We start from the raw sequence: 121896 nt of genomic DNA on the forward strand, positions 1-121896 counted from the left end.
AGTCTATCAGACATAAGTGGCCTAAGTTGCTAGATCATCCGCCTCGGATGCCAGAGGTCGCGGGTTCAAATCCCGGCTAAAACATACCAAAGACATAAAATGGTTCAAGCAGCTGTCACGCTTGGCACTCAGCATTAAGATGTTAGTGTTAGAACTGTTCGGTTTGGTGTCGGGCTAACGTGACTGGGTGAGACATGATACTACATGTCTGTTCCATGATGTCCCAGTGCTGGACATCACTAAAAGCTGCCACACTGCAGACTATGTACGATGCGACTCGAAAATTGTTCAAGCTACTTTAAAAATTCAAATCACGTACATGCACGCACACACAAACACACACACACACTCACACACATTCCAATATTTTTAGTTAGTGAAGTAGACCCTAAAGCCAGACTTTGTCAAATTCCATGGAAATATTACAAAATAGTACTCAAATTACTTTACCAACTTCAATGGCTTTTAAAAAGGCCATATAAACATAACACACTCGTAAACAAACCGGATAATTTGGGGTAAAATTAGATTGCTGATTTGTACAAATATTATTATCAACGAGATAATTATAATAATGTTTGAAACTACAAACTTTAAATAATGTCTAGACACAGCTCAAGTGGGAACTTGTCCTGTAGAGACAATGCCTCTGCATCAAATTATGAGAATACTGAAAACACTTGGCTCTTTTCGTACTTTTTGAAATTAACACTCTTCGACAGAGCTTAATGAAACTCCGTTTTATGTTGCCTTTGATGACTAACCTCGTCCTAGCGCCCATTGTGTGTGTGTGTGTGTGTGTGTGTGTGTGTGTGTGTGTGTGTGTGTAACTAGCTTTCTTGTGTGCATCTTCTACATCACGCCCACGAATATGAATGCTACCTTGGTGTGTAATATGTAACCATGCATGGGAAGAATAATGTTATAATCATCTGCTGATGATGATTTATCGAAGAAGTATTCACTAGATATATTTACATCACATTTGTTAGGAGAGGGAAGAGTGCCTTCAACGCTGCTTCCTCCTCGATCCTGCCCAAACGTCTCTTTCTCCCTCTCTCTCACGCACACACGCACACACACACACACACACACACGTAACCTGTTTCGTTTTGATGATGTAGTTCAATTATGCGTGCTTGAACATTTCACCGGATGTGATCTTGATTGATTAATTCCTTCCTCTTTGACGTAAATCAACCACAGGCACAATAAAATTTGTCCTGGAATCCAATTTTCAGACAGACAGAAAATAAAACCGTTTCAACTTAATCATAACAGTGTTGCAATATTACATCAAAATATTGATACATGCTTTTAATTCATGTTTCGAATGACCTTATATTCAATTAGGAGATTACAAAGTACCAATATACGATTTCCTTACATATTCGCAAGCGTTAGACACTAACCGAAATTATATATATGATCTAATTCGAAACGACAATCTTGAAAGTATCGTTGTACAATCGTCCCGATTTATTTCAGCGATTTAAAAATAATGGAGTGAAATTTGGTTTCCCACAGTACTGCAGTGACGATTATTTGAACAGCCTTTCGGTGTTTCTGTATTTTGCAATTGTTGCATACATAAAAGAATGGAACGAAACATAGGGAACCCGTTTTTCACCATGTACATGCAACAACGTGATGAGCTTTATTTATATCAGACAGACATATTAAATTCCTCCCAAAAGCAACTTGTCGTATGCATTTCTACAAATGAATGGGTGAGAGAGAGGGCGAGAGATAAAATAAAAAGAGAATCTCTATCGTTGGATTCCAATTTTCTTCGCACTATTCCTAACTTTAAATTTAATCAAAAGTTTTGAGGATTACTCGACTACAACAATAAACACCACAAAGATTAAAATACAGCATTTCAGTCTTCAACGCCAAGTGAATAACCAGTTTTGTGGAAGGATTGTGCATTCTCTAGTACAAAAATTACTGGAACGCGGACACGGTGCCAATATAACGAGTTATTTAGAAATACAAATTAACACAGAAAACAAGTTTATAGATTTGATTTGGAGATACAGACCTATTCCAAATGCTCTTATTTCTAAGATGTCAAGTTCAATGTCATGTATTGAAAACAATACATTTGTTGGATCTAATGAACACCAGTCTGATTTGATTATGGAGAATTATGAATCATTCATAGCGAAGGGTTTCACATCACTCGTGGGTGATTCAGCCAACACTATCCCTATTAAAACTGTATGCGACACAGGTGCTTCTCAGAGTGTTTTTTGTCGGGTACTTTGCCTTTTTTTGAAAAGTCTTTTTCTACTAAGAGTGTTCTTATTCAGGGAGTATTGTGTGGCTTTGTTAATGTTCCACTCCATTGTGTAAATTTGTCATCAGACTTAGTCTCAGGACCCATGACAGTCGGAACAGTCTATGTTTTATCCGTTGAGGGCATTCGTTAATTACTAGGCAACGACCTAGCTGGAGACAAGGTTGTGGTTAATCCACTTATAACTGACAAGCCTTGCTTGGATCAGAAAGTAAATCCAATGGAAAAAGAATTCCCTGAAATATTCCCAGCTTGTGCAGTTACCAGAGCTAATGCAAAGAAAGCTCTTGAGAATTATGTAGATGAGGAAAGTATTCCTTTAGCTGACACATGTATTGGTCAGGCTTTTGATGAGGTCACTTTCACACCTTGTTTGATCAATCAGAAGGTATTGATCACAGTGATCCTCTTTTAACGACTCGTTCTCTTTATTCTAATCAGGGTGATAAACGACAATCACTTGTCGTCGAACAGGAAAAAGATCTTGAGATCTTCTGTTTGTTTCAGAAATTCATTAGTTAAACTGAAGATACTGAAGTTTCTGCCTGTTATTTCATAAAAAATGGAATTAGTATGAGAAAATGGAGACATCCCGAGGTACCTGCTTGTGATGAATGGCCAGTGAACTATCAAATTGCAGTTCTGAAACCTTACGGACAGCAAATACTTAGCCCATTGGCTGGTCAATTAGGGATCAATATAACTTATCACAAGATCTTAACTCATTTATATTGGCCACAAATCAAAAGTGATGGTAAATAATGTAGATCTTGTCATACCTGTCAATTGGTAGGAAAACCAAACCAGAAAATTCCCAAGGCTCATCTACAACCTATTCCTGCCTTTGACGAACAATTTAGTAGAATTATGGTAGACTGTGTTGGTCCCTTACCTAATACCAAGTCAGGTAACCAATACATGTTGACCATTATGTGTGCGTCAACAAGGTTTCCAGAGGCAATTCCCTCGAGGAATATAAAATCTAAAATAATAGTAAAAGCTTTGATAAAGTCTTTTGCTCAATTTTGTCCTTACCAAATCTATCTAATCGGGTCATGGGTCAAATTTTTATGTCTGGAACATTCCAGCCTATTATGCTTCACCGTGGCATTCAGCAATTCAAGTCAAAAGTGAAGTTATGTTTTGAAAGAACTTTAATGCAGAGAACTTTTGAGTTTTGTAATAAAGGAGTTCTGTCTCTCTAGCTCATTCTTCAAATTTTTCTTCAGATTAGATATTACGGCCCTTACAAGGTTATGAAGAAAGCGAATGAGTTAAATTCTAATATTACTGATCCTGTGATCTAAAGATATTTTAGGAATACCAGTATATTGAAAGAGATAGCCAGGTTAAACGTGCAATTAATTTAGTTGTACCTGTCCCACTCAGTGAAGATTTAAGCGAAGGAATATCATCGGATTCTACTGACCGATTTTACTGACATTGGGGTGACAAATCTTCGGAAGTCAGAAATTATGAAAGATCTGGACCAGAAACTTTCACATTAGGAAGAGCACGAAAGAAATGATCTTAAACAGTTATTATTTGAATATGAGCACTTATTTCCAGATGCTACTACAAGGACAAACCAACTTTTCCATAACGTTAAATTTGTAAATTCTAAACCTGTCAAATAACACTCATATAGGATGAACCCTCTCAAACAGGAATACTTGCGAAAAGAAACTGAATATTTGCTATAGAATGATTTTGTAGAGCCCAGTAAAATTGACTGGAGTTCACCATGCATACTTGTTCCAAAACCAGATAAAACTTTCCGTATGTATACTGATTATAGGAAGGTGAATAATGTGACAAAAACAGAGTGATTCCCATTACCAAGAATCGGTGACTGTATTGATAAGATCGGGAATGCCAGGTATGTCACCAAATTTGACCTTCTAAAAAGATTTTGTCAGATTCCGCTAACGGAAAGAGCAAAGGAAATTTCGGCATTCGTGACTCCAGATGATTTTTACCAATATAAAGTAATGCCGTTTGTGATGAAAGGGTCGCCAAGTACATTTCAGCATCTCATAAATATGATTACTTCTGGTCTGGACAATTGTGATGCTTACATAGATGATGTCGTCATCTTCAACGACACCTGGAAAGAACATTTAGCAACAATTCAGAAATTATTTTACAGACTCACATATGCATGTCTGACAATTAATTTATCTAAAAGTGAGTTCAGCCTTGCTAGTGTAACATTTCTAGGACACACCGTGGGACATGGACAAGTTAAGCTTATAGATGCTAAGGTCAAATCTAGCTCTCAATTTCCCGTGTCTGTTAATTAAAAAGCAACTGATGAGATTTTCGTGTATGGCAGGATACTATCGAAAAAAAAATTCTAATTTTTATATAATTACTGAACCCCTGATAAATTTATTGAGTAAGAAAACTAAGTTCCTTTGGACTGAAAATTGTCAGGAGGCGTTTGCCAATTTGAAAGCCATACTTTAAAGCGCGCCAGTTCTTACAGCTTTAAATTTGAGGCAATCGTTTAAAGTGTTTGTTGATGCAAGTGATGTTGGGGTTGGATCAGTTTTGATTCAAGAAGATGAAAATGGCATTGATCATCCAGTGTGCTATTTTTCTAAGAAATTAAATAAGCACCAAGAAATAATTCAACAATCGAGAAGGAATGTTTGGCTTGGATATTGGCATTACAACATTTTGAAGTGTACCTTAGTTTGGCTCCTTCCTCGATTATTTATTTAGTGACTACGACCCCCTTAATTTCATCGGCAAGATGAAAAATAAAAATCAAAGACTACTACAGTGGAATTTATTGTTACAGAAATATAATCTTAACATAAGACACATAAAGAGAAAAGATAATTTAATAGCAGACGCACTTTCCCGTGTTTAACAATGTATTATTTCATGTACATTGTGTATTTTATGAGTTCTTTTCGACCTCAAGTATGTATAAATCTTGTTTTTAGGGGGGAGTGTTATGTATATTTGATTTAATTATATCGGATTTAATATATATTTATTTAAATTGAATTGTTTGCCAGGTTTTTTTAAAAAATTATTTTTCATTACATGATATTGTAATGTAAATTTATTCACTAGAGATGATACTTTGTTCAGAAAATAGTTTGACCTTGACTGTTTGTTTTATAAACACCAGGTGTTGATCTAAATCCTGACCTTGTTTCAAAATTTTAACATCCACGTAAACAAGTTCTATTTTATTTTTAAATGATTGGTTGTTTTCGAGGTCATGATGGTACTTCGTCTTTAAAATGTAAATATTTTTTTATTTTGTATTTCTTAGAGTGAAATGATGGGTTTTCGACAGGGTCACACTGGGTAAACGTGATCTTTAAAAAGTATTTAGCTTCTATAAACCTTAGAGAAGATGATCACGTGACCCCTTGTTTACGTTTAGAATACGATATAACCCATGTTTTGGAGAATTAATCTCAGTTGCAGCTGGGCTTTTTCTTACACTAGAAGTAGTATGGTGTGGTATTTGGAGTTATTTCACATTATTTGGATTCAAAAGGCTTAATTATGTTATTTTTCTAGAAAATACGTATGCTCATGTAAAATTGTCAACAAAGACAGTTTATTATAACATTTTATTCAGCTAACAGAAACCGGATTGATAATTCTTGTTTCTTCAAGGAACTGTAGACTTCCACATTACAGATTGCAGCATACGTCATTGTCTTCAATCTTGGATTCTCTGTCGGGATTCGAACTTGAAATCGGTAGAACATTTTGTTATTATGACTTCAAAAATTGTATTCTTGGATAATTCTCGGATTATTTTGAATTTGATTCTATAAAAACGTAAGTTCATATATTTTTACTTTCACAGATTTTTTCCAGGGAAATAAATTATTGTATTTTTTCAAATCTTGTTGTTTTCACTCTTTCTTGTGTTACTGTTTATTCGAGCCTAAACAGAAAATACAAAACGTTTCATACGTATTACTCAATCCAAACGAAACGCATTTTCAAATTACGTGTAAAACCAAATCATTTCTTTCTGAGACATTTAAACTTAAAGATTATATGATGAACATAATTAATCTTTTCTTTTCTTCTCAAATTCAAGCAGAAACCTTTGTTACGGCTATGTGTGGGCTGTATTTTTAAAAATCACTGACTACTCTTCACTCCACCCCCAACCACCCACCCAAAAATTAAATGATCGGTCGCCCACATTACGCACTTTGGGTTTCTTATTGTCGTTGTTGTTATTGTTTTTGTTTTAATGTCATTTTCAGCGCATTAGAGGCTATACATGGCGGCCAGTATATCTGGTGGAGGAAGAACCAGGAAATATTCCGAGAACAGCCACCGACCGAAGGGAATCTACTGGAAAGGTGAATCACATATCCAAGCTGTCCCAGCCTGAATCTGGTACCCAAGCTGGCCCAGCCTGAATCTGGTACCCAAGCTGGCCCAGCCTGAATATCGTACCCAAGTTGGCCCAGCCTGAATCTCGTACCCAAGCTGGCCCATCCTGAATCTCGTACCCAATCTGGCAGAGCCTGAATTTCGTACCCATGCAGAGAGAATTGAGATGTCGGTGATCTGTAAATTCGAGACACTTATACCACTCGGTGAACCGGGACCCCAAATTTTGCTTTTGTGAAAGTTCTTCATCGCGACCTATGGGGTTCAGCTCTGAAACCTTTTGTCTTGGGATTCAATCCATTCGTTGGTTAACAGTTATTTACTGCGGTTAATAGGGTTGTCGAATTCCAAGATCGTCATCAAAGAAAAAACAAAAAGCAGAAACATAACAAAAAATACCCAAGAATTATGTCGGTGTCCGTAAAACAAGTATGAGTACACTACAGAAAAAAAGAAGAAAATAATGGAAATTAATTTTTAAAAAGGGGGTTTCAATTTTGGGAATGAAAATTTATTATAAGATCATCTGCAAAACCATAAAAACATGAATACAAATTTGCATTAGTTTGTTGAAGTCAGTTTGGATTCTAAATGTTGCTATAATTATATGATTTTCGTAAAAGAAGAAATAAGTATAAAATAATTCAAAAATGTGTACAAAAACTGCTAATTTATATAACGACCTAAACATCTAATCAGGTCATCCATATGTCAATACAAAAATTCATATTATATTTAATTGGTCTATCCTGTGTTTTATTTATCATTATAACAATTTTTTTAAATAAATATAATGGCCTGAAAATATTTTTCAAAAGAGCCTGATAATCCAATCAAATAATTTACAGGTAAATACAAATCCGTCTCCCCTATGCCATCTCAGAGGTGTATAACAGGCCTGGTACACCTTTCTTCGGGTCTTAAAGGGTAACATTGAGATAACATTTTGCCAAGGGATGCGTACCGCGATGATGTTCCGGCTGTGAAGATCTTTATTTTATTTAAAATTGTGGTTTCTATCAAAGATTATATTTTGAATTTGTAAGGATTGTACTCTTTTGTTCCCTTTATCTTTGATCTGTATATTTAGTGGTGATGCTAATCCACTGTAGGGGCCCCGAGTGGCTGAGTGGTCTAAAGCGCTCTCACGTTACGGATCACTGCCATCTCATCTCTGTCTGCATGGGTTCGAGTCTCGGATTCGGCCAAAGAGGGTATGTGAGAAAGCTAGCCAGTAGCTTCTCGTGGGTCAGTGGTTCTTTCTGGAGTGTTCCCGGGTTCTTCATCCACCATTAATATTGGCCGCCATGTATAGCCTATCGTGTGCTGAAAAATGGCGCTAAACCCAACAACAACAACAACAACAATCCACTGTAATCAATCGACACAATATAGCCAAGACTGTGCTGGTGTGCTGTTAAACCATAACATGCATGCCGAATTGGACGTACCTACTTCAAGTGGTTTTCGCTTAAAATTGTTAACGAAATATTTTCCAAAAATTATCATTCGAAAAGCTTTCTAAATGTCGACAAATTTTAAACAAATTTTCCTAAGTGCCTGAAAATATAATTAGTCATTTATATACGAGTTTAAATATGCTTACAAAGTTTCGCTTGCGTGCTTCAAATGGGTTTTGCCTTATCGAGCGAGGTAAGGTTTTGTCGAACAGAAAACATTTTGATTGAAAACGTTTATAAATCTGAACATAAAAAGAAACACTACTACAACAACAGTTAATTTCCATGGCTCGTGTTTGTGCTGTGGCAAAGCGATATGAATCTTCTGCTATCAAAGAGGGAGCATAACAACCCTTGATTCTCGTGCTTCTTTCAAAGAGGGAGCACAAAAACCATCGACTCTCACACTGCTATCACATAGGAAGCATAACAGTCCTTAACACTTACTACTATCACAGAAGATGTAAAACAACCCTTGACACTCAGTTTTATCACAGAATGTGCATAACAGCCCTTAACTCTCACACCGCTATCAAAGAGGGAGCATACCAACCACTGACTCTCACACTGCTATCAAAGAGATAGCATAACAACCATTGACACTCACTGCTATCACAGAAGGAGCATACCAACAATTGACTCTCACACTGCTATCACAGAAGGAGCCTGCTATCACAGAGGGAGCATAACAATTGACTCTCACATACTTGCGCGGCAAACGAATACTGAAGAGCAGCTATATACTGTGTTGTCTATCGATAGCTTGATTAGTTATATCAACAATTCTTAATCTTATTTTTTTTTCTTCTTCCATTAGCAATTCACTCGATGGTTAATCATATTAACATTTTTCAGTTTCAGTAACAAATATAATTCTTAGAGAGCACTTACGTTAAGAATAAAACACGGTATAAAGGTACTTATATAATTTAGTTATCAAACTCTCCGCTTCAACAGTACAATTAGGGAACCTCAGCTCTGATACATAAATCCCAATTTCAACAAATTTCAACAAAAATAATGTCCCAAATTGATATCGAAAGTTTACATTTTTGAAGATCATGCTAATAAATTCTGACAAATCTGGACTTTTCTTCCCAAAGGTAGAGAAGAGGAAATGGATGAAAAATAGATTTCAAGTTTGAAATGTGTGCATCTGAGGATCACGTTATTCTCAGCAAACCAAAGTTGAGGAATCCCTCACATTTGAGTAATGACTCAAATTTGAGTCGGAAATGAAAAAGAAACTTTCCAGGATAATTCACTAAATTGTGATCATAATTTCATCTTTGATCCTGTTGAATGTTCAGGGGAAAATTAATTGCTGCAAAAACGAAGAAATAATGAAGGTATTCAGAAATCTCAGTTTGGTGAATGAAATATAAAGAGATGTTCTATGAAATTTAGGTAATTAGAGCGATCTTTGTTTTGACTGTTTGATGTTAAAATCTCGGGATGAACACGTCTTTTCCGTTGTTACATATATGCTCTTTTTTTAAAAGAATAAATAGTAATTACAACGGTTTAAAAGTTACATTAGTTTCATGATTTAACCCAGAATAATACGGCCTATTATTAGTCCCTACAAGTTAAGCTTTGCGTATGGAAATGATACCTTCTTGGACGCCGACTCCATTAATACCAAATAATAAGTGGCACTAAAAGTGGTTCCTTTCTTGCAGAACGACAATACATGAACGAGTAGATTTTAAGCAAATCAGCCGTCTTAGAGTAGTTTTGATTTAATTTCAAGAGACTGTTGTTGGCTCATGCTCTAAACAAATATAAATCACATTTTGTTGCATGTTTTCATTTCAATTTCTCCCAGTTATTGATTGCCATTTCAGACGATCTTTTTTTCAATAGATTCAAAATTTGATACTGAAAGGTTACGATAAAGTTCACCAAAAACTGTAATGATGTCGTGATCTCGCATACAGTAGCTCCGAATATGAGTGGCATGTCAAAAATTATGGTATCAAATTTCGCAAATGAAGTCAAGCAGGATTCAGTACAATTGATTAAATCTAGAAATAAATGTGAACTGTACAACAAAACCAAGTTAATAGCTAATATAATCATCCGGTCACATATGTGCACTTGCGTGTAGGAACACTTTTCCATGAAATTTATATAGATAGATAGATAGATAGTTAGAAGGGGGGGGGGGGTACAATATACAAAGACCACACAAATATAGTTCGTATATTTTGTGAAAATGTTATATTGTTACTTTGATCAGAGTTCTTATCAACATGTATATACGCATCAAGAAGCCCGCTGCATTTCGAGCTTACAACCCAAGCATTGTTCTTGAAAAGAGAAGACTGTTATCTTCACTGGAGAAGTGATTGCTAAGTTTCGTTTCGCGCAAAAGAAATCAACTGTACCCCTATCGTACCGAGGAGTATATCCAAAATGGCTAATGTGTTTATAATCTAGTAATGGTGCATCTGAACGACATATTCTTTGGCTACATTTCGAAAGCTCGTCTTTAAATCCTGACTTCTAGAAATTTAGGATCAGATAATGTAACAATGACTTTAAGATCAGGCTCTGCAATGACAGACGTACGGCAATGTACTGAAGCTAAATACACCAGTCTTGCACGCCAGAATCTGTTAGCACAACATTTTTCAAATCAGACTGAGCAAATTAAATGCTGTATTTTGAGAAACGATCCAATCCGTTGGAAGACAACGAAAATTTCATAGATGAATAGACCTACCTATTTGATAATAAACAGGCAAACTTTAAACAATTGTATGTAACGGCTACATTGGTTTAAAACATCTAGCAAAGAATACGTGTATTAAACTGATACAGACAAGGGCAGCATGGTTTGCAGGACTTTTTGTCAAAATAATACGTTCGAAAATAGATTTCCTAAGACTGGTATATTTTTTTTCTGAATGTATCGAGAAAACCAAAAAATTACGCTTCATGTTTATATTTACCAGTTCTTTTATTTGACCACGTATTCGATATATTCACAAAATATACATGTACTCAATAAACTTAATACGTTGTTAATTAGCTGACTCATTTTTAGTAGAATCATTTGAGAGTTTGGGGGTAATTGTTTTTCGAATGTTAATGTCAATGGATCTTTCAACATATCCTAGACTACTTCAAATTTGCTATAAATTGTATGTGCTTACAAATGTGTATACACGGTGATTTACAAAACTTTTGTCAATGTTGCGAGTTGTTAGTATTGCTTCCTAGATTTATAACAACAAAGTGAAATAATGACATCTCTTGACAAATGCCTGAACTAGAAAAAAAGTAAACAAACAAACATTCCAAGAAAACTGATCGTGTCCAAGCTAATAAACACGGTAACAACCACTGCTCGACTTTTTCGCATAAAAGTTTGAAAATTAAAAATACAAGTGTCCTGAAACGAAAACTGGGTTTGACTGGCATATAATTTGTTTCAGTGTTCTTGCAGTTTGCAAAATCTTTCTATACACTGCACGATTACGTCTTTGGGGTTTGATCTGTTTTCCGATTACTTCATTACATTATTTTGAAAAAAAAAAAACATGCATTAGATCAAGCCGAACCGAGATGCAAAAAGAATTAGGCATGACAGAAGTGGAGAAAAAAAATACATTTCTCAGTCAGGCTCAACTTGACGAATGTTATTAAACTTGCAAATTGGACTTGATATGACGTATCAAAGATAACATTTTTACTGCGATAGGCATATGCAAAGCTCAGATGTATCTGTTTTACGCATGTTGTTCAAGATAACAACGAAAAGGCTCCTATACGCTAGTGAAGCACTCATGATTTACGTGTTATGCTGCCATCATAATATCGTTTGGTAAATAATGTAGTACGAATAATTCATGCACTGAACATTCACCAGATGTTAAAGTGTGGTGGGCCACACAACGAAAAATACGAAATCTTGACAAACTGAATTATTCCATAAAACGAAAAGGTAGCAAAGTGAGCAATGTGAAAGCAATACACAGATGGCATACACTCTTGGTCATGCAATTAGATTCATAAAAGAAATTAAGAATTTCGAATACGGTTTAAACAAAGGGAGAAATTAAAATGAGCATTGTGACTTACAAATATTTTAGACTCTTATCAGTCAGAATGGTGTAAAGAATACAAAAACAAATGTGGTTTCACGTAAGGGAACAATTCAAGAGGAAAATTAAGTTTACTGACAAAACGGAAGATGAAGCCCAAGGAAAAACAGAGAATAACAAACAGTACGTTTATGCAAATAGTCAATACATCCTTACAAACTCTTATTTGATATGCGCACTTTGACGCCATTTTAGCCGCAAAGCCATTTAAAAATGTTTTCTTAAAATCTGAGGAACGGCGAGCAATTTTGCACACCAATTATACCTGTCTCTCACGCATCTCATCTCTAAGCCATTATGGGGACGATCATATAGTCTAACGCATCCCGTAAATCTTCTTGATCAGTGTGCAAAATGATTCGCCAATAGGCACATCTACTAATGATGAACATAATACGTAGTAAATTTTGCAGCAATCCACTAACAGCAAGAGTAGATGCATTCACAAAATCCTGTCATACACAGCAACATTGAGTAATAAATCAACGAGGGCAATGACACTTAGAAAAAAAAAAAAAACATACAAAATCGTGAACATGAGGGTGTTTAGCAAACGATCTTAATCTTATCACGAGGATTATTTAAAAATCTATAATATTTATCTACTGTCCAAGTTATTTAATTACAGAAAAGTACGTCAGTGGATCCCCTCAATGATACCCCACCTACCTCTACCCATTTTTAGGTCTGATTATCCAATTATTAAATGCCATTTTGTATTTACATATTGGTATGCCCTACAGCCAATAATCACTTGGAGCTAAATTAGGACGACTAAAATATTGCTGTATGAAGGATGTGGCAAAGTTTGAATGCTGTACTCCTTCTGGAAGTATTTCGCGATGGTGGATTTATGCACCGGTCTATTGTCATTGAGTTGATGTACATTTCAGGTACCAGTGCTCAGATGGTTTTGACAACATTTGGAAAGTATAAAAATGTCCTGTGACACTTGTAGTCATGCCTAGGTGTCTGGATGATCGTGCCTTTTTCATAGAAAATAGTAATTGTAAAAATGTCAGAAGGTGGGAGATGATGTACAATCTCCTCGTTCCTTACGGCTTTTGGTTATCATTATTTAGGAGATAATTGACCACGGTGTTATTGCCCGGATGGAGTAAGTAATAACAAGAAATATGAAATTAATGAGTGGAATCACAGAGATCTGAGTAGAAATATGGAATTGAAAAACACAAGCTCCAGATGTAAAATAGAACAATTTAATCAATTACATAACCTAAATGCAAATGTTAATGCCATCAAGAGTGATTCACTTTCTATTAGAAACAGAGTTACAAAATGTATGCGAAATTCAATTAGCCGTCCTGTTACACCGATAAACTAACTTTCATCATATGATTGAGTGACTGATCGACCTCAAATTGCCGGCATTTTAGCATCACCTGGTCGCTTCCGGACATCCAAATCGATGTTGGTGATAGATTGGCGTTTCAGTACTTGCTGTCTCTCTCTCTCACACATATAACTTGTTATGTTTCTCTCTCTCTCTCTCTGTCTCGCGCGCGTGCGCGCAACTTTTCGGGCCATTAACCGTTTAGGTTGTAGACGGTACTCTTTTCAGCTGTGCGGTGATGGTATGGAGATAAGTCTTCCTTCAAATGAATATAATACCCAACCTAAACAAGTGTAAGGGATTTCTTCTCCGGGGTTTAACAATATTCGCACTCTCTTACGTCAGATATTGCCTTATCTAAATCACACAGAACTAAGCTAATACTGTCAGTGCGAAACCAAATAATGATACACACGCTACCATCATAAATTAATGTCTTGTTAGCGGCTACTAACATTGCTCTGGAACGTAACAAAATTAGACTTCTTAGATATTCATTACAAACCTCTGTACCTATAAATTACTAGTTGTTGTTGTTGTTGTTGTTGTAGGGTTTAACGCCATTTTTCAGCGCATGATAGGGCTATACATGACTGCCAGTATTAATGGTGGAGGAAGAACCCGGGAAAACTCCAGAAAGAACCACTGACCCACATAAGCTACTAGCTGAACTGTCAGTTGACACACGCTCTTAATGCTAACCCCATCGATTCTAGGTTGAAAAGAATTCACAACTTAATTACACAATCGAATTAAAGGACTTCACTCCTTGACCAATCTACGTTACATTGCTATTTAGCGATTCATTGGCATACATTTCCAGACATAGAAAAATTAATTTTCTGCAAATATGATACAAATCATTCAAGATAGATAATTTATTTCTCACGATTAATATCCGAAGAAATGACTGAAATAACTATAATACACGAGTTCTATTTCATATAAACGAGGTCATTCGAACAAATTCATATAATCCACGAGTCTTTTAACATTCAAAACAAAATGCATGTCAGTAATTAACATGTGAACTCAAGGAAAATTGATGCATGAATTTATAATTAATAATTCAGCAAATAATTACAAACGTACACCAATGAATATATTCTACGCAACTGAGTCAATACATTTGCTCCTTCTCGAGCACTCGCTCGCTTATCATCAGAACATTTTCTCCTTCCTTCCTCTGGTTTCGGGTCTCTCACATTTCAAACCAACCCCCCAACCCCCGTCCCTTAGACGATTTATTTAAATGGAAAAAGTAGTTTTTGCTGATTTTGGAGCCAGCTTCCCCTTTCGGCAGAAAAAAGAATCGGACTGACTAATATGGGATGGAGATTATTTTTAAAATCTTGAATTTCATCTGGGAAACACACATCAATTCGTTTAGCTTAGCCAATTAATATCACTTTCTCTAACCAGCAAATTTTTACACTCCTATGGAAGTCAGAATACTAGTAATCATCTCTAGTCTGCCTTTATTAATAACTATCCTGGAAAATATCATTCTATGACACCTGTTTCAAATGGTTCAATATTTTCCCAAACTTTTCTCTGGCTAGTCTCAATTGTCAATTCCTACGTGTAATCCTACATTGATATATCTGTCAGACTATTATCGAACGGACTCTAATTAAAATTCATCTTAATTAATCTTAATGTGTACGTGTCAAGCTGACCACGACAGAATGTATTGTAATATTATCTCTACAAAATGTTGCACTAAAATTATCTTGACAATCTGATTAAGTCGAGTGATTGTTTGATTTCTGATCATTTTAACTGGTTCAAAGCTTTATTTTTTTTCTCTAGTGTCAGACTTAAAGAGTAAATCCACGTCTCATCAGCTGTGACAATCTCATTCCAGTATCTCTGGCCACTTTTTTCATATTTGGCAAGTAACTGTTTGGTGATTTTAATGTGAGCCTGATTTGGATCAGCCGTCAAAAAATGAGAACCTAATGCACAAACCTTTTTGAGCTTCAAAACATTATCTTCAGTATGTTAAACACAGCTTAAGAATTAATGCCCATGATAACAGTTAAATTCAACTGTGTATCCAGCATCCTCATTAATTGCCCCTTTTGCCTCAACCACTTCCAGCTAACCAATTGCAGACATCAGTCTTCCAGAATGTGGATCATCTTCCATGTATTCACAACCAGCTTTAAAACGATGAAAACCAGAACATTTTAAAATATGATCGTAATTTATATTCATAGGATTTAATGCCAGTCAGAGATTACCAAAGAGCTACCGGATACAGTATGCTATTTGGTCAGTAGCAGAATATTTTTCCACTCAGTCCTAACTTTTATTTAAGTAGGGGAACTTTTATATTTTTTAATAGTATAACTTTTTGTTTCTTCATGTCAATAGATTGAATGCTGATTAGACAAATGAAAAAAATTATACCACTCTCCATAAAATGATCCACAGTTGCAGATGATTTGAATGTCACAATTACTTTGAAGAGCAGTTGTCCAGTGTCATGAAGAATATACCAAAAAGTGAATACAAAATAGCATTTATTAACTGCCTAATCAAAATGAGAGAGTGTGCGGAGGTGCATGGGAAGTTCTTTAAGGGGATGACTGATGCAAAGTTGATTAATAAAGAACTTCATTGTACAGCACAATAATATTCAGAATCTTTCCTAAATAACCATCGTACCTGTGTGATGTTGATGTTATGCCTAGATCTGATGTCTGTCTTGCTGCCGATGTATCTGCAGATTATTTTACTGAAATTTATTTTATCAATCAGCATTAAATTTCTTGACAGGATCAAAGAAATCATAGTTATAACAAGCTATTTAGAATTTTTTTGAGAAGTCTGCATATATACCAAGCTTCAAACCCAGTAAATAACAAATGAGCAAGTCATTCTGTGATACCACATGTAGTTGTGCTAACGAGATTTGTGCCATACACTGCACTAAGTAACATGACAAAAAGGGCAATAACTCTAGAAACAAATGTGGGAGCAAAGTTATTTTTTGGCATCATCAGCTGATTAACAATATGTTTAATAAGTTTTATGGCAATTAAAAACTGCAGGACTAGCTGTGAGATTGTTTTAAACAATACACTAAGAAAAAAGATACTAGGAAAACAAAAAACGTAGTGAAGTGGTTTGCAGTGAACCTCCGTGTGTAGTATGGTAACAACTAATGTTAATATGGGTAGCACAGTGGTGCAGTGTACATTAGGATTTTACTGATCATATCCTTTTTGAGCCTTTTCATTTTCTTTGATCTTGTATTGTAACTGTTTAAAAACCCAAAGTATACTAGCTTATAATTTATAAACCATGCTAAAAACTGAATTTGACTCTTAACAAGAACTAATAAGGTTTGAAAATTTCAAAGTAACGATGCAATTGCCAGTTGCCATGTTTGACAGGAGTGTATTCAAAGAGGTAATACCCAGAACCAAGCAGACAGTTTTTTAGCTGATGTGTATGTGCAAAATGACTTCACAACTCAAATGATTAGCTTAACATATATGTCCTGCTAACAGCAATATTAGCCTCTTTTTTGTGCTCAGCAGCTTTGAAAACTTCAAGTACTGATGCAAATGGCAGTGGTCATGCTTGACACAAGCAAATTCTAGCATGCCAAATCAATTTAACTGAAAGGCTTAGCACTGGTATAATAAACTAAATACAATGTATGTATGTGATTAATAATCTTGCATTTCATGTTCAGTTTTAGTTATTGTTCCTATGCTTTTAACCCACACATCACATTGACTTCCCCATCGCAGAACCTCATGAAATTATATCATTGGAATATCAGTCTGATCTTTGTAAACCAGATCAGACCTTCAACATGGTACAGGTGTCAACTGCTGCCGAAATTAAATGTGCAAATATTATTATATTCCATTTTTTTTTTAATGCGTTTATTTTTGTGCATCAGGTGCATAGGTGTATTATATTTAGCTGTTTTTAGCTTTCAATGCTTAAATCATTACCCATCTTGTACTTCTGTACTGTATCTTTTAATCACTTTTTAATGCATCATAGAAACCTTCAGCCTCTTCATTTCCAAGTCTAGCACACCTCTTGTTCACATTTGATTGTTGAAACCATCACACACCGCCACATTTCCTTATTTAATCCCTAATGCTTCAAGACCACATCCTCTACTATCTCACTAGGTTAATCATAGCTTGATTTTCTCAGCAGTTTACTTAATCGTAACTGGATTATTATTCATGATCCTCATTTACTATCACCCATTTATGTTCCAATGTATATAATATACAGTACACTTCCTTATTTAGTGTATCTAAGTTTACAGCAGTCAGCTTGCCTTCTTACATTTAACATTGTTTTTAAATGTCTTCAATGCAAATGCATACAATCATGCCCTTACCTTCCATCAGACATATCACTTCACGCTGACAGAATAAGCATGTCTCAAAACCACTATTAAGACTCTTAGTGTAGTTAGCACTAAGCCCTAAACTCCCGTACCCTCTCTGCAAAACATCACACAAAGAATAAAATGGGGATCATATATATATATATATATATATATATATATATATATATATATATATATATATATATATATATATACACGTACCCAAAAACACACAAACAGGGGCCCCAGCAGAATTAATATTGGGGAGTGGGCAAACATGTAGTTGTCAGCTATTAAGTTTTATGGATGTAGGCCAAACATGCTTAAAGGTGAAATCGGGTGGGGGCATCGGGGGGGGGGGGGGGCAAATGGTGGATGCATCTTCCAGCTTCTTACTGAGCTAAAGCAGGCCCTCTCTTTTACTTTAAATGGACAACTCAATAAATTATCTTTAAAAAATCAAAGCATGCTTGTAGCTCTGTGATGTTGATATGCAGTTTGAACTTCAAGTTTTTACTCAGTTTTATTCCAAGATATGGATGGAGTTGAACAATATAATAAATCTGGTGTTCCATGGCGTAGATATACTGCTGTGTGGATGTTTTACTTGAGACGTGCATGATGGTGAATGTGTGAATGTTTAACTCCATGTGCCATGTATTACTCCATTTAACCAATGCATTAAGCTCTTTCTGTAGGAGCAGGAAATCACTGTAGCTGTTGATTTGTTGGTACACTATGCAGTCTTCATCAATCGGAATTAAAGTTGCATGTTGATGGTCGGCACATCAACATGTACATCAGTAAGAGCTGGATGAAGTATTATCAACAGGGAAGGTTCAGGTGATACAGAAGTGGTTGTTGGTGTGGCACAATCCAGTATAACCTGATGCATTCAGCCATCTCTGCATGCCTCCATGGCTCCCTAATACGCACAGCAATGTCGGATATGGCACTCTGTCAAAAGCATTAGAAATTTAATATTATGACATTATCACCCTGAGTGCCATCAAAGCTCCTGGCAATGTCAACATCGGTTATGAAGTGCCATGTTTTGCAAGACCTTATGGCTTGAAATCCAAACTGATTTTCTTGTACATCAGGCATGTGCAACATCCTCCAGGGTATGGGCCAGATGGCAATTTTTCAATGTGCCCATATGATGCAAATGTAACTGGATAAAATCAGATCACTGGCCAAATGTAGCCCATGGGGCACATGTTGTACAGTTAGTGATACTAAGCAATAATTGCTGGTTTGGCTCCATCTCTTCTTAAAAGTATGCACCATGTTAGTATTTTTCTTGTGAGATGAAAATTTAATGTGTCAAGAGACTCTTCAATTTTCTCCCAATGCCAAAATACCAAATATCCCAAGCAACTGAAAATTCACAAAATCTAATGACAGATGGAAACAGGAATTTTGCTGCTTACAATGAAGTTCGAAGGGGCATAATATTTATTCTGATCTTCCTGTGAACCTGATTTTAAAATCTTACAAAATGGCAAGAATGACATCACATGTCATGCAGGAGCCATTTCTCATAAAAACATATAAACTGCATCACCAAATGTACCATCACTGAAATATATATTCACAGAAACTGCATCAAATGTGGATATAAAGTTACATGTGCCAAGATACTATTTGACAACTTTATAGTTGCTTGAGGGTCCTCTCTTTATAAATCAAAATAAATTAAGGTTTAAATGATAAATATTAAAAAGGACACTCTTTGCAGACAGATTTATTATTGAAAATTTAAAATATGTCCTCTTTTACAGAAGAGTTGGCAGTATGTTTTTCTTTTTCAGTCATCTTTTTGGACTCTGAGCCTTGCCTATATACAATAAACTCATTTAAAATAATGTTATTATATTAGGGAGATAAATATATGCAAAAAGTGGTCTAAAATAGATTCTGAAAGACCTACATTCAGTTGCTCAAGTGATGTTTACATTTACATGTCACTTTAATGGACATTTTTTTTTTAATGAAAAAGCTGCATCAATTACATGCATAGGCTTCAAAAGTCTCTGTATCTCTTATTTTAAAAAGTCTTATTAAAGGCAAAATAATTGCCATGGTAACCCTGTTAGCCTCTAAATACATTTAAAAGTGAATTTTGGCTTTTCATATTTGACAAGCTTAATCTGAGAAAATTATTCCAACAGCCATGAATCCAAAATGTTCCTTTTAAATGCTGTATGAAAGATTCCATCACATGCTATCCTAACTTATGTGGAGGTAATCTTATTGTCCTTCAGAGATCTACTGAAAATTATCTCACATATGTGAGAGATAATGAGGAACAAATCATTCATCACCTTGCTTTCTCAGCTACCAATAGTTCCTGAATGAGAGACACTAGTCTGCTCCCTGAAAAGATAAAATCATCTGTGTTAGTTTGATGCCATAATCTTGATTGTGAAAACATAAAGGCTGACATTAAAAAATCAAAGTAAATCCAACATTGGTATCAATTAAATATTTAGCAACATAAAAGAGTTACATATAAACTGCACTGTAAACATGACCGACAGGTACGGTTTAAAACTATATGGCATTCATATGATTTAAATAATGAAACCAAGAGACAATACTTTGTTTTTGTAAGTTGCTTTGGAAAAACATACAAATAAAGCTCATCTACTGACTAAAAAACAACAAATAATTTGGCAACTCAGAGGATTTTAACAAAAAAACTACTCCTCAAAATGACATATTTTATCATCCGCTTTATTGCTTTCCTATGAAAAGTAGGCAAACCCCAACAAATACTAGACTAATGCATTAAATCAGTAAAACTTCTAACCATCTTATAAATGAGATGGCTCGACCTGATGTGTAGACAATAACTTAATGATACCAATCCAAGAAAAAGTCTTGTAACAGAGGAGAAATACCTGATATATCAACTGATGGGTCATCCAGCTTGGCTGATAATAAACCATCCAAAAGTTTTCTTAGTTCCCTAAATATCACTCCAGTTTTTGCATATGCCTGAAACAAAACATACTGTAACATTATTACAAAATAATTAATAAAAGTTAAATACTATATGTAAATTACTCAGTCCAGTGCCCAGGGGGTTCATATATACAAAAGCAATAAGAAAAACCTAGACTTTCCGCAAACCTTTAAGGCAGCATGTGACGGTCATAAAAACTGCTTTACCATTGCAAAATTAAGATACACTTCATTACTTTAAATTTATGGGTACTAAATTTCATGGTTTAGTCAAAATATATGCATCCATGAGTACCTGATTTCATGGATGTATTTTTAAAAAAATTAAATAATTTTATATTGAGTGATGATGTACCTATCTTTGCTCAAAATTATACCTATATTCACTTCCATGCATCTATTAGCAAACAGTCATGATTCCTATTGCCATAATTAGGTTGATTGGGTAAATTTATTCATGGATACAACAACATACACATAGCAACATCCTTTGCATGTGTGTACAAGCAAACAAGTTTAATTCCACTGCAATTGTGCCTTCGCTGTTCTTAAAGGCTACTATCAATACTTAGAGTTCTTGACAATTCAGGATTAGATGCTAATAAAGCAAACAAAACCTTTTTTAAACAAGCTTGTATATTTATTCAGCATGACTTTCTCAAGTAACACAATATCTCGAACAATGGTTTTCGAGTGTTTAAACTTGATGTAAACTCTCCTACCATTTTGAGAAAGTTTGTTCCTAAGGTGTCCTCTGTTTGCTGACTGGAGTCTGATACCATGTGACTGGAATCTGACTCCATGTGAATCATGTGACTTACTTCCCCTTAGTGTCAATAAATGGTGGTAGCACACTGTGATACTTTCAAAGTTTATCTTACATGCTATTATTGCATTGTTATATCTTTTCTTCCATGGTGATTATTCTCTCTTCCAATTAGTAACTGGAGGTCTAGAATGAAAACATAATCCCAGTCTGATACCTTTGACAGATTCTGTCAATCAGAATAATCCAATTAGTAACTGGAGGTTTAGAATGACAATATTACCCAAGTCTGATACATTTGTAAACTTCTGTCAATCAGAATAATCCAATGTGTAACTGGAGGTCTTGAATGAAAACATTCTCCCAGTCTGATACCTTTGACAGATTCTGTCAATCAGAATAATCCAATTAGTAACTGGAGGTCTAGAATGAAAACATAATCCCAGTCTGATACCTTTGACAGATTCTGTCAATCAGAATAATCCAAGTCTGATACCTTTGTCAACTTCTGTCAATCAGAATAATCCAATTAGTAACAGGAGGTCTAGAATGAAAACATAATCCCAGTCTGATACCTTTGACAGATTCTGTCAATCAGAATAATCCAAGTCTGATACCTTTGTCAACTTCTGTCAATCAGAATAATCAAATTAGTAACTGGAGGTCTAGAATGACAATATTATCCCAGTCTGATACCTTTAACAACTTTTGTCAATATCAACATTTTCTTACCAAGAAATCAAGCACATCTCAAACCGAGGAAAATGGCAATGGGGTAATAATAGGTAAGTATTACAATATAAAAATTAGATTCACCCATGAAAAACTACATTTTAATAGCAGTAATACATTACTGGCTCATACTGTTTTGCTGAATCTGAAAGCCTAAGATAAGCTATCAAAGTGGACTTACTAGTGCTGTCACTAGGGTGCTCAACTGCAGACTGGAATATTGCTTGTCAACTTGTTAGGCTAACACAGCTGGTGAGAAAGGAAGGACTTAAAACTGAAAGATCTCCTGCCCCAAACAAAACTGATACAATTTATAAGGGCTGAGAAGACAGAGAGGTGTTGACAGGATCGGAGATGCCGCAGTCATTCAGCTAGATGGTATTCCTTACTAAACTTGACATCTCCATTATGAAATGCTCTTCCAGAACAAACTTGTTCAATGGGGAAGATCCAGAAATAAACTCCAGGACACGGTACTAATTATCTGGAAAAATGGGACCCAGCCAGGAAATGGGGGAACATAAAATAGAGTAAATATGGGTTTGGCTGGCCAGGATTGGTTAATAATGTAGGTTATGTTCTAGGAAAAAGAATCTTTTGAGAACTTATCCTAGCTGTAAGTGAAGAAAACTTTGTTTCATTGAAGGAATTTCGGTCCTTTAACAGTCTTGAGTGTGGAACACTCATTACTAAAATTAGCACCACTCTGTGGTGTGGAATTCAAAGCACATGTTTCAAAAACATGCAGGTCCAGAAAATGCCGCTGCTCATATCCTTTCCTCAACACAGAAGCTGACATCCAAGTTTCATCTATACTGATAAATATAGGTTTACTCATGAGGACACAGAAATTTTAAGTTATTGAATTTTTTACATTTTGATATATTGATGGTGTTTGCATAGGTTTACTATGGGAACTGAATTAGTACCATGAGTACTACAGACAGCCACAGCAATACAGTGATTCCACATATGCAAATGCAATTAACTTTACTATAAATGCAATCATATGGTGCTATTTGTGAAGAACAAACAAAATTAATACCTTTTGTAAACCACATAGTGACTTTAGGTAGGATATTAAATGCATATTCAGATATATCAACTGTTGCCAAGAAGGGGGATGGGGAACAGTGTGTAGATTTGACTATGTTAAGTGGAGTGTTTTACACTTTGGTTTATATCTAAGCATTACATATATAAAATTTATACAATATACCATTTATAGAGTAATTATAGTAAGCAATATGATATTTCCTTTGTTGTGTTTTGAAACATAATGCTTCAGATATAATCACTTAGGTCTCTTCCAACATGCTTAATGGTGATGACCTCTCATTACTTTGCATCCCATTAACTTCTTTCAGTGAACGTTTTGAAAGTTCATATTTTGCATTTTAATGGATTTATGTCAACCTTACTTTAGTTTTAAATTATATGTCTTCTGGGAGGAATTTTAGGTAATTTTTGTCAATTAAATAACTTTTTCTGTAATAATACAAGTACATATAGATGGTCACCTTGACCTGTTACTCACTAATTAAATAATATGACAAGGCTGGTAATATATTTCAGCATTAAACTGAAGAGCGATAAATGGTGATATTTAAAAAGACGAGTCTTATTAGACAGCTTTATTTTAATATTTTTTTCTGATTTTCTTAAATAAAGCTCAAATATTTAAATGTTGCCTGAAATGCACCATTGCTCTTTAGGTGAACATGAAATTGAAATATAATTTAATATTCACAAATGTAATCTTTGACAAGCAGGACAATGCACATTGTTTACTTATGTAATGAACTACAAAAATGGGAACCAGCCTGGAAATGGGTGAACATAAAACAGAGTATATATGGGTTTGGCTGGCCAGGATTTGCTAATAATGTAAGTTATGTTTTAGGAAAAAGAATATTTTGAGAGTTTATCCTAGTTGTAAGTGAGAAAAAAAATAGAGACATTGTTTTATTGATGGAATTTCAGCTCTTTAACAGTCTTGAGTTTGGAACACTCATTACTAAAATTGGCACCTAACTCTTTGGTGCGGAATTGAAAGAACACGTTTCAAAAACATGCAGGTCCAGAACATGCCGCTGCTCATATCCTTTCCTCTACACAGAAGCTGACATTCAAGTTTCATCTATACTGATAAATTATAGGTTTGATCATGAGCACTCTTAAGTTATTGAATTTTTAATATCATGGTGTTTGCATAGGTTTACTATGGGAACTGAATTAGTACTATGAGTCCTTAAGGCCCTTCCATGAAAGGTGTATACCTCTTCCCACTGAAATACCATCTTAGACTGGTGAAACTAAATGGAAGTGCTTGAAAGTGGTAGAGCATCCTGGATGTTATCTGCTGTAGCCCTCCTTTATTGTAAAATGAATCCATGCATGATCCAACAAAGTCTCAGGAAGAAAAAAACTCATTCTCACACATACAGGATGTTGTGAAATGGGGAACATGGCTGGAAGTGGGTTGACATTCTAAGAATAACTGCTTTCCTCTTCAGTGAAGGGTGAGGGGTCCACAGACTTCCTCCCCTGTCCTCTCTTCACTTCCATCACTGCTGGCAGGAACTGGGGTTTCTGGTGCTTCAAGTCTTGAGAAACCACTGGAAGAAGTAGCCCTCCGAAAAGCATCTACATTTGAACTCAGGAAGCCCAAAAGCATCTTTCACTTTACTAGTGGAAAACCTTTGATGTATTCAAGGCAGCATCCCTGGGGATGTGGAGAGAGGAGAAACTTGGCAGAGAGCATTGTCTCATGTCTTGGCAATGACCTCCAAAAATCTCTGCAATGCTGCCAGGAATAATGATTCCTCTTTCAGCAGAATGTATGAGGGAAGTCCACAAAAAATTAGCATGGGGGGCTATAGTGATAATTAAATAAGCCTTCAGTTCTAAAACCTTGCTAGATTTAATGGTAATATGGACCCAGATCCCTGCTAAAATTCCTATTTGAGAAGTTTCAAGTCCAAGGTGGGGGTCTAAAGGGGCCCAACTGCCAAATAGACCTTGTAAATATAGACTGAAACCAGAGACAAAGCTTAAACAACAGTCAGACCACACCTCCAGCTGTCTAGCTATCTCTTTACCTCGAGACATCTTCTGAGTTCGCTCCATAACTACTGCAGATTTTGGGAACAAATCAGTCTAACTACAAATGCCCTGACAAGCATCGCCATAGCATCTGGAGCTCCTGAATGATTTGGATACAGATCTGAGGGAAGGAGTGTGGTAAACTTCATTTACTACCTTGTTAAAGATCCACACTTCCTTCCTCTTACTCAGTTACCTGACCTGTAAGGTAGAATGAAGATGGAGACCCTAAAAGAAGAGAAAGGTCTGATGTAATTCGTTCCTCCTGAATTTGATCTGTGCCAACCAAAACTGATAGTTCATTCTCCTGGCTTTGCACTCAGCGTGAGATGTGACTATACCATCTTATCTCCCTGCTTGACTGAGGGTTCACTTACCCATCTCCGCTCATGGCTGGAGATGGGACATAACCCACTTGTTATCCTCCCTGGAGAATGAGACTGAAGATTTCCTCTCCATGCCGAGGAAGGCAAGTGCCCAATCCCTCACCTTCTCCTTGATGATAAGGCCAGAAGAGGTGGTGATGATCTAAATCTACTCAATCTGCAAATTCATAGAGCCATGGGCAAAGTCATCCTTGTTGTCATTGTATAAAATGGAGACACAGCTGACTGATCACTGGATGGTAGGAGTCCCCAAACCATGTACGGGTTGAATTGGACACTAAGAAAGAGAGGTGTTGATCTGATCCCTACCCCTTGATGGTCAACACAACTCACAAACCATTCCCCATTGGGACTAAATAGAAATATAGAAAATAGGGGAAGGCATGTATCAACCTGATCCCTTTCATCAGAATGGTGGACAAAACCCAATGCCCAATGTGCAGTACATTTTGATTGGTGACCAACACTAGGTGACCATCACTTAACACATTATCCATCTGGTGCCCAATAACTATACCCATGTACTGTATCAGTGCCCATTAACAGACCTTCATTGTATGTTGATTAATGCATTAACTGGTGACTGGTGCTTGGTGCCCTGTACCTGATGCCTAATACTCTATGCACAGTGACCCAGTACCATGTCAGGGACCCAGTGACTGATGACATACACTCGGTGACTTTCACTTGACCCACTACTCAGTGACTGATGCATGTTGCTCCATAAGCTGTACCCAGTGACCAGTCACATGGCAATGTCCAGTCTTATGATGTTGACCTTATATGAAAGCCTCTGTTCTGGGTGAAGATTCTCTTGGTTAAAAAATAGGTCTATAAAACCAAAAAGAAAGTCAAGCTTCCCTTGAGAAATGGACCAGACATACCAAACAAGAGATGAATAAGAGAAAGCTGATATGAGTCAGGAGCCTGTTCAAATAACCTATGAAGATAATTGTGTCATGCAGACAGATCTTCAATATTTGGATGGTTGTTCTGAAACAACATTAAATAATCAGGATAAGTGCAATGCAGTTGAAAGTGTTCTTCAAAGAATTTTCACAAGGAATACTAAAAAAATAAAACACAGATCTGCAGGGGGTAAAAAAATATCAGATGCATAAAAATTTACTTATTAGAGACCCTGTGCTATTTATATAATAATGTTTAGTTTTTCAATTATATTTATTTTGCAATTATATATTAAATTAACCTCATTTTATTGTATTAAATCATTTCTTCTGTTTTATATCTATTATTCCTTACATTTTAAACTGATCTACCTATCCTTAATATTAATGGTCGATGCTGTTTTTAACAGCAAGACAGAGAGATAACTGGCATCAAAAGAACAGTTTCATTTCAGATCAGATCATAATTATAGTGATGTTCTGTTACCTTATACTGGATTCTGTCATCAACAGATATACTCTGGCTGATGTGCTGAACATGAATCTCTCCCCCAAACAGAAGTATGGGATAGGGTCCAACAAGTGTGCAGTCACGCAAATATACCTTAGAAGACCTCACCTGAAGGAAAGGAAACCATCATATAATCTCACTAGTAGAAAAATAAAAACAACAAATATGATAAATTTACTTTTGGGTAAAAGTGAATATATATATAGAGTACAATAAAGCTTGCCCTAATGACCACAATCAAATGCCCTAATGACAACAATCAAATGACCTAATGACCACTCCAAGTCTGCAATAAAATGCTTTCTACACACAACCACTTCTTTGTGGTACCTTGCATTAAATTACTGTATGAATAAACACATATTAAGCAAGAACCAAAATCTTCACCACCCAGCGGCAACTGCTTAAAGAACAAGCCTACACGTACATATACTTTAGAAATGAGTCGGCAGATATAATATGCTATGTTAGTGTTATAATACATTTCAAAGACAATTACAAACAGATGTCTTAATAAAAGATGAGAAAATTATTGTGCAGATATGAATGTAAACATCATTTTGTTATACCAGCTTTTCATATTCTATATATACTTTCACATTAGTAATAGAAAATAATACAATATAACTTGTCTTAGATGATATATATACTGCCATGATAGCTGCTCGGTTGTATGGTTAGATTTAGAAGCTTCTCTCACTTAGAAGAAAGCTGACTTTGAAATTGAACATGGTCACTTAACTTAACTCACATGTTTCCCAGACAGGTCGTACTAATTAGCACAGCACCTCCAACGACCAGAAAAAGTTGTGTAGATTCTCACTTCTCGCTACTGAACAAGACAATATACATAACAAATACCTACCAAATGTCAAAATTGTATTGATAAAGAAAATATATCACATGAAATGTTATAAATGATTGTTTCATATAGTTGATATTCAATCAGAAGTATGAGACAGAGACAACTGACACATTAGATTGCATGATGTAAGAACTCACATCTGGATAGCCATAATTTATCCGAATCACCAATCAGCTTTTGTCTGTCTCAGACTAGATTGCATGCAGAATGGTTGAGCACTGATGTTTGCCAGTATTTTAATGAATTCATTTCCATGCAATATACATATAGCAACTGACATCTCTCTTTGGTCATTATGGTAGTGCTTTTTAAACAGATTTACCATGTGATTGGGGACATGGTAGATGTATATCAGTCACACTAAGATCTTCAACAAAGGCAAAATTGTGAACTGCATTAGTAACAAACCTGGCTCACTGATATGTATTACACATACATTACTCTACAAGGCACAGCTTTGACCAGCATCTAGTGACTGCTAACAGTTTGATGTGAAGAGTTTTCTCTAGTACTGTTTACTTGACATCAAGATAATGAAGCATGGTAACATTCATGCCTCCACTCACCCAACCAAGAAACTGATCTGCACAGATTGCAACTTCCAGATGGGGGAGTGCAAGGGTGGCTTCCTTACGTATTGAAATTGCTAGCCATTCCCTGTCTCACCACTGTAGCCACATTTGTTGGATTGTGATCAAGATAATAATCTGCTGATCTAAATGACCTGAGATAGGGTGCCACTGGGCTAGAATAGCCATCTGCCAAGGGTGCATTTAAATGTAGCTGAGACAGAGCAAGTCTGCCATTGTTTTGAACAGGCAGAGGACATAAGAAAACCCTTTGCTACCATAATGTATCTTAAAGCAGAAACTGTTTCTGATTCATGGACAATGCATCAATGCATCTGGGTGGAAGACAAACCAGACTGTGACAAGTTAAATACCATAGCTAGACAAACAAAATGCTGAGAAGTGACAGGGAACTCCACCCTGAACTGTGAAAAATGGAAGTTTGTTCATATCATGAACTAAGACTGAATTTGAGTGATTTTAAGAAATATCATCTGGGTACACCAACAGTGGCATGGAGAAGCAAATCCTGGAGTGGGATATTGTGCAGTCCTATGTTTTGGTAATGACCAAAGGGCTAAGGCCGAATGGAAGGGTGCAGAATTGGCACACTCCCCTAAGGTAGTCAAAGAAAAAAGGAATTTGCTAAATCCCATGAGTATGTTGTAATACGTCAGGCAGATCAAGACTGATTGCATATTCATCACACCACACCAACAGCTGTACAGACCATGCCTTCTCCAATTTAAATTTCTTGGTAGCAATCAACTTATTGAGCTGGCTCAAATATATGACTGGTCTCAATTTCCCATTGACTTTCATGACTAGAAAGTATCTGCAATAAGTAGTTCACTGCCCACTTTATCAGCAAATGTTCTGTCTAATTCTGTATCATGTCTGTCTTCTTGACATTTCTTGGGATGTTTGTCATTAAAGGTAATCAGGTGAGGTTTGGATATACAAGATCTAGAATCCCTCTGAAACAACTGGATCACCCAACTGTAAGAAAAATGTTGATCCAAGTCTAGCAAAAAGAAGTCTAGTACCAATAGGAGGGTCATCAGTGGGTTAGAGAGATGTCTTTTTTGGTTGGCAGGAGACTTAGAGGAGGGAAACCTTTTTACCTCTCCTGTCCTACCCTGCCTGCAAGAGCCAGAGGGTAAGACAGATGTCTTTTTTGGTTGGCAGGAGACTTAGAAAAGGGAAACCTTTTTCTCTCTCCTATCCTATCCTGCCCTGCCTGCCTAAGAACCAGAGGCATATGGCTGCCTATTGCTTGCTTGTCCATAAAAAGGCTGTTCATGCTGTTATGTTTTCTGTGATGACCCTTGAGGAGGTTGAGATTAGATAGTGGCTTGCTGGGAAAGCTGAAATGGCAACTCTTGCATCACCTGCTTCTTAACCTCTTCAATATGGCCCCTGAACCAAAGGGGGGAAACCAAATGGAAGATAAAGTAGCGCTGCCAATGGGTAAGTTCACAAAAGAGTGTTTCTTCTCATAAAATCAAGATTGCAGGAATCCATTAGGGTGGGAGTTCATGGGTTCAATCCCTGGCCGAGTCATACCAAAGACTTATAAAAATGATACTAACAGCTGCCTCACTTGGTGCTCAGCATTAAGAGGTTAGTGGTAGGACTGGTTGGCCTAGTGTCAGGATAATGTTACTGGGTGGGACATCATGCTATATGCCTGCACCATGATACCCCAGACATCATAGCGATATGACTGAAAAATTGTTAAAGCTACGTTACAAATCCAAATCACACACACACACACTCCATTAGGGTATTCACCATTGTATGGTGTGTTGCCCTGTTAATTATTCTGGCAATACAGCTTACAGATTTCCAAGCATGGTCACTCCTTGCTCTCTCAGCTATATTAAAGATAGCTACCAGACTGAGTGCTAAATCAGGTAAGGAAAAATAAAAACATGACATTCCTCTGCAACTGTGATGTGGCTTGAAACACCTGTCTGTCCACCTTATAACACCAGGACATGTTAATAGTAGTTATATCCTTCTTTAGACTAGGCACATCTGAATGGTACCCATCAGTGTGTGATATATACCACTGCGGTGACAATACTGCAGAAAACTGACTCACCAAAAGGAAGGTCTTCAAATTACTGTGGTCAGGAAGCTCATCTGCAAGATGCCTGGTAATTTTCAACAAATTTTTCCCACTGTGGTATAATTCATAAAGATGTTACATTCACCCTCTTTATCAACATGGACAGAGTTCTTTAGTTTGTATGAGGAAATTCCGATCATTGCACAATCCTATATATTTCTTCTATTGCTGCCTTAAAACTGAAATCTGTCTGTTACACAGCTGGGTCAAAGTCTGTGTCATCTCCTTTGTCGACAGGGATGTTGTCGTCTTCCTACACACCTTGTGCCTGAGGATATAACATGTTGCATGGAAGGGGCAAAAATGTCATCACCATGTGTATTGTGGCACCTACATAATGGATAAGCTAGCAAAGCCAGTTGTGTCATATCAGCATGTAACTGGTCTGGCTAGAGGATACTGGTCTGGGATGGCTGGTTGGCTGGATGGCTAGCGCAAATTGTGGGGTCAATCTGCTATACTGTGTCAGGTTAGTCCATCCAGACAAGGCAGTCACCTGTGTATTGCTCACCTTTGCTGCTGGAACTGTCAACTCATGTAAATGTTCACCAGTGGAAAATATTAGATTCTCACCAAATAAACAATACATGTGTTGGCTGTATAGTTGGACCAGTTGGTCAACAGCCTGGACAGTGTATGGTATATAGTAAAGGGCTGGCAAACTTCAGATTGCATTCCCACATCTGATTTTACTGACATTGTTGCCATGCATGGGTTTTGAGTCTGGGGTGTGGGAAGAGCTTATACCCTTAGGGCTGCCATAATAGGGAGTAACTCTGCCTAATGACATCCATACCGCATATACAATTCCACCAAAATGTATGCAAAGTCAACAGGTTCCATGGGGTCAGTTATGGGAGTTTTCACTGTAAGTTGATGTGGCATCACTGTCTCCCATCAACTAGCTAGAATTTCTGAACTCAGACAATTGCACAAGTCACCGTGGATTGATTTTGGAATATAACATCTTTTCTCAGCCTTTCAACTGTTTCTGTTGTATGAGTCTGACCATATCTCTTTGGTCCATGATGCATAAACACTGCATGGGTGATACAGCAAACATTTCTGTGCATGCCAGGCACATCTCATTCTTATCCATCCTCTGCAACTTTAAACAACATCTTGCACCCCATCAACATCTCTACAATGAAAGACAGAAATGACAAAGTTCATATAAAAAATTACAAAGTACACAGGTGGTACATTCTAGTACTTGTAGTTGAAACATGTGTACCATTTTTCTATTTAATGCTAGTAAGGCCTTCCATTATAGAGAAGTAACTGCAAAACAATTTGTCAAATTGTAGGAGGTCACAATGGCATATATTTTATTTTGGAACAACTACATATAATCATAAATTTTTTAGTGATCTTCCCTTAAAGAGGGCAAGATTTAAAAGATGGCCAATATGGCCATCATGTTGTAGGTCAGACCAGAAAGGTTTTCATTTCGGAACAGCTATGCATTATACCTTTCTTGAAAACCCATGTCTATGTGAAAATCTATTCTGAAAAACTTTAACAGTATTTTAAAGATGGCTTTTGTGGCAATAAAACTAGATGTCTGATCAACACCCCATACACCATAAGTCTCTTAGTGAAAACTCCATGTCAATATGACCATCAATTTAGCATAACTAATAATAAGTTTTCCAAGATGGCTACTATGGTGACCAAATTGGAGGTCTGATTGGCACATTTTCAGCGTGGACCAGGTACATCATATAGGTTTTTAATCTCATTAGAATTATTCACAGTAGAGAGTAGCACTAACATAATTTTCAACGTGGCCTCCACAGCAGCCACACTGGCAGTAGAATCACCAGTTTTGGACTGGTAGTGATCAAATTTGGTGACCATGTTGGAGGTCAGACTGCCGCCATTTTCATTTAGTATCAAGTAAATAACACAAGTGTTTTAGAGAAAACCCATGTAGATACAACCACCTGTTCTGGAGGATAAGATGTTAAAAAATTATTTTCGGGAACAATCAGACCTTGGGATAAAAGCATGTGAGATGTCAAACGGCAATCCCCTCCAAAAGTTTAGGATAAGTAATGAAGACAAATTTGTGGTATTTAATACTTCATGAAAGGCTAGTGTATAGGTTCATCTGGTCAATAATTAGTAAAGCTTAAAAAAATAAGCAAACAAGATATATTTCATTTATTTTCCAAAATCACTTCAACTATTTAAAGGATATTGGTCTTCTGCATTAAGAGGTATGTTTTGAAGGAAGTTTCTCTTCAATACATCGGAAATATTATGAAACATCCAATTTATATAAGGAAAATAAGTTTAAAAGAAAAGGACAAATAGATATTATTATTTTCTAATTTATCAATAAATAAATTTCTGTAAATTGCCATTTAGCTACTGTGCACAAATTATTGGAGGTACTAGTCCATTTATCAGTTACTAAAGCATCTTGGCACTTTGAACTGTGGTTTGCATATTCATTAGATTGACATTTTCAAGCTACTGCAAAATATTTAGCAGTACAACTTAAAGTAACTGCATCCATTGTAAATTTCTCTTTCTCTCTCTCTCTCACACACACACACACAAACACACATATTTCTAATCCAACAGTTACAATGCTTATGCAAACATTCATTAAAGTCTATGCATTTTTTAACTGAACAATTAATAGACATATGGGACACTTTTGGAGTTGCATACTGCCTTATTATTTTGTGAGGTGAAACATGATTATACATTGACTGACCAATGCAAACAGTTGGAAGTATCACACCAACTGGGAAATATGTCTGGGAGACATATTGGCTATCTAGCAATAATGTTCACTTTAGAAGCAGTTTTCTTCTAAAGTGGGTGTACCTTTAAATGAACTGTTGCTCAAATTGGCAGATATCATGATAATGGACAGACTTATAAATACCTAAAACCTATCTTTTACAGACCTTTCTTCATATACCATAGGTCAACACCAAACAATATTATATTGCAGAACACATCCATGCATGTGAAAACACTTGTCAAAAAGATATCATGTATCTGGTTGACCTCATCATGTAGATGCACCTCCAGAGTAAGAAAAACAAAAATGTTAAACATTTTGCAATTATAAGCTGAGTTGGCAGATTGCTTTAGTAATGCGTAATTCAAGAACTTCCACCACATGAACTGTGACTGTGGAAAGATATACACCTTTTCATGGTAAACCAAACAACCTGTGGCTTGGAGGTATCTATTGACTGAGGAAGGGTGGACAAAAGCTGGACCTTGTGGTGTCTCCCCAGCACAAACTTTCTTCTCAGGGTTAGCAACTGCATCTACTGGAGCCATGTATGTTACTGTGGCAACATTAGGGTATAGTCCAGCAGTCAAAACAGCCTTGACCTTTGCAATGGTATGAATGTCAAGATCACTTCCCTTACTTGATATGGCTTTGCTGATTTCTAGCACCTCTTTAGCACTATGAGCGAAGCCTGAAGAGTGCAAGGAACACGCCTTTTCTTGAAAACCTATTGATATGACTAGTCGGATTAAATCTGTTTTCACAGTCTGAAAAGGATCAAATAAAAGAAAACAAAGATTAGCAACTTTTAAAGTAACAGAGACAAATCTGGGGTGCTGTATAAACTGTCTTATTAGTTGACTCCAACTGCAAACAGCATAGACCCAAATCTGACACTTCATAAAGTACCTGCAGATATGGGTCTTGGCAGTTTGTTGGGAATAATTAGTAGAACAAATTACAAAGATCCTGATCCACTGGCACATTATTCAATGTCAGACATGGGTCTAAGTTATTTTGCAGTTGGACTAAATTTATACATGAGTACATACAGTAACCTTTGATGGCATTTTACCTTGAAAAATCTAATGTGTGTTGCCAGAAATTGAGCAATTTTAAGCAGTGTAAATGTTCTGCATGAAAACTGATTGAATTATTAAAAAAGTCAAGTAACACTTTCCTTTTTTAAAAAGGTTCCTACAGACTTGACGAAAACAAATTCCATGACTCTTCATGAACATTTCCTAGGCTATTATCTCCATGACTCTTCATGAACATTTCCTAGGCTATTATCTCCATGACTCTTCATGAACATTTCCTAGGCTATTATCTCCATGATTCTTCATGAACATTTCCTAGGCTATTATCTCCATGACTCTTCATGAACATTTCCTAGGCTAATATCATGAAACTGAAGGACCACAATATCTATCAAATGAAACTGCTTATTGATCATAACTGTCTCATGTTCTAAAAAAGTTTTTAATTAGCACTCAGTGCTCTGTGCAATTAGCAGTTATCATTTTTTAAAAAATACATCTTAAGAAATTCTGTGACTTTTCCAAAACTCTGCAATGTTGTGAATAGTTTAATAGTCTAGATCAATATTTAAAATTCCAAAACTATTCCAGGATTTCAGGCCCCATGGGAAACCTGTTACTACCTTTCTGATTAAGAGAATAGAAAACAAAACTGCAAGAACAACAAATCAATATCACAACTGAAGAGTGTTGTAAACTGAGGTGACTTGATGTCACTAATTTCACTTCAGGTAACCAAAAGACAATTTTATGAAATATCAGTCTCTAAAAGTATATTTGCTTACTGGTTTTGTAAATATGTCAATAACACTGGTAGTATGCTTTTCGTTATTTTGTTTAATACAATGAAATACAAAGAATTTACTCAATTGTATTGCAGGTCAATACATAAAATTACTAGCCAAGTACACAAGAGTGCATACCTCTATCTCCAAGAGAGTATTTCTTCTCAAAAAGTTTTTCTGGCAGTAAGTCATTTCTGCTTGTCTTCCTTTTGATTGTGCTTCCTTCCACCTGCAAAATGGTGCTTATCTAAGATCCTTTATACCATCGAATTTTATCACAGTATGTTTGGCCTTTACACCAACTTATATGCTAATTTACACAATATATGATCATATACTTACTTTATTTCCTGCTTACAGTATAAAAACAATACATCAGTACAATTTGTACCAACAACACATGGCTGTAATGCATTTACCAGCATCATACAATAATATACAAAAGCATCATGAAAGAAGTCATATTTTAGAATTTCATAAGGCCTTGACCCATAGCTTATGGTGTTCTCTTTTAAATGTTGTGCTCAATGATATGTAATTTCTTATATTTATTCATCATTAGGTATGTTTAGTTTAATGTGTGTGTGTGTGTGTGTGTGTGTGTGTGTGTGTGTATGTATGTATGGTACAAAGGCATGTCAGCACAATACTTGTTGTTCAAACTCTCCTATAAAACATCACACATGGGTATCATTATTTCTTTCTAATATTAAGTCAACAATATAATTAAATGCCTATGATATTTTCCAGGCATAAAGATCTGCTTAATGGTAAAATATTCTTTCAAACATGTTATATAAAACTTTTTATACACATTTGTCCTATGTTCAATTATATGAAATACAAATAATCACATCTTTTGGGTTAACTTTTACAATCCATAAATAAACGAGATACTGTCCAACTTAATAACTGAAATGATTCTAGTTTTCTCATTTCATTTACCTACAGGTTATATTACCATTACACAGGCTGCAGCTTGTTGTTAAATGTGTAAGACATGATCATTAAGTCTTGACTTAGATTTATGCATCCTCTCTCAATTACCAATAAATACAGAACAATAAAAGTAAGACAATTATAAAGCAGGAAATATATTTTTTGTGAGAAATTAGTATCGAGGAACATGGAATCAGATTGACATACAAATTTATGTATACAAAAATTCCCTCTCTATGTGATACGACATGTATGGATCAATTAATTATTCATGAAATTGGACAAAACGCATATTTTCTGAAAAAGGAAAACATTATTCAATTAGAATGATAAAGTTTTATAATTGAAACCAGGCTTAATCAAATTCTATTAATTTTTTTAAAAGTCTGTTTGCCAAAACTTGACAGAATTAATCAGAGAGAAAATTCCATTAGCCAATATGATCTAATGTGCTTTTCATGTACTAACCCTACATAGGCCTTGAACACTGTGAGATGATCTGAAGCAGCAACAGCTAGGGACTGTTTGGCTGTATTGGCAAGATCCTGCTTTCCAATAGGGACCAAAAATGGGGACCTGTCTGTCATAGCAGCTGCAATCACAGCCTGAAACAATATGCCTAAGTCAAAGGGGTGACTCATTTGTCTTATACTGGCCTAAAAGACTAAAGTAATAGAAATTGCTTGGTATACAGAAGTTTAAAAGACCTGCCTTGATTATTTCCTGCAAATTTAGTTTAAATCTAATTAAGAAGTTACTTTCTGTAAAAGAAGTCGTTTCCATGTTTCAGTGTGATATTTCTTATTGTTGGTAAAAGCAGGCAGTTTTGTTTGCACATACAATGACAATATTTATATAATAAAATAAAAAATCTCCATGCACGGATGCTCTTTGGTTTCTATTTTAAGAAACAATGACCATACCTGATGGTTGCTCTGAGCATTTTTTTAAATAAATAAACTTATGGGTATATGAGTGCTATCTGACCTTGACCGGGAGGAAGTGATAACTGTGCATATTATGACTTGTCTCTATGTGTCTCAAGAAGTATTTGAAGGTGCAGACATGAGGTTACTCTGATCTGGTGAGATGTCAGAGTACACCAAGCAAATGACCCCCTTTAGCCAGGACCAAACAGCATGATGTGTGATATCACAGAAATTGCTCGGAACTTCAAGGCATGTAAGTCATATGAGAAGAGGCATTGGTCGTGCCATGACTTGTCTCTGTGTGTCTCAATTAGTGTTTGAGGGTGCCAACAGGATCTTGCATGGCTGCCTCTCTAGACTTGTCTATGGGAAAGAGAGGACAAATGATGACTCATCGGTTACCTACTGATGGCAACTGATTCTTGGCAACTAGGCCTGGTTGTGTAAGGAGGACTACTGAACAATCCAAACCAAATAGAAGATAGTTCGTGTTGACTGAAAGAGCATGTAGTTCACTGATCCTGCATGTGAAAGCTATCTTGTATGATAGGAAGCATGAGTGAGAGGTTCAAACTTCCTTGAGTTGAGACAAAGTCCATTTGGAAATGTTATTGATTTTGGTTGTTGGAAATCAAGTTGTCAAACATATCTGAGAGATCGTAATCATACCCAATGTCATATCTGCCATGATGTCGAAATGTGTCTGAGATAAATGATCCCTGCCGGCACAAACAGAATCTTGCATGGCTGCTGCTCTCGACCTGGCTATGGAAGAAAGTGAGTAGGGACACTGGTTGACTACTAACAGGTTAATTTGTTCTGGGCTATGAATCCTGATGGTATCTTGAGAATCACTGAACCCTCCAATCTGTACTGAAGAGAATTCTGATGAACCTAAAGAGGGATACAGCCTACTTACCCTGTATGCTGAAGCTAAAGTTATCAGCATAGTCTGTATGATAATGACTTTGGCGATGTGTAGGCTAGAAGTTCGAAAGGATTCAAATCTAGCCATGTTATAATAACCTGATTGGATCCCTTTGGAGACAAATAAGGTATACTGGAAAAGGAGACCAATGCTGTCTAAAAGATCTGAGAGATCTCTATCCCACACAAACATGTTGTCATGATGCCTAATATCAGAGGGTGGTAGCCTTTGGTAACGATTGAGGTCAACTGTTTTTCCTCCAAGAACAGAACCAGAGAAAGTTGGCCGGTTGAGGGATAGAGGCATGCAGGTAAGTGATACAGATGGTTACTCACGAGATTCTCTCCACAAATGAAGGTTTGAGTTGACTCACAAGGCTGTACTGGTAAAAGCTGAGCATGTGGAAGAAGAGGAGAGTTAATTCAGGTTGGCCAGAATCTTCCTGAGTGTATTATCCTTGTGGAAAAAAATAGATTGGTGATACAGGGCTTGTACCCTCAAAGAGGGGCTATTTGAGTCATCTTGCCATTCTGACACCATAAATGTAGCACTGTAGAAGGGGTGGCACAGACCCACTACCCCTCCTGGATTATTGACAGTGCATCTCACAGCATAAGCTTCTGTGTCTTGAGTTGGGTGGATGGAGATGGGAAGCTGTTGATTCCACCTCATCGCCAAGTGGTCAATTATTAGATGACCTTGAAGTGTGTGAATCCAAGTGATAACCAACTAATGGGAGGGGACATTCCATGTGAAGGACAGGATCCTTCTGGATTGATTCTATGTGAAGCCACTGATGCAGCCAGTCAGTGTCTGAATTGTATGTTGATATGGAGATTGTTACTCCCGCATAGAAAACTACCAAATCAAAACACCAGACAAGTGGTCCGGTACCTCCCTGTTTAAAGATACAGGTCACCACCGCAGTGATGTCTGATCAAAAGAGGACTGTTCTGCCCCCTGGATTGATCTTTACAGAAATGAAATGTACTGATGACAGCCTTCCTTTCTGGTATATTGATTATTAGAGGCCAATTGCCAGGTGTTAATAATGGTGGTGAAGGTCAGCAACAGGTTGGTACTCCAACCATGTGCACTGTCAGCAGCACTTTTATGTTATTTCTGCCTGGGGATCTTCAGCGGGATTCCAATGGTTAGCCAGCATGGATTGCGCTACTGACATGGGAATGATCAAATTTCAGGTGTGATCATGACTGCTTGATTAAGAGGACATAAAACTTGATGCCAATGTGCTGGCAAGGCATAATGAGACGGCTGAATGGGGTTAATTCCACTAATGTATAATAGCCAAGGAGTTGCAAGAACTCCCCTGATGAAATCCAAGTCTTGAGGGAAACGTACTCGACGAGTTCAATGATTCATGGAGCATGAATACAAGGGGACATGTCAGATTTCAGTTGGTTAAGGAGTCCATGCCCAAATGGACGAAATTCTGGGATGTATGGAGGTCTGAACTTCCCAGTTCGTGAAAAGGCCTGGATGATCTAGTAGGGAAGGGAGATCATTCTGCCTTGGAGGAACTTACCATGTATTTCATTAAGACGCTGCCCAGGTATGCTGCTGTCAATATAGATAACAATGCCCAAAATGGGGGGACAGTGGAATCCTTAGTGTGAGTGAAAATCCAAAGTTTGATGAGGACCGAGGGAAGAATGGCGAGTTGATAATGGTATGGTGGTAAATATGGAAACTAGCAATAGAAAGAGTGGATAGGGACATGGAAGCATACATGTCAGATCGAGACTAATGGCATACTCGCCCCGTCTGATGAAAGGTGGAATGACATTGCCTTCCCCATCTTGAATATTGGGAAGAGACTTCAGTCGATGATAGGCCTCCACCTGCTAGCTGCATGCCAAAAGCAAGTTTTGAGTAACTCATTAGGGAATGTGTCCTTAGCACATGCACCCATACCTTTTATGAGTAACCATATCCTCTGATACTGAAAGGCATCCATCTCCCAATCTGACAGTGTATAATGTGGAGGGGCGAGATTGTTGATGAAAGAAACTCGAAGCCCCTCCGACTGACCTGGAACAAGGAGGACCAGTGAGCTCAAATTGGTTTCATACTGCCATTGTACTATTGCATGATAGGCATCAATGTGAGTGCACATGCGACTATCAATGACTCATCACCCCAGTTTATCAAGCTCAATATAAGTCAAACAGCTCTCCCTTGAGTATAAGCCATGAGTATTCTTAATATCCAGCATCGCCGGTAAAGGCAGCAGTGTCAGCATCACCTCACTGCCAGTTTCTGCATCATTGCCTCGATCTCCAACTTTTCCCATACTGTCAGCATCACCACACTACTGGCCAATCCAGCACTGTTGGCCTTTCCAGTTCCGTCACTTTCACAGATGTTGGTCCAACATGCACCTGCGCAAGCAGCTCCAAAATCCTAGCTGAATGGGAATATTTTTCACCGAAATCGCCTGTAAAATAATGATATGTTGCCAACTGCCCAGTTAGACAGATGGATCTATCACTAAGATCCCACATAAACATTGTGTAGGTGGCCCATTTTGGCCAAGAGGTCTTCATGCTGGTGTCAGCTGGATGGCTGGTGTCAGTGCTGCATTATTATTATTATTATTCAGGTCCAGCTGATTAACTGTAAATCCCATTCACCCCAACTTACCTTCCTGAAGGCCATGATGAGATATGGGGAGGCTTACCCCATCTGGGTTGCCTAAAAATTGGGAATATTCCCCTAATGTTTCCTTAGACTGAAGAGAATGCAGCTTCGACTGCTGTACCAAATGATGCATCTTATCCAGCAATGGATGGACCCATCCTTTATCCTCTCCATCCCCTGATGTAACGGTGTGATCCATGTGACAAACTTTAGTGGGGGAAGGGTTTACCAGTGACACCCCCACAATGCTTGCCACTGATGCTGATTTGGGGTGGAGACTAAGGATGTCAGAGGTATGCTGCCGTGACCTCAGCCTTCTCTCCTTCCCCTTTGCCACTTTCTCAGGTACAGCAGAGCATGTGTTTCTCGACCAAACACTGCATATTAAGCTCCTTCCCTTCAATGCCGAACAGGGCAATGTTTGTGCACATGCATGTCATGCATGTAGTAAACAATCCCTCTGAAACAACACAAGATGAGAGAAAACAAAGCATAGATTAGCAAATCAGTATGTGACTAACTAGCTAATAGTAAAAATCATTGGCAGCCCATACTACATATTTTAGATGCTGTATATCAGAAACAATGTATACATAACAAAGTAGGAGTCAGGGTGAAATTCCATGCTTTGAAAATGCATATAGATTGATTAAATAAGTATTCTGTGGAAACGACACAGAAGACACAAATTAAAGCAGAATTAAGTAAAGGGTTTAAATTACTAGGTCACTAAAACACTGCTGTAATGAACAAACCCGTAAATGTGTCATCATAAATGTATGTCCTATATTAAACTTAAGATGGGACAATGTGTAGAAACTGAACCAGAGTCATGGTAGGCTACCATTCTCTGATAAAAGATACACACCTAAGTAGAAAATAGTAATATGCTGAAATTACTAGGTTGCTGAAACAAAATAATTTTGTAACCACACGTTATAGACACTGAGTAACAGAAACATAGTATACATAACATAAACAAACAGGAGTCATGGTAAATTTCCATGCTCTGAAGTGGCCTGTAGAACTGTTTAATTGATATATGCTAAAATGACACAAGAAGCATAAACTAAAACAGAAAACAAAGTAATGTGTGCAATTACTAGGTCGCTAAAATCATTGTCGTAACTAACAGATCGGTGAAGTGTCATATCTGAAACCTACGGCCTGTTAAAAACATATCCTGCATGCTGGTTAATAATAATTATATTAAAACAGCATGAAATACAGATAAATTAAGCATAATTATCAAGCAGCACTTCAATATTCGCTATTAAGAGCTCTGCAGTGGAGAAAGTAAGTGAATAAAGTCAAATGTAAGCTAACTCGTCATAACCTTGTGTAAGGTCAATGATAGCATGGTCGGAGGGAAGTCCCGACAAGTGACAATCTCTCAAAATATTGGCAGAAATTGTATAATAATGTATACAACCTGCAGTAGATTGATAAATCCACATTACAAATGCAAAATGAACGTTGAATGGGTCCACAGGAACACAAAAAAGGGCTGGATTGTCGGAGGCTATTGCATTGCATGTGTCTCATGACACAGTGAAGCTAAAAACTGGTAGCACCTGGTTGCATCAAGGGGAGATAATGGCCAAGAGTTATTGCCCTTTGTCTATCGAAAAATAGACAATACAACCATTTTTGTCTTTTAGTAGGACTGGATTCACACGGTAGCAGGCTAATATTTCTAACATAATGTGATTGGGGAACATATCTGAAGGAGAAACTGGTCTATTTTAAAGTTTTATTTTCTTAAGCAATGTTTTACTGCAAATTTAACAGACTTTCATGTCCTTTTCCTTGTAAATCTGGTTATGTTTGCTAACATTTTTTTGCAAATACAGGACTGGGGTGGGGTGGGGTGGGTGCCAACCAAATAGGAAGTGATTTAATTGCAGGGAAAAGGCTTTAATTAAAAAACATTGTCAAATATGTTGGTGGGCTTATCATCAAGCTTGGGCTTTTCATGGGTATATTATATTATAAGCATTTTAGAGAAGCTGAATATAGCACATGCTGATGTAAACATAATGAATTACATGGGATAGAAAGAGAAAATACCATTAAGCTCCTTTGCTTTTATAATCAGAGCCAATGATTATACAAACCTGAGCACAGGATTGAGATTGTAGTTCTAGTCTGAACCAATGAAATGAGACTTTTCATAGGTAAAGTACTCTGTGATTGGATGAAACAAAATCTCAAGCTTGACAAGTTTATGATCCCCAGGCCATGTCAACAAAACAAAACCTAAAAATTGGACTGAAGCATTATGCTAAATGAATAACTTATACTTCATGTACATATATAACTATTATATCTCCTTTACGATATTACCTTCAACCTACAATAAGGACAAATTTTATGACTATAATTTATATCATTCAAAACATTCCAAATTCTTAAAAATTACAAAAATTAAGACCACGATTGTACCTAAAATAAAAAATTTCTAACAGAAAACTAAACATGTTAGAGAAGAGGGAATAAGATTCAACACAGTGAAGAAATGAAATATATTACTGAACAAACCTTATATACCTGTATAAAATTTAGATTTAAGTCCAAACTTCATAGACTAAAGTTTGGATAATGGGCTGGCAGATCTGGGTCAATGCAATTTGTTAGGAGTAATCAGCAAAGCAACACAGATCCTGATCTGCTGGCACATTATATGTCAGTCTTTTTTGTCTGCAGTTGGATCTAACTTATAAGTGAATACATATGGTATTAATTTGTATGATGTGAATTCACCTTATCTTGAGGGATACCAGTTTGTATGGAGTGAGTAATGTGCCAAACCATGAATTTAAAGATCTAATGAATGATGATTCTGCTATGGGAAAAGTAGGATTCCCTCCACTTTATGCAACTTAAGTTTTGACAGTATTAAAGAATTTCAAAAAATGTGAACAATGTGGATAAAACTAATATGGCAATAAAATTCTGTCTTGCAGCCTTGGATAAGGTATTTGTATTAACCAGAATTTTATTACAACACCTAGGAAAGTCCATACAAGTTATAAAAAAAAAAATCATTTTTTAAAACTCTGGCTTAAAGTTAAATATTGGAAAAAGAAATATCATTTTACTCACAACTGGTTCTAAGCACCCTATTATTGCTGAGTAGAGTAGCATTTTTCCTATTCTAACATGAACTGGGAGGGCTGCCAGATGGTGCCCCAGAGCAGTCAAACTGTACCCATCCCTGCAGGCTCCAACTTCATGCAGAAGGGTCATTGCCCTGGCTACAACTTGTTCCTGGGGTTGGTCCAAAGCCTGGCTCAAGAAATCCTCTGGTTTACCAAAGTTGCACTTCTGCAAAGAGTAGATATAAAACTTCATGTAGATATAAATTTCCCCTGTATGCTACCACAAAGAGTTTGCTGACTAATCAAGTTATCTGCTGTATGTGAACAATTACAAAACTCCATCTGACTTAAAGTGTTTTAGCTAGGACACCTATGCAGCTTTACAAATCACGAAAAAATATAATTTCAAGATGTATATAATTTATAATTTTAAATCTTTAAACTATTGAAATCAATTGTCTAATTCATTATAATTTCCATTACATATATCAAAGCCTACTATCATATCAATCAATAGAATTCTTCTGATGTGGAGAACACTAGTTTTAAAGAAACAGTTATCCTAATGGTCAAGAAGAACATTCTTCATTTTTGACAAGTCATTTTCAGCAATGTGTGCACAGGCTTTGAAGCAAACTTTTGTGATAAAGCAGAATGAAGTGGAACTATTTTATTTTACCTTTCTTAAAGCAGGGAAAAAGTAGCGAATAAACAGAGAGAATAGACCAAAACAGAGGATAGAATCAAACAATTTACTCAACATTTGTAGTTAAGATAACCATACCTCTAACCACAGACAAGGCCCCTGTTTCATGTAACAAAATAAGTTTATGCACATAATTTTCCAAAGTTTTAAATATAAGAAAATTCGACACCGTTAATAAGTGCATTTCACAAAAATATCCTTAGGAAAAATGTTTATTTCTAAGTAAATTTTATATATACTGCACTTTTGTCTTGGAAATAGGTATTTACTTTGCAAAAGGCCACAGGGCACATGCATGATGACCTGAAACATATCAAGCAAATTAATGCCCCGGCCAAATTGAATAAAACCAAGGTTTTATTTATGATTAAAGAAGCTGGGATGCATCTGTGAGTACATGCTTGTATGTGTGTATGTTTAAGTGAGAGAAAGAGATGCAGAAAGAGAAAAACTTGCAAGAAGACAATGAAAATACAGAATTAAACTTCTACAGGAAATGTTTAAGCCAGACATCTTTATTCTCTAAATCAAATGTCTGTCTAACCAAACTGAAGATTTTCTTTTCTTTTCATTTGAAACAGGAAAACTACCAGCAACCCTTGTGCTTAGGAGGTTTTATGATGAAAGGAGAGAACAAAATTCCTCTGCTGATAGCTACAAACTCAAGAAGACTGTTTGAAGAAAATGGGTTTTAATCTTTAACTACAATTAGAATATTAAACAAAACTGTACATAGCCTTTATCCGTCTGACTGCCAATTTTCATCACTATCTGAGAGCTTGCTCTGCTGTTTGTTAATCAGTATTACCTGAATTCTGTACACCTGACTAAACAGGATTCTGCTTCAATTTGGATATTGCTTGTTTTAATTTAATGTCTGACTCAAATCAATTTCAGTACCATGCACTTTGCACCCATTCATCAAATTTTACCAGATGTATATCGAGACAGCTTTTTAATGTACTAAACAAATATTTTACTCAGGTTTAAAAATAGAACAATACTGCTGTATAAAGTTTCTTAATCAAGATATTTGTAGCTTTATGGAATCATTATAAAATCATGTGAGAAAGGAACATCAACAACTGGGAATAGTGTACTAGTCTCTCTCAAATTTCGTTCAAATTAAATACTGTATAATACAGAACTAAATCCTTCTCACATTCTGTGGATAATACCAAACATGATTTATTGCTTAAAAAAGCCTGCACTGTAAAAAGTTTTTATATGAACTTGGTTGTCAGAGTATAATTCAAAACAATGGAGCACCAAACGTTTCCTTAAAACTTACTGACACAAAGCATCAAGAGGAAAAACAACTTTCCATGATGCTTAATACAAATATAAAGGGATAAACGGAGAGTCTTTAAACATTTAAAAAAGTGGGGATAGTAGGGCTGAGTTTAATGAAAAGCTAATGAAAAAAATAGGGTACAGCAGGACCACTTGAAAGCCTGTAAGTAGAATTTTCCTCAAAATCAGTAACAAGAACTTTGGGAAATATTTTACTTTCTAGTTTGTTTAATAAAGCACTCTTCTAGAGGTACTGACATGGCTTCATACATCATTAAATCGAATAAGAAATCTAAATCAACAATTAAAATTCATATCTTACTTAAATATCAGACATAAAAACAGAAATATCATAGATAGCAAAAAGATATATTAGAAATGTTTGGATAATAACTACAGGATCAAACTTTTGTAGTACCTTCATGTTTCAAAAATGTTATATTTTCAATAATGATCATGTGCACTGTATTATGCAATAACCTTACCATGATGGTCAGACAAAGTTCTTCTAGTGGCACTCTGAGCAATTCTGGTATGGTGTATGTCCGCATATCATCATACCTGTAGAACAGTGAGAATTGATTACTGATTGCTTTGCACCTACATATTACATCACATAATAGATTCTCCCATGAAATGCACATACAAAAATACATGTATAACTCATTACAAGACAACTGATGACAATGATATGCTTTTTTCTGGAACAAATTACAACACCTGGTTGTGAATATGGAAACAAAACATTTCTTAAGATCTTGATAGAAAGCACACAAGTAAAAATAAGCATATATACCAAATAAGCAAACATAGCCCTTCTGTTGTTATTGCATAGAAAAATAAATGCACATGTTGTCTTGTCAATATCAAAAACAAATCAAAATATTTCTTAATTGCTTATTTGACAATTGTCCCCATTTCCAAGTAGTAACTAGTACAGTAACTAGCTCTTAACCTTTCTATGATTTACATCTACCATCACTAATTTAAGAAGCATTTGTGTGTGTGTGTGATATGGATTTGTAACATAGCTTTATAAAAAAAATTCAGTCATACTGCTATGATGTCTGCAATGTGGCAGTTTATAGTGATATCTAGCACTGAGGCATCATGCCGCAGACATGTAGCATGATGTCCCACCCAGTCACATTATCCTGACAACAGGTTGACCAGTCATAACACTTAATGTTGAGCATCTAGCGAGGCAGCTGTTAGTACCATTTTTTATAAGTCTTTGGTATTACTCAGCCTGAGGTTCGAACCTGCATCCTCCCCCATCAGAGGCAGACGATCTAACCACTAGGCCAGAGTTTAAGGCCACTGGAGTTTAAGAACTAACCACATATCTATTCTAATTAGATTTAAAGAACCTGTGACTTTGAAAATAAAAAAGGAATTTGTCTCTAATGTGATAGTCAAACTTGTATGCCTCTTCTCATCAAAACACTCATTACTTTTTCCCAGGGTACCTGTGCAGGTATTCTAAACTCTGCAGCATAATGACACTTCTGAATACTTCAGTGAATATTACCCACCTTTATACCCTGCAAATAGTAATTTGTTATTTATATTCTAGTGTGAACATCATTGGTGTAAGTGTTTTAAAAATATCTCATGACATAAAGGGACAAACTCTTGAAGCACAGAATAGGAAAGCATTTGCACACCATTCCTTGAGTTTGTCTGACTCAAATATTTCTGGATATGATATCACAATAAATAATTTTGTAATTTATATTCTGTATGAATTTTCATCATTTACTGATTTAAGAGATATACATTATTTTTTATCAGTGATATTCAGATATACTATAAATGTATCAACTACATACATGCATGCATACCTATGTGTGTGCAAAATTTTGACTCACATCTCTTTGGTATATAGCCTAAAGCAAAAACCATTTTGCACACGCCCTGCTCGCCCCTGTCTCTGTTTGGCACTGGCCTTGCTTATGAACACTTCTTCCAGGGCACTCATCTGACTAGACTCCATATACCTGTTACAAATTAAAAGAATACCAGGATATGAGATGCTTTGTCCACAAGAAATTTACAACAGAATAAAAGCCTCATGAAACTATCACCAGGCTCTTTTATGAACCCATCTCAATGGCCTTCCTTCAAATACTTTTAACCTGATTTAAAAGACTACTGCTTTGGGAGATCACCTGTCATTTATGAATAGATCTTTAATGCATCAGTTCTGTTATATAATCTAAAGACCTATCTTAAAAGACCAACTCTCTTCTGAGATCTAACAAGACAAAATGTTCTCCTCTACGAAAATCACTAACACACATGCACCAAAAATATATACTTTAATTTCATCAAGAAATGCCAAAGTAAATGCTTAATTGCAATTAAAACCTTCAGGATTTGTGTATTAGTACACTTCAACTTTTCTGAGTAGTGATTCTCAAAGTTTCTTATTTTGGCCACTTTCAGAATGCTCCTGAATAGCTGCCAACCCCAGAGTCCAAATATACTGACTGCTTATGACACAAATACTGATTTTCAGGAACAAATACTGACTTTTAAAACTTGAATGCATATGTAACCTTTTACAACATCTACAACCATCAATAAAGTAGGACAGTAACTTAATTACTTAACGTCAAAGATACATGTGTTGCACTCTTGCAACTTCTTAACATGCACCCTGTTCAACTTTGGTGCCCATTCAAATGAGGCAGGAATGCAACACACTAACACTCAGACACAGGTTATTAATAGAAGCCTTTTTCACACCTTGTTTTCACAATCATTATCGATTCCAATGTACCATTTTTCATTCATGATCTGAATTATGTGAGATTTTGTTTTACTGAACTGTTTTCATTCTAACACACAACTAATCCTTTGCAATTTTACTGTGTGGAAAAAAGTGTGCAAAATAAATCAGCAGCAACATTAGAAAATTAGGAATGGTCACTTCTAAAAGAAATTTAGTAAACCGAACTTCAACCGAATTACATCAAGGTTCTCTATGGCATTTGTAATGTCATACATTCAGGCTAAGACAGGCTAAGATGTTGAAGATGAAAGCAAGCTGATGTTTATTAGCTTTTTCATGCTGTTTTATGTCATGGGCACTTCCATGCCCAATAGCAAACTTGCAATAACACAATTTGCAAAATAAAAGGTTTTCTCTTTTACTAGATGGTTTCACAAATCTAAACATGATGGCACAATTGTCCTTCAGGTTCTGATTTCTACTTTTTTGCTTGAAAAAATTCTGAAACTTCTGCTTTCCTATTTAACATGACTAAAAGTTCAATATTACGAAGATGGGATACAGAGATAGCAGCAACTGCTTTTTGGAGTTCAATATCGTGGTTAAAGCCTGTCCTGGTAGCCTCGATTTTGAATGAACCAATTCTATTTTAGAACACTATATCCCTATAAAAATGCAATACATTTGCTCTCAGAATGAAACTAGGAGCCTGTCCTAAAAAGAAAATTGCGAGGAAATTTTTAATTGATCTTTTTAAATATTAAGAAACAGACTTTTATTAAGAAAAACACATCCGTATTCAGGTCCAAATTACGAGACAAATAAGGAAAAAATGGGAAACTTGGCAGCTATGCTCCTGTGAGCAATTCTGCACAATGGTTTTGTGAAGAGATCAAAGTAGCTGACATCTTTTAAACAAATGCAAGAGCAGTTGGCCAAGAAATGCGGGTTGCAAGGAACATTACAGCAACAATTTCTTCATATTCTGTTAATTGGTCAAGTCAAAAGTTGTTTCAATATTGTTTGTATCTTAGGTCATAGTTGATGGCAGACCAGCACCATCTGTACAAATTTAAAGAACTTCAAACCACAATGCTTTCTGTCCAGTTTGGTCATAAATCTATTTTGAGGCTTCGAATAAATTTTTGTATAGGTGCAGAGAAATCTTTTTTATAAGTACATGTGGCCAGAATGAATAGCAGATCTGCTTCATTTGTATAAGATTATAAATTAGAAACACAATTATGCTGATAAATTTTTTAAACGTCCTTTAAAGGATTTTCATCTTTTAGTCACAATGGCTGTATTGGGCTGCGGATCTAAAGCATGTGTAAAAAAAAAATTTTAAGTCTTTATACAAGGATGACTACTATCAAATTTGGTCAAATTCTCTTGTGTTTATTTGGAGAAGTTGTTCAAAGATGTTAATTTTAGTAACAGCAGTCATACTGGATGGTGGATAAGCACCATCAGTAAAAGCTATAAAGGTCTTTATGTAAAGTTTAAATTTTTATTTTAAGTAATGGCAGCCATGTTGGATGATTGATCAGCATCACTTGTATAAAACTGAAAAGCCTAAATGCTGAGAGGCTTTCAATAAAATTTATAAAAAATTATGAAGAATAGTTTTGAGAAAAAGTCATTTAAAAGCTTTTCTATTTGTAAAATTGGAGGGATGATAGGCATGATTTCAAAAGCCTTGAAAGACCTTAAGGATAGCTACTATATGTCAGATCTGGTCAAATTCTGTCAGTTTAACTCTGAATCGACTTAACTATAAAGATACATTACAGCCAAGAAATGTATAAATGTTTTTCAAAATATTACTTAGACATTTAGACAAGGAACTAAATTTGAAAATCTAACTCATGTTAGACACAATTTTCCTCTTCAATGGAAGCCATCTTCCTCTATTGTTATGAATGATCATATGGCAGAAATATATAATTAAAACTAAACAAATCGATGAAATAAACAAAATTTATTTTAAATTTGAAAGTACTTAAATAAAAAACAATTAAATTTTACTAATTTCCCTGCATAAATCAAACTTACAAAATACCTGTTTTCCTTCACTTTCCCAGAGTCAATGACAAAGACAGCATCAGGAATTGTTATGCCTGTCTCGGCAATGTTGGTTGCCAAAACAATTTTACGTATGCCAGCTGGGGGTATGTTAAATGCTGAGTTCTGATCTGCTGAGGACAGCACCGAATGTAGAGCTAGAATAATACATCTGAAATATAAACATAGTATGAGACGAAAAGTTTTAGAGTCCAAAGAAACTTCCGAAAGGTGGCTTCTCTGTAACTGGCTTCATCTACAGCCTAACAAATTTAAACCCACACTTTCTGGGATCAGATGTCTATAATAGCCCTGATGTGCCTTCCTATACATTGTAAGGGTGCAGGTTCAAATCCTACCATCAGATCAGCCTAGGATAGCTAACCTGCATCCTTGAGTAAGGTGCTTTACTCCAATGGCCTCAGCACTAAAACAGCCAACTTGTGTTGCTATGCATTAAGACATCGAACAGAAATAATAATCAGAATTCTGCACAGTGGCTATGAAACTGCCAACAATTTTCATCCCAACATTGTCTGGTCTTGGAAGTTTTAACTACACTTAAATGCAATGAATTCCACAATGTGACAAACTATCTTAATGGCAAACTTAGTCTCTGCTAAAATAATTAGCAGCAATAAACATGATAAGTATCTGTGTGGACTTGAATCCTCAACTGTCAGGCTCAAACCCTAATGCCTTAGACTACACTTCTACCAGCACTTGCTTTACACACAGGATAATCACTGTATAACATGTAACTAAAAAGAACAAACAAGTATTCTCTGTGTACCTGGTTTAAACAAGTTGGCTCTTGACCCTAAATGTCCTCTCATCAATGCAAATGATGTGTGAAAATAGTGGTCTAACAAAAACAGCGCTCAAAGAAAGATTTTTTTTGACACAGGCATCCAGTTCTGAAATTTATTTATGTTGGGCTTTGCTGATAGCTTATTGCTTCCTAAATTGGCTTCAAGAATGAATTACACTTGAACACTATTCCAACAAATGAAATTATCATGCTTTGCATTCTATTTATGCAGTAAAAATATACATATGGTTTAAACATTATCACTCAAGGTAATAATACATAATTAACTTTTGTTCTTGTACATGCATCTAGCACCTCTTTGATTTATCTATAATGGTTTGTTCCACTTGCTGATCCTACCTATGCAAATTACCAGTGGGCTCACCCACTACAGCCTTCAAATACATCTCACTAGCTATTGTCAGCCAATTAAGTACTATGTGAAATGGTGATTTATATCTAATTTCTTTGCCTTTATTCCCACTATTTAAACTGCACAAGGGATAGTTTTACAGCACCTTAAATCATGACCATTTACTGTTTAAACTGTTATGTGTCTACACTCATACAATAAGTAAAATTTAACAAATAACTTACTTCCCTAGAATACAAAGTGAAAAAAGAGAAAAATGAACTTACGGTTTTACGAAATAAATCCAAAAATAATCAAAGAATGAAAAAGCACAAGTCCTATCAATGAAAAGTTCTAAATGAATCTCAATTCAAATCCTGATGAAATTCAAGATGGAAGGCAATGACATCAGTAATAGTCAGTGTTGTAATGATGTGTCAACAGTCTCTTATTGAATCACAGAAAATATTATCCATGTTTTTAATTCTGTATAAATTCTAGTGAAAGTCTTTGTCCAGAACTATATCAGAGCACTTTTGTATGTCCAGAGATAATAATCACTTGAATGCAATAGTTTGAAGAAAATAAAATTCAGCCCAAACTGGTCACAACATTATACAACTTAAAGTGTCAGACGTTAACGCACGACTGATAGAACTTTTATCAGAACATCAGTTATACATCTAATTAAGATGCAAAACAGATTCCCGGATGGGGTGTCAAAAATTCATCCTTTTAGAAAAAATAGAAGTTTGTTTACCAACTGACACATGCTTAATGACATGTAGTCCAGGTATGACCGTGACTCAACTTACTGATTCTTACTCTGAGAAAGATAATAAAAAAAATTTAAAAAAGTTGTTTACCAAAACTGTCACTGACTTTGGAACATGTCAGCAACTAGATACAATGTTTCTATTATTAGTTGTTTACATTGAAAATAAATAAAAAATTAAAACTTTACGAAATCATATCTGGACAATGTCAAATCCAGAAAACAATATTATGATACATTAGTATGTAATGGAATAAAAAAATATAAAACAAACATACAAACAATTAAATTCAATATACGTAACAATACATGTTACAAGGATCAGGGATATCCTGAAAGTGGTGGTGAAAATTGTGTTTTCTCTAAATATGACTGTTAGGAGGTTTGGGAGTACAAATCATATTTTTAGCATGACATGCCATACTTCAATTTGATTAAAATCAGATCTCAATTTCACGTAGTCACAGTGGTGATTTAATTTAAATTGCGATGTGTCAGATATGTCAACATCTTAAAAATACATTGACACATTTCATCAGTGTGACCGAAGTTACTTCAGGCAAAATATATAAAAAATTGACAAGCTCAATGGGCACCTCACTCAGAATACAGGATGGGCCCAATCTAAAATTAGATGGGCCCTGAATGTCTGGCTATCAGATTTTTTTAGCACTGAAAAACAAAGTTCCTTTCAAATAAAATGACTCTCCTGTAAACATTATTATTATATATGGTATATAAAGACCTTCGCTTAAGATCTTAATATTGATCCTTAGTATAAATTGACACCCTTGTAATGCCTTTTAATCTGATCATTAGTAGAAATTGACACCATTGTAATGCATTTTAATTTGATCTTTAGTAGAAATTGACACCATTGTAATGCCTTTTAATCTGATTCTTAGTAGAAATTGACACCACTGTAATGCCTTTTAATCTGATTCTTAGTAGAAATTGACACCGTTGTAATGCCTTTTAATCTGATTCTTATTAGAAATTGACACCCTTGTAATGCCTTCTAATCTGATTCTTAGCAAAAATTGACACCCTTGTAATGCCTTTTAATTTGATGGTGCAGGCAAGACAAAAATTACAAACGTGTTCATGAAACATGGATACCCCTGCCCCCACTGACCTAAATACAAATCTAGAAGGATGTACACATGGACTGACAACGTAACTCCATATGCCCTATCCTTGTCCTATTGAGACATAAAAAAATGGCTCATAGAGAATTCAGCTTACCCATTTTTTTCAGAGAATCTGTGGTCAGACTGTAAAATCTCATAAAGTTCCTGTATGTCAGACAGGCCTGGAAGAAACACAAGCACTGATCCTGGAATACTACTAAACCTCTCTGACTCCTGGATGTAGACAAGAATTTCCTACAAGAAAAAGATAGTTGGGAAATTAACTTGAAGAGAGATAAATATGTACTGATCATAAAAAATAATACTTCTACATAAAACTTAAACTGACCTGTTAATTCCAGTATGACATACAGCATATATTTTGCATGACCAACATGTTAAACATACATATTTAAAACAAAAACCAGTCATTGTTAATGAGCCTGCCATTTCTATTACATCAAAGTACTGAGATTAATGATAGCTTGGAGGGTTCAGTTGATACTACATTAAGCAATTACCTTTGATGAACATTTTCTTTTGAAATGATAATTTTTGAAGCGCTACATAAATATGTCAAACTTTAAAAAGGACACTGACCAAAACTTTCCTCTAAATCTGACTTGCATGACCTTGTCTAGTCCTTCAAGATCAATAAGCCAGAGCAGCTAAATACAGGAAGTGCTTTATTATTGTAAACACGAACTATTCCTAGTAACAGTGAGTAGACACCATACCATAAAATTTAAGAGAAGAAATCTCCTTAAGCCCAAAAACAGAATAAAGTGGTCAGTCATTACACAGCCCTTCAATATAAACTATGGCATGTCACAAAACATGGGTGCGGCCATGGACCACTTTAAAACTATTAACTGAATTTAGTTTCATTATTGAGAGATGGTGTCATGTATCACATGCCCTTTATGTGCTTGTACACAACATATTCCATTATAAAATACCACCTTATACAGTGACCTCACTTACGATCAAGTACATGTCTTTGGCTCTTGTGAAACAAAGTAATGATGGATCCCTGTATATTTGTCTCTTTATTTTTGTAATGTGCTAATGAATGCAAAACAAAAACAAAAATTCTTGCAACTTTTTCAAGATATAAATATCAGTTTCAGAACTGGATTATTTAAAATCAGATTAAAGTTTATTTTGTTGGCCTGGTCAAGAATGAGCTACAAAAGTGCCACCACAACAACCAACAGCACACTATACTAAATGTATATCATTTGTTTGATGAACCTTAGCAAAGAACTGTAACTGACAGATGGAAAAAGATAAAAAAAATTGTTAATATCTCCACATTATACTGAATAATGAATCTCTCTCTGTACATAAGACATGCAACTGTTTTCATAATTTGCATCTTAATGTGATTATGGCAAGCATGGTTGGCATGAGACTTGTTCTCCATGTTTCCAAAATTGTAATGTGCAAATGTTTCAAGTTTAACTTCAAATGCCTGATTGCAAAACCAAAGAATTCAAGTACTGTTAATCAATTTATGCTGCTCAAACTATTTAGTAATCACATGATAATCCATTTACATCATTAAGCCTTACTGAATTACTAATCACACATAGTATTATCCAATGATTAACTTTAGGTTGTTGTCTGTCAATTTAGCAATTTAAGTGTCACACATGTCATACTTGAGGGAAATTGCGTTAAAGTCACATGATCACAAAATGTCTTTAATGGAAATATATTACATTTGAAGGAAGATGTGTAAACAGATTAATTATTTTCTATAATTATTTATAATAATCTTGAGTACATAGAAGATTTGAAAGAGTGATGATCGGGATGGACAGCACTCCTCATCCCATGAGGAAAACCTTCCTGTCAGTGAGGTTTACATGAATACACAAGATCTGGTTATATATTGCACATGGCTTTAAGCAAAAGAGGGCAACACTCTTACAAATATCATGGGAGCACAAAGACTTATCAATATGTGCATCCTTAAATTATGACCTTATAACACAGCAACCTCAAACAAACTGCAAGAGAAGTTGCATTCACAAGGTTCTGTCTTACACTTCATTCAACTGCAATGTATGGGGCAATAACTCTAATAAAACTTGCAAGAGTGAAGTCATTTGTCGATATGCATCTCTCCAACTAACGACTGAAGCATAGTGATCTCTTAATATAAGTAACTTCACATGATGATCATAAATCTGATGAGTTTCACAGTGATTAAATGAAATATGCGAGGTCAGTTTTGTTTGGAAGATTCTGTTATACACTGCATTCAGCTCCAAGTCAATAAGGGTAATAGCTCATAACAACTGCCAGAACAATGATTTGTGGACCTTTGCATCTTTATGAAATGACTATAGTAGTTACCAAGTTTCTGTCAATCCATCAAAAACTGTAGGACTAGTTGCGAGAAGAAGGTGGTATCGTATACTGCTCTGACGCAGAAAGTGCAATAACTTTATCAAAAATTGCAAGAGCAAAGTTATTTGTTGAGATGTGCATCTTCTGGTGATGAACCAACCATTCGCCAAATTTCATGGCAATTCATAATAACTGCAAGACTAGTTGTGCTAAAATGATTGTATATGAGATGGCTGGCTGGACAGGAATATTACCATCAATTAGATAAAAGACTTTTAGAAGTCTACTCCACTTCCTTTTACCATACATTTTTCCAATCAGTCTATTATGTAGTGTACAAATACACCATACTATAATCTAAGAAAACTAGATCATCATCCCACCCAATGCTCGCTACAAGAAGATGAGGCCTGTTTGAAATTTTGAGTTGACTTTAAACCTCAAATATGAACAAATTTGTACATCTTAGAGGCTTTGTTAAAGTGTGTACTTACCAATACCAAATCCATGTTTATCCTTTTGTGATTGAGCCTGGTAACAATATTTCTGGTTCTCAAACTATACATATCTGGTGGTAATGAAGTCTACAAAAACAAGAACTTGTATAGATATAGGTAATGAAAAATATTATTAAACAATCTCTCCATTTATTGGTTGTTTGTTTTGGGGTTTAATACCATTTCTCAGTGCAAGATAAGCTATACAAAGCAGGCAGCATAAGTGGTGGAGGTGGAACCCAACAAAACATGAAGAAGCACCAATCCATGGGAAACTACTGGCAGCTTTCTTATATACCCACCCTGGCTGAGTATGAGACTCGATCTCCCCATTTACAAATATGTCACTTTTAAAATTTAGGATCGAGCTATTTATAAATAAAATCAAGCAGTTATGTTTCTAGTGCTGACAAATAAAAAGTAAGTGATCTAGAATTTAATGAGTAAAAATATCAGAAATTTAAAGTCATTATTGTCATCAGGGCTGATGTGATTAATCCAATAATCAGCTTACCTACTGGTCATGGGCATACAATTTAATATCAACACTAAAGTTATCTATCTTTATGGACAATACTGTACCATTACAAACACTGGTTTTCAGTCACACTCATGCAGATAAAAATGTCTGATAGTTTCATTCTGTGGTAGAGAAAGAAAATATTACCACTGTCTGATTTTCCTTATTCTCACAAGCTGATAATTATAGCATATGCAAAAATCATAAGATTTCAGTGTGGAAATATTGTTATTTTCTGAAGTCAAAGTCAAATTAAATTATATAATGTACATGAACATAAAAACATGTGTTGCCCCATATGTTTCTAAATCAAGTATCCTACCCTTTAAATATAATTTTAGTACATGCTATGAAATTATTACAAAAATGATTTATCAATTAAAAAATATTAACAGACAGAAATTCAAAGTCCAATTAGCCAGCACTAATTGTTACCACCATCCTCCTCCTTCCTCTGAATACCTTGTTGGCAGTGAGGCCATGCATCCCCCTCCACTGCCAATGACACCCTTACCATTTTTTATATGTCTTTGGCAATGTTCAATTCTTTGATCAGACAAAATACAGCCTTATTTGTTGTGCAGGCCATTATCAAAAAGGGGAGCAACCTTGCCTTTTACCTAAACTTAATGCATTAAATATTGATAGTACAACTTGAACTGAAATGAAAACATGAAGTGACCTTTGCAGTGTGGGAAACAGGAAACTCAAAGGAAGTCACTGGCTATGTATGGATGACCAGCAGCCACTATATACCCTGGCACCAAAGATGAACTTGGGACTGCAAAGATGCAATGCAATGGGCTTAATCTGTGAGCTCTTTGTCAAAAAGGGACAAATTACCCTATCTATCGTAGACAAGTCCTCCTTAGTCCAGAATACATCAAGTTTAGACTGCTCTCCTGCCTTTTCTGTCACCAGCAGACTTGCATCATCCTCCTGTCATGAACAAGTTACATAAGATTTTTATGTCACCCATGTTAAACATGTTAAAAGAAGTTACAATATTTATTTCTGCACTTAACTTATATATGCTCTATGACTTGTGCCAAATGTTTAAATTTAATTTACTGAATTTGCTAAAAAGTAAAAATAGCAACAAGTCCTCAATGGACATGATGCTCTACAGGCCAAATTGAATTTCCAGGATATCAAGGTAGGAACATTTTATAATTTTATAATTTTAACTGCTGAGTGTTGAAACCATAGATTCCTAATGGTTACCAAGGTTGCAACACTGGATGCAAAGATCTGCAAACATTTTTTTAAGAGCAACTAGATACAGTAAGAAATCTTGTGGCTAACCCCAATTATAATATGACTATCCATTTAGAAAAAAGTAGCAATAACAAGATTTTCCAGAACCTTTTTAGGTCATAATGAAGGCTAGGTCTTTAACTCAAGCCAAAGTAAACATCTATTTATAACTTACAAACAAGACAAAAGAGGTAAAACCCCCAAAATGATATCCTCAATCATGGATAAAAGTCAAGCAAACAATACAAACTGAATAAACATAACACCTTAATGAGAAGAGAGACAGTTTGAAAACAATCAGCTAATTCAGACGGAACATAGTTTTCATGTTAGTCATAAAACAAAATGTCACCTCAAGTAGATGAAAGATGTGTAAGGCAATAAGAGTAAGTTAACTTTTCTACACTATTAGAATTCTATAGACGAAATCACAGTGTACAACTCTGCACTTGGTAGAGTGCACTATCAATATCCATGGATGCTGAGGACAGCATGATAGTTATTTGCTTATTAGTAACTATTTTTTATCTTTTTAATGGCATCAAGCATCCATCATTTAACAGAATGTTTGTTCGCATTAAGAATGGATTTAATATGAACAGACTCAATGAAGAACTGTCACACTGTACTTATGGCTAAGAGTTCATTCACTGACATGGTCTCATCCATATGACATAACAGTATGCCAAGGCTAAAGACATCAATCCATGCATTTACAAACATTACAGTCAAAGATTTGTACAATATTCTTTGTTAAAATGTCATTTCTTTACCAACACATCAATTTGAATTCAAAAATAGCAATTAAAAATTATTTTTTGAAAAGGGGGGACATTTATAATAAATATGATAAAGTGTTTGTACTGTGTGATATAGTGGTTTCATCTAAAGTGCATTTGTCTTGTTTGTAAGTTATAAATAAATGTTTACTTCGGCTGTACTACAGTCTCACCCACAACATCAACCATTACAAATATGTTAATATATAACTACAGTAATCTCTCATTATAGCACTGTCCATGGGAGTTATTCAATTTGCAGCCCTAGAAATAAAGTACATATAAATAATTTTTACTAAAACTAAATGAAAAACAAAATCCACCTTATAACAGGAACTTAGTCATAATAAAGGACCTTATGGTGAAGGAGTGTTGTACTTAAGGCCATTGTAAACTAAGGACCTTATGGTGAGGGAGTGTTGTACTTAAGGCCATTGTAAACTAAGGACCTTATGGTGAGGGAGTGTTGTACTTAAGGCCATTGTAAACTAAGGACCTTATGGTGAGGGAGTTTTGTACTTAAGGCCTTTGTAAACTAAGAAATGAGTTTTATACAGTGATACCTCACTAAAAAAAAAATCAATGTACTGCCACCCATCTTATAATGAAGCTATGGTCCTGGGTACCATTATACTGGGTAAATCTCATTTTGATATAACTGTAATTTTTGTAAATTTGAACTTATTATACTGAGGTCTTACATTATTGCATGCCCTATCATGACACAGGTTTGTTGGAACATACCTCAGAGTATGATACATTATACCTCACTTACCATATATATTCATATATTAGTCAGTTCTAACTACAAACTGCACAGACCAAAACCTACCATCACATAATGTTCAGGCATATCTGGGTGTATGTAGTTTGTATGGGATATTCAGCAGAACAAACAACACAGATCCAGATGTCCATGCATTATGTGACTGCAGATTGGGGTCAATGTTGTTTGCAGTTGGAAATTATTTATATGCAAGTATATATGGTATAACCGATCTTATGAGACTGAATGACAAACAAATGAACACTTGATCATTTGTACTAATGTATACAAGACTGTATGTCATACATAGTAGCAACTAATTCTTTGTACTAATATATACAAGGCTATGTCAAGCAAGTGAACACTTTATCCTTTGGACTAAAATATACCGTTTTTCTGTATGTCAAACAAGTGATTACAAATACCTCTAACAACTGATCCTGTCTCAATGTATATGGGGAGTCTTCATTCAACACATAACCAGTCATCTCAATTGTATCTTCAATGTGAAACACCTTTTTGAAGAAAAAAGTAAGACTTTAATTATCACCTGAGGTATACTAATTTTAACCTACATAATGGTACCTGTGATAAATTAAATCTATTTCTCCTACAGCTAGCGATGAGCATAAGTAACAAGGATGTCAATTTCAACGAGATAAAGTAAAATGTACATAGCAGAAATAATCATTTATTGTGATGGCATTCAAAATGTGTGAGTGTATGTGATTTGGATTCATTACACAGCTTTAACAATTATTTTAGTCAGTGTGGCAGTTTATAATGATGTCTAACACTGGGGCATCATACCACAGACATGTAACATCATGTTCCACCCAGTCAAATTATCCTGACACCAGGCCGACCAGTCATAACACTAACTTCTTAATGCTGAGCACCGAGAGAGGCAGCTGTTAGTACAATGTATAAATTATAAGTCTTTGGTATGACTCAACCAGGTGTTGAACATGCAACCTCCTGCATCCGAGGCAGACAGTCGAACATTCAAAATGAATATGAAGAAGAGTAAAGAGCATATAATTATATATTACATTTCTTACAATTATAGAGGTAAAAACTGAAGAGACATTTATAAAGTCTCTCAACGGCAATATTTATTTTCAGTGTCACTTCTTTGATACAGAGTGCAGAGTTTTTTATGCACATTTACTCATTTTAATTAAACAGAAATTGTATTTGTTTACAATTTAACACCAATTTTCTTTAGCCAAAGTCTATTCAATCCTGATTATTGAATGCTCTGCACCAAAACTGTCATCAAGAGACTTCCAGCCAAAAATTATTGATCACTATGGTCTTTTACAATGGTGGCCATGTACTAAACTTGGGTCAAGTAAAGAGCGCATTGGGAGGAATCTTCACAATACAGGGTAGTATGAATTTATTCATGAAAATGAGTAAGTTTCATTGTGACATAACAGCACGCAAAATTCAATCCAGGTTGTACTCAATCACAGGTTGTACTCGATCACACCTCCAGGTTAATTTTGTCCAACAATGACTACACACTTTTACATTGATTTTGTTGTATGCACTTCTCAGAACATCTAACTAATGACCTTCCAAAAGAATGTGGATGTATAAGAATCCAAATGAAGTGAATACTTGCCACTTAAATTAATGTAGAATCATATCCTAAAAATTGATGCCCATTACTGAAATAGTCGGTGTTGAATGCATACATGACCTGTGTGACTTTTACAATAATGCTCACCTTTTAGTACATCATATCTTTGTCCTAAATGTTCTGTCACAATTTGCCACTTGTAGTGTAGCATTCTTAAACTTGTTTCATAAATGAAATTTTAAAACTAAATTATCATAATTAATTTCCTTTGATGTAAGCACTACCTCAACAGGATAGGTACGCCCAGGTATATTGATGATGGGACAGTTGTTGAAGTACTTGGAGAATTTCTCAGCATCCAGAGTAGCACTCATCAAGATCACATGCAAGTCTAGTCTCTGTGCCAAAAGACGCTTCAGCACTATCAGCAGAAAGTCTGACTGGACGCTACGTTCATGAACCTGTGGAATAATAGATATGCCTTGTTATCATAAACTAGAATGGATGTCTAACACATAGGTGTGTATAAGTAAGAATGTTATGTAACATGTACTCTATCAACAAGCTATAAACTGACTCTAGAATCCTGTTAGATCCATCTATCTCTTGAAACAAAAAGGCACATGTACCAAGGCATGCTGACATTTCTAGTATTTAAGACCAAAATTTTAAAACTTTCTTTCCAGGGCAAAAATTTATATACAATTTATCTATGTAATCTAGCTAATAGTTTATCTTGTTATCAATTTCATATGCAGCATTAAATGGGGGCAACTTGTGTAAATCATCTAAAATTAAACCTACTTATATGACAATCAGATTTATTCAAGATATTAAATACAGACTTTCCAGTCATATTAATCAAAATTATAGGGATGGGGACAAAATTTGGAAAAATAAAAAAGGAATCAATTTAAAAATCATTCAAAAAGCAGTAACAATGATGCTATAATAATACCTGTTGAATAGGGCATTTTCAAACACTTTAACTCACAGTAAAATATTAATACATTTGGCATTGAAGTAATAACTGATACATATAAGCCATTAACTTTTACTTATTTTCCCTACAAGATGGAGTGCATCCAATCTTTCTATTAATTTTTGTGTTTCCTTTTAAAAGCTGGAAAGAAATTTTCATGTGCTTCTCATTCAAAATTATAGTGATTTTAAAGTCATATACGCATACAACAGCTGGCCAAATAAATACTTATACTATATGCAAAAAAGGTTCAACAATGGTGACTTGGTCATTTGACCGTTCAATAAAATATTTACTACGGCCTGGTCCACTTAGTTTGCAAAACTGACCATAGGGCTCTTCTTCTTGTTGTTGAAGGGTTTAACGCCATTTTTCAGCACATGATAGGCTATACATGGCGGCCAGTATTATTGGTGGAGGAAGAACCCGGGAAAACCCCGGAAAGAACCACCAACCCACGAGAAGCTACTGACAAGCTTTTCTCACATACTCAAGTAGGCTGAATCCGAGCCATAGGGCTCTACTGGTCATACTGTTTAAAGTATTTGTCATCAATTGGTATATGTACATGTATGCAAAAATGTTATGTCAGCCAAAAGCAGAACTAAAAATAACAAATAATACAAATATAAGAGTTGTAAACAGTTTGTTCTTGAAATTAAGAACAGTAAAACAGGCTGTGTAATTTTAAAAAATCACCAAATGACATTAGACCATTTCACGACCAGTCATCAATTAAATTATACATGTAGCAAAATCATATTTGCATACAACATACATGTACATTAATTTTATAATCTCAGCAATGGTTCAGATTTATCTGAAAGGGCGAGGTTTCACTTATCTTTTTCATGAGATATGAAACCAGTTTATATGATGTGGAATATTAAATACTACTTTTTAAAAAGAATACAGAGAAAAATTAATACCACATAAAGTTAGCATAATATTTTCAGAATGGATAAACTGTATGCAACTGTAAAACCATTTTCAGTTTATTGTTGTTGCCACAAGGGTACTCTCACACATAAATAGGGGAATCTCACCAGGACAGATTGTGATAGTTGACAACCACAAAAAGATTTTCACAAATCATGAATAGTATTATTTTCATCATTTTAAAAGTTTACGCACTGATAGATCATGCATTGGATGTAACGATGTTTTACCGGTCTTACCATGAATGTATTCAAAGCATTACCATATATGGCAATTCAATTATATGGCAATTCAATTTGATGTTTTGTGCCCTAAGCAGCAAATACAACCAAAATAAAAAGGACCCAAATAAAATGTACCCAACTGCTTTCTCAGCTGTTTTATTAGCTAATTACTGACACAATTTGTACAGGAAACATCCTCTTTTGATAATTAGCAAAAAGATTTTAGTAAAAACTGAAATGTGTTTGCTTTCTCATGGGTGGCAAAAACTGAAGTATATAAAGAAGGTAGAGCAACTTCGAAGATTTACTTCCTTTTTCATGACACTCAATGTACATGTACACCTCTATAAGCATTTGCCAGACATACCCCTGTAAATGTATACAAAAAATAATACCGATTTTATGTAAGCACATTCAATAAGTTTTCAACTGAAAAACTAAAAAAGTTCCAATACTTTATATTGACTAGGAACCTTCTACCTCCCATTATTAATATTCTGGCTGCAATGTATGTCAACATATTCACATTAGGATCTTTTCTATATATTTATATAGTACAGTTATCTCCATTATAAATGAACTAAGATATAACATGAATGCAGCATGGATCCCAAAATTACATACAGGTTTTCATATATTAAAATAATAATAATTTTTTCAAAGTACGAGAAATAACTTATAAAATATTTTTATCACACTGGGGAAGAGATCGTGTATGATTTCAAATATAACATGATCATGCCATGGCTCCTGAAAAGTTTTACATTTGTTTGTTCATCCATAAATTTTGTTTTTCAAAAGTACAAAGACTAATGTGAAAAAAAGTAATTAACATTTTTGGGAAGTGACTGGATGAATTTGAATTTAATATGAATGCAGAATGGCTCATGAGAATTTAAAATAATTTCAACAATTTCTTGAAAAAGCACTTTTTTGGCCAAAATAAACAAGAGTTTGATTTAACAACTTGGCAAGATTTGACATGTTCTTGAAAATAAAACTTCTGCATCTGTCTTGATAGGAATAAAGATGTTCAAAGTTTCTATTTGCGAATATTCATTTCAAATGTGTCAGAAGCTAATCACCACAATTTCAGCTTAGTTTAGTGTTGAAAGAAAGTCAGCTGATTGAAAAGCTGATTAGTGTTAATCTTATTATTACTGTACTGAACTATGAATAATGATGCCAGCAAGTCTTCTCCATTTATCTTCAGTATTCCTCATACATATTTTGCTCAAGGAAAAGAGGAGATCCTCATCCAAATTTAAATAATTTCAGTAACTGCTAATCATCAAAGTTAATCTTGCTGCTAAAGGTTGTTCAAATCATAGGACACCAATTTATTAAAATAAGAAAAACTGAGAAAGCCTACAACGTGTGCACGTGGCTTTGTGGTAATCAATTGACCAGTGAATACTAGTTTGCATTTCCTATGAAACTAATCCCATTGTTCCTTAGTAATTATTTTTGCTGTATTAGTTCAAATAAATAGAGGTCAAAGTATTAATCAATTGGTATTTACAACTGATAATGGAACACAGAAATGTACAGTTTTTATAGTTCAAATTTGAAGCCCTGGGCAGGACTATATCCAGAGTTAAACACAAGCAATTAGCTTTGAGAGTAGTGTTAAAAAGTCAAGTAAATAATGTTGTTGTCTAACAAGCTTCTTACCCAAATTTACAAGTCAATAAATTTACCTACCATATTAAGGGAAAACAAAAGAGTATTGATCACTACTGAATCAACCATCATACATATGCACTGCAACAAGAAGTTCATGGATGAAACTGTCAGCAGTGTTGGTCACTGTCACACACATATACCCTCCCCATTCATCTTAACCCTTTCTATTTGCTAGCTTTAACTCATTCACATATCACGATTGGACAAAAACCATTTAAGTTATCGGGGTGGAGGGACTGCCAAATATAATTAAACAATCTATTTATAAAACAAATGTTTCAATGAATACCAAGCTTATTTTATTTGTTTTTTCCTTTGTTCTTTAGAGGATAGCTAAACATTTTTCAACAAACTTGCTCTGAACAGTCCTATGGTTTACTCTCAAACTGGGTTCAGGCAGTTTACATGTACAGTATAAACACAACTGTTGAATTCTCATCAGAAGAGCATTACAAGGTCAATACCTTGATCTTCTGTGTGAATGTTGAGCCAAGTACATATGCTTTCCAAGCCTATATACAAGTTTCTTGTTAGAAACTCATACATATGCTTTCCAAGCCTATATACAAGTTTCTTGTTAGAAACTCTCAATGTCTGAATCGTGCATTTTATTGTCAGCCACATATCAGACCCATTGGACATGTCCAGCAAATAATAATGTTGCAGGAAAGAACACCAATTTTATAAGTTTGTTTGAAAGTATCAGCAAGAAATTACATTTCAGGATTTGAAGAGACACAGCAAATGTTTGTTATTATAAAAAGTATGCGTCTTGATGTACATGTTTTATGAAATTACTATTATGGATATAAACAGGTTTGACTACTGAGTACCCACTTCTATCCCACTAATTATTTCGGGGGAGGGTAATGCATCATTCTCTTCAGTTAGCTGACTTGGTTGGTTATAACATGATTTGGTACATTGCACGGTCATGGGTTTTGGACCCCAAACAATCACGCTATAGCAGGGTCACAGTGTATGCAAATATTTCTTGCTTACATCAACTAATTTCTGGGGTGAAAATATATTCTTTTATGGACATTGTTTCAATTTCATCAATTACATTGGGCTTCCAAAGGGAAACAAATTCCCTGATATCTTCAAAACTATAACTGCAACACAACTATGCTTTTGCAGAATGTTTCAGGCTCAAATGCTGTTCACAATATTTTAATTTAAATTACAGACAACTAATTACTTTAAGAGCTAAGGAAGCTAAATATCATAAAAAGTCTTTCTTTTTAAAATCTCATGTCAATATGATAATGTTTTGGTGGAGTAGCAATGACAATATTGTCAACAAGCAGTCATGTAAGAGAAGAGATCAGCTCCACATGTTGATATATGCATTCACTCAGGATAAGCAACTGTAAACAAGATTTTCAAGATGAGCACCATCAATGTTAGAGGTCAGACCACCATCATTTTAGTTTGGGCCAACCAGATATCATAAGACCTTTTTCAAAGAAACTTAGGTTATGCCCATTCATCCAAGATACATAGCAATAACAATATTGTTCAGTGTGTGAGTGTGTGTGTGTGATTTGGATTTTTAATGTAGCTTTAACAATTTTTCAGTCTTATAACTATGGTGTTTGCAGTGTGACAATTTATAGTGATGCCTAGCACTGGGGCATCATGCTGCAGACATATAGCATGATGTCCCACCCAGTCAAATTATCCTGACACCAGGCTGACCAGTGCTAACACTGACCTCTTAATGCTGAGTGCCAAGCAGGGCAGCTGATTGTACCATTTTTGTAAGTCTTTGGTATAACTTGGCCAGGGATCGACCCCACGACCTCCTGCATCCGAGGCGGATGCTCTAACCACTAGGCCACTGGAGTGGTCAATATTGTTCAGATATTCAAAGTCTGACTGATAGGACCACCAACAAATTATACAAGTCTTTCAATGAAAACCCTATGTCGATATATCATCAGTTCTGGGTGAGTATACATACCAAAATAATTCAAGATGGCCACCAGTGTAGTTGGATACCAAATAAGCAATATTTTCTTTCAGGATCATTTACATATCATAATAAGTCTTACAGTGAGAACCCCTAATTGATACTGCCACCCATTTAGGGGAAGTAGCATCAGCAAGATTCTCAAGATAGCAGCCATGTTAAACACCGGATCAGCACTGTTTTCATTTAGAACCATCTACATAACACGAGAATATGATAATTTTTTCATGAGGAGTAATTATCAAACATTCAAGATGACCACATGGCATCATGGTGGCCGTATATGAAATCCATGAGACACCATTTTCATTTGAGATCAGTCAAACCTCCAGATCGAAATGTGTCATGACTCTCCTACAAGTAGTTCTGCAATTATAGTAACAAATAACAAGACCTGTGCAAGTGGATGACAGATGACGAACTAAGAGCCAGTGAAAAGCAGTTCTTTGGTTTGTGACCTCAGCTGCAAAGAGGGGCAGAGTAATTTGTTTGTTCCACTGTACTGATGAGAAAACAGCTGGCCCCAGACTTCTCTACTGGCAACAAACTTGGATACTGCCACCTACAGAAATAAGGTAAAATGATGTGCCTGCATGAAGGGTATCCATACCATACATGTTACATACTTACACATTTTGAAGCATACATCTTTTTTCTTGAGTCGTCTTGGCCATAATATATATTCAAATCAAAGGACAAACAAACAGCAGGCTTCTTTTGATGAGCTGTAAAATAAAAGTAACAACCCCAAAAATGTCATAGTTGAGATTTTCAAACTTTGCATACCTCATCTACAATGATATGAGTGACATCCTTCAGCAAGGGATCAAGTTGCAGCTGTCTGAGAATTACCCCCGTTGTACAGTACAACAGTTTGGTGTTGGGACCTCGTCTTGTTTCAAGCCTGATCTGATACCCACACAGTGAATCTTGGGAACCAAGAGTTGTTTCTCCCATCTCCTGGCTCACCCTTGTCGCCAGGCTAATGGCAGAAATTCTCCGTGGCTGAGTGCATATTATATTACAGTTCTGGCCTTCACCAGACTCTAAGCAGTCCTGTCAAGAAGACAAAAGTAAAGCCCATCATTTATTTGATAACATACATATTTAACAGTTAGTAAGGCTAAAACAAAGAAAGAAGAAAATACAACTGATTCCATTTCATTTAGTTTGCCAGAAATTATTTGCCAAAGACCTTCCACCAAATTGGACTGAAAACATAAAAACCATTAACATTGTCAGAGTATTGATGATGAAAAATTTAAAACTAAATACTGACATAAATATCTGTCAACATAAACATTAGAAATGTGCAGCAGAACTGCACGTCTTTTTCTTCTTTTCATTATTAATCAACCGTTACTATTATAACAACTCCACCTTAAGGCCATCTACCAGAACATCGAAGAATATTAAACTGTATGAACTTATTCAAATTATTCCATTCAATCTGAAGTTTTTATTCAACATGATTCAAGAATTGTACATTTTGTACTGGAAAATAATGCACACAGAGAAGGACACAATCATTGTCCTTTCCCATTCAAACAAAGGTACTATATGAGTCATGGCTTATAATTCATTTGAAGCAATTAAGACAAATATCTTTCACATGTACAATTTACTCATACATTATACCTTTATCTATTTAGAATATTAAAGACCTATGGCCTTATTTAGTTCAGATCCTTCTCTCTTTGCGCACATTTCAATTGAATACTAAGAAAATTTTACATAGTTTGAGAGAGTGAATGAAAAATTATGGAGTACTTGTTTGGAAATTCTCACCTGTAAAATAAAATGAGGTATCTGTGTACTTTTGCCACTGCCTGTCTCTCCTGCTATCAGCACCACATTCTCCCTCCTGATGGCCTCCATGATAAAACCTTGATTTTGGAAGACAGGAAGCGCTTGACGTGACTGGTACAACTTCTTGTATTGTGCTGTCTGTGTGTGCTTCTCATAGAATTTCAGCAAGCCCAGATTGTTCATCCCTTTGTGACACTGTGTCTCTGTGAGATGGGTGTCACTGTTTCTCTCCTCTGATACATCATTTGATTCTTCCTGAATATACAACAGAATACAACATTGTATGATGCCAAGGCAGTCCCACTGGGTTTCCAAGGGGAAGATTGATGACATTTGTGTGTCAGTACACTATATCAGTCCATTAATGAAAGTGAGATTCATGAAAGCTCAGTTGGAACAGTGTTGGAATTCTAATCCAAGGGTCACAGGGTCAATATCCACAAAGGCCAGCCTGTGTCAGCTGACTCTGCATGTTGTGTGTAAAAGAATTTAGCTTTCATTTTATCTGCATGATATATCCATAAACAGTGATGAAAGTGCCTTTGAAAACCAACCAACCAATCTAACAACACTGAAAGTGTTTCATTTTTTGCAATATTCTCATTTAATACAGACTTTTTCGAAAATCTAGTGTACTGTAGAGAATAAGAAGAAATATGATTTACTTTCACTTATAAGTTTAAAAAATTAATTATCTATTAATTGTCAAATTACAATATTATCACCTCATCAAATTCTAAATCTTCCCATGATTCTTCTTCAGCTTTCTTGGATTCCTGTCTCTTTTCTTTACTTTCATCTATATCCAGCTTTTTCATCAATTTAGAAATGAATTGGTCACGTGGCTGCAAAGATGAAATGCTATATGTGTTATTCTTAATGACACTGAAATGTATATCACAGGACAAATTTAGACAATACTGTGATAGAAACTGAGCAAGAAATAGACAGAAATATAGCTGGAGTATACTATCCTGATTTGAGAAAACTCCACAGCATTGTCGGTCAAATAGTGGAAAGGCACAAGATGAATCAATTTTATGAGCCTCAAAAACAGCAAAGTTCCTAACCATAATAAAGGTATGTATTGGATATAAAGGTACAGTAAAACCTGCTATGAGAGACCGCACCTTCTGCCAACCAAAAGCGGTCTCTCAAGACGGTGGTCTCTCATAACAGATGTGAGAGAAAAAAAGGCTGGTTTCCAGGGTCAATAGTTAGCACTGTTGATGAAGAAAAAATACCCATACTCATTGTACATGTATAATATCCTTTATTCATAAATCTTGTTAAATATTGCATGCATTCCTCTCATAATAACTTTATATAATAAAGATATACATCTATCATACAAAGTGAACCAAATTTATATATGAGATCACATGAATATGTACATGTATAGTATATGAATTGAGAAATAAAATAAGGTAATATTTATCCTATCCGTAGTATTAGTATATGAATTGAGAAATAAACTAAGGTAATATTTATCATATCCATAGTATTAGTATATGAATTGAGAAATAAACTAAGGAATATGTATCCTATCCGTAGTATTAGTATATGAATTGAGAAATAAACTAAGGTAATATTTATCCTATCCGTAGTATTAATATATGAATTGAGAAATAAACTAAGGTAATATTTATCCTATCCGTAGTATTAGTATATGAATTGAGAAATAAACTAAGGTAATATTTATCATATCCATATGGTAACTTCACATGGCCATACATTTTAGAGTTGCTTCAAATGTAACAAAAACTGCACAGTTAGCTACGACATATTTATCTTATTTTATGCACTTAATCACTTTCTTTAAGAAATCTCTTATACTTCTTTGTTGACATTTACTTAGCTGATTGGTCTGAACATGTATCTCCATCTCTGAGCAAAGAAGCATGGTTTTACTCCTTGCAACACAAAACCACTCCCATACTCGCTCATTTAAATCCCCATACTCTGTCTGTAGTGCCATGACATATTTCCTCTGTGCTTGTGCACCTTTGTGCCATTCATTTCTAATGGACTTCTTGTCTTTGATAACACTCTGAACTTGTATTTTGCTGACATTTAAGCTGACTGCTATTTTGCAAGCAGCCTCCACTTTTTCCCTTCTTTCAATTAAATTAATTCTTTCCTCCAGTGTTAGAATTTTTCTATTTTTCACCAGAGGTTCTGGCATTGTTATTAAAGTGTAGATATAATAACCACTAGATGTATTTCGGTTTTGTTCAGGTTTTGGAGAATGTGGAATAAATACATATTAGGTACCAATGAAAGAAACCAAAAAGACATAATTAACTCATCAAGAAATAATACATTTATAACTCTGAGATGAAATTTAATTCACCAGCGCTATAGCTCGATAAACAAAAGTTGCAACAGTCTGCACCCGGATAAACAGATGGTGGCTTGGTGAAACACTGTAGCAAAAGAAATTTAAAAAGAAACTGAATCTGGAAATGATTCTCACTTACTTATATTAAAAACAAAGAGCTCATTCACCCCCAGGCATTACAGATTAACTGGAAAGACAAATGATGTACTCAACCCTACACTGAAGCCCTTTCTAAAGATTTCTCACAGGGACATTAAGACTACCCACATTGTGTGGGTTTTCACAAAAGATAAAGAAAAAAATACACACCTCTAAACTGACTATGTATGTCCATGATTACTCCCTTCGATGAAAAATTAGTTAATCTTGCTGGCTATTCACATGATTTCGGTACTACAATGGTGATTAGTGACATGTACTTTACCCCAGTTTAAAGCAATTTAAATATGACAGCATATGCTGGACTTGTGAATTTCACAAAACTGGTAGCTAGACAAAAAAAAATTTCTTCATAAAACATTATTAGAACAATCTTTACTATTTATGCAGTCATTGTTACAAAGGATTAAGTCATGTTTAGTGGCATTTATCTTGCTATATGGTTGTAGTGTTATTTAATGTGCATTTTGTTTGCATACTACATGTATCATAAGCTCTCTTGTTTACAAAGGATTAAGTCAAGGTCAGTGGTGTTGATCTCTGAGTTTTAGTGATGCGGCCGTTCATAGCAGTGTCGAAATGCATATTTTGTCAAAACATTATGGTCGCTGGTTGTGTTCTGTGGGTGGGTGCTCATGACAGATTTATATAATAAAATCGATCTGTGAATTATGATTGTGGTGGGAAATGACAGGTGGTTGCTCATAGCAGAGGTTGCTCATAACAGTTTCCACTGTAGTAATAAAGATATGTATGGGATATGCAGCCAAGCCACCCCACAAAGGGAGATCACACTTGTTTTATTTCCATCTAGGTAAGCAGAGGTCTTGAGCACATTTTGGTTCTAAAATTTAGCTCGGAAGCTGATTTGCAAGGTAGTGGATATACTAATAAGATATCATAATTGGTATCTAAAGAATATATACAATACAATACAACATTAAATTTATTTCAGATTTTAATATACCTAAACTATATTTATAATATTGTCTTGTGATTTACTCGATCATAATAGCAATGTTTACCTCGTCCCAAATCAATCCCAGCATGCAATGTACTGATAGTGATTGTTTACATGTGTGACATAACAAGGACATTGACCTATTATTTCTAGCCATGTCAAGTTCAGTATTATAAATAAAGGCATCAAGTTGGCTCTGCAAGTAACATATATCGTAATGGATTTATACACATGAATCAAAGAAAAAAGCTCCTCAGATCCCGACTACTTTACTTTATCTCCAATGAAGTTTATTATCTTTAAAGCTTCATTCCTCTTATAAAAAATAGATCTAGTATCTCTTGTTGTTCACTACCTACTTTGTTTTCCTTAATTATTTCCTCCATCTGAGCTGCCCTTTCCTTTTCTAGCCATTCCAGCCACACTGCTCTGTATGGGGGAGGTAACAACTGGTGCACAGACTGAAGAAGAAAAGTACCTGAGTGACAGAACAGTACGATATGTGATGTTTCTTACTCTAAGCAACCATCATAATAATAGTCAAACCTGTCTATAATGGTCATCCATGAAGCTTGCAGGAATAGGCATTAAGAAACTGGGGCCCCAAGAGGCTGAGTGGTTGTCAGCGCTCAATGTTACAGATCACTTTTGTCTCACCTGTCTGAGTGGGTTTGGGTATCGGGCTCGGCCGAAGTGGGTACATGAGAAAGCTTGCCAGTAGTATCTCTGTGGGTCGGTGGTTCTTTCCGGGCTTTTTCCAGGTTCTTACTCTACCATTTATACTGGCTGCCAATTATAGCCTATTTTTTGCTGAAAAATGACATTAAACTCTACAACAACAGCAACATTAAGAAACTGGTACTCTTTATATGCAAGTAATTGGGCACTGAGTTGCTCTTAAATAAGACATTTCGTCTCAGAGTTTTTTTTATATAGATGTCTGTGATATACAGGTGACCACTACAGCAGGCTTCACTGTACCAGAATGATACTCAAAATACATGAAATTAAGACAAAATACAGGTCAAAGAGATATATACATGTTAAGGTGCACTATATCTTATGGTGTCAATTACAAATATTGGGGCACTGAGTAGCCAAATGGTCTAAAGTGCTCACTGTTACAGATCACTGCCATCTCACCTCTGTTTGTGTGGGTTCGAGTCTCGGGTTTGGCCCATGTGGGTATGTGAGAAAGCCTGCAAGTAGCTTCTTGCGGGTTGGTGGTTCATTGTGGGGTTTTCCCAGGTTCTTCCTCCACCATTTATACTGACTGCCACATATAGCCTATCTTGTGCTGAAAAATGGTGTTAAACCCAGCAACAACAACAACAATCATATATCACTGACTCAAACATCTGAAGCTCTAGATTGTCAATGCACAATGTCATCTTTATACAATATTTACTGAATGTGATAGAGTAACCATCATTAACATCTAGGAACATACAGGTAAACAGAAGGAAAATTAACTGACTTTTCCTTCACCAAAAGTAAATTTTACCTTACCACAAGAGATGCTGCCAGGATTTTATCTAAAGAGTGGTGCTCCCCCCTTGTCTCAAAAATATGGGGGGTAAGTCGAACAAAAAGATGGGTTAGGAGGAAACATTTTTTCTAGTAAAATATGTTTTGATGCAAATCTTTACCCAATCATAATACCTTAAGAGAATTACTAATAACTCCAGCCCTCCCAGATAAATCGTTTAGCTAAATAGAGCTAAAAATTATCTGCCCACCTAAGTGGCAGTCAAGCTGAGTGATTTCCTTTTGAAATATGTATTGGCTGCAAAATCCATGAAAATCTCAGTTGTGGCTGGAGTGTAAAGCAAACTCTCTATATGGATGTAACTGCAGGAAGGGTGTATGGGTATTATGATTTTGTAAGTATTTGCAAAGAAACATATTTTACTAGAAAGAAAATTAGTTTCTTCTTTAAATAAGTTACCCAATCATAATAAATCAGGCAATATTTCATAGATGGAGGGAGGTACATCCCTTTACCCTAGAGATGCCATCTCTGGTCCACTAAGGTATCTGAGACAACTTCTAAGTAACCTGACTGGAGAAGACCCCATCTGTCAGGAAGTGGCTTCAGAATGGGAAAACTTTCCCTCCCACAAATTAAGTAGTGAAGCTGTGTCTTATGAAGCTGTTGAATGACCTGGAGAGGCAACCAGTTATGATATGGCTATAGGTACCACCGATCAAGGTACAAACTGTAGAATGTGGACTCAGTTCTCCATTACACAGCACTGATAATATCAGAGAACAGTTCTGGACAAAGCCAATTCTTATGGGAACTACTCTTACCTTGTGAGCCAAGATGTAAAAATTCATTTAAGTTGGAATTATTTACTATATGAAGTGTATATAACCCAAAGAATCCAGGACAAAGGGTCTGGACTGCTATATTTTCCTGTCCATGTTTGTGAGCTAAAATCAGGAGTGATCTCCCTCAACGCAATGGCTCTGGTTTTAAGGCTTATACTGGATCCTTTAGGTGGCCTTTAGTGGATGCACAAAGAGCAGACAATGATTTCAGTACAAATGTCTGGTTGCCCATGGATGGAAGAATTGTCTTGGCGATAAAAGACGGAACTGTCATAAGTGAAACTGGCCCATCATATCTAAACTGCATGTAATTTATGTCCCCTGAAAGACATGTGTTTCACTGATTTTGCCTGCAGTTGCTATTGTGATATGGAAGCGGGTCTTGTATGAAAGGTGAGCCAAAGATGCTCTTGAAAGTGGTTCAACTGGTATTTTGTTCAACCAAGTTAATACCCATGATAGGTTAGTAGTCTGGCCATGTATATTCAAGGTCTTTGATTTGTCTGATATCCTCTCTTCCATGATGATGAAAGGTGTCAGTGATCATGGAGCAGTAACCTTTGATTCTCCTTGGTGCTAACTTTTTCTCATCAAAGAACCTGGGAAGGAAGTTGACTATTACAGAGATAGATGCATGCAGTATAATTTATTCTGATGTACACAAAAGCATAACATTTTTCTGTTTGCATTTGTATGCTTTCAGAGTGGAGGGCCTTCTTGCAACAGTAATTCTCTCCATGACTGGTTGTGAGAACTGTTTATTCCTGAAAGCTTGTTTAATATGATCCAGACATGTCAATTCAGTACGTCTGGGTTGGGGTGAAAAAACTGCCATCATGGTTGTTTGAATAGCTGAGGGAATTTTTCTATTTTCCATGGAATTTCCATTGGGAGTTTGATGAGGTCATCAAAGCATTAATTATCCCATCTGAGTAGTGCAATGAGGACTAGGTGACACTCCGATTCTCTTGCTTTTAGTATCACCTTCAAAGCAGAGGTGTTGATGGGAAGGTATAAGCATCCACGTCATTCCAATTTATGGATAGCACATCGACTGCTCTTGCTTTGGATCTGGGTCTGGTGGGACAAAAGATGGGAGCTTAGCATTCCACCTTCTTGCAAACAGACCCACCAATCTTCAGACTCATCGGGTGCATGTCTGAGTAAAAACCAAGGGATGGAGAGACTATTCCATCTGTATAAGCTGACTGTCCTGGGAAGAAGAATCTGCTATTACTATTAGACCTCCAGGAATATGACTAACTTGGATATGGATTTGTTGTTGACAACACCACTTTAGAAAGTCCCACACCAGTATGCAAAGGACTGGGGACTTGGTTCCTCCTTGCCTTTTGAGATAAGTCACCATCATAGAGTTGTTGGATAGAAAGAGGACTCTGTTTCAAAACGACCTTCATCTCAAGGATACTGATATGTAGATACCTGTCCTGGGGAGACCACACTCAACTGGCTTCATGAAAAGAGGGTAGTAGGTGTGCCCCCCAGCCTCCTGTACCTTCATCCATACAGACTATCATCTTGGGCAGTTTTTCATGCGGTATACCCACTGTGAGCCAAGTTAGGTCACTTCAAGTCTGCAGATGGTGCCTCATATTTGTGCAAATGGTCCAGTGGATAAACTTTGGCTGCCATTGGGACAAAGGAATCATTTTTTTTAATGGGCACATATAAATTCGACCTAGAATGATGAGGTCTGTTGCAGCGTTGAGCAAACCTAGAAAGCGAAGGAATTCCTGTGTGAACAGAGATTCCATTGAGAGTAACGTAGCCACCATGGCTCTGGTTATCAAAGCCAGTTCTAAAAGGGAGATGTAAAATGTTTATGTGTTGAATTCTGTACATGGAAGAACCAGTTAATGAGATTGTACTAGTCTGGGTTTGTCTGTGTTGATGAGGAAACACTGATTTGTAAGCAGTGTAACATGTATTATCATATTTTATTCTTGGAACTGATAAGCTATGTCACTGTAGGCAAATTGCAGGAACTTCCTGGAAGCCTTGTGAGTAAGTACATGAATTTATGTGTCTTTTAAGTACATGCTGATTGGGAAGTCTCACTCTTGAAATAGCTGTCCAAATGTACATGTGGTGTTTTCATCGAGAACCAAGAAATACAAATTAATTGAATGAGGGCATTTAAAGTCAATGGTAGGGCACAAAACGCCTTTGGAACCAAGAAAACTCTGGAATAAAATCCTACTGAATTTATATTTCAAATGATTTCTACTGCCTTTTTCTGATGAAGGTTGTTTATTTCTTGCTGCATGGTGCAGGATTTGAATGGGTCTGTTGGAAAGTTTGTAGGTGATGGGACTCTGGACAGAGGAGGTGCATGGAAAGTGATGCAGAGTGACTCAGAATAGAAACCACTGGTTGGGTTCAGTGATCATTGTGGCAAATCTTGCCCATTTGGCAGCAAAGAATTTAAGCTTTCCTCCTAACAGGATCTGTGGGAAGGGACATATGGAGATGACATCAATTTTTGAAGGGTAAGTTTGATGGAAGCAATAATTACTTCTCTGTCTTTTGTCCACTATGGTGTGCAAGAACCATTGTTTTCAACATGATGAACTACAACAGGGCTACAACTCCGAGGTTTGTGTTCAAGTCATGCCCCTTGGTTCCATGTGCTGGTTTCCTGAAAACATCGCTGTATCAATGTGGGAGCTGAGAGGCTGCAAAATGTGTTTCCTTAGTGGCTTGTGTGTGTACTTCATTGATCTGGCATTAAAAAGTAGATAGAGGATAATGGTTGTGATTGTAGCTTTGCCTTATGATGATCCTTAAGGAGTGTAGAGCAGAGCATCTCATTCTGCCAATAGTAAATTTGCAGCTGCTGTAATGGATTTGACTAAAATATGTTGAGCAGCTCTGTTCAAGACCTGGGCCATTCTGGAGTCCGACTCCCATGCATCTACTGTGGAACTCAGGGTATGAGATGATGAGCTCTGTTCCACTGTTGGAAGATAGCAATAGATACCAAGTCCAACATAGGACCCATGGTTACTACATTGCAGACCAACTGTTGAGTATTACTGAAAGATGTTTGATCCATATGAACAGAGTATGGTTTTGACATCTTCAAAGCTCTGATGTCCTAGTCAACTGCTGGGGTGTCCAAATGAAAAGCTGGTATATAGTAAAAGTAGAACTGCTGACAAAAACTTAATGGAAGACAGTTTTGTAAGAAAAAGAGATGGCTGATGCCAGAGACTTGTAACTAATTAACTAATTTGCAGGAGTTCTCACACAACACTAGTCTCTAAGTGAGCAAATTCATACAAATTCTGCGCAATTTACATGACTGCATGCACTGGCAGCATCTCTGCACAATTCTTGATGAAATAAAGAAAACAAAAGGAAATGATACTAGTTCTCCAATAATAAACCCATGCTTTATGATGATAAGTGTGCACCTCAACATTAAAAAGTTTCATCACCCCATACTAGCTGCTGTAGGGACAGTTCAATTTGATCCAATCTATCTGTCCATATTTCTGTATATCATCTGACTGTCTGTCCAAAGAAGTTTGTTAGCATGACTGTCAAAAAACACTTGAGGTAAACAAGCTAAATTTGGCATGCATGTTTGCATACATATATGTCAATGAAATGTTTTAATTTTTTTAGTACAGCTGCAATTTTCAATGTGTTTCTTCAATCTGTGTTCTTTTCTGCATATTTTTGTCAGCAAAACTAAATCTAGTTATGTCAGGAAAGCAATATCCTATGAAAAGCCCACCCCTAACTACCTAGGAAAAGTAGAAAGCAGAAATACATATATTTAAATTTGCTAAGAAGTCAAGGGGTGCTACACCTTTACTGTTTTCTTATTCTTGTAATTGTGCAGTATTAATGTGTTAAAAAAACACTTACCAAAACAAAGAATGGAATTACTACCAACCGATAAATTCAAATGTTACTGCAAACAGTTTATACTTAACTAAATTTTAAATCATGGATGAGAAAGTAGTCCTAACCAAGGCCAAAAAGTTTCCCCACATACTCATTCATGGTAAAATGTTCTTGAGTGTATATATTTCCCAACTTAAGACTAAACTTTTATTTTTCCCCAACTTATCAAAAAACACTGACCTTCCTGAAAACTACATATTAGTTGCATCTTTTCTGCCCTGTGCCAGTCCTGAAAAATTATACATTCATCCGTACCGTATTTACCGCATATGTTGGGACACGATAAAATAATTATTTTTTTTCCTGTCCCAGAACTTATGGTGAAACATTTTTTCACTTTGGTCATATGTCCCAAGACTTAAGAAACGAAATAAAATTGTATTGCATTTGTGTTTCCCCCCACCCCACTGCACGTTGCAATAAAATAGATAAATAAAACGTTGAATTGATAATAAAAAGAAAGAAACTAACCTTGTGTTGTTATAATTTATTCCTTTTTTCAACATGAGCATTTAAGAATAAAATATATCCACGAAATCCGTAAGCGTAGGATTCCATACTGTAGCGTGTATCAATTATGTCCGATACCACACACCACGTTGTTCACATGAACATTGAGAAGCAATTGTGTTTGGTTGTGCTCCAAAGTTTGAACATGTTATCCGACTGAAAACTGGAGCCAACAAAATCGCAAACAAGAGGGAAATAGTCAACCGATATCTTGAAGACGCCATTCACGCATGACACGGTGTTGGGTGCAAAATAATCAAGATTGAATTATATCCAGGTCTACTGTATGACAATATGTCGCAAATAAAAATGATCATTTGAAAACACATTCACTTAAGTGTAATTGACAATCTTTTCACCAGCTTGGGTTACAGAATTATCCTTACTATTTACCCACAGAAGTCAATGATACTTTGTATTAATTGTAACCACAGATGCCAAACACGTCGAACATAGAAGACCTGGTGGTGAATACACACGACTGGCAGCAATCAGTTAACTCCTTCTTTGAACCTACCGGCAGGACATCAAAGACAAAAGGTGATTTTTATTACAAAGCAAGCCAATCTCAGAAGACGACTCTGGTTACTTTTTTTTTTGGTAAAGGATATCAATACAAAGGTTATTTTATTGCAAAGCAAGCTGACATCGGAAGCTGACTGGATTTTGTGAAGTGAGCCGATTTTTTTATATTTTTTCTTTTGTTTAATATACAAAGACGGCTGAGATATGGAAGCAAACTTGGGTTCCTTTTCAATTATATTCACGGGAATTTTGAAAATAAATTGAAACAATGGAACAAATTTTGACGCAATATAGTGCTTTGTGCACAGATGTTGATGAATTCACAAACGAGAGGGAAATAATCAACCGACATATTGAAGACAACTGCCATTCACACATGGCACGGTGTTAGGTTCAAAATAGCCAAGAATAATTTTTATCCAGGTCTGCTGTATGACAGTATCTCACAAAAAAAAAATCATTATTTAAAAACACATTCGCTTGAGTGCAAGTGAAAATCTTTTCGCCGGCGCGGGTTACTAAAGTATCATTAATATTTATCCTCAGACATCAGTGCACCTTTGTAATAATTACTACAAAAAATGCTAAGCACATGGAAGCCCTGGTGGTAAATAAACACAGCTGGAAGCCAACAGTAAACTTCTTCTTTGAACTTACCGACAGGACATCAAAGACAAAGGTTATTTTTATCACAAAGCAAGCCGACGTCGGAAGCCGACTTTGGACTCGGAAGCCAAATTTTTTTAAAAAGATATCAATACAAAGATTATTTTATTGCAAAGCAAGCTGACCTCAGAAGCCAACTTGGATTCTTTTACGTGTGCCGATTTTTTATATTTTAGCTTCGAATAAACAAAGACGGCCGAGATATGGAAGCTAACTTGGGTTTCTTTTCACCAGTATTCACAACAATTTTTAAAATAAAGTGAAACAATGGAACAGTTTTTAAAGTTTACAATATAATGCTTCATGCACGAACATTGATGACCCAGCATCATCCAGAAGATCTGGAGCAAAAAAAACTCATGTGATGAATAGATCATTTCGCCGACAATATGATCATTAACATGGATAAAACTCTAGTGTACTTTGATCGCATTCCTGGATGGACTGACTATAAGACGGGCGTCAAAAGTGTGAGAATTAGCAAGACCTGTGCAGATTTGAAAACATCTGACTTTTGTCCTTGCAGTTTCCACTTCAGGTGGTGTGTTGTCTCTAACATTTTTTCACGGTATGAGAAAGCTAAAAATATATTCATGTACCAAAAGAATAGATTGTACGTGTGCAGGAGAAGGGTTGTGTTGATGAGATGCTGCTGCAGTGGATTGAAGAGTTTTATGTCAAGTATACAGATTTATATTTTTTAAAATAAAATTTCAGTTGGAGTGCAATTTCCGACATGTAATTTTCGAATGATTTAAATTGTGTCCCACAACTTACGACTCGAAAAAAACAATGTGTCCCAGAACATACAGTGCACAAAAAAATTACTTGTAAAATTAATTTATGGTGTCCCAACATATACGGTAAATACAGTAATCAAGTATGCAATATTTTCCAACAAAATGAACTATGATCATTCAGTGACTGATGAATATTTAGTAAATTATTTAAAGAAGCTCTATATTATTTGCATAATGCAATCTTACTGACCTGTCCTTTACAGAGATGATACAAGGCCAGCGTAGATGCCAAATGTTCTGCATCCCTTATATTTTCACAAAGAATTTCTGGACAAACATCCAACATCCCATCTTTCTTTCTGTCTATAATGGTTCTGTAAGGTACAAAAAATTCATCTTCCATGGGTATCCTACCAAAACACAAATTCTGTAACTATTTTGTATATGCATACAGCTGGGATAAAAGGTGGTTTGATTTGTTTGGTTTTCTGGGTTTAATGCCAATTTTCATCACACAATTGGATATTTGGTGGGGCAAGAACCCAGGAAGAACCACTGATCTACTGGAAGCTAATGGCAAGCTTTTTCAGGTACAAATGTTTTGCAAGCCAAGATTCAAATCCACAAGACAGAGGTGAGAGATCAGTGATCTGTATGGCAAGGTACTTAGTCACCACAGAAATCTCGGGCACAAAAGGTAATCTGGAGTACAGCATATGATAGCTCAATAAGAAATGCCAGATTTTAAGCATAAAAAATTCATCAAAATGTAAAACTGAATCAAGATTCAACAACTTAACACTAGAAAAAAATTAAAAGTTAGACAGGATTTTGTCTTTTAAAGCAAAATCATACATTTCTCCCCTGCCACACCATACCAATGTAATTCTGTGGCACTGGTACTAGACAGAAGGAAAGGAGCAATCTAGCATGATGAATGAAAATAAACTTTGCTCCGACTCCTTGATTTTTAAAGTCAAAGTACAGCATTTTGTATCTAGAAGGACAACAGTCATTATGTGACAAATATATTGTCAATTTTGAACGGCTCTCATAATATTTAATAGCTCAGCCAATAACAGACAATATTACATTTCTGACCCTATATAGAGCGGATAGATTCCATATTTCAAACAGATAGCATTGTAGACTTAGATCACAAATACAGTGGAGAAGGCAACATAAACATAGACAAGAGTAAACACAAACAGCCTGTTTTATGACTTTTGTCCCACTATTGGCCTTGATCTTTAATACTGGGACTTGACTATAGTATGATATTGTATAGACTTGAGCAAATTTTATCAAATATTTGTAAACTGAGATAACAAATGACAGACTGGATGAGGCTACTATATTCCAATATCCTTTGTTGTGACCTTGAGCTTGAGGGCAGGAAGCATGATTGAACATGTGATTTGTTGTTGTTGTTGTTGTAGGATTTAACGCCATTTTTCAGCACATGATAGGCTATACATGGCAGCCAGTATTAATGGTGGAAAAAGAAGCCGGGAAAATCCCGGAAAGAACCACCCACTCAAGAGAAGCTACTGGCAAGCTTTCTCACATACCCATAGTGACCGAATCGGAGACTCAAAACCAACAAAGACAGAGGTGAGATGGCAGTGATCCGAAACAGAGAGCGCTTTAGACCACTCAGCCACTCGGGGCCCGAACATGTGAGTAGCCATTAAGTCAAGATATATAACTGTCTAAAGCTTCATCAAAAGATCTTCGCTGCCCCATAGTTATAACTGTACAAGGATACAGGTCATGGATTTATATCTTCCCAAAAAGTGACCTTAAATTTGATGCAGAAAGCATGGCTAAGGCACATGACAAACTCTCTCGTCATGATATAAATTTGGACGCAGTTTTATTTAAATATCTTCATGTCTATGGTACATAAGGCACAATTTAGTCATTAGGGCTGTTCCAGTAAAACATATACCCCCCGGGGGGAAGGCACTTTCAAATTCAACCAACCCACAACAGAAGCAATTTAAAAAAATTATGATCTACCGTCAGATGTGTTTTAATCGAAAAACACTGCCCCCTACAGAAGCATATTTTTTAAACATAACTTCTGGCTATGGGTTAGTGGGAGGTAGAAGCGATTTTAATATTGGGTTGGGGACAGAAGCGATTTAAATGACAGCTGGCTGGAGGTAATCTACTGAATTCTTATAGATCATATAATCTACTCCATATTTTTAATTGTATTCATTCATTATAATCAATCTTTTGTCTTTTTCTCTGTTTGTCTGTCAGCCAAGTATGTCTCTGATACTGTGAAATCACAAATTTTCATGGTGGCTTATTATTTGTAGATGTCATTGATCAGTCCCTTAATACCTACTAATTTAACATTCATGAATACAAATTTTATAACAGATATTTCTATTCTAATACAGAAATTATGAATTTGTATTGTTACTAAACTGTGTGTTTACTAAAGTAATCACTATGTCTTGCTATTTTTCTTTGCTTTCAGGCATGCTGCTTTTGATTAGAATAATAGATAGTTAAATCTTGTATTGCTATCGTTTCTTGTAAGAACATCTTTTTCAGTTACCAATGTCTTATTTTTATGCCTTGTTGAAAGACTAATATAAAGTTATAAAAAAATATAGCAAGTCAAACATTTTTATATCATAAGTTAGATTTTTAAAAATGAATGAAAGTCAAGGAATCATTTTTCCCAGAGTACTCATAAAATCAATGTCATTGCAGTTAACTGTATTGTCGACAACAGCATCATCATCACTGATGGCCTAGCAGTAACATTCTGCACTTTCAATCCAGTTGTCAGGTTCTATCTCCCACTTCTAGTCTTTCATATGAGACTTATACCTATTGCCCGAGGGGCTTTCATGGCAGAGTGGTATAAGTTGCTTGTCTTGTGATACAGATCTGAGGGGCTTCTATGGCAGTGTTACAAAATGCTTGTCATGTGATTACTTGCCTCCAATGTGTAAATGAGAATGTTGCCAGTTACTTGTGGAAGGTCAGTGGTTCTACATAAGTGGTGTTTGGTGTCTCAAAAGGACTTGGATTTTCTTCAGCAGTAAAACTGGCTGCCATATATAGATTCTCTTCATCTCAAAATGGTGTAAAGGCCACAATGATCTATCGAAACCCGAGATCTTGTGTCTAAATGACTTCGGCTGTTGGAGATAAACGTCAAATCAACAGAGGCTCCATGTGCCCAAGTGTACTAAGGTGCTTGCTTTTACATCACTTGCACATCTCACAGAGTGAGTTTGCATCACAGATCAACCAATTTAGGTTGGTGGTCTTTCGGGGTTCTTCCTCCACCTAATATATTGTTAAAAAATCCCAAAAAACAAATCAAACTAAAACAACCAACTAATCAACTGTGGCAACAGGAGCAAAGGTACTAGTCAATCATTTTTGACACAGCTGTACGAGTTTATAACGTTTGACTCAAGTAATTTTTGTAGACCTTTGAATATTGTCAATTGTGCCTTTCTGACGGTTACCTAAAAGTCATCATCAGTTGGTACAAATGGATTTTTCATGGTAAGCATATGAGATGGAAAAGTCGAGCAATCCTGCATCACACACTACCGAAAAGTTTAAATTTCAGCTCACTTGAATTTTCTCTAACAGTGTTCATTGTTCCAACTAGAACTGTTATAACTTATTCAAGCTATATTCACCAATATCTGGAGATATGCATCTGTAATAAATATTTGTAACAAAGTATGAGAATGCATCAATGTTTTTCAGTGATGCATTTGAACTGAGCAACAACCAGAATCAACAAACCAATAAATAAAATTATGCACATCTCTCAGGCAGAAGTAGTGTATAATCATAATCTGCCAAAAGATTTTTAAATTTTTAAATTTGCCAAATATGTTTCCAACCATACTGATTCAGTGGACATATCACCAGAATGGACAAAGACGGACCAGAAGGTTAAAATCAATTTGATACATCTTTTAAGCAGCTAAATTCATATTGGTTTAGTTAACTGTACACCCTTTACTGGCTTCCTTTTGATGAAATTTCTTACTGAAGCTGAGAAAATAATGTTGCACACAAAAAAAAGAGGCACACTTCTACTCATTGTTTTTATTATACTTCTCCATTCCAGCTTGTTCTTATGATCTTGTCCCCCCATATACTGTTTGTCTTGTTTATGATATGTATCTAAATTTCTCACTTTTCCTACTACTATACAGATGTTTTGTGAATATGCATATCAGTGTGAAACACATCGGAGAGACTAAATCCAAGATTAAAAACCTCTACATTTCTGGATGTATTCTGCTTGGATTCCATATTTCCACACAAAACTCAAGAGTTCAGGACTCGCTGTACTAATTCAGTTTCCACTGTAAACCTGTGCAAACACCATGATATTAAAATTCAGTAACTTAAAATTTTGAGTGCTCATGATCAAATTTATATCTGTATAGACACATCTATGACGACAGCTTTTGTGAAAAGAAAACCATAACAGCCACACCATTTTTTGGATCTATACAAATTTGAAATGTGTGCTTTCAATACTGCACCAAAGAGTCGGCTGCTGATTTCAGTAACGAGTCGTCCAAACTCAGGTTTGTAAAGGGATGGAAATTATGTTAATAAAACAATGTCCCACACTTTTTTCAGTTACAAGTAAGACAAGCTCTCAAACAATTTTTTTTACTAAAATCTTACTTTCATTATCAACCAATCAGGGACAGTCAAACCCATATATACTCTATTTTATCTTCACTGATTTATAGTATGGTTCTTGTTCTTTCACATCTGTAGTAATGTGAGTCCTTTAACAACTCTCAATGGTTGTAAGCCTTTTTCGACCATGCTGACTGAACACACTGTAAGATAATGTTCAAGTAACAGAAATACCATGGAATAACCAGAGACCAATAAAATCGAATAGTCAAGTTATCTCCCCTGCAGGATTTACTCTAAGTTTTGTGTGTGTGATCTCCAATGAGGAAGTGGTGGCAGGATGAATAGCCATTGTTAAATATCTCCCTAACACTTAAATATCTTTCTTACTGTTCCACTCTGTTAAGGCTCTACTGAAATCAAAATTCTCAAAGAGATGTCATCTCTAGTTGTATAGCAATTATTACTGTGATGTCATTGGGCATGGTCAAGTGGTTGTGGTGGGGTCTTGGTTGGGATGGCATAAAGACAATAGGCTTACTCCATATCTGACAGCTAATTACAATGTTGTCAGAAGAATTAAAAAATTTCTAACAATTCAGTTGGACTCGGATACTTGATTCATAGTCAATGTACAGGTTCTAAAACTGATGTGTTTATTTTGGAGCTATGTTCCTCCATCACATTCAAGATCTGGATATACCAAAGGTGAAATTAGTACAGTTGCATCCTAAACTACTATCGTGGCTACTTCAAATGTTATTTAATGTGAGACTTTAATGCAAGAACTCGTAGCTTCAGTGATTTTTGGGTTAAAAAAATAATTTCTTCTCAAACAACTCAATTTGGTGCAGATTACATTGTTTTTTTAATGATACTGTGAGAATTCTTGATGTGTAAAAATTGTGCAAGAAATGAACAACATCAGATCAGAAAATTACTACCACTGGGAAAATATTGATAATAATGTACAGAAATAATGATATTATTATTTAAGTAGAATATGTGGTGACAATACGAGCGCTAGTTCTACAACTTTGCAAAATACATCTTGTACAACTATTCTGTTGTTTCTAACAACACTGTAATATGGCAATAATTTCTGCCCACTTTTTACTTTAGTCCCTTGCTAATTAATAGTTTTATATTTTACAACACTAAGCACATTTTACCTTTTGACAATAACACATCATTACAAATATTTAGATTCCAAGAAAATAGAAGTTACAATTTTATTAAGAGCACTGGTACCAGTACGACTAAAGGAGACGGTAAAAAAAAAAGAATCAGGATGAACAGATTAAAAGTGTAGCAAAGGATCCATATATCAGAATGACATCAAGTATTTTTTCATCAATTTCATCATTAGTTAATGACACTGCTTAAAAATGTAGTGTAATAGATAATAGACTTTTTTAGTTATCCAATTTGTAATACAAATACCAACTGATGGCTTGGAACCAAGTGCCAAAAGGTCTGCAGAAAATACCACCATGATCAAAATATACATAGGAAGAACCAAACACAAACAGGAAAAATTTTATCCATCTTGCTTTGAGTTAACACAGACCAGTCAGTCTCTTATGTTTAATGTCATTTAATTTTTGCACATAGAAAGCATGTACTTCATTTGGTCATACATCTGCATGATATAAAAGTTTGTCTCTTTATTCTCTTGTTGCCATAGTGGTTCTGCCAACTAGAGATCTACACACACTTAATTATTTTGTATGGGGATTCTCTGATGTTCCGTATGAGCACTGATATGTTAATTGTTTCTGAATTTAATATGATCCTTCTCCTCTGTGTACGAATATTATTCTGTGCTGTGAACTCCTTTCATTGCCTGTTGTGTGAAATGCATATGCATAATTAGCTTGAACAAGTTATTGTTCTTTATGATTGTGCAATCTCACAGGTATGGCCCCATGAGTATTCTCACTTGGACATCACTGTTCCAAAAAGAAAAGTTTTGAACCAGAGGTCTCATAAGGATTTTAAATCTAAGAGTCCATGGATCCCATTTTACCAGCAAAAGTTGCAGTCCCCTCCTAGAAAATTATGCAAATTATGAGAACTATTGCTGGCCATAGTTTAATTTCTACATTCTTTATAACACTGACATAGCTCTTGTTTGTCCATCAGAGTGAGTCTGAATTTTTTCGATCCAAGGAAGGTCTTATTCAAAGCACTAAGCTAGGCATCACACTTTCTTACACTTGGCTACTGTCCCTTCCAAACTATCAGTTCTAGCAACTTTAGCACTCTCCTGAATCTCACAATCTTCGTCAGTTTGCCGTTGAACCCAAAATACTCATTCAAGTCTAAGTCTCAGCATGTCATGATTCCGAGGTCACGTGCACTGCTTATTCCATTACACTCGGAAATGAACACAATAATGAAAGCTAAAGTTGTTTATTTGATGTACTGTTATAAATTACCACATGTACATCTCTGGGTCTTTCTGCCTCTGAATTCAAACACTGTAAATATCAGTAGATTTTCCCACCCAGCTGCAAGTCAAAACCTTTTATCTTGCCGCTTAGCTACTGCAACATGTTCTTTTGATGTACTCTTATAATGGTGACGACTGGGGGGGGTGCTTTCAGCCACTAAATTCTGTCATTGTAAATATCAGCACAGCTAACTGATCAACACATTTTCCCACTAAGCAGGTGACTGAAGCAGGACTGGCAAGTCTTTGAATTTTACCGCCCACCTAAATAAAAAAAAATTGGCGTCCAAATACGCGTGATTATAAGCGTTTCCGAGACCTCTGTCAGTTTTCACTAACACCAACTCTGCCAAAGATTCACTTCCTTGCATCAGTGTTTTGCTGCCTCTTATGCCAGATTTTTCTCTTCCATAATGCTGTATTAGGGTTTTAAGTCCAACATTCCCATAGTCTGCTTGTTCAGACATGGATATCTTGAATAAATATAACCGGCATATTGTCCATCCAACACGTACATCGGACTCGCACTCAATATCAATTTTGGGCTCAAAATCACACTGGTATTTCCAGTGACATTTTCCCAATGTCCAACAGACCGATATACGTGAAATTCATTGTCATCATAGCTATCACCACTGAAAACGTAGTCTGAAGAAAAACCGTGTTGTGATTCAGCCATTTTGGTTTCCTGTGTGGCCCTTATTCGAAACATGCATTTGTAAAACTTCCATGATGAAAGTTTGGCTAAAACTACCATAAACTGCTTTTTCCAGGGCCAAATGAACCAATCAAATTTAGTTTAACAGCCATTCCTGTCTAACCGAAGTATCCAGATATCTGGATGTCGCATCAAGCGCTGTGAGACAGCTGTGGCAACGTGAATTATGTCGCAAAATGCACTTTTAAAGTTAAAAGTTTAATGAAAATTGCATACTGCACAAAGCACATTTTTTATATCCGCGACACTGACATAATTTAAATAGGGTTTGAATGCGTATCACTGCTTTAAAAGCACGCAAATTCATACAAATTACGTGCACTCGCGTGTACTGGCATGATTTTCTGACCCAATGTTTTATTCACTTTAGACCGCTAGGAGGGGGTTAGATGCGATTTTAAATATATATTCATATTTTTTTCTGACAACCCCACCAGCGACTTCTCATTTTGTTAACACAACCCACAACAGAAGTGATTTTCCTCACCAACCTACCACTGTCAGAATCAAAATAGTTTGAAACACAACCTCCTACAGAAGTTTTTTTGAAGTGCCGTCCCTGGGGGGGGATATATGTTTTAATGGAACAGCCCTTATATATATATATATATATATATATATATATATATATATATATATATATATATATATATATATATATACCACATATACATTAAAAATAATATAAAGTGTTGGTATAAAGCAAATTGATGTACCGATACTATTGGTATATCGAATTGTGATCCACCCATAGTGTAATAATATGATTATATAATCATTCTTTCAACTGCTGGACTACAGATCAATGATGAATTTCTACTCATTCCTTTATCATAAATGACATATGAAAATAACAATGAAAGTCCTTGTTTTCTAAATGCAATTAAAATGGTACACAATTTCATCGGTATCCTTTCTTTTTTCCATTCCCCTCTCCCCTCTTGTGCATAAGGGACAAACTAAGCAAAGATCTGGAGTGAGAGAAAAACATAATATGCTGGACGGAAACATTAAAACTGAGCCTGTACCACATAACCTACAGTAATCTTGTTCGTCGTAACGGTATGTTTCCACTTTCCTTGGGATTTATCTTCAGTGATTATACCTGATACATAGTTGCAATAACCAGTTGATACTATAATTTAAATTTTTAGGTTTTGAGGAATACATACTGTAGCGTTTTTAATGCTTTGTTGTTGTTCTTTCTTACTCCTATTACAATGTTCTAAAAATCAATTAATAATTATTAAATATAAAAATGTCCAAATGGTCACCCCTCTCTCTCTCTTGATTATTGTAGCTAGATACAGGTGAAAATCCATGAAAATAAGAGCATTGGGGATTATCACTTGTGTCATATGATGATGTTTCTGTACCTATGAATGATGGCAAAGTTTAGTCAAACCATCCAAAGGAGAGAGAGAGAGAATTTTACAGTCTTTAGAAATGTTAATTAAAGCAGAATAATGACTTAGATGAACAGTAAATATAAACAGTAAAATATTTTAATTACCTTGTTGTAGGTTCATCATTTCACTTAGTTTCTATTCCACGCTAATATCCATATGCCAGTGCTTGAATGCCTGACAGTTCAGGTTCAGTGTAAAAGAAGCTAATCATGCTTGTGGTGCACTAGTTTCTTCATATAAACCATATTTCATTTTTAAATCATGTGTGTGTCTTATATTGAGTTAATAAATGTGAATAAAAATAGAAACTCAGAAATAAAACAATCAACTTATCAATTTGCTTATGTGATTGTGAACAAAAAGAAAAGACATAGAACTACATTTTGTAGCGGACACACACACAGGGATGTGAGTTCATTCACTCGGTCAACACAGTTGCCAGAAGCATATCGTAACTCCAATCAAAGGGCAAATATGTGTATTTTAATGTGATATAAATAAAATATATGTATAGTATGTACGCTGTATCAATGATACACCACTCATTGTACAAATTTTTCATTAAAAGAAAACTCGGCAAGCCTCATTTCCTTTTTAATGAAAAATTTATACATCGAGTGGAATATCATTGATACAGCATACATACTATACATATTATATATATATATATATATATATATATATATATATATATATATATATATATATATATATATATATATATATATATATATATTTGTGTGTGTGTGTGTGAGTATTTGAGCGCTGATTTTATCAAAAGATCTTCACTGGTTTAAAAATTATGCTTCAGACAGGCTACAAAATTATGCAAGTGCAATTTTTTTTGTTTGTTATATGACCTTGGCCTTCTGATATGGGGTCAAGCTTGGTACATGACTCACCATCTTTTCATGATATATACCTGGCTAAAGTGTTAAGAAGATCTCTAAATGACAAAATTATGGGATGGAAAAGCAATTGTTAACAGATGGATGGATGGACAGATAGATGGAAGGACAGATGCAGGAATAATCCCATAAAATATTATGAAAAACATAAACCAGCCATAAAAAAAAACACCAGAACAGTGATATTGCCTAAAACATATATTACCTGCATTTGAACTTGTTCCCTCGAGGATTAATCTTCTCAAATTTAGGGTTCTCACACTTCTGTTTGCGACACCAGTCAATAAGAAACTGCTTGGGAGATTTACCTGTCCACTGCTGTCTTGTATATTCAAACTGTCGAACATCTTCCTTTACTATTGTAGCTTGCTTCACCTCTATTTTAAGAGAACATTTAGTAGTTCTGGTGATTTTTAAATATATAAATAAATGTCATAATCATTTTTCCTGTGTAATATTTAGAAATTTAGAAAAAAGATAATAAAAAATTGTATGCATCAAGTTTGGAACTTTTACATTTTTTAGTAGGTATATTGTAGCCAAGAGCCACTCTACCTATAGAACATTTTGGTCAGAAAAAGAAAATTAAAAGAAAATTGTGAAATGAAAGTTAATATATACTTCCAATCAAAATTTTATAAGGACATAATCAGTCCTCAAAACAAAACAACCAAAGAGCTGAAGAAAGTTATTACAGTCTGTGGGTGAGCTGACCAACTAGCTATTACTGAATCTTTCTATATTCTCGCTGGCTAAGCCCAAGACTCAAAATCAGACTGACTGTGGTTAGATGTCAGTAATCTGTAAAGGCAAAAGCCTTAGACCAGTTGTCCACATAGGGACCCTCCTTAGTCTTTATGTATTCATGATATTTTCAAATATAATGATATATCAGTGATACAGGACTGCATTAAAGTGAGTAAGTAATTTTACCAAATATACATGTAAGTGTCAAGCAATCAATACATAACCAATGAATACATGCATATTACAGTAAACAAATGAACACAAGCATGTATAGATCATAGACAATATGTAAATATAAATAAACCCTAAAGACAGATAAAGAATGTATGGCATAATATGACCCCTTTTCATACAGCTACATATGAATTTTGAAGCCACTCACATTATACAAGTAATTTATCAAACAAAAATTGTTTATTATAAATAAAATGTTATTGATAAAATTTTAAAACTGCATTACTCATAGTGTCATACCTTGTTGGGGCTTAGGTGTTCCTGCTGCAGCCTGTTCAATCAGGTTTAATCCAGAGCCAATGTCATCAACATCATCTACTTTCACCACATCAGGATTACTTGAAGATTTCTCTTTTGCAATGGCAACTATACTAGGATTTCCAGATGCCTTTTCACTTTCAACATTCTTGATTTTCACAGATGGATCAAAGTCTGGATGCTTTTCTAAAGAATCCATCTCTGAAGGAAAAAAAAATATTACTAAAAAGCAAGCAGAGACCCATTGCAGAATACTCACGGAATTTTTTAGGGGTCATCAGGGGCAGATAATAGGCCCCTATCACAATTTGAAATATTAAAAAATTATACAGAAATAAAATTTCAGAAATTTACTCTTTAAAATATTGTTTCCAACTGGGGTTTATTTTTCCAAAATGAACAGGCCCAACCACCCTAGAAAATCTCTGCTATCAATAGTCTATTTCATCAAATCTGGAATATTAACATTTTTCAAACCTTCGTTTATTTTTTTCAGCATCAATCTTTCTGAATTTGTAACTTTCAACATGACAAATACATATTTAAACATACCTCTTGATGGATGCACTGATAAACATGTCAAGCAGAAAAAAACATCAGAACCTTTATTTCCCGAATCATGTATCATAACAAACAAATGGTTACCAAGTTTTCCATAAGACAGCTGTTGTTTCCAATTTTTGAAACAATGTGAAATCTATTTTCTTTCAGATCAATAGAATGACACTAAATTCAACCATTCTCCAAGAGACTGCTATCCAGTACACCGTTTATTCATTTATCAAATCACTCTATCCTTCTGTCATTAAAATGATAATCAAGGGTCTTTAAATCTGGAAAGCCAATTAAGCCTACCATTTCCACTCACACACAGATTACAGAATATTCAAACAAGAACATTCTGTGAATTTGTATCTCCCACCTACTGTGTGTTGAAGCTATCAAAACTATACAGTGATGAAATCTGGGTCATACTCTTGTGTCAGATCTGTAGAGTTAATGACAGACATGGAAATTAACTGAGTTTCATGTCTCTATTTCAACGGGCATTGTGGACTCAAATTTCCATCCCACAGCATGGTTAATATCAGTTAGAGAACAGTTCTGGTCAAAGGCGATACTAATGGCAATTGCTCCAACCTCAAGAATCAAAATGCATAACAAATTCATTGAATTGGAGTTATTTCTTACATGCAAAGCGAATAACCCACTTAATCCAGGATGAAAGGGTCTGTGCTTTTATATCGTCCTGTCTCTGTTTGAGAGGGAAAAATAGGCATGAACTCTCTTGAAAACAATGACTTGGTCTTTTTAAGCTACCACTTCAAGGCTCACACTGGATCCTGGAGGTGGCCTTGAGTGGAAATACATATATTAGGCAATGATTTTGGTAAAAGATCTGGTTACCCATGGATGGAAGTCTGTTCTTCACAATGAAAGAGTAAACCCTCATACATATAACTGACCCATCTTGTCAGAACTGCATATAATTCAGGACCCCTGATACAGCATGTATTTCGCTGATTCTGTCTACTGTCACTAATGTGATAAGGAAGCAGGTCTTGTATGACTGATGACAGGCAAGCCCAAGATGCCCTCAAAAGCAAGCCAATAATGTTTTGTTTTAATAGGTTATTACCCATCATAGGTTCCACTTTGGGCACAGAGCCAATGTCTTTGCCAGGTATAATCAAAATTTGAGGGCAGGTCGGTATAGTCTCTATTTTGTCCAATGTCCTCTCTTCCATCATGATGAAAGGTGGCAGTAATCATGAAGCATTAACCTCTGATTGTGCCAGAGGAGGAAGTTGTCTTTTTCAGGTCTAGATGCATGTAGTGGTATAATGTGTTTGTGTGAATGCCATTGTATTAAAATATTTTTTTTGCCTTGGCACACATTCAGAGTGCATGGCCTTTTTGCTTGAGTAATTCTCTCAATGACTGGCTGTTCACATCCGAGGGCCTGTTTAATATGGCCTGTTTCGGTAGCTCTGGTTTGGGGTGAAACAACTGCCATCGTGGTTGTTTGAGTTGATGAGGGGAATTATCTATTTTTAGTGTAATTTCCAATGTGAGATTGATGAGGTTGCTAACCCATGATTTTCTCCCAGCTGAGTGACACAATGATGATGAGGTGATACTCGGATTCTCTCGCTTATTATATCATCTTTGGAATCAGAGGCATTGGAGGGTAGGCATATATGTCCAAGGTATTCCAATCTACAATAGCTCATCAACTGTCCAGGCTTTGGGATCTGGGACCGGTCAAATAAAAGTTGGGGGCTTAGTATTCTACCTCATTGCAAATAGATCCACCAGTGGCCAGTATCATCAGGTACATATCTGAATGAAAACCATTTGATTGAGATACCATTCCATTGGTATAAGCTGGTTGTCCAGAGACAAAGAATCTGCTATTACATTAGACATCCATGAATAAAACAAAACTTGGACAGGAATTTACTGTTGATGAATCTACTTTAGAAAGTCCCATACCAGTATGCAAAGAATGGGGGACTTGGTTACACCTTGCCATTTGAGGTAAGTCACCATGGGAAAGTTGTTGGTTAGAATGAGGACTCCCTTTCCAGTTAAAAATTCCTGCCACCAGTAAAAGACTTTCAAAATGGACTTCATCTCAAGGATATTGGTATATAGATGCCAGTCCTGGGGCGACCATCCTCCACTGGCTTCCATAAAAATAGGTGTGCCCCACAGCCTCTTGTGTTTGCATCCATACAAGCTGTGATTGATGACAGTTGTACTTGCACTATACCTGCCTTGAGCCAAGTTAAGTCCCTCCATGTCTGCAGAGTGTATCTTATATTTGTGCAAATGAGGAGAGGTTAGTCCAGTGGGCAAGGTTTGGCCTCCATTTTGATAAAGGAATCATTCCTAACAGGCGCATATAAAAGTGACCTAGAATTATGAGGTCCGTTGCCACATTGTGCAAGCCTAGAAGGCAAAGAAATTCCCATCTAAAGAGAGATTTCCTCAAAAGTAATGAAGCCACCATGGTCCTGATTTTCAACACCCATTCCTGAAGAGGACATAGCCTGTTTACCTGTGTGATGAATTTCATACACAGATGAACATATTGTTGAGATGGTACTAGGTTGGATTTGTCCTTGTTAACAACGAAACCCCAATTAACAGTATAACAAGGGTTGTCATATCATAATCAAATAAATAACTCACCTGATGTTTTTACAGCATATTGTAAGGTAACTTGATGTCGCCAGTTTGAGGATGGTCCGGAAAGAGCCACAATGAGTTTCGTCAGTTAAGTGAAGACCCAAGGACTGATGTTGAGTTCAAATGGAAGAATTGATAAGAATTGGACCATGGTTTTCAACATGAGGAATTATGATCGGACGACTTGTTGGAGGTTTGTGTTCAAGTCATGTCCCTTGGTTTCTTTTGTCAATCTTCTGAAACATCCATGCATTGATATTGCAGTTGAGGGGCATGAAAATTCATCTCCTTAGTGGCTTGCTACATATCTCATTGATCTGGCCATTAAAAAGAAGATTAGAGGATAATGACTGTGATCATACCTTGGCTTATGATGATCCTTAAGGAAGGTGGTGGTGGAGAGCAAAGCATCCCACTCTGTTAACTGTAAATTTGCAGTTGGTGTGACAGCACTGGCTAAAGGATGTTAAGCAGCTCTGTTCAAAACCTGGGCCATTCTGGAGTCCAACTCCCATGCATGTACTGTGGAACTCAGGGTATGAGATGATGAGCTCTGATCTGACTTTTGGAAGATAGCCATCAATACCAAGTCCAACATGGAGCCAACTACTACTGCATTGCAGACAAATTGTTTATTGTCACTGAATGATGCTTGATCCATATGAATAGAGTATTGTTTTGTCATCCCCAAAGATGTGATGCCCTGGTCGATGGTTGGGGTTTCCAAATGAAAAACTGGTGTATGGTAATAGTATAATTGCCAATGAAAACTTGATCAACAGATGATGGAGTTCTGGTCCAGGTGGTTGACAAGATAGAAGGAGATAGGCAGAAATCCAGAGAAAAGGCACAAAACTTCTTCAATGAAAGTTTGGAAGGCTCCGAGTCATAATGTTGGGATGTTTGATCGACACGACTGGTCTGTGTATTGGTGGAGTGAGAGGATACTTTTTTCTCTCATTACCTTGCTGTTCATTATCAAGAGCTGTATAGTGGAAGCCTGAGGAGGCAAAGCCTAAAGATGTTGCCAGCAATTTGGAGTCTGATCATGTAGATTTCCTGCTTTGTTGAATTGTCTCACTTATCCAACGAAAATTCCCACAATGAGGACATGTTGGTATGTAGGTTTATGGTGTATTTGTCCTTTGTAGTGCATGTCTGCATGTCTGTGCTTTGCCCATGCTCTAATTCTATCAGACAAATAGAGCAGAATGCAAAAATCTGTTGTAGCCCTAAAACTGTCATTATTGTTCAACACAAAGTTGGTGCAAAGCTATGCCTTACAGTGTTACCTGGAAAATAGCAAACTCAATAAAGATATGAAGTGCCCAAGTAAAAACCAAACTAATTCACCATACTACCTGTGAGAGGTTCAAGGTACAGGTACATGCAATGAATCTGGACACCAAATGTATTAGGACAGAAAACTCACCTATATGTAGCCAGTCATTATGGAATTATACATATATTAATAATTTTCTATAGGTCTCAGGGACTTGCATGTAAGCAGAAATTAAAGGTACAGCACAAAAATTTTGTGAAGTCATCCAAGGATATCTGTGCATGTATGTAAGTACACTTAAGTGTCGAAATATGGCAACATGTGGGTAAAATTTTAATGACAGAACTTTGTCAACATTGAAAGAAAACAAGTTGGAAATATAGATGGCGCATACTTTCCCAGTGAAGTGAGATATCCTCCATCTTGTATTAGAGTTGATTTTGACTTCTGTGAGGTCTCATGGTGAGGAAGAGCTGAAGAACTGAGATATACATGGGTTTTGCTACAAATCCCTACATCATGGGGAGATCACTCAGCCCAACCACCACCTAAGTGGGCACATAACTTTAGCTCTTTTTTTGTTTCAGCTAAAAGTGTTATCTGGAGAGCTGGATTTGCAAGGTAGTACTAGTTCTCCTAAAATATTAAGTGTGTATAATGTATATTAAGAAGAAAACAATATACTGAGCTGTGAAGACAGAACCTGAAGTGAGGTATACAATTTGCATTGTAATGATGATATCTGAGTATACCAAGTTTCATCACTTAATCTCAAATGGCTTTTAAGTGATAGATATATGGACAGAAATGCAAATACTATGACACAATTAGCTATCTCCAGCAGAAAAGTAAAAAGTAGCCATGTTCGTTAATTTTTCTTCATACAACTAAAAGATGATGCTTACTACAGCACCTTAAAACAAGCCAAAATATTGACATTTTTGTTTTTGAAAATTGTACTGAAAGTCACAATAATTCAGCATCATTAAATTTTAGCAAATCACTCATTTAGTATGATAGCACAATAAATATAAATTGTTGGTGGAAGGTGTACCCTGTACTATGTGAAAACTGATGTGAATTAAGTCTGGTTGTTTTATTCCAATGTGAGGTATTATCAAACTGACAAAACATGAATTACTGCTAACAAGAGAATGTTAAACAAAATTAAAGACAAAACATGACTCAGAGTATTATTTTAAAGTAATATCCACATGTCTTTTTACTTGTCTGCAACATACTTAGTATAATATGGTACTTATTAATTGGTGGTTACTAACATCTATTTATTTACATCACATAATTTCAAAAAGCAAAAAACTGAAGCAAAATATACTTGCTTACAATGACTTTATGATTTAAATTAATAAATATCAACTTTGTGACCATAGCCACATTAATTTCCCTGTGACCATACACACTATTATTTCCCTCCATGGCCTAACCCACAATTATTTCCCTTTGTGACATTATCCAAAATTATTTCCCCCTGTGACATTACACACTATTATTTCCCTCCATGGCCTAACCCACGATTATTTCCCTTTGCAACATTATCCACAATTATGTTCCTCTGTGACCATACACACTATTATTTCCCTTCACTGCCTAACCCACAATTATTTCCCTCTGCGACCTTACACAATATTATTTTTCTCCATGGCCTAACAGACAATTATTTCCCTTTGTGACATTATCCACAATTATTTCCTCTGTGAACATATCCACAATTATTTCTCCTTTTGACATAAGGGCTGTTCCATTTAAACATGCATGGCACTCAGGAAAGGCAGTTTTTTAAAACTATATGCCAGGGTACTTTGATTTCAAAGAGTTCATATTTAAGAAATAAGAAAATGTTAAACTGCATCTACCGGTGAGTACCCCACTTTCCCTGCGTCCCAGGTATGTTTTATTGGAACAGCCCTAATGCACAATTCCCTTTATAGTTTGATCATACATGCCAACTGCAAGAGTGGAACAAGCATAATTATGACTAACTGGCAAAAATGAGTAATCTGAACATAAAGATGTAATCTACTTACTACACACTATAATTACAGGAAACTTAAGGAAAACTACATTTACTTTTGCTCCAAACCTGAAACTCCAAATGGTTAAAATTCTTATCACTAATGGGCAAATTCCATGTGGGTTAGTTCCAGCACAAAACATGATGACAAATTATGTATATACAATGCTTTAACCTAACTTTCCCTGAATGGTCATGCAGTCCATAAATTCTACAATGAACATAATGATGTCCTACATCTCATATTCTTTCTTTTAACATTTCTAAAGCACTTAAGTCTTTTTTTAATCAATCATGTTTTCAAGTTTAAAAATATCCCTCTCCTCTAATATTTGTCAGTCATCAGTCACATCCAGAAAGCCTATCTCATTTAACATCTGGTGCCTTTTTTTAAGCATAGACTGATCTGCTATCTATATATATGATCAAATTGGAACTGTTATATATATAGCTGCCATAAATAGAAAATAAGGAAAGTACATGTGGGTCTAAGATGGAAAAATGTACTCTTATGATATTTGTATCCAGCAGTCTACTTTTTAAAAATATTCCCAAATTTATATGATGTTTGAGACTCAAAAAATGATAATAAAATGACAAGCACAGATTTTTTGTTTAATTTTTATTTTTTTAATGTACCAAAAAGGCATAATCCAAATACAGGCAAGCATAAGACATGTTTAGGTGAAAAAAGCTAGTGATTACACCAAAAGTGAAATGGTTAGTGTGTATGCCTTATCCACAATTATCTCCCTCAGCGACATTACCAACAGCTTGTTTACCTTTCTGACCTTACCAACATTTATTTTCCTTTGTGATCTTACCCACAATTATTTCCCTTATTTGTTTGGAAAGCTCATTCTGTTTGGATTTGTTTCCCATCTGTTTTGTTTCTGCTGCTTCCTCTTTTAGATCAAGCATAAGAGCTGTCAATTCAATATACCTCTCATTCTAAAATAAATGCAAAGTACAACAATATTAAAAAATATACGAGTCCAACAACAACAAAAACAATAATAATAATAATAATAATGCTGTTGTTGTTGTGGGTTTAATGGCATTTTTCAGCACATGATAGGCTATATATGGTGGAGGAAGCACCAAGGCAAACCCCTATAGGATCACCAATTCATGGGAAGCCACTGGCAGGCTTTCTCACATACCAACTTGGGCCAAGCCCAAGACTTGAACCCACGCAGACACTGGTGAGATGTCAGTGATCTGTAAAAGCGAGTGTCTTAGACTACTCAGCCACCTGTGACCCCTAATAAAAATAATAATAACTGATATACAAATCTGTAGTTGCTTCCCTTCTAAACCATACTTTTATTCATTACCTCTCATTTTTAATTGTAAACAATGTAATTATATTTAATTTCTGTATTTCCAAACTTTGCTCAAGCTACATTTTCAAATAAAAATGTCGTCCTAAAATTCTGACTTTTCCAGCTCATCACTTATTGAAATAAATTCATTGCTTATTGCTTTTCCTTATGTAAATACATTTCATTGCGACACCTGGTTCACGCTCATGTTTAATAATACATTAGATGAAACATGATATTATAAACAGACAACAGAACAGAAAAATCAATAACTGCAGAAGAGTAGAATCTGGGTTCTATATGTTAGCCCACTACTGACTAAACAAACAAAAAAGGGATAAGCTAGTAATTCTAACATGAATCCTTGCTGTCCCCTAACAGCAATATTCAGTATGATGTTACATTCATAGCTTCTCCTGATGCGTGCTTTTTATAGTTATGGGTTTACAATCAGTATAACCACACAAACTGTCCTTTATTTTCAATGTTATGACTTAACTAATGTCTTAAAAGATATATGTTTCAACTGATAACATTACATTTTACATAATTAGGTCAAATTGCATCACTGAAACAGGTATTTATACAATGAAAGATAAATATATTATTAAATCAATAACTTTCTCAGAAAAACTTCTATTGCTTAAAAACTTTACAAGGATTCCATGGAAAACATGTACAATCTGCTAACATATTTATTAAGTAATTTGTATTCCTCTAACAAATTTAAACACATGAGTACAAATTATTAACACCACCAATAATAACAATCTGATTTTCCTGTCAGGAAAGTTATAATTGTGTATCACTGTTTGTGAATACTCAAGAAAATAAAAATTACTGGATCAAACTGGTCACCATCTTCATCCTCTCCAACAGAATCCGAGTCTGACTGCTCAGCATATTGCAGGATCCATTTCTTCATATCAACCTGTCCTGTGGCACCCACACCCTAGCATATTAGACACATTTCACTATATTAATTTAAAAGTATATTTAAATCAAGACATTCTAACATCATTAAACTTCATATTACCATGTATAAGTCTGTTCCAATTACACGCTGCAAATACCAAATTATGGATACATTGAGCTTTGTTTATGAGTAATAGGTATAACAAAGAACACAGACCATGATCTTCAGTGAATTATATGATGGCAGTTCAGGGTTGGTTGCAGCTGGACTTGACTTACAAGTGAAAATATGTTGGCAGTATTGCTGAATGGTGTGTATGAATGAAGCTATATCCATGTATTAACACTAATTTTACTTGTCATTCATTACCTGCAGTGCTATTATAATTATCTTTTATCCAGGTCACACTCAAAACAAATGACCCCCCCTGCATCCTTCACAACATGTGTATTTGGTAATGTATGCAAATGTGCTGTGTTCTCCCATTTCAAAGAAAGCAAGAAATATCATGAGGAGAGGTCTCTTTTCTCCACTGCATTTTATTTGCACAAAGAGAAATAAATAACATTACAGAGGGGTTTTAAAACTCATCAGCTTCATAGTAACCAATGCATATTCTCAAAGGCATATCAGCCAACAAAATACTGTTCAGATCCTTTGTGACTATCTGTCAAGCAACTGGAAGATAAAACTTTAATCCTCTGAAATAGCATAACTGTTTTTTTTCTCCATAAATCTTTTCAGATGACTAGAGTGTGAGATGCTCACGTACCTGAAACAAGTGTTACCTTTGCTGATCAGGAGTGTGTGCAGCCCAGAAATTGATTAAGTAACTGCAACATATAGGATTGGTGGCTTCACTAGGGAAACTATACATTTTGCCTTAAAATTTCAAAGAATTTTCCATATCTACTGTAGTATAGTAATTCATATATGGATTTTTTTCTGGCATAATCATGCTCCAAATTCTTCAAGTGTGTTGAAATGCCTCACCCATTGGCCTTCAGATTTGGTGAATGTTTATACCAGGGTAAAAAAAGGGTGATCAATATGTAGATTCAGCAAATATTATAAATAGATATGAAAGAATTTTGTGATTAGCTCAATGACAATATGCAGAGTATATCTATCATGCTATCAAAATGAATGACATTTTCCAAAAACTAGTCGTCTCCTTAAATTTGGAAATTTGCTATGCTCATAAATAGAAATCTAAGCCTTAAAACAACACATAAAGAAAAACCTTTATATGCAGTATGTGGGATAAAGAAGAGAAATTTTAATTACTGGTTCTAACACTTAGTTTTGATCCTGAGAAACTGTTTATTACATAATTGTACTACAAACAGACTATAGGAGTTGTAGAAACAACATACTGTCTGATGGTGTTATCAATATATAAAGCTTTACAATTAAGTTAACTAGATTGTTTTTTATATTGATACATTGATTCAGACTGCAAACAAAACATTAACTTTACAATGAATTATTAATGTTTCAATACATCTAGAATGATTATCGATGTTTTGGACTATTTTTTAAGTTATCACAACAAATGATGACAGCTATAGTTCTGAATCAGAATTCATAATGGGTGTGCAATAAATGATCCGATGTTGTATTCCTATTTAAGAGCTGCACAACTGAGTCAAGAACTTTCCAGTATCTTTACATACCCTTTTGATGTCAACAAGCTATTACACACACCTGTTGCAAAGGGAAAGGGTAATTTTACCTAGCTGGAATAGGATCTCTAATAAGCCATAAAAGCACATGTCATTCAATGATTATAGAACATTTCTGAAAAAAATATTACAATCCAGGTAAAATGTTGCAGAAACATAAATCATTAATCTTGATATGAAATCAATTTTTCTCATTCTTTTACTATCGGGAAAAGCTAATTAATGCCCCCAGTTTCTGTAAATTCATCATCTATCAAGGGTACTAATATTCATGGATTGAGTGGTAATGGCTGGTACAATGCTCAGGACTAGTTTAAAGACCCAATGAACAATTACCTCTATGAAACAAAAGACACCCTTCTCCAAACAACTTATTTAAGTACCAGGAAGCATGTCATTTTTTCGTAAAACCACACAAATTGATTCCGATTAAAATTCATAATACATCCATCTTAGGAAGAGATACAATGCAACTAAGGTCAGCCATGTCTTTAAAAGTCAATCTACATTGGAACTGTTGAGTGTTTTTATTATGCACTATTACATCTTGTCTCTCCAGGACACTGAATTCACAATAACATGGCTCCCACTCTCAAAATTCAGTTTTAAGACTAATACATATTGGAAACATTTAAGACAACAATCCATAAATAAAAGAAAGCAAGGATTCAAGTATCTGTCATCTGACAGTAAAAGTGCCAATTATGACTCAGTAATTTAATTCTACTAAGCTTGTGAAGATTTTGTTTTCCTTTAACCTGATGACATTGACATGCATGCCTAATTACTTGAGATGCATGCCTAATTACTTGACATACACGCCTAATTACCAGACATACACATCTAATTACTAATGACATTACAAACTCATAGATGAATAAGAGCAAAACATGCACATAGTTTTGTGTGTGAACATAATGGTTAAACCTTTGTCTGAAATCATGGGCAGTCAATCACCTTCTGCTCCTTTGGCTTTTTCACAGACTGTAGATTCACATCCTCCTCCTTCATTAAACTCTTCTCCTCTCTCAATAGAGTAGTGTCAAACTTGGGGCGTACATGGACCTTATCTTCCTCCTTCTGAAGAGTGTCTGAGAACCCACTTGGCAGTTTATCTGTAAACCAATAAACAAGAAGCACTGATCATTAAGCATCAATATATATGAGACAACTATTAAAGAATTACAACCAATGTGCCAACTTATTTATTTCACTATGAGAGAGAGATGATATACTTTACATCTGTGGCTAGTATCAGCTTTCTTCTTTAATTATTCAGCTTGGGACCCAAGCCAACTGATAACTAACCTGTTCTATTTTTCTATAAAGAAAGTCATCATTTTATCTTCTGAATAATGTTACTTGCTATGTCACACTTCTGACCTTTCAAATATTATATTATAAAGATGTACAGACAATCCATACTTGTAACTGTACAAACCTGAATTTTTAACAGAAAAATTCAAGTTGGTGGTATATAATTGAATCCCAATATTTTTCCGTGATAATTGTGTATATGAGCATTTCTGGGGGCAATAAACTACACGTAAGTGTATACCATTAGCCATACAATATCTTTACAAATTAAAAACTTGGACAAGCTAGACCTATTAGTCTTTATTTCTATGAGAAAAATTTTTTTTTTTAGTAAATAATGTGTCTACAAGAATACTTATCTGATCATATTAACATAAGGGATATTAGTCTGTTACCTTGCAAATCCAGCTCTTTTAAAAGATGAAAATCATCTTTTTCTTTATATGTCACATCCACAAAGCCCTTGCCCATTACCTCCCCTTGCCACCAACCTCTATCTTTGGTATCCTTCCAAGGAATGATAGCTGGATTTCCCATATGAAAAATAGCAGCTCTCCTAATTATATAAGCAACACAGACTAAGTTTGCTTGATCTATGACCACTACATATGGTTCTGAAGATAATTACTGAAATCTCTTTACCTAATAAATTTCACTGGTGAATCCATTGAAGCTGATATGCAATGTTGATTCTATTAATTAGACCTGGTGGCCATCTGGGCTGCCACCAGCAGACATAACAGATTCAAGGTCAACCTCCATGACTAATCTCTTATATAAATCTCAAAAAGGTTAAATCTGCATGCCAACTGTTGGCTTCTACTACATTTAGAATCAAAACATAACTTTTGAATATGAGGCTTGCAGATCACTCTAATCTCTTTAGCAGTAACCTTCCTGAGGTGACTTTCATCTTGTGAGACCTCCAAGTATGTAGAGTGTATAACCTATTTTAGCCAAAAAGCTAGGGTTTCAGGGGTGATATCCTGCTTCCCAACTTTCACCAGAAGAAAGAGGCATTTGAACCTGCCACGACTTGTCTTTGTGCATTTCAAGTAGTACTTGAGTGCGCAAACTGATATCTTACATGGCCGCTGTTCTTGACCTATCCATAGAAGAGAGGGAGCAAATGATGACTCACTGATTACCGACAGGCAGTAACCTATTTTTAGTTACAAAGCTTGGTTGGCCAGATGAGGGACTGGAGCACTCAGACGAATGATGTTATTGATATGGCACCAGTCCCTGAAAACAGCACTTTCCTACACAAGCTTTCAGAGTGGAGGACCTTCTTGCTCTTGAGATTCTCTCCACAATCAAAGGTTTAAACTGATTGTCTTGCAAGACTTTACAGAGAAGAGCTAAGTGTGAAGAAGATGGTCAAGGCAGGGATGGAACACCTATGACCATGGTTGCTTGAGAAGATTTGGGTTGGCAGAAATCTTTCAAGGCAGATCTAACATTAGATCGAATAGATTGGTAACCCAGGACTTGTCCCATCTGAGAGGGGCTATCTGCATTATCTTGCATTTCTGACCCTGTAATTTCTGGATTGTTTTTCATACCAAAAACATGAGAGGGTAAGCAAATGACCACAGCCCCTCCCAACTGACCGAGAGAGCATCCACTGCCCAAACTTCTAGCTCTGGAGTTGGAGAGACAAAGGTGGGCACCTTGTGATTCCACCTGGTCACAAAAACAACCAATCATGGGATTCTCCGAAGTGTGCAGATCCAAAAGAGACTGACTGTTGGAGATTATTCCATGTAAGGGACCTGACCTTTCCTGGAGAGAGTGTTGGCCAAGACTTCAAGTCTGCCAGATATGTATGCTAATATGGAGATTGTTGCATCAACACACAGGTCAGGTGATTTGGTGTCTCCTTGTCTGAGGAGGTAGGTCACAAACATCAAGTTGTTAGACATACTGAGGACCACTGTACCTGAGAGTTGATCCTTCCAGAAGTGAAGGCATTCAGGACAGCCTTTATTTCTAAAATGTTGATGTGGAGACCACTCTTCTGGCTCCAACAAGCCACTGATGGTAATGAAGTACAACAGTAGGTGGGCACCCCAACCACATGTATTGGCATCGGTATATATTGTTATTTCTGCTTTGGGCTTCTCCAGTGTGATCCCCATGGACAGTCAACCCAGGGTTGCACCACTGACACATATCGTATCTTGGGTGTGATCATGACTGCTACATTGTGGGGACTTGAAAAGGGGTGCCACAGTGCTAGCAATGTCATTTGCAGGTGGTGCATAAAAAGACAGCTGAATGAAATCAAGTCTGCTGCTGCACTGAACAATCCAAGGAGCTGCACAAACTCTCTCACTGAAATCAGAGTCCTCTTAGCTGCAAGAACTCTCTCACTGAAATTTGAGTCCTGTTTGAAATGGACCTGATGACTTCAATGATCATGATTACATGAACACATGGAAGCTTTACCATGTGCAGGTTGGTGATAAACTAAATACCCAGATGGATAAAAAGTTGGGATGGATGAAGGTCAAACTTTAACCAGTTCACTAGAAAGCCTATATGATCTAAAAGTGAGAGAAATTCATTTCTCCCTTGGAGTAGGATAGAACTTACCTTAAGGTTTCTGTAGGAAGTTGTCCAGATACACTTCAATCATTGCAGATGAAACCAATCAGAATAAGGTGATGATGCAATCAATAACCTTGGAAAGATCCCAAGGGCTGACGTTTTAGCCTAAAGTAGGACTCTGAATTGATAAACCATGTCAAGGGAAGCAAAACAGAGAAATATCCATTATATAAAGTGGAAAGGGATGTGAAAATATATGTTGGTCAGTTTGAGACTGACGGCATACTTGTTCTGTTGAATGGAGAGGTGGATTTATGTTTCTGTTTCAAACTTGAATTTAAGCAGTGAAATGAATTGATTTAGATGACTCAGGTCAATGATCAGCCTCAACTTGCAGTTCACCTTCCAAACAAGAAACAACAATGATTTAAAATCCTGGTGATTGTGGTTTGTGCACAATCTCCTCTGCATGTTTTGCAATAAGTGACTGTATCTTTTGTTGTAGAAAAGCATCTTTCTTTCTGATCTGATGGTAAATCAGTGAAGAGGGGAAAGAATGAAAGGGGAGGTGACTGGATAAATAAAATCCGAAGCCCCTCTGAAATGATGATCCTGAAACTGCAGGAGACAGATGACCACAGCTAGACTGTCTGTGGGAGGAAGGGAGGGTAGTTCAATTTTTAGATCTAGAAGGCCTGAATGTGGAGAAACTTGGTTTCTTACCAATCTATATGGTTGCCTCCTAGCTTGATTAGAATGTTGTCTCTTGGCATTGGGCTGGGATCAATATTGCACATTTGACATAAAAGATCATTTATCCCTAGTCCACACTGGCTGGGGCTGTTCCTGTACTGCCTACCTCTAAACTTCAATTCTTCCTCCAAAGTGCAATGGTGACCCAAACAAGGTTGTCCATAAAGCCAGAGCATAATAGGGCTTGAGTGATGTCGACTGCTGATGTGCATTATGCCATATCGGTTCTAAGTTGGCTGAAGCAATCAACGCACTGGCCATGGTATGGGGAACTGCCTGTAGTGTGTTTAATGTCTCTAACAATCCAGGCTGTTGCCTCCCTAGCATGGTTATTGCTGGATTTCTCTGTGAATCAGAAAATTACCAAACAGGCCAAATCTAACATAAAAGACATAGTGACTACATTCCTGACTAGCTCTGACGTGGCATGGAACACATTTTTGTCCACTTTACAAAACAGTGGAGGGATGTATGAACAGCTGCTGGATTCTGTCAAGTCCCTGGAGATCAGTTCTGAAGGTGTCTGAGTAGATTTTGTACCAGTGAGATGAGAATGTTGCTGTAACTTATAATTCCTAGGGTAACCATTTCCACCCAAAAGTCAGTCATTGATCTCCTTAATTACAGCTGACTGGAGAAGAATCCAAAATGATGGCATCTCTTCCTCCCCAACAAAATCAATAGATGCTCTAAAATTAATAGACTTCAGTAGTGGTAGGAGGTGGATGGCATTCTGATGTTGCAAACACCGTACGAATTTCCTCAGCTGTGGCCTTAAAACCAAGTTTAGTCCTTTCCATGTTCGGATCTGAATATGACTGATATGTGGGAGCTTCATCACACTAAACATGTGCCGAGTCTTGATCTGGTTCTGCTTGCAGCTTTGGAAAGCCATACCAGGTAGCACCGATGACTCAATTCCATCCTTTCAGAAAATGTCACTAACTTTGCCATGTGGATAAGCAGTAAACATGGAAGTTCAGCACTGTCTAAACGGCTGGCTGGTTTGCCTGGCATATGGTACACCTGGATGCTTGTGCTATAGAAGACAGTCTGGCTATCACCAGCACACGCTGCTTCAAAAGCCTGGCTGGATTGAAATATTTCTCCCAGAAGTCTCCATCATAGTAAGGGTATGTCACCAAATGGTATGGCTAAATGGATCTCTCATTAAGATTCCACGATTCTTAATTGGCCTGACCGTTTTATCAAAAATGCATACAAACTCACAGGAACGAGACCATACTCAGACATACAGCACTATAAACACTCACCGAGCAACCTAAATGGGTGGTGGGGGGTACACTCCCCCTAATGAGTCAGAGAAAGGTACAGAAGAAAGCAAGGGAAATATATGGCATGATGTCAAAAACTGTGTTATCAGTACAGCAGTGAAGCTAAAAATTAGCGATCTATGGCAGTGGCAAGGGAAGGTCATGGGCAAGAGTTATTGCCCTTTGTCAACATGAGCTAGACAGAAAGAACTGATTTTCATCTTTTAATAGAGCTGGATTTGTAAGCTAGCCCACTACTATCACTACCATTAATGTGATTGGGGAACATATCTGAAGGAGAAACAAAGATGGCAGATCAAATCCATGTTGGAATGCACATGAAGTTCTGAGTGCATCACACAGGCTATGACATATTCTTGGTTGCGCCAAATACTAGGACAACTCCTACAATCAGAATTACTCTCTTAAGTGTCTGCCATTTTGTGCCAGAATCAACAGAAAATCTTTGTATAGCCTATACATGTTGTTGAAGGGATGTTTTAAAATTATGGATGCCATCTTTCACATTTGACTTACAATGAACAATGGATTATATTTCAAGTAAACAGTGTTATCTATTACAGACTAACATCTCTACAAGTAGGTAACAGGAAGTTAATGGCAAGCTTTCTCACAACTTTGACCAAGATTAATAATTGAACCCACATGGACAGAGGTGAGATGGCAGGGATTGGAAAAGGTAAGTGCTTTAGACTACTATACCACCTGGGGCCCTTATGTTATTGGTAAACAAACACTTCTATTGCAGTATAGCAGGTGACTCTCTCTCTAATGCTACATATCCTGTTGACTTACAATTCAAGACTGCAGCTAAACCTTAAATATAGACAAAAACAATGAAGAATACATCTTTTAAAAATCTAGCATATCATTTATGACATGGTAATACCATCCAGTTGCTAATGGTAGCATATAGGTAGGTCAACATTGCAATTAGTGAACTTCTGTTCCAACATTAATATAACTGGTTTGATGTTGTGGATAAGAAATATCATGAAGTAACATAAATGATTTTAACTATCATAAAAATTTCAACAAGATGAACTTTAAATGTCTGGGCTGATCCAGAAAAAAAATATGCTTTGTACCCAGAGAAGGTGCTTTTAATGTGGAGCAGACATCCATAGATTTAGAATGTGTGTGTGTGTGTGTGTGTGTGTGTGTGTGTGATTTGGAGTTTTAACATAGCTTTAACAATTTTCCAGTCATGTCACTACAATATCTGCAGTGTGACAGTTTATAGTGATGTCTAGCACTGGGGCATCATGCTGTAGACACGTAGCATCATGTCCCACCCAGTCACATTATCCTGACACCAGTGCAACCAGTTATAACACTAAACTTTTAATGATGAGTGCCTAGAGAGACAGCTGTTAGCACCATTTTTATAAGTCTTTGGTATGACTTGGCCAGAGTTCTAACCTGCAACCTCCAGCATCTGATACAGATGTTCTAACCTCTAGGCCAGCAAAGCTATCCAATTCAAAACGTTGCGTCACTGTAATGTTATCTCTTTGAATAAACCGAGTACCCAACCATGCATTTTCTAAAACTGCCTTCCCTGGATACCATGTATATTTAAATGGAACGGCCATCTACTCTGTATGTCAATTTGATTCACCATTAGGCAGATTCAGACAGAGCCAATCCAAAGCATCAATCAAATCTCCTCCATGAAGGACAGTATTGGTCATGGCCTGCTCAGTCTGGGTATGACTAAATCCTGCATCAGACAAACTGGTGTACATATCCTGTGAAGAAAATATACAACATAATGTATGTTCAAAAATAACTCAGTAGGAAAAGAAACTTATGTTTTATGAAAGGTAAAGTTTACATAAAAAACTAAATATTGTTTCTTTAAGAAAAATCTGGTTGTCAATAGTACTTTAAAACAAACATGGATAATTGGGAAATTCAAGTTCCTAATGGGAATTTTTTATTATTTTTTACTCTGCTCAGTGTAAAAGTGAGAAAACAAGGACAATAAATCTAACCTGACAAATAAGGACAGATATATCTATTTATAACAATGTTCCCCTAGTTAAACAAATTTCATACCATAAAGCCAGACAATAATCATTCTCAGATACTAAATCACAATTTACATGGAAAAGTATTCTGTACTGTTGGCTGTCTGGTATAACAGGTAGTGAAATGGTAGCTAAAGCAGCCAAAGCTACCCTGCAGTAGTCCATTTCCAAATGGAAGACTCCATATACTGACTTCAAATATTGTTCAAATCACTGTGGTCATCATGCTTGGTAAAAAATATGTGGAACAAAATCTCCACATGCAAACTTAAGAATATGAAACACATGGTGAATCTTTATTCTGCTGACTGTGATTGGGAATGGACACACACTTGACTCATGAATACCTCCAGAAGGGTGAATCTTGACTGGAGTGCATACCTTGACACTGTCCACTGACAGTGGAACACAATCTTATTGAATGTCAACTTCAGCCTTGTGAGACATAACTATTTTGATGTGAACTTCATGAAGAAACTGTACAAATATCAACAAACCCAAAAACATCTTGCACTTGGAATGCAGTTTATATAAAAAATGTTGACCACATGTTTGAGTTATTTTATATGTGTTACCTTTACTGTTGTATGTACATTTTACAGATGTGTTGACACCTTTGTGATTTATATTTTATTTTGCAGTAATTGATGTTTACATACATTTGGAAGGATTTAGTTGCCCAAATTTCCTGAGTGATTTATTTATATGTTTAATGAATGTTACCTTTAGATGCCACCATACAGCCATATTGAGCTGAAGTATACATACATATACACAAACATAGATACACACATACATACATACATGCATACATAAACATCCATACATACATCCATTCATACATACATACATCCATACATACATACATACATACATACATACATACATACATATACACATACACACACGTATACATACAGTTTGTGAAGCCAAATTTTTTTTATAGAACACATGATATTATGACATTATCATGGCAGACATGCACAAATTAACTCAATCTTTATACTGCAAGAGTCTCATTTTAACAAACCCTAAAGGAACAGTGGGCATTTTGCTCACATTAATATACCATACACACACACACACAAGCTACCCCTACCCCATGAGGGTTAATGAATCTAAAGTAAAAAGAATTACATATTCTTCTGAAAATGATGGAATACGGTTATTTTTCAATTTCACCACAACCCCCTAGAAACTGCAAGTGTATCTATCTTCATACAATTCTGTAATTTATTACAATTAATGGTAGATATAAAAGGGAAATAACTCATAGAAAAACATGGGATAATAAAGGGTTGTCAATATATTCATATGCACAATGCTTCACAGCAATCCATGAAAAACTGGAAAAATATAGCATGGAGTGAGTTGTGCTAATGAGACTGTGTCATACAATGTATTATGCTCCAAGGGCAAAAACTCCAGTTAACAATATCAAGGCAAAGTGATCTGTCAATATTTCAAGTGATGACCATAATGTTTACATTCACTGCAATCGATCAAACACTGCATGACTAGTTACACTAACAAGAGACTGTCATAAACTTAAAGGTAAATAACTTGAAATAAAACTACAAGAGCAAAGTATCATGGGCAATTGGATGGATACATAGGAAGATGTATAAATGCAAGGATTACTATATACCAATACCAACAAAGAAGGTACAAAAATATAATGCAATGTAAAAAATTAATTTTCCATGAAAATACTGAAAATCTCCATGTTTGATGGTTACAAAGAAGTTTGTAGAACTTACTGTAAGCTTTTTACTGGTCAATCGTTTTGACATGCCTTTCTCGAGTTTCTTGCCTTTGTTTTCTTCTTGGATGAAATTCAAAATTTCTTTCTCCAGGTTGGCAGGGATGAAAACCTGATAGATGAAATGCATAGTTTTGTATAGCCAACCTATCATGTTTTCAAAACAATGACTTTGATTGAAGATGTCAGAAGTAAAGAAAATGTTAACAAATAAAATAATGTTAGATTAGGTAACAGTTAAAGATTTCTTTTAGAACAGTTTCATGTAAGTTCATACAGTTAAGTTCTGTGTGGAGATACTGAAGTAGATGATTATGAGGGAAAATATCAGAAAGGAGATAAGAATGCTCTGTTATTGAAAAGGTTACAGTAACATTCTAAAATAAAAATGGGACATTATAAAACAACACCATTTTTAATATTCCTTTATATTCTGTTATGTAAATTACTGAAAGTTCTGTTCAAAAACCATTTCTCTTTTTTCAGTTATAGTAACCTTGACCTTTTGACACCCAATAATAACCGGATTCTTCCTTATCCTAAATGCAGGCCATCTACAAAGTTTGGTAGTGATCCGTGACTAACTAATATTATTGTGCACAAATCATTTATCTTCATTTAGTCACTGTGACCTTGACATTTGACATTTTGACTCAAACATTATTAAGCTTCTCCCTTGCCCTAAATGCAAGTCATTCAAGGAGTCTGGTAACTGTAGATGATGGAAAATTCAAGGTATTTTGCACCAAAAAAAACTTCTTTCAGAGTGACCATGACCTTTGATGTGCTGAGTCCAAAATCAATAGTGTTCTTCCTTACATCAAGTGTCAAAAGCCTGGCCAAAGTATGTGAGTTATCCTGGCCTTGACCTTTGACCTTTTGACCCCAACCTCAATAAGGTCCCTCTTTACCCCAAGTGCAAGCCATCCACAGGTTTGGTTATGGCAGATGATGGACAACTTAGAGTTACTGTGTGGAGACTATAATGGTAACAGATCGACAGAAAAAAGCACCATAACATAATGTTCTCTACTGATAGCTGGTGTATAAAGCATGTGAAAGAAATAAATATTATTTCTAAGTTCCAGATTAATATAAATAAAAAATAGGATGGATTTTGACTTATGACATCTAGGTACAAACATCTGGCTAATTCAAAAGAGGCATACACTACAGTAAATATTATTAAGTCCCACTGTTCATATACATTATGTTAGATGTATTTTTATGTTTTTCTCTTCTCTGCTTACAACTGTTACTAACTGTTTCTGTATAGCTTTTATTCTATGATTTGAGACTGAGTTAAGCAGACCTTTGAGTGAGGACAATACAATGCTCCCAAGGTCAAAATTGGGGAGTATGGACCTTGGAATAAATGATTTTCAGTCAACTTACATTTAAAAAATGTTGATTTGCCTTTTCAAAATTGCTGATGTGAATTAATGCTCTTTACATGACAAAAATTATAAATATTTTCACTCAAAGACAGAGATGCTACCTTTTGCAAATGATCACTGCTTTCTGTTCCTCCTTCAGGCATTCCAGGTAAGGAGTATGTTTTCTTTCCTGGAAGGAAAATTGCATAAATATAAGGCCCATACACTGTTGCAAGTGTCATGTGACATCCTAATTTAAATGATATTTACAAGCTGTCATTTATATTTCACTGTTGACAAACAATTTCAGGATTCTTTCACACTAGATCTAAAGAGATAAAAAATATTTTATTAGTTCAATATAACACAACTTTTCCATCAAGACCAGTACACATTCAGTATGCGTATGTGAAAATAATCAAAATTACATTGACATAGTTAGGAGCATGGGAAAAGCTGACACTTATCTTTACATAAATATCACATTCTCCACATCTGTACACATCATGAATTCATATTTGTGTATGACATCCATAAGAAAGTACTGGTATTCAAGAATCAGGTTAATGTGAGAGTAAGTTCAAAGCATCAAAAAACCCACCCTCCCAAACATCCACATAAAGTGAGAGTCTGAAAGAACTATAGCCTTTTTTGTATACTGAGTTATTGGTACAGTGAATTTGTGTATGTAAACATAAATTTAACAAAATTCAAAGAAAGGTTATAAATACCCAAACAACCCATTTGGTTTGAAATCTAAAATGTACTGATCATATCACATAACAATATGCTTTCACTTTACCATAAATCAAAAATGCACATATGGAAAAACAAGATCACAGATCGCAGAAGCCCATGACTCCCCCCTCTCCCCTTTATTTGTGAAGACTGTATGGAGCACAACTGCAAATTTGCAACAAAGAGTTATATTTTTCATTGTCTGCTAATTGTATAATTCATGATCAGGACATGTTTCAGCCATAACACTCACTTCCATTGGGCAAAAGAATGATACCACATGATTCCTTTCACAATTTAGCATCATTTATTTAAGTGATATACTATCTATAATCCATTATAAGTCAAGAGTAACTGCAAACTGCACAGACTCAAATCTCCTGTCACATAATGCAACAACAGATCTGGATTTATGCAATTTGTAAAGAGCAATCATTTGAACACACATCATAGCCCCATATCTGCTGGACCAGGTGCACTCTGCATTTTGACTTGACTTATAAACAAGTATGGTAATGCTAACATTAAAAACGTAACAAACCAAGGCCTAATACATTAAACAAGCTGTCTGTTTATACTGGATTTACTACATGGATTACCACCCGAAGTAAAAGTCATGCAAACAGTATCACCGCATTTAATGCAGAATGTTATACCAATCGAAACACTTCTTACAAAATATTCATTGAGTTACTTCTTTATTATATTTGTTGCCTCAGCACTAAAAGAATTACCTGTGTTACTGTGACGTTAAACTCAAAACCAAACTAAACATGTTATACATCCTGCACCATTTTGAACAAATATTTATGAATGTGACATTGAAGCCTCAAGTATGTATTGTTGGATTTTTGTATCATCTATTCTCTATTTTACCTAATTAATGTAGACATGATGTGGACTATATTGAAGATAATTGGTCAGTATTCAGAATTAATGGATTTGGTAATTTTACCCTTGGTCTAAAACTATAACTGGTCCTACTAAACAGTGCAAAGTCAGACAAAGTCTGTTGTTTATGCTTTTTTTGTATGTATTAACTTTAATTTGACAATATTGTAATAAAAATTTTAAAAAGCATATTTTAATGTTGCTTGAAAGTAAAACTGGTATATACACACCCTTAGTTGTCTCTATATTTCAAATTGAGACAATGATATACATGCAGAAAATAGTTAATAAAGGTTCATTAACTAGTTCTTTAAAAATAATTATATTATTCAGATATAGACAATAATATTATGACAGTAGTATACTGTATAGGTATAATACAAATATTTAATAGAACAAAGGCAGATAGAGTATGATGTACAATACAGCATATGTCTAAAGCAGATCCAATGTGACAAAGGCAGATACATGTGTATTTATTTTATATAATAATAATAATAATAATAATAATAATAATAATAATAATAATATTGAGAGACACATAATAATAACTTTTTAAATCAGCACATGCCTATCTAGATTAAGTGATTAAATAAGTGAACTAGTTTTATATGCACAATTTTTTCATATCCAAGATAAGAATTTGTTTGTGTCAGACATAACGTATTCTATCTTTCATTTCTATAACATATACAACAAATTGTTTCAAAAGTTAATATGTCCAAATTTAAAACAAAAAGATGTAAAAAAACAGAGAATAACTCTAATTCTGTAATTTTTTTAATTACACATACAGAACATCAATTTCTTTACATAAACATATAGTTGTGATATTCATCATTAATTGGGACTGAAATTCAATGAAATCAGTCTATAAATAACAAGTGCATAGTACATAATTGGACCAGCTGTTTGTATATCAAATTTGTTTGAAAAAATGTTTATTACCAATGCAGTACTTTTCAAATTTTGGCCTAAAAAAGACTAATTTGTTTACATCAAAATATATTTTTTATAATCATCTTTACTTTGAATCAAATTGGAATCAATAAGAAATAACAAATGCATAGCACATATAAAATGGGGTAATTGGTAACTATCAATGACATTCAACAAATTGCTGATTCGCATTATATAATGACAACTTACTTAGCACAGCCAGAATTTACCTATTGTGTGTAACCTGAGACTTTATTAAGCAATTTAATTGTGAATAGTCAAAATATATATATAAAAAACATGTCCATACAGTAGATATATGACAAACTATACAATTATCACTCACCTCTTTGAGTCAGAAGAGAGAATTCATATAGCTACATGGTCCTCAACAGACTTAAAAACTGAAGAGTCAGTTGACCTTTGAATCAAAAATCTCAAAAGTCAAAATTAAAATCTCAAGAGTCAAAACTGAAATCTTGAGAGTCAGTTCTTTTGAACAATCATGAGCCTATAGCTGTGAATCCTCATTATTTGTGGAAACAAATGATGTTTAAGATTTCTTGTCTCATGCTGAATAATGAGAAATACTTAACAGTATTTTATAATGTGAAAGGGTTTCTCATTCTAACTATGTGTAAATTTTGTATATGAAACAGACAGAGGATAATTTTATACTTTATTATATATTCAACTTCTCAACATATTCTTTTATGATCTGTTCCAATTATTTTTTATGATGCATATACCAATACAATTAAGAAGGTGATATATTATTCATATATCAAGGATGTGTATCACAGAATCATCAGTTCACTTTTCCAATCGTTCCGATTGTCTAACAAAATGGAGATTGAATCTCCTCATTCTCCTCAGAGCTGACACTATATTTCTGTTTTTTTTGGAGCCTGAGAGTCAGAAAATGAATAACTGGCAGGTTGTTTCTGAGACTGAAGCAGAAAAGAAAACAGACTTCTTTGTGCTATTGTGATTTTCAAGTTCAGATGTATGCACTGAGTGTTATGTCCATTCAATATTTTCTGAATAATCCATTTACTAAAATGTTTGAGGTTTTCATGTTTTACAGACCGAAGCAAATTAATCGGCAATAAAACATAATCCTACACTGAAATCTGGCTTCACGAGAAACCATATATTCCCATTTTGTCTAAGTGATTATAATTTAAAGTGCAATCAAACAAATGCAGATATTTTATCAGGAATGAATCCAGTGAAGTAAAAAATGATCCTGAAGTTTTAAACATTCCAAAAAATGAAGCAAATTAATTGCCAATAAAAGTATTCAAGTTGGTCCACACCTTGACAACCGGCTCCAGTTCTGACCAGTTGATTATAATCTGATGTCCAAACATACCAATTCAGATAAGTGGTCAAAAGGGAATCCGTTCATGTCATAACTGTTTCCTCTTTCTCTATCATAAACTTCAAACATAATCTCAAAACAATTCAACCAAATTTAGCTGCACTTAAGCATTAGCTCAACCCAGTTCATATATATATATATATATTCCATGGGTGCAATATTATTGGCTGTCAATGTGTAAACTGTTCTTGAGGCCATGTTAATCAGTGCCTCCTACAGTAAATTTGTTATGGACAGCTTTCTCTTAGTAAGAAACTAAACCGGAGGCAAATCAAGGGTAATTAAGATTCATGCTCCAGCTCAAATTTATGTGTGTCAAAAAGATGCACAAGTCAGAATTTTTGCGCATTAAAAATGGGTCATATTTAAATTTCACTCGTCAAAACCAGAGGGCATATATCTACTGAAAACCCTGTAGCTACATTCTTCACCATTATTATTCCAAGTTAATACAAATTAAGCATATAAAATTATAATTCCTGGAAGAAAAAAAAATTTAATTCACTAACTGTGATGTCTGCACAAAGTGCATGTATCCAACTCCTGCAAGAATCACAATGGACAGAATCATTGGCACAGTTCTGTTTGTAAACAGCACATAGGTACTGATAGAGTTAAGCACACCTGGGAGCATGGGCTGAAGGCATTCTAACAAATATACACAATGTTATCCAATAAAGAATATGATATTCATAGAATGACTAACACTTTATCAAAATTAAAACACTTTTACACTGCAACACCTATGTTTAAACAATGCTGCACAACATTTTTAATATACCACTAAGTAACTTATTGTTAAATAGACTTAGTATTAATCATTTGAACATTAATACTGGAACCAAATCATGACAAAATACTTTTGATGATGACTTTTATTCTTGGTCAGTTTCTAATGATCCACAAACTTAAAATAGCATATGTTTAATCAGTCTGCTAATTGATGCAAACAATACATACTTTTGAAGGAAGGTGCAACATTTCAATAATAATAACAATATTTGAGATTGCCGATGCCAGCATATAATTAAAGGTTCCTTAAATGGTTACTGTTTCTAAGTATTGCATCAACAGATTTGAATAACTGCTTGAGACAATGTAAAATAGCCAGGAACTACTAAAGGTGCAAAACATTACAAATTTGATTTTACTGTTTGTAGCATAATCACTTCTTCTCATCAGATACCACAAACATTAATAGCAATAGAAAAGGTCTGTATTACTGCATAATGATGAAACAAAACAGGACATTTACATGACTGTGGAATTATGTTCTGTATTTTGTTCTAAACATCTTGTCATGGTTTATCTTTCCTGATGAAAGTACATCATGAATATATGATTATGAATGCTAATAAATATTTGACATTAACTTTAAAAGAATACATATGCAAAATTAAATTAAATGTAATATTGCATATAATCAACCAATTTTGATAGCACTGATTTTGTAATAATAAAGCATTAGTACGGCTTAATTTGTCATATTGAACCTGCCGTTTCATATGATACCTTGCTTGTTATTAATCTTCATCAAACATTATCTACCTTTGTTCCATTAACCATTTATATTAAACCTGTGCAATATATTACTTATGTATTTAATCTTACTTTCATAATATTATTATGTGCCTCTCATTAAGATAATCATTTTATTAACTTCTTAAATCTGGCTTTGTCACAACGAGACTGCCTTTTTTTATAGCTATCTGTGTCATAAGTCTTAGTTACACTCTACCTTCCTTTCATTCTATTAAATATTTAAAGTATATTTATGCAATTAAAACTAAATATTTCATTATGTTTGTCTCAATAATATAATTATTTTGTTAAACAACTTGTTAATGAACATTTATTCATAATTATAATTATTAATATATCCTTGTCGAAACATGAAATAAAAGGAAACAACTAAGGGTTTGTACGTACAAATTTTACGTTGAAATAAAATTAAAACATGTTTGTTATTTTAATTACAATATTGTGAAAATAAAGTTTAATGTAGTATAATACGTACAAATATATACAAATTAAGCAAAAGTAAACAGACTTTGTCAGATTTTTTCAGGCTGCAGTGTTTAGTAGGACCAACTATAATCTAATGACCATAGCATACCAATGGGTACACTCAATTAATGCATCAACTAGCCTAATGACTAGGGCATACTAATGGGTATACTCAATTAATACATCAAATGGCTGGGTTACTATAAACACTAAAATACACTGGTAAACCGAAATACACACCTAAAACCTTATATATTTACATCTTCTCAGTGTAGAGATATTGGTATACACACACGAATTATGATTTGTTTTTGTCTCAATAATAATAAAGAGCAAAATGAAATATGATTTGAGTGGTTTTGATACTTATTGTTTACAGTCTCCTAGTTATAGCACTCGTCAATCAGCCGAATCATAAATGGCTGATCGTTCCATTCCAGAACAATGGTGGTGATAAAAATGTATCATTCCAGAACTTAGATAATCTCCAAAATGGACAGTGTAAGTCAGTTTAATTCATTTTATTAAAAAGTTAAAGTAAATATATAATAAAATGTCAGCAAATACTTTTAGTTATTTTCACTTTCATTCTGTGTTTATTACTACAATTCTCTGGTTACATCTGTCGAATCAAGTATGACTGAGTGTCGCCATTACATGAATTCAGCTACAAATTGCCAAAAAGCAGATAATTCTTATCAAAATCACATAAATCATATTTTACTTTGCTCTATATTATTATTCAACAAAAACAGTGTATACACCAATATATACACTGAGAACATGTAGATACATGTATATTTCGGTTTTTCAGTGTATTTAGGTGTTTATAGTAACTGCGAATAGCCTAATGACTAAGTCATATTAATGGATAACTCAATTGTAATGCATCAAATGGCGTAATGACCAAGACTAGTTCTACAACGTAAGACACATCACCCGATATTTTTATTCTGGGGGCTGGTGGGTCTTACTGCCTAACTAACGGTGCTGTGTAGCATGTTTTGATGTCAACTAACTGCATAATGAAAGTCTCATAACTTATGGTCCGTCCGATCTAAATTGAAATACATGGCCATGAGCTCCGCGGATATACAATATAAAACAGAGATCTATTAACCCTTGTCATCTGGAGACTTCATATTTTTTATTTGTTCCTTTGAAACTGGTTGCTGCTTTTGTTTCTTCTTTCCCATTTCTGCTTAATTTCCCGTAAAACTCCTTCTTTTTTAGTGTGTTATGTGTTTTCATAGAGCTGGCAACCAAACCTTCTCAGTGAAGAGTAGCGCATCATGGTATAATAAATAAACAGGATTCCGTACCCGTGCATACAAAGAACAATTACATAATCAGACTAGACAATGTTGATAAAAAATTCCATCTCGAATTAAGATCCATGTTACAAAAATTAAGATTAATGTTAAAAAGAAACAATAAAGATTTCGCTTGAATCAACTACTTCTGTATTATGAGGGTGGAACTGTTTTGTGCTTTCTGAACAAGAAAGGAATACGTCTGTACCAAAAGGACTGTAT

At 35.4% G+C, this 121896-nt stretch overlaps 1 protein-coding gene across 2 annotated transcripts; it reads right to left on the reverse strand.

Annotated features, from left to right (window-relative positions):
- Positions 1–19717: 19717 nt before the first annotated feature.
- On the reverse strand, positions 19718–121625 carry LOC149786747 (ATP-dependent RNA helicase dhx29-like). Of its 2 annotated transcripts, XM_089977263.1 has the most exons (29): positions 121482–121625; positions 114525–114592; positions 113025–113138; positions 110853–110982; positions 104271–104428; positions 101554–101664; positions 100212–100338; positions 92861–93079; positions 91845–92016; positions 81747–81870; positions 73145–73246; positions 70050–70169; positions 69304–69579; positions 68302–68571; positions 61994–62170; positions 60547–60636; positions 58163–58258; positions 56797–56886; positions 54060–54199; positions 50875–51048; positions 47947–48075; positions 46561–46636; positions 44081–44302; positions 36926–37062; positions 35657–35747; positions 34104–34460; positions 27341–27472; positions 20893–20989; positions 19718–20365 (listed from the first exon to the last, which is right to left on the reverse strand). In XM_089977263.1, exons 1-29 carry the CDS (start codon positions 121555–121557, stop codon positions 20310–20312), a joined length of 4131 nt encoding a protein of 1376 aa, XP_089833389.1. In that variant the 5' UTR covers positions 121558–121625; the 3' UTR covers positions 19718–20309. The 2 variants fall into 2 exon arrangements, with proteins under 2 accessions (XP_089833389.1, XP_089833390.1); XM_089977264.1 differs by lacking the exon at positions 34104–34460.
- Positions 121626–121896: the final 271 nt, after the last annotated feature.

This window comes from Sinohyriopsis cumingii, chromosome 12 (assembly GCF_028554795.1).
Source record: "Sinohyriopsis cumingii isolate HCF-2022 chromosome 12, ASM2855479v2, whole genome shotgun sequence".
Taxonomy (NCBI): Eukaryota; Metazoa; Mollusca; class Bivalvia; order Unionida; family Unionidae; genus Sinohyriopsis; species Sinohyriopsis cumingii.

Coding starts and splice junctions, on each gene's coding strand:
- LOC149786747 (XM_089977263.1), bottom strand. CDS start 121,557: ATGGGAAAGAAGAAACAAAAGCAGCAACCAGTTTCAAAGGAACAAATA. Junction 114,593..121,481: donor GAAGTCTCCAGATGACAAGG/GTTAATAGATCT, acceptor TTTTCCTTCCAG/GAAAGAAAACATACTCCTTA. Junction 93,080..100,211: donor AATAAGGGAAATAATTGTGG/GTAAGATCACAA, acceptor TTTTTCCTTCAG/AGATGGATTCTTTAGAAAAG.